The 140991-nt window shown below is 38.3% G+C and overlaps 13 protein-coding genes, 1 non-coding gene and 4 pseudogenes across 22 annotated transcripts; 8 read left to right on the top strand and 10 right to left on the bottom strand.

Moving 5' to 3' along the window:
• The first annotated feature begins 21346 nt into the window (after nt 1–21346).
• On the top strand, nt 21347–26060 carry LOC126623034 (receptor-like protein EIX2; annotated as a pseudogene).
• A 14858-nt stretch (nt 26061–40918) lies between these two features.
• Nucleotides 40919–41113, bottom strand: LOC126634001 (U2 spliceosomal RNA). The gene has a single exon (XR_007627157.1). It is a non-coding gene; the product is annotated as a U2 spliceosomal RNA (small nuclear RNA).
• Nucleotides 41114–49000: 7887 nt separating this feature from the next.
• Nucleotides 49001–52023, top strand: LOC126614937 (receptor-like protein EIX1; annotated as a pseudogene).
• A 10826-nt stretch (nt 52024–62849) lies between these two features.
• Nucleotides 62850–63462, top strand: LOC126623143 (uncharacterized). Its single transcript, XM_050291932.1, has one exon. The coding sequence runs from the start codon at nt 63035–63037 to the stop codon at nt 63338–63340; it is 306 nt and encodes a 101-aa protein (XP_050147889.1). The 5' UTR covers nt 62850–63034; the 3' UTR covers nt 63341–63462.
• Nucleotides 63463–66229: 2767 nt separating this feature from the next.
• On the top strand, nt 66230–70942 carry LOC126623073 (alpha-galactosidase 3-like). The gene is made up of 15 exons (XM_050291868.1): nt 66230–66546; nt 66834–66892; nt 67151–67207; nt 67291–67322; nt 67630–67733; nt 67831–67903; nt 68415–68473; nt 68563–68628; nt 68720–68803; nt 69194–69258; nt 69355–69437; nt 69821–69911; nt 70017–70075; nt 70319–70459; nt 70580–70942. The coding sequence occupies exons 1-15, from the start codon at nt 66338–66340 to the stop codon at nt 70691–70693; spliced, it is 1296 nt and encodes a 431-aa protein (XP_050147825.1). The 5' UTR covers nt 66230–66337; the 3' UTR covers nt 70694–70942.
• On the bottom strand, nt 70920–78332 carry LOC126623035 (uncharacterized). Of its 6 annotated transcripts, none has more exons than XM_050291804.1 (11): nt 78181–78332; nt 77528–77708; nt 77118–77456; nt 75801–75995; nt 74450–74542; nt 73559–73741; nt 73370–73472; nt 73104–73286; nt 71885–72294; nt 71292–71746; nt 70920–71207 (listed from the first exon to the last, which is right to left on the bottom strand). In XM_050291804.1, exons 3-11 carry the CDS (start codon nt 77340–77342, stop codon nt 71150–71152), a joined length of 1905 nt encoding a protein of 634 aa, XP_050147761.1. In that variant the 5' UTR covers nt 77343–77456; nt 77528–77708; nt 78181–78332; the 3' UTR covers nt 70920–71149. The 6 variants fall into 6 exon arrangements, with proteins under 6 accessions (XP_050147761.1, XP_050147777.1, XP_050147770.1 ...); XM_050291820.1 differs by having other exon boundaries at nt 77118–77448; XM_050291813.1 differs by having other exon boundaries at nt 77562–77708.
• LOC126614918 (tRNA (guanine(26)-N(2))-dimethyltransferase-like) lies at nt 78177–79105 on the bottom strand (annotated as a pseudogene).
• A 1703-nt stretch (nt 79106–80808) lies between these two features.
• Nucleotides 80809–84663, top strand: LOC126623065 (tRNA (guanine(26)-N(2))-dimethyltransferase). Its single transcript, XM_050291853.1, has 6 exons — nt 80809–81619; nt 81879–82079; nt 82176–82275; nt 82776–82976; nt 83069–83131; nt 84079–84663. The coding sequence occupies exons 1-6, from the start codon at nt 80904–80906 to the stop codon at nt 84181–84183; spliced, it is 1386 nt and encodes a 461-aa protein (XP_050147810.1). The 5' UTR covers nt 80809–80903; the 3' UTR covers nt 84184–84663.
• Nucleotides 84664–84733: 70 nt separating this feature from the next.
• LOC126623133 (40S ribosomal protein S26-1-like) lies at nt 84734–86482 on the bottom strand. Its single transcript, XM_050291922.1, has 5 exons — nt 86326–86482; nt 86146–86238; nt 85958–86042; nt 85638–85771; nt 84734–84997 (listed from the first exon to the last, which is right to left on the bottom strand). Exons 1-5 carry the CDS (start codon nt 86326–86328, stop codon nt 84923–84925), a joined length of 390 nt encoding a protein of 129 aa, XP_050147879.1. The 5' UTR covers nt 86329–86482; the 3' UTR covers nt 84734–84922.
• A 796-nt stretch (nt 86483–87278) lies between these two features.
• Nucleotides 87279–89883, bottom strand: LOC126623110 (superoxide dismutase [Mn], mitochondrial-like). The gene is made up of 6 exons (XM_050291915.1): nt 89496–89883; nt 89063–89109; nt 88849–88974; nt 88684–88740; nt 88127–88204; nt 87279–87580 (listed from the first exon to the last, which is right to left on the bottom strand). Exons 1-6 carry the CDS (start codon nt 89791–89793, stop codon nt 87488–87490), a joined length of 699 nt encoding a protein of 232 aa, XP_050147872.1. The 5' UTR covers nt 89794–89883; the 3' UTR covers nt 87279–87487.
• A 6700-nt stretch (nt 89884–96583) lies between these two features.
• Nucleotides 96584–98563, bottom strand: LOC126614905 (uncharacterized; annotated as a pseudogene).
• A 1735-nt stretch (nt 98564–100298) lies between these two features.
• LOC126614897 (putative F-box/LRR-repeat protein 23) lies at nt 100299–107343 on the top strand. The gene is made up of 3 exons (XM_050282589.1): nt 100299–100465; nt 100552–100674; nt 106776–107343. Exons 1-3 carry the CDS (start codon nt 100299–100301, stop codon nt 107341–107343), a joined length of 858 nt encoding a protein of 285 aa, XP_050138546.1.
• Nucleotides 107344–113660: 6317 nt separating this feature from the next.
• Nucleotides 113661–117988, bottom strand: LOC126623079 (UDP-xylose transporter 3-like). 3 transcript variants are annotated; one of them, XM_050291879.1, is made up of 9 exons: nt 117882–117988; nt 117585–117778; nt 116874–117050; nt 116138–116322; nt 115953–116020; nt 115112–115244; nt 114548–114709; nt 114194–114466; nt 113661–114065 (listed from the first exon to the last, which is right to left on the bottom strand). In XM_050291879.1, exons 3-9 carry the CDS (start codon nt 116992–116994, stop codon nt 113949–113951), a joined length of 1059 nt encoding a protein of 352 aa, XP_050147836.1. In that variant the 5' UTR covers nt 116995–117050; nt 117585–117778; nt 117882–117988; the 3' UTR covers nt 113661–113948. The 3 variants fall into 3 exon arrangements, with proteins under 3 accessions (XP_050147836.1, XP_050147842.1, XP_050147848.1); XM_050291885.1 differs by having other exon boundaries at nt 116874–117021; XM_050291891.1 differs by lacking the exon at nt 117882–117988 and having other exon boundaries at nt 117438–117585.
• Nucleotides 117989–119002: 1014 nt separating this feature from the next.
• LOC126623104 (reticulon-like protein B16) lies at nt 119003–121770 on the top strand. Its single transcript, XM_050291908.1, has 5 exons — nt 119003–119324; nt 120486–120666; nt 120756–120897; nt 121047–121116; nt 121307–121770. The coding sequence occupies exons 1-5, from the start codon at nt 119171–119173 to the stop codon at nt 121471–121473; spliced, it is 714 nt and encodes a 237-aa protein (XP_050147865.1). The 5' UTR covers nt 119003–119170; the 3' UTR covers nt 121474–121770.
• On the bottom strand, nt 121722–123627 carry LOC126623120 (uncharacterized). Its single transcript, XM_050291919.1, has 7 exons — nt 123385–123627; nt 122864–122912; nt 122682–122784; nt 122477–122572; nt 122318–122392; nt 122095–122164; nt 121722–122007 (listed from the first exon to the last, which is right to left on the bottom strand). Exons 1-7 carry the CDS (start codon nt 123601–123603, stop codon nt 121933–121935), a joined length of 687 nt encoding a protein of 228 aa, XP_050147876.1. The 5' UTR covers nt 123604–123627; the 3' UTR covers nt 121722–121932.
• A 394-nt stretch (nt 123628–124021) lies between these two features.
• Nucleotides 124022–128320, top strand: LOC126623053 (uncharacterized). Of its 2 annotated transcripts, XM_050291833.1 has the most exons (13): nt 124022–124232; nt 124341–124505; nt 124868–124963; nt 125069–125203; nt 125493–125561; nt 125640–125736; nt 125841–125943; nt 126372–126579; nt 126790–126903; nt 127328–127459; nt 127689–127769; nt 127904–128020; nt 128123–128320. In XM_050291833.1, exons 1-13 carry the CDS (start codon nt 124110–124112, stop codon nt 128207–128209), a joined length of 1527 nt encoding a protein of 508 aa, XP_050147790.1. In that variant the 5' UTR covers nt 124022–124109; the 3' UTR covers nt 128210–128320. The 2 variants fall into 2 exon arrangements, with proteins under 2 accessions (XP_050147790.1, XP_050147797.1); XM_050291840.1 differs by lacking the exon at nt 124022–124232 and having other exon boundaries at nt 124369–124505; nt 124888–124963.
• A 220-nt stretch (nt 128321–128540) lies between these two features.
• LOC126623096 (phosphoglucan phosphatase LSF2, chloroplastic) lies at nt 128541–131218 on the bottom strand. The gene is made up of 5 exons (XM_050291899.1): nt 130910–131218; nt 129947–130152; nt 129542–129712; nt 129093–129304; nt 128541–128860 (listed from the first exon to the last, which is right to left on the bottom strand). The coding sequence occupies exons 1-4, from the start codon at nt 131169–131171 to the stop codon at nt 129101–129103; spliced, it is 843 nt and encodes a 280-aa protein (XP_050147856.1). The 5' UTR covers nt 131172–131218; the 3' UTR covers nt 128541–128860; nt 129093–129100.
• Nucleotides 131219–134702: 3484 nt separating this feature from the next.
• LOC126632691 (adenine/guanine permease AZG1-like) lies at nt 134703–136775 on the bottom strand. Its single transcript, XM_050303145.1, has one exon. The coding sequence runs from the start codon at nt 136671–136673 to the stop codon at nt 134943–134945; it is 1731 nt and encodes a 576-aa protein (XP_050159102.1). The 5' UTR covers nt 136674–136775; the 3' UTR covers nt 134703–134942.
• Nucleotides 136776–140991: the final 4216 nt, after the last annotated feature.

The raw sequence follows: 140991 nt of genomic DNA, 5'->3' as shown, positions 1-140991 counted from the left end.
TCTCGAGATTCGGAGAACGATGCTTCTTCGATTTTTGAGAAAGCAATCATGGTGGGGGTCTGGCTCTCGAGATTCGGGGAGCAGTGTCTCTTCGATTTTTGAGAAAGTAATCATGTTGGGAGTCTGGCTCTCGAGATTCGGAAGGCGGTGCCTCTTCGATTTTGGAGTAAGCAATCTTGTTGGGAGTGTTTTCTCGGATGTGAGTAAAGGTTGGGCATGTTTGCTAGTCTACCTTGCCACGAAGCACGGAGGTTGACACACAGGGACTTTCCAATTATCCAGCAGTGGTACTATTCCTTTACCCTTGTGGGTAATAATATGGTAGCTAGACCTTCAAAATTTATGTGTCTAAACTTTGTTAGTGCTGTTTCTTTGCTATTCTTTTACCTTTCTTGGTCAGAGCGATGTAGTGGGAGCTGCAAGCTTCACGTGCTCAACTTTGGCAGAGACTTTGACAAAGTTATCTGTGGTACCCATGAGCTATTGTTGAGTGTGGGAAGTGGGTGATTGAACAGTAAGATTCATGTGCTTTCTACTTCACCAGAAGTCTTCGACAGAATGCCCATAATTTCCGCAAAGCTGAGTGTGCGTGTGACAGGTGCTGACAAGGCTAGAAAAGAAGGTGCCTCTTTGATTTCTGAGATCGGCCCTCGTGGTCTCTGAGCAGCCCAGCTTTTGAGAAAGCGAGCGCCTCTTCGATTGATTCGGAGAACGATGCCTCTTCGATTTTTGAGAAAGCAATCATGCTGGGGGTCTGGCTCTCGAGATTCGGGGACCAGTGTCTCTTCGATTTTTGAGAAAGTAATCATGTTGGGAGTCTGGCTCTCGAGATTCGGAGGGCGGTGCCTCTTCGATTTTGGAGCAAGCAATCTTGTTGGGAGTGTTTTCTCGAATGTGAGTAAAGGTTGGGCATGTTTGCTAGTCTACCTTGCCACGAAGCACAGAGGTTGACACACAGGGACTTTCCAATTATCCAGCAATGGTACTGTTCCTTTACCCTCTCTTCGATTTTTGAGAAAGTAGTCATGTTGGGAGTCTGGCTCTCGAGATTCGGAGGACGGTGCCTCTTCGATTTTGGAGCAAGCAATCTTATTGGGAGTGTTTTCTCGAATGTGAGTAAAGGTTGGGCATGTTTGCTAGTCTACCTTGCCACGAGGCACAGAGGTTGACACACAGGGACTTTCCAATTATCCAACAGTGGTACTGTTCCTTTACCCTTGTGGGTAATAATATGGTAGCTAGACCTTCAAAATTTATGGGTCTAAACTTTGTTAGTGCTGTTTCTTTGCTATTCTTTTACCCTTATTGGTCAGAGCAATGTAGTGGGAGCTGCAAGCTTCACGTGCTCAACTTTGGCAGAGAACTTTGGCAAAGTTATCTGTGATACCCATGAGCTATTGCTGCGTGTGGGAAGTGGGTAATTGGACAGTAAGATTCATGTGTTTTCTACTTCCCCAGAAGTCTTCGACAGAATACCCATAATTTCCGCAAAGCTGAGTGTGCGTGTGACAGGTGCTGACAAGGCTGGAAAAGTAGGTGCCTCTTCGATTTCTGAGATCGGCCCTCGTGGTCTCTGAGGAGCCCAGCTTTTGAGGAAGCGAGCGCCTCTTCGATTTCTGAGATCGGTTTTCGTGGTCTTTGAGCAGCCCAACTTTTGAGAAAGCAAACACCTCTTCGATTTATGAGATCAACCCTCGTGGTCTCTAAGCAGCCCAGCTTTTGAGAAAGCAAACGCCTCTTCGATGTCTGAAGCTCCGTCGAGTGCAGCTTTTTATAGGGGCTGGCATTAAGTTCCAAAGCACACTTGAATCTCCACCAGTAGAAGCTCCATTCTTGCACATCTAAGATCTTGATTTGTCCGACCTCTTCTCTCTTCAATACCTTTGAAAATGTCTGGCCCCTCCGACCGTCGTTTTGACTTGAACCTTGTTGAAGAGGCAGCCCCGCCTTCTCCAGACAACATATGGCGCCCATCCTTCGTCTCCTCTACTGGTCCTCTTACCGTTGGGGATTCCGTGATGAAGAATGATATGACCGCTGCGGTGGTGGCCAGGAACCTTCTCACTCCCAAAGATAACAGACTACTTTCCAAACGGTCTGATGAGTTAGCTGTTAAGGATTCACTGGCTCTCAGTGTTCAGTGTGCAGGTTCTGTGTCTAATATGGCCCAACGCCTATTTGCTCGAACCCGCCAAGTTGAATCATTGGCGGCCGAAGTGATGAGTCTCAAACAGGAGATTAGAGGGCTCAAGCATGAGAATAAACAGTTGCACCGGCTCGCACATGACTATGCTACAAACATGAAGAGGAAGCTTGACCAGATGAAGGAAACTGATGGTCAGGTTTTACTTGATCATCAGAGATTTGTGGGTTTGTTCCAAAGGCATTTATTGCCTTCGTCTTCAGAGGCTGTACCGCGTAATGAAGCTCCAAATGATCAACCTCTTATGCCTCCTCCTTCTAAGGTTCTGTCCAGTACTGAGGCTCCGAATGATCCCCCTCCGATGCCTTCTCTTTCTGGGGCTCTACCGACTGCTGAGACTTCTCATAAGCAACCTTTGTGAAGGCTCCATCTTGTTTGTTTATTTTGACTCATGTATATGTATATATTTGTAGCTTATCGGGGATATCAATAAATAAGTTTTCCTTCATTTCAACGTATTGTGTTAAATACACCAAAGCCTTCTTCGCTAAGTTCTTTGAATTTTCTTTTGTTGAAGCTTGTATGTTGAAGCTTTCTGAGTGGAGCATGTGGGTTGGGGTAGTGTTCCCTTAATTTTTCGAGTGAGGAAAACTTCTCGGTTGGAGACTTGGAAAATCCAAGTCACTGAGTGGGATCGGCTATATGAATCTTAGAACGCCATTGTGCTCGGTCCTGTGTCATGTCCTTCGTTAGATCCAAGTACTCTAAGTCTTTTCTTAGAGTCTCTTCCAAAGTTTTCCTAGGTCTTCCTCTACCCCTTCGGCCCTGAACCTCTGTCTCATAGTCGCATCTTCTAATCGGAGCGTCAGTAGGCCTTCTTTGCACATGTCCAAACCACCGTAACCGATTTTCTCTCATCTTTCCTTCAATTTCGGCTACTCCTACTTTACCCCGGATATCCTCATTCCTAATCTTATCCTTTCTCGTGTGCCCACACATCCAACGAAGCATCCTCATCTCCGCTACACCCATTTTGTGTACGTGTTGATGCTTCACCGCCCAACATTCTGTGCCATACAGCATCGCCGGCCTTATTGCCGTCCTATAAAATTTTCCCTTGAGCTTCAGTGGCATACGGCGGTCACACAACACGCCAAATGCACTCTTCCACTTCATCCATCCAGCTTGTATTCTATGGTTGAGATCTCCATCTAATTCTCCGTTCTTTTGCAAGATAGATCCTAGGTAACGAAAACGGTCGCTCTTTGGTATTTCTTGATCTCCGATCCTCACCCCTACCTCGTTTTGGCCTCCATCTGCACTGAACTTGCACTCCATATATTCTGTCTTTGATCGGCTTAGGCGAAGACCTTTAGATTCCAACACTTCTCTCCAAAGGTTAAGCTTTGCATTTACCCCTTCCTGAGTTTCATCTATCAACACTATATCGTCTGCGAAAAGCATACACCAAGGAATATCATCTTGAATATGTCCTGTTAACTCATCCATTACCAACGCAAAAAGGTAAGGACTTAAGGATGAGCCTTGATGTAATCCTACAGTTATGGGAAAGCTTTCGGTTTGTCCTTCATGAGTTCTTACGGCAGTCTTTGCTCCTTCATACATATCCTTTATAGCTTGGATATATGCTACTCGTACTCCTTTCTTCTCTAAGATCCTCCAAAGAATGTCTCTTGGGACCCTATCATACGCTTTTTCCAAATCTATAAAGACCATGTGTAAATCCTTTTTCCCATCTCTATATCTTTCCATCAATCTTCGTAAGAGATAGATTGCCTCCATGGTTGAGCGCCCTGGCATGAACCCGAATTGGTTGTCCGAAACCCGTGTCTCTTGCCTCAATCTATGCTCAATGACTCTCTCCCAGAGCTTCATTGTATGACTCATTAACTTAATACCCCTATAGTTCATGCAATTTTGTACGTCGCCCTTATTCTTGTAGATAGGCACCAAAGTGCTCGTTCGCCACTCATTTGGCATCTTCTTCGTTTTCAAAATCCTATTGAAAAGGTCAGTGAGCCATGTTATACATGTCTCTCCCAAAACTTTCCACACTTCGATTGGTATATCGTCTGGGCCTATTGCTTTTCTATGCTTCATCTTCTTCAAAGCTACAACCACTTATTCCTTCCGGATTCGACGATAAAAAGAGTAGTTTCTACACTCTTCTGAGTTACTCAACTCCCCTAAAGAAGCACTCCTTTCATGTCCTTCATTGAAAAGATTATGAAAATAACCTCTCAATCTATCTTTAACCGCGTTCTCTGTAGCAAGAACCTTTCCATCCTCATCCTTGATGCACCTCACTTGGTTTAGGTCCCTTGTCTTCTTTTCCCTTGCTCTAGCTAGTTTATAGATATCCAACTCTCCTTCTTTGGTATCTAGTCGTTTATACATATCGTCGTAAGCCGCTAACTTTGCTTCTCTGACCGCTTTCTTCGCCTCTTGCTTCGCTTTTCTATACCTTTCACCATTTTCATCGGTCATCTCCTTGTATAAGGCTTTACAACATTCCTTCTTAGCCTTCACCTTTGTTTGTACCTCCTCATTCCACCACCAAGATTCCTTTTGGTGTGGGGCAAAGCCCTTGGACTCTCCTAATACCTCTTTTGCTACTTTTCGGATACAACTAGCCATGGAATCCCACATTTGGCTAGCTTCCCCCTCTCTATCCCACACACATTGGGTGATTACCTTCTCTTTGAAAATGACTTGTTTTTCTTCTTTTAGATTCCACCATCTAGTCCTTGGGCACTTCCAAGTCTTGTTCTTTTGTCTCCCTCTTTTGATATGTACATCCATCCCTAACAAGCGATGTTGATTAGCCACGCTCTCTCCTGGTATAACTTTGCAATCCTTACAAGTTATACGATCCCCTTTCCTCATTAGAAGAAAATCTATTTGTGTTTTTGACGACCCACTCTTGTAGGTGATCACATGTTCTTCTCTCTTCTTAAAGAAGGTGTTGGCTAAGAAGAGATCATATGCCATTGCAAAATCCAAGATAGCTTCCCCATCCTCGTTTCTCTTCCCAAAACCATGGCCACCATGAAAACCTCCATAGTTGCCTGTCTCCCTGCCCACGTGTCCATTTAGATCTCCTCCTATAAATAACTTTCAGGAGGTGTCCGAAGATCAACTCTGAGACGTAGACCCTCTCCTCCTGGTGAATCTCGACGGGAAACTCTAGCGTTATTGTTGTAGACACTGAGGCAGTTCTGTTCGACGTCAATGGACGGAGACAATGAGGACATGAGTGAGAGTAGTACCTAATGATGATTGAGAGCGAGTGAGATGGCGGGGGTAGTCATTGTTGGGGCGATGGAGCAATGGAAGAGGAGACAGAGAGGGGAGATAGAGCTTAGCAGAGAGCTTTGGAAGGATATTAGACGGACAAAAGACGTGCCGTTAAGGGTAAAATTGAAAACTCATCATTTGGCTATTTTAATTGGACTGATTTAATGTTGGGTTTTGTCTTAACTATTAAATGAAATTATAACATGATTTTTTGTCAAAATTCAATATATTAAAGCTCTTTTTTGTTGTAGGCATAATTTACTGAACAATTATTGAGGCCTTAGAGAGAGAGGGGGTGCGGCAATAGAGAGAAAAATAGAGAGATGTGTAATTGTGGGTGTGTATTATCTGTTACAACCGCACCCACTTTCTACTTATTAAAATGATTTCTTTAGTCTTTAATTAGTGAGCCGTGGGACCCGCCTTATTTTTATACTTCTATCTTGGTTTCCAGTCTCTCTCTCCCTCTAATATCTGAAATCAACTCTCTCTCTCTAACTCTCAGAAACTCACTCTCTCTAAGCTCCGAGAGCTCTACCCTTGCTCTCACTTCGATTCCTCCACAAATCAAGCCCAAAATCTATATATTTGGAATCCTGGAGATTTAACGAGCTCAATGGTACCCTTGCATGCGCCATCAGAGTATCGTGGGGTTTTCTGCCATTGAAGCCGAGAGCTTCAAAGCTCTAAAACTCGAACCCAGGTGAGAAGTGTGTTCCTTCTTCAAATTTCTGGGTTATGCATGTTGGTTTTATGACAAAACTCAAGGGTTTTGATCTCAATTTTTCCCTATGCTAATAATCTAGTTCCGATGACGAACTCCGGCGAGTTCGTGGGTGTGTCCGTGTGCGTGTGTGCGAACTGTGTGTGTGTGAGCATGCTGTGCATGCCGTGTATACTGTGCGTGTGTGTATGTGATTATGGGTGTGTGTGTGTTGTGCGGTGCAGGTGTGTGTGTGTGTGTGTTTATATATGTATATGTATATGCAAGTGTGAGTGTGCAGTGCATGCTTATGCATGCTCTGTGTGTGTGTGTGTGTTTATATATGTATATGTATATGCATGTGTGTGTGTGTGCAGTGCATGCTGTGTGAGTGTGTGTGTGTTGTGAATGGGTGTATGCTTGTACAGTGTGTGTACGTGTGTTTGTGTGGGTGTATGTATGGTGTTGTCCGTGTGTGTGAGGTGTGTTTTGGGCTGCACAGTGAGTGTGTGCAGGCCCTGTGTGTACACAAAGTGTGTGAGTGTGGGTTTGGGCTTAAGCCCAAACCACCTCTTGTCTCTAACCCACTCAACCCAAAACCCATTTCCATTTCCTAAAATTCCACCTTTTGGGTAGTTTATTGAATGAGATATTTTGGATGCGGTTCCTAATCCTTAACATTCTTTGATTAAAACCTTAATAGTATTCAAAGTTTGATCAAGGTCCCTTGACTTTGTACACTTCATTATATTACTATTAATTTTTATATTTTTATAGTTTTAACATTAATTGTTTGATATTTTATGAGATTTATAATCCTATAAATTTAAAATCTCTCATTATAATACTATTAGAAATGATTACAATAAAAAAATTCAAATATTTTGATTGAATAAATGGATAAAAACTATATAAAAATAAGAAATAATAAATGGCAAAAGAATGTATCCATAGTGTTAAAAAAAATTGGTACATTTCACATATAACAAAGTGGTACATTAATAAAGAATAATGGGGACATTAGAAATAAATTAGAGTACAGATAAAAGATTAAAAATTATGAATACAAATGAATTTTTAAAAATATAGGCGCTAAAAGAAATTAATACATGGGTACAAAATAAAACCAAAAAGAAAATACTACAAATTTAAAAAAAAAATGTTGCAAATTAAAAGTGGGTACAAACTAAAAATATATATGATACAAAGTTTAGGCATAAAACATAAATATACCATATGTAATTTTTCTATCATTGATTAAATATACAATATCACGTGACGGTATACACATGGGTACAAACACAAATAAAACTTTAAAAAATATGGGGACAAAAAAAAAACTAATATATGGGTACAAATTAAAAATGAAAAGAAAATTGGTACAAATTAAAAAATATTTGCAAATTAAAAATAGGTACAAACTAAAAATAAAAATATATGATAAAAAAATTTAGCCAAAAATATAAATATACTAATTGTAACATTTTTAACATTAAAGGAATATATTTAAAAATAAAAATATTTTATTATTCAAATAATTAATGATGTTATTAATACCCAAGGACCTTGATCAAAAATTGAAAATGAATAGGATTTTAATCAATGGAGTAACAAAAAGAAGGATGTGAACCTAATTTTCCCTTATTAAATTGCACATTTTCGTGCTTAGGTGAAGTTGCTAGTGGAGACTTCTTTAATCATTTTCCGCACAATTCTGCTGCTTCAGAGTATCTATGAGTGGACCACCTTTGAAAATTGCATGTTTTATTGATAGAATTGCACAATTTAATAGCATGCCTTGCAGAATTATTGATTTGAGGAATACTTTACAGGAAGCATGATGATTTGATTATACGTGATTATATATATATATATATATATATATGTTTTGAATTATTTTCATTATATTGTATTTTCTATAGAACCCTCATTCTGGTAGACTATCTGATCGATGACGATAGGATGCTAAGAATGTGTTTCAAATGACTTTCGAACACCTATTCGTAGTATAGAGGATCGATGAATTTATGCTATGAAGTTGTATTTTAGAGATGAATTATGTTTTGTGCGTACCTAGTGAACACTATACCGCCTGGGGCAAAGATCTGGTGTTGGCATTGAGGCCGAGAGAAATAATCCTTAGCGAAAGGCTGAGGGACACGGAGACAGGCATTGGGCCGGGAGGGAGATATCTCTAGCTACGGGCACAGAGACTGAGGTGCAGGCATTGGGCCGGGAGTATTGTTATTCAGTGCACTCACTAGCAGCACAACTTGTGTTATGCTTCCTGATACGATTTCTGATATGATTTTCTGAGATTGATTTGCAGAGAGATATATGAATTATTTTTATGGCATGCTAGAGGTTTTGAGAAACCTATCACTTATTATTTAGTAGTTTTCATTATCTTAACTGTGGGGGTTAGTATGTTTATAATTGTTTTCGTATTATGTATGTATATAAACTTGGTCCACTCACCCTTGTTTTGCGCCCCCATTCAGGTCTTAGGGACGAGGACTCCAACGCAATATACGAGGCATTCCCCTACCAGTAGCTGCGTCCATTTTCTTTGTGTGAAATCTGTAATAGTCTTTCCTTTTGAAATCTCGAATTAGAACATGCTCTGTACACTCTAGTCAGTTTCTTAAGCACTGTTTATTTCCTTTAGACCTTCTGAGAATTATATTTATACTTTCTCCTAATCTTTACTCTTGTATTCAATAAATGGCTTTCGTCACATCGGGTGTCGGCCAGCACGTGCCTATCCTGATATTCGGGGAATATCAGGGTCAGGGCGTGTCATTATCTCACCCCATTGTGCCTTTATTTATAGTAGTAGGAAGGGTAAAACCTTTCCCTTTAGGAATACAATATTTAATAGGTAATCTAATCCTAATAGGAATATAAGATACATTCCCATATTTCCTAAGATTTACACAATCACATTCCTATTCTAAATAGGACTGCAACACTCCCCTTTGAGTGTGTAAATACTCAAGTAAATGGCGCATTAAGTCTTCATTGATGAAGTAAGTACAGTTGATAAAGTCGTCGACACAATGGGCAAATGCGAGTCTCAAATCAACGGAAGAATGCATAAAAAGTAAAACTCACAAAACATCGCTATGGTAAAACCCAAGATGGGAGAAAAACCCATAGTCTAAGGAGAAAAGTGAGAAGTTGCATTAAGTCAAAACTATACGTCTTTTGGACGCAAGTAGAAGAGCTCTCAAGGGTATGATCAGCCCAGGATGGGTGCCTCGTTAAAACCTAGTTAGGTAGCAAAAACCCAATGGGAAAAATGCTCCTAATCGTAGGGAAAAAGAGTACATTAAGATCAAGTGAGTATACTTCTGGATACTCCCCTTGAGTTTGACATAACTTCCAAATGAGAACTACAAGCATTGCATATGAGTAGTTAGGCATACCAATTCCTCGGACAAGCTTCTGGAAGGTTAACTTTGGCAGTGACATTGTGTAGAGGTCGGCAAGGTTGTCTGGGATCGGTTTGCATGACTTCAATCTCCTGATGCTTTGCTGATGTAGATGTAGACGCAGTATGTCTTGGTGTTGACTTCGTTGATGTATCATGACATGGTCGGGTTGATACATATGGCATAATCTTCATGGATCGTCGTTGGGACTCAACGATGGATGAAAATATAGCAAGTACTTCGAATATGCTCAACAAGAACTCCTAACCATGTCTCACTTGTGGCATAGTGAAGTAAGGTGAGTTTTGGAACGATTCGAAGATTTCACAACTAGGGTCATATCGTGGACTTCCAAGATATTGCGATATCCCTAACGGTAAAGATATAACCATTCGGGGATTTTGCCTTGTGCGGGTTTGATAAGTAACCAGCATCGGCATAACAAACAAGGCAAGCATTATTTCGAGGATCAGGTGGTTTAAATCCGCTCAAGATGCGTTGGAATTTGCCCACGTAATACCTTGATGGTACGTCTTTAATACCAATTCAGTGGTTGCATGTAGGCGCAGTGCTGCATCTTTACCAAGATCAACAGTGAATGAGATGTCCTGTCTAAATACAATGAGCTAAGTACAACGAAGCGCAAAGTTGAACTTTTAGATATGGAATTTTGGATTCCATAAACTTTTCAAGAGTCTCATTTGCATATAACGTATGGACGATCATGGGTATACTCAAAGGTGACACATTCCGGGTGTAGTTCGACTGGTAGACCAAAATACCGTCAGAACAATGCTTCAACTTCAGGTCAAGGCATAAACGAGTTTTCCCAAGATCCTTCATCTCAAATTCCATCTTCAGGTGCGAGGCAATTTTCTTAAGCTCTTCCAAAGTCTTAGTGAGATTCGAGTTAACGACATAAACTGTAACTCTAGCAATTTGGAATAAGACTTCATAGTTTAACACGTAAGGGCATAATTCATATCCTTGACTGATCAAATAATCACTTAGACGGGTATACCACATCCGTCGGATTTTTCAATCCATAAGTGAACGCCTCAAAACGAGTTAAGAAGGTGTTCCATGGTTTGGAACTATTTGAACCAGTCCATGTAATTCTTCGGGAACTTACACGTAAATCTTCGTATTTATATCCCCATGGAGAAATACTAACCTCATTTCATAATGCTGCTATCAATCACATGACGTTTTGAGAGAAACCTTGCGCCGTAAAGCGTGCATCATATCCCACTATTTCATTCATCTCATAACGTTTCCTTTCCCACTTGTAACTCAACAGGGTTACCTTGGGCAATGTAGGAACGACAGGTTCAATACACATTTTGGTAAGGAATTTGACCTGGATTGTAACTTTAGTTGTCCAATCAGTTCTATGTTGTCACTTAATCAACGGAACACGGTTCGATATCGTCGCTTTTCATTTATGTTGATAGCTACCATATAAGTGAAAACATCATCGATGATAATCTCATTTCAATTCCATTTTCTCATCCAAACTAGTATACTGGACCAAGAACTTCAAGTCTCGGGAGTAATCCGGATTAAGCTCATGAGATGGAAATGATTTGAGATAGCGATCGAGTTTAGATTCATTGTTGTGCCGTGTCTTTCTCTTCCAGGGAAGTGAATCCTACGAACCGAATGATATGTCGTGCTCCAGGCCAAGACATATTGATTGGCTATTTTTCGGTGTACCGGACCGTCCAACAGGGGCGTCCAAACCGTCCAACAGGGGCGGCACACCCTTCAGGGATGTTGACTCGACGTCCGTTAAGTACGTCTATCCTTGCAGGCATATTTGTAGCTGGTATATGATCTCGTCACTTTAGCTAGATCAGAGGAATGCGTCTGGAGCAACATTCTGAAATTTAGAATTCGTCGCACTTGCTTATCACACTTGTGCGGTATGGGGATCGAGATGAGACATAGTGGGCAACGTCCATGCAAATTTGCGCCGTTCTACAGGAACGTTGAAGTTCTTATCTCCCCCTAACGGCGAGAAGACTGTCTCATTAAAGTGACAACCCGTAAATAAGCGGTAAAGAGATCGTGTGCAAGGGCTCGAAGAGAGCTAGTGTGAAAGAGAATCATGATCGACAAAAGATACACATCCTTCTTTGAGGACCCATGGTGGTACGTTGCGGCGGCGCAACTTGGCACATAGAATGCGCACCCAAATGCGTAAATACGAAAGTTGTCAGATTCGTACCCAGTAACCAACTGTAACGTCATATAGGTTGCGTGGCAATGAGCCTCAAGGCGGACCAACATAGCTGCGTGCAAGATTGCATAGCCCTAGACAAAGATCGAAAACTTGGTACGTTTACCAAAATTCGGGCGATCATTTAAATTGCGCTTTATGATCGCTAGGCTAGGCTATTTGGGGTGAACATGGGAATGCGATGTTCAATTAAAAACCCAAAATGACATGCAATACTTTATCGAAAACCGTCGATATAAACTCTCTGGCATTATCCAGTCTTCCAGACCTTAAGGGATAAGTAGGGTGGTGAACCCTTAATCAGCCAAGAGGTTTAGCAGTAATGTGTGTGGACAAACATGTGACCAGTTTGTCGATTCATCAACCAAAACCATAAATATTTATATGGTCTGCATTTTGGTTGGATTAGCCCACATATATTCCCTTGAATCCACTGCAAAAATGGAGTCGTGTCATATCTTTGCAAGAAATGATATAGAAAATCAATTTCCCTAATGAGCAGGATTGGCAAAGTGTGCTTGTAGGCACAAAATCTTTACTTCAGATAAGGAGATGCGTTGAGCATCATTGTTCGACCTAAGTGTCCCAAAAGGTCGTGCCAAAGCAAGTAAACTGCTCAATCACCAGGCTATAGGCCAGCCACATGTGGTGTATTCCCAGTTGGGAGACAACCCATTGGCCCCAAATCAAAGCTTCAGACTCATTTTTGAAGGTGGTGCAAAGATATTTCACTCTATTTTCTTCAGTAGTTTCATTTATGATCATTGTCATCTCGAATATCCTTAAAAACTCAACATTAGGAAGAATTTAAGGTCCCTTAAATGATAATTCAGTATCATTCATACAACGAGGAGCGTGCCAATGCTCTTAATCAGGTTGGATAGACCTGAAGTCGTTGTTAAAGATGTGATTTAGGTGTAAAGTTAGTGTGCGTAGTACGCATTCATCCAGACAACTAACTTTCCCACATTCCTACCTAATCACGTGTTTAATTGAATCGGTCACATGTATTAAGAAACATGATTCAATTAACTCATATACGAGGACAATATCAATAAGATTATCCATAAGTAAAACATACACCAAACTTGAATCCAAGAACATGGAAAAATGTTCACAAAGTAAATTTACTAAGGGGATTCGGCCAATAAGGCCATCCATGTCGAAATTTTTCTCTGGTAACGATGTTCATATTGACTACTAGAATGGTACTCCTTAATAACATTGGTAGGGGCACGAACAGGTGCATAACCAATGATCTATTCCATCAAGACGGGAGTAGATTCTTGCAAGGTTGAGGTTCGAGAATATTATCCTTTATTCTTGAAGTTTTAGGTTCTATGTACCAAGGATCATGCTTCGGGCATGATGCCACACCTTGGCAGGCCCTGATTATACTATATGTTTGTGAACACAAACTCGAAATTGTATTGTGAAAGAATATGCCATTCAGTGTATCCCTGCCGAATCAGTGCATCACCATTTGGTTAGGTTTTGACTGAACTGGGTCAAGCTATTCGGTAGACTCCAGCTGAACTGGGTCCATACATTTCTCTCACGTTTGTGGTAGTAATCAGATCCGAGAATTTGGTAAATTTCCACTTTCTACACTGCTGCTTCAGGAGCGAGTTAGAAACATGGAATGACGAGAAAAGTATTCTTTAGTCAAGATTCGATCGAATTTATAAAATTCAGAATTGTACTCATTTATGGACGTAATCATGGTTTGCTTTGGGCAATTTCTTTCATGATTAGACGGTCTATAGAAGTGAGCCAAAGAGCCATGGAATCCTCGTTCGGGAAGTATTTCCATTTGTAATGCTTTGAGCATAAGTCTTCGAATGAAGATTATGGCGGAAGCTTATTCAGCTTTTCCTTGCCTATTATTGGCATCAATGGTTTCTCAGCTTCTTGATAGTCAAGGGGAGATTCACGTCTTGTACCCCACCTAAAGTGGTTTCTATTAGAAAACGTCCAAATCAGAAAATCAAACTTGTGACGGTTCGACAATCCACTAAATTTAAGGGAACAAGATTGTGATTGGTGCTATGGGAATGAATCATCCATAAGCATCAAAGTTAGAACATTCAAGTTCTAAGACATGGTTTTCATGAAAAACGTCGGGTTTTTATGGGTGTATTGTTTTATGAAATCTTCGGGTTTCAAAGGTATTAAATTTGAAACTACAAGTTCAATTTAGTTTATGAACGTTTAGTTCATAAAGGAGAGGTTCCTGCAAGAAACTCATAATGCAATATACTAACCTAGTGTAGTGGATTTGAGTTGTCTTCGGGAACTCAAGTGTGAGAGCTTCGTCACTACGAAAGTATGTGACGGTTCAAAGAAGAGAAATAAATTATTGAATTGTTAATGTCCAAAAGTGATCTTCAGGTCAATAATTTTGGATTCATTATCAGATTAATGGACTGCAGGTCACTTTTAATTAATTCAATAGATTGGGACCATTCGGGGTCGATCGTAGAAGCAAAATAATATTAAAATAATATTATTGGATCGAAAATAGAGCCCCAAAAATAATTGGGCTTAATGCCGGGCGTTAAGAGGCACGGGTTGGGTGCCTTAAGCATAAGGCGAGGCCTAAATGTTCCTTTGGTGGTGGCTGCAGGCCACGGGTGAGGAATGGGAGACTTTAGCTGCAGCTGGGTCGTGTTTTAGGCCACAAGGAAGTGCACGGACAGGTCTAGCGCAAGCTGGCCTGTGGGTTGTCACGGGGATCCCAGCGAAAACTGGTTGCGTGAAAGCAGCCCCATAGTGACTGCAGGTCACGGGCTTGGGTATGGGTGGCGCAGTGACAAGCCCAACATATGCTGGCTATATGAATGCAGGCCAGAGCAATAAAATCCAGCAACCAAAAAGGTTGCAGCGTGTATATGTGAGGACAGCCCAAACAATTGGGCAAGTTGGATGGCTGCGGGCCAAGGCCATTGTGCATAGGCTCAGATCTGCAGGCCCTACCGAGGTAAAATCCAGGCCTAGGTCTGGTGATTATTTGCACAATGATGGTGCGGTGGTGTACCGCACCATGTCCTGATTCCCCCATTTTTTTTTTTTCAAAACATGCTTCTAATTGAATTGAATACTTTGACTCACAAATTCCACATAGCAATTATTGCGTAATGTATGAAACAAATATATATATATTGACCAATATATGAACATATACAATATATATATCGGAAGGTAAATATAAATGTAGGAGGTTCATGCATCATGGGGAATGTTTTTAATGCATTATCATGTGCCAATTAATGTAAGGGCAGATTTAGTTAAGTATACATAGCGAAACGAATCCATTACACCAAACCGATTGGTAAATATAACACTTTCATGGAAACAATCAAAAGCCCATTGGGCTTGCTAAAAGAAAACGTTCGGACAAAATTTGATGGAGTGCGCCGGATCCGAGCAATAGTGCAACGCTTAGGCGACGTGTGAGAACCTCAATAGTAAGCTATTGTAGCAATTAATTTAATATCATGTGAATCATTGGTCAACGACTCCACGTATCATATATTAAACTGATAAGAACATCTTTAATGGAGATATCAAAATATAAATGTCAAATGTTAATTTGATGATTGACGTAGCCATGTCAAATTTTCTATTTTTTTAACCGATATGTTTTTTTGGTAGAAATGATATTTGTGGGATACATTAAATAAATTTTCAAAATCTATAATTGGTGTATTAATGAGACTCACATAATAAAATAATTAAAAACTATTTGACATCACATTTTCTCATGTCAAATTTGACATATGAAAACTTATATGTCAATCCATATAGAATTAACATATCGGTTGGAGCTTACTCTTATTTTCAAATTTGATTACATGACATTTCACTTAGAATCTGACATCTCCTTTGGAGATAGTCTAAAAACCCATACTACACATTTTCTTTTTGCACAAACGATATTATCTACACTAAATTAATGAGAAAATGGGCTAAACCTTGCACTACACTAACTATAATAATGTGGTTCAAAAGACCGAAACAATGGGTTAAGCCTTACACTAGACTAACTATAATAGGTTTGAGTTTTATTTGATTGAGCCTTTATTTTTATATCAATTATGCAACTCACTATCATCTAGACCGGTCAATGTGGGATATAAAAAAATCCATTTTTCTTTGGTCGTAAACATTATCCTCGTCTTCGGATAAAGATTTTTGTAACCTCCAAACAGTAAATGACATTAAGAACAATACAATTTGAAAATTGACATTCCAATAAAATTGTGTGACAGGAAAGATTTATTGGTGTATTACTATTTACAGGCTCACTCCATAATGTATTTTAACGATCCGAACCGTTTATTTTTTAGAACATCATTTATGGATCATCCTTACAAAAAAAATTAAATAAATCCAAAACTACTAAGACATAGAATATGGTCTAATACGGTTCTAAACCTTAATTCAATGGTCATATGATTTCGGATTTACATGATTTTTAGTAGACATGATCTTTGAGAAAAATCTTTAAAAAATACGGTTTAGATCATTGAAATAATTGCAGACTAAAAACTATAAAAACTTGTATAAAAAATTGTAAAAAAAAATGATGCCAGGATGTTATATCAATGCTCTGCGATATTGTGCTTTCGTTGATGGATGGACTGACCATTTATATATTCATTTATGCTTCTACTTTGTTTTACATGTACGGTGTTCTTATTTGCTAATAAATAGATAAGAACTTGGAATTTAAAGTTCAATGGAACTTTGAAGATATTTACTGTAACTATATTAGTTAGTAAACTTTAAAGTTTAGATGCATTTTTTTTTTTTAAATCGTAATTGCCTTAACAAAGTTGTAAAATGCAAAACAAAACAAGAACTTGGTTTAGGCTAAACCGTCCAGTCCAACCGTTTAACAATTGTTTGGTTTACTTTGTTTTTGTGAGCGCAGTTTGTTAAACTGAACCGAAGATACATGTTCTACCATAATCGATTCGATGAGGGTTTTGGGATACAAAATCATGCAATCAATCCAATCTAGATGGTGATCCACCCTAGCTCGTTGGCAAGCTCATAACACAAACAATCAAAGTCCCGTTTTAAGCCACAAACAACACATGTTGAAACAAATCTCTCTCCCATGTATTTGTCATGTTAAGGGTGGCTGCAGAGCCAGGTCTGAGAATTAGGGTCTTAGGCGAGGCTTCGAAGTAGGCAACCAAAAGTTTTCTAGCCCCCGCCTTTGAACATTGATATGTACAAAAAAAAAAAAAAATTCGCTAAGTACATGAAAAAGTCTATTTCTACATCAAATATTATTAAAAGTTAACATCAAAAAAAAAAATAGATATAATTATTACTTTAATATTATACGTCTCGCAATATACTGATTAAGTTTACATAATCTAATTTTTCTACCAATTCTTTTTTAATTGATAAAATAGTTAACTCTTTCAATCTTTCTTGTGACATAGTTGATCGAAGATAAGATTTGCTCAACTTTATTTTTGAAAAACTTCTTTCTGCAGAGGCAATAGTAACTTGTATGGTTAACAAAATTCTATAAGCAACTCATGCATTCAGGAAACAACTATCCATTTGTCTCATATATTTCAACACTTCCATTGCTCGATTTATTTCCTTTGGTAAAGTTTCTCTGAAGATTCTTAGCTCTAGAAACAAGTTTTTCCCATCAATATCAGAGTGATCACCATGTAAAGACTGAGAGAGAAGGGCGATAGTTTTTGTGAAAACGAAGAGAGAAAGCGAGTGGGTCTGTATTGAGAAAAATAACTGATATTTTTTATTTTTAAATTTTAATTAGATTTAAAAGAATAAAACTATAGTTACATGTAGGTGAGAGAAAAGAAAAAAAACAATAAAATTATGTGGAAAATTATATTATTGCTTATGATTTATTTTTTGATATTTTTATTGAACTTAAATTGTAAAAATTACACACACACACACACACACATACATATATTTGAAAAATTGAGGGCCTCTCCCAAGTTGCGGTCGTAGGCGGGCGATCACTTAAAAAAATTTGTGGGCCTCTCCGGAGTTGCGGTCCTGGGCGGGCGTTCACTGTTGCTTAACTGCTCAACTGTTTAAATATTTCGAAAAGTCCATTCTCCTGTTGTTTTTTATTTATTGTAATGCTTTTTATTTTTCACACACTTCTTTTAATATTTGATCATTAATCAATGACAAAAAATTAACAAGATGTTATCATTTATTCAAGAAATATGTACATTTAAAGCCAGAAGGTCCCATTTGGGGTCATAGGCTTCACCAAAACAAAACCCAAAAAAAAAAAAAAAAAAAATTGAACATAAATGCTTCCCAAACAAAAAAGTTCAAAAGCAGCCCAAAATAATGCAAGGGTAAGTTCGTCATAAAAATAATGTTTTTTTAATAATTAATTAATTTTTATTTTATTTTATAATTAGTACCTCACAATGGGCTAGTAATAATGAGGTTCAATCAGTTGTTTATTAAATATTATTTTCTCTATTTTAAAACACGTTGAAAACATCTTAAGAGGCCCGTAACGTTGGTGATAAAAAAGGTCTTTGCACGTCCTCATGCGGGTACAAAAAGACTAGTCTATATATAAAGCCGGAAAGTCCCATTTGGGGTCATGGGCTTCACAAAAAGTATAAAAGCAACTCAAAATAATGTATCAAATAACGCAGAGATAATTTAGTCATAAAAACATTGTTTTTTAATAATAATAATAATTATTATTATTTATAATTAGTACCTCACAATGAGTTAGCAATAATATGATTCAATAAGTTATTTATTAAATATTATTTTATTTATTTATATACATGTTCAAAACATCCTAAGAGACGCGTAGTGCCGGTGATAAAAAAGGTCTTTCTTACGCGTACAATAATGTGATTCAATAAGTTATTTATTAAATATTATTTTCTTTCCTTTTAAACACGTTCAAAACATCTTAAAAAATAAGTAGTGCCGGTGATAAAAAATATCTTCGTATAAAGAAAGAAAACTCGATCTTCAGTGGGTCTTCTTTTAAACTGCCGGGAAGCATCCGCTGTCGGCATTTTGTAAGCCATTGATGTGTTATATGGACCTGGCTTCACTGCCCTCCCAATTCCCATACACTCTCATCCTTTCCTATTTGTGCGATCACAGTTAAGTCATGTTAACATTTTATATCACTATTGCATTTTGTCTTATTATCTCAATAAAAAAATCAATATAAAATATTGACGTGGCTTAACCGTGACCGCACAAAATAAGAGGGGATGAGAGTGTATAAAAACTGGGAGGGCAGAAAAACGGGGTCCGTGTTATATTCATATGGTAAGGTTTACGTATGTGGCACGAAAAGTTGATAGGTCCTTGATGGGCCAGACGTTGTGAAGATTTTCCAAATTATGAAAAGTTGATAGGACCTTGGATGGGCCAGACGTTGGGAAGATTTTCCAAATTATGTCGAGTTCTGTATAGGATTCCAATATACAAGAAGGATTTTCTACCCTCATAATCTTTTTACTAGATTAATGAGTCCTAAGTGTCTTGCGCGCGGATATGGAGGAGGATTCTCTACCCTCCTAATCTCTTTACCCTTTCATCCATTCCTATTTGAACGGTCACGGTTAAATCACGTCAACATCTTATATTAATTTTTTGGGTAAAATACAAAAAACTATGGTGTCATGACACTTTCATACCTCATCTTTTAAAATTGACAATGTCATACCGCATCTTACGAATTTGTGATAATGTCATACCTCCATCAGTTTTTCTGTTAATTTCTCTGTTAAATGCTGACGTGACCCGACACATGTCCCACTCACTAATCCAATTGGATTAAAAAATAATAAAATATATTTTTAATAATAAAAAAAATTAAATCTCTCTCTCTCTCCCCCCTTTCTTGCCACTCTCTTTTCTCTGCAACCCAAAACCCTTTCCCACCCGTCCTCCACCACCCTCTCTCTCCTCTCTCTCTCTCTCTCTCCCCCCTTTCTCGCCTCTCTCACTTATCTGCATCCCAGAAGACCCAAACCCCGGAGGAACAAAACCCACCTTCCCATTGTAGCAATTGTTGTCGCAATTCGAAAATCCCAAAAATGAAGAACCCAATATTGCTCGACTACTCCGCCTCCCTCATCCCGCCACCCTCGATCTGGAGATCGCAACGATGCTGTTCCACGACATCATCTTCCTCGACTACTCCGCCTCCCTCACTTTGCCAACCCAGTTCGTCCCCCCCCAACCCAATGCGCACTCATATTTCCTCCCCCATCTTTATCTTCTTCTCCTTTTCCCTCTACCTGCAACCCAAAAACAAAAACAAAAAAAAAACAAAAAAAAAAAAATCGAACCCAGTTTCGGCCCAAGAAGAATAAGAAAAACCCTCTCTTTCTCCTCCCCGTCTTCATCTTCGTCCCCTTTTCCCTCTACCTGCAACCCAGAAACAAAAAAACAAACAAAAAACAAAAAGAAAAAAAAATTCATACCCAGTTTCGACCCAAGAAGAAGAAGAAGAATAAGAAGGAGAGAGAAGAAGAACGAAAAAAAAATTGACAAATCCAGTTTCGGCCCAGGAGAAGAAGATGAAGAAGAAGAAGGAGGAGAGAGAAGAACAAAAAAAAATTGAAATTGGTGCGGGAGAAGGAAAGGGGATGCCGCACCCCTAGGATATTTTTTTTTATTCTTAAATTTTTAATATTTAATTATTAAAAATATATTTAATTATTTTTTAATCCAGCTGGATTAGTGAGTGGGACAAGTGTCGGGCCACGTCAGCATTTAATAGAAAAATTAACAGAAAAACTGACGGAGGTATGACATTATCACAAATTCATAAGATGCGGTATGACACTGTCAATTTTAAAAGATGCGATATGAAAGTGTTGTGAAACCAATAGTTGAGGTAGTTTTTGTACTTTACCCTAATTTTTTTATAGAGATAATAAGACAAAAAACAACGTGTGAGAGGAAGGAAGGGAAGGGGATGAAAATATGAGAGTAGAGAATCCTACTCCCCCGGATATACCTACCAAAAGGGAGACAATTAAGATGGTTCCATGAATTTTCAAAGAGAACAAGTCATGTGCATAACTTATCAAACATCTTGAACAATACGAACACGTTATGCACGCAACTTATCAAATATAGCTACTCTATCTTTGATGGAATATGCAGACCGTTGGTCACACTCTACTGGAATAACATGCTACATTTTCTACGAAGACTCTAAAAGCCCACAATCAACAGGCCCTCACACCCAATTCATCGCCAGGGAACCAAGAAAAAATGAAAATTGGACGCATTCGAAAATTCAGCACGTTACGTGCATAACGTAGAAAGGGTAAAGAGAAAATTCGACCTTCAGTCAGTCTTCTCTTAAACTGCAAGGAAGCGTTCGCTGTTGGCTCTCGACAAGGTTAGGTAGGCTGTCATGGTCATGAGAGAAAATTCAACCTTCAGTCAGTCTTCTTTGAAACTGCAAGGTTAGATAGGCTTGTGTATAGTATATGTGTGTATATATAGGTAGCACTACTGTTGTCATTGCTCATACAAACCACCTACTTCGTTCTTATTACAAGGCGACTTTATGGAGAAGCCCTTGAGACCTGTTTTGCTTCTTATTATCATGCTTTTAACTATTGCAACGTTTACTGATATCGGTTTATGCAATGGAAATCTGCGTATGCGTTGCAGGGAAGGTGAGAAACGAGCGCTTCTGATGTTCAAGCAAGGTCTTGAGGATCCTTCAAATCGGCTCTCATCATGGATTAGTGATGGAGACTGTTGCAACTGGACTGGAGTTGTCTGTGATCCCTTAACTGGTCATGTCCGCGAGCTCCGCCTCACTAATCCCAACTTTCAGCGGGATTTCCACTACGCCATTTGGGATTCCTACAACGGTAATACTTGGTTGGGTGGTAAGATAAATACTTCTTTGCTCCATTTGAAGCATCTCAACTATTTGGACTTAAGTTACAACAATTTTCAAGGCATGCAGATTCCTAGCTTCTTGGGGTCTCTTAAAACTTTGAGATACCTTAACCTCTCAGAAGCTGGATTCCGAGGATTAATTCCTCCTCAGTTGGGAAACCTCACGAATCTACATTTTCTCAGTCTCAGTGATAACCTGAAGGTTGAGAATCTCGAATGGATTTCCAGTCTTTTCCACTTGAAATACCTAGACCTGAGTTCTGTTAATGTTAGCAAAGCATCTAATTGGTTGCAAGCAATAAACAAGCTTCCTTTTTTGGTAGAGTTACATATGGTCGACTGTCAACTTGATCACATTCCCCCTCTTCCTATCATAAATTTTACTTCGCTTTCTGTCCTCGATCTTTCCGAGAACAGTTTTGATTCTTTGATGCCTAGGTGGGTTTTCGGTCTTAGAAATTTAACTTCTCTTTATCTCGAAAATTGTGGTTTCCAAGGTACATTTTCTAGCCATCCCAAGGAACCAGATCTTTCATTAGATAATCTGTGTGAGCTGATGGATCTTGATCTGTCATATAACAAATTCAATGGAAATGCATCAGACATCTTTGAAAGCTTGTCTGTGTGTGGTCCAGACCGAATAAAGTCCTTGTCGTTTTCGAGTAATAATTTTTCAGGTCATTTAACAGAGCAGATAGGAGAGTTTAGAAACTTAAGCCACCTTGAGATTTATAGCAATTCAATATCAGGTCCCATCCCAATTTCATTAGGTAACCTATCATGCTTGGAGTTCTTAATCATTTCTGATAATCGGTTTAATGGAACTCTTCCGGAAGTGATTGGTCAACTGAAAATGCTGAGTTATCTGGAGATATCGGATAACCCATTCGAAGGTGTGGTGTCTGAAGCTCATTTTTCCCACCTCACAAAACTGAAGCATTTCATTGCAGCCAGGAACCCATTGACTATGAAAACAAGTCGAGACTGGCTTCCTCCTTTCCAACTTGAGCGTTTATGGTTGGATTATTGGCATCTAGGGCCTGAATTTCCTGTGTGGCTTCGGACACAAACGCAATTGAAGCTTCTAAGCCTACCCAATACAGAAATTTCAGATACCTTTCCGACTTGGTTTTGGAACATATCTTCACAATTGAGTACTGTAAATCTCTCTAGCAACCAGTTGCATGGTGAGCTTCAAAGAATAGTTGGGGGGAGTGACTCTGAGGTTGACCTGAGTTTTAACCAGTTTAACGGTTCGTTACCTTTGGTTTCCTCCTCAGTAGTCACACTTGATCTTTCCGGCTCATCATTTTCTGGATCTCTCTTCCACTTCTTTTGTGATAGGATGGACGAACCAAAAAACCTTACCAGCCTTCATCTTAGGGACAATCTTCTCACTGGAGAAATTCCTAATTGTTTGATGAACTGGAAACGGTTGTCAATTTTAAACTTAAACAGCAACAAGCTGACTGGGAACATTCCAAGCTCCATAGGGTACTTAGAGAGACTGGCATCATTGCATTTGCGCAATAACCATCTATATGGAGAATTACCTTTGTCCATGCAAAACTGTACGGAGTTGTTAGTGGTTAACCTTGGCCAAAATAAGTTTTCCGGAAGCATTCCAACATGGATTGGGACAAGCCTTCCGAATTTGATGATTCTTAACATTCGTTCAAATAAGCTTCAAGGAGACATTCCTCATGAACTCTGTGATCGGAAAACTCTCCAAATCTTGGACCTTGCATACAATAGCCTTTCAGGAGCAATACCGACATGTTTCCAAAATTTCAGTGCCATGGCCACCACACCAGATGTAAACAAGACGCTGGGTTTTGCCCCTTTATTTATGGATTCTGTAATAGTGGTGACAAAAGGGAGACAAGACGAATATTATGGGATGTCAACACTTGGGTTGGTCATAGTTATGGACCTTTCAGACAACATGCTATCTGGAGAGATCCCAGAGGAACTAACCAGCCTCACTGGCTTGCAGTCCTTGAATTTATCGAACAATCTTTTGACTGGAAGAATCCCTTCAAAGATTGGTAACATGAAATGGTTACAGTCTATGGATTTATCAATGAACCAACTTGATGGTGAAATTCCCCAAAGCATGAGAAGTTTGACATTTTTGAGTCACTTAAACGTGTCCTACAACAATTTGACAGGAGAAATTCCGAAAAGCACTCAGCTACAAAGCCTTGATCAGTCTAGCTTCATCGGCAATGAACTTTGTGGAGCTCCACTCAACACGAATTGCAGCGCAGATAGGATGCCGCCAACAGTTGAGCAAGACGGAGGAGGAGGATACCGTTTACTCGAAGACGAGTGGTTCTATGTGAGCTTGGGAGTTGGATTCTTCACGGGGTTTTGGATTGTGCTTGGTTCTTTGCTATTAAACATGCCATGGAGCATTGTTCTTTCACAGTTGCTGAATAGGATAGTGCTTAAACTGTTGGAATATATTAGTATTTTAGGTATATTATTTTGTTTGAGTTTTATTATAAGTTTAGTTTGGGTCTAGCCTGTTAGCATTAGGGTTAGGGTTAGTTTATTATAAATAGAGTACTTTGTTATTCATTAGAAAATAAGCAAGCTAGTCACAATGTAATCTCTTAGGGTTTTGTAGTCGTTCCGGCATTTTTGTTTGTTTAATAATATCCCTATTATTTTGTTAGTCTTATTCGTTGCGCACTTTGATATTCAACTTGGTAACAGAGCAGGTTAAATCTTTCGAGAATTAATCTGTTTTGGGATTGATATCAATTTGTTTGTCTATCTGTTCAGTATCAGTTTTGTCTTTAGTTAGGGTTTTGTTGTTTGAATATGTCTGCTCGGGAGCCACTCTGCGTTGAACCCAAAACCCAAACCTGTATCGAAACCCATTCCTCACCAGCCACCAGCCTTCGTACAAGTATACCCCCGTCGTCCGCATGTGAAACATTTCACAGCATCACTCGTCTGTCACACCAATCATCACCTGCATGATCTACCGCCGCTGCAACAACTCGCATCCCCGCACCCCTCTCGACCCGCACCAGACTGTTGCCTGCAACCCCAACCCGACCCGCTGATCTGATCGATCCACCACATCATTGCTGTACCCGCTGCCTTAGAACCACCCGCTTGTTGTTGTTTGTTCGCATCGCCGCCGCACCAATGTTGAAGGTGTATGGCATACACCACCGGATTGTCAGTCCAGAAAGAAGAAAAAATAAAAATAAAAAAAGAAAAAGAAAGAAAAAGAAAAACTGTTGTCCAATGCAAGAAAAAGTTATGTTGTTTGTTGGAGGAACGAAAGAAAAAGTTACGATGTTTGTTGGAGGAAAGCATTTGAAAAAGTCCCAACAGAAAGAAAAAAATTGTTGTTGCTTTAGGCCCACACGGGCAGAGAAAAAAAAATGGTTAAGTTTGCTTTAGGCCCACTCGTGTGATAGTTGTGTTTGTTCGTTCATTCATTGCTACAATTGAGATATGAAAATCTCGTCCGTTTAGTGATGGGTTCTTTCCATACTCTCAACTCTAGCCAGTTTGCCAGTCAGAATCAAGAATCAAGTCAAGTCAAGAATCAAGAACCAGTTTGCCAGTTTGTCAGTCAAGTCAAGAATCAAGTCAAGTCAAGTCAAGTTCGCCAATCAAGTCAAGTCAAGTCAAGTTTGCAAGTTCGCCAGTCAAGTCAAGTCAAGTCAAGTTTGCATGCCTGCTAGTCCGCTTAACGGAGCCAGTTCGCATCTGCTTGTTTGCAAACCCATGTTGTATACCTCCATGAGTTTGACGGGGAGTGTTGGAATATATTAGTATTTTAGGTATATTATTTTGTTTGAGTTTTCTTATAAGTTTAGTTTGGGCCTAGCCTGTTAGCATTAGGGTTAGGGTTAGTTTATTATAAATAGAGTACTTTGTTATTCATTAGAAAATAAGCAAGCTAGTCACAATGTAATCTCTTAGGGTTTTGTAGCCGTTCCGGCATTCTTGTTTATTTAATAATATTCCTATTATTTTGTTAGTCTTATTCGTTGCGCACTCTGATATTCAACTTAAATTGTATCATGTATTCAAGTGAGCTTGTTGGCATTTTTCTTGCTTTGACGAATATCGTACTCTTGTTTATTGTATTTTTTTTTTAAATAGGGCAGTACGCAAAGTTTATGATGTAAAAGCGAGATGAAGTCTCTTTTCTTTGTGTTTTTTTCTGTACAATTTTACAATCACGATCCATCTCCTTCTGGTGCTGAAAATTGTGAACTTTTGATTAATCAAGAATTCCTCAACTGTTGATTGATTGAAGAGAGAGTATTATACATGTTTGGTTGTGATTTATAATTGGCTGCTTAATTTGAAGGTACAAATAGTCAAGAAGAGTAAGAAAGAAGACTCAAGGATAGGATAAAAAACAACGTTTTTAATTTATGTTCTAAAATTTTGGAATCGAATAGGATCGGACCATATCTTAATTTTTATATTCATAAATTTCGACATATTCGGAAATTTTAGAATCACAATAATCTCAAAAATTTCGGAACATAATTAAGAAATCCATATATTTTATAAGTTTTTGAATATTCTCCAACTTTTTCGTACATGTAATTTATTATTTTATCTGCAAATTTGATATATGCTTATGTATAAATTCAATTTGTTGATGCACAAAATCGGTGAGGACTTTGGTACAACAGAAAATGTTAAGTTTGTGACTTTCGCTAGATTGCTCTGGTCACTAGTGTGGATAAGTATGTAAATGGATAGGGACAGGGAAGCAAACACAAGATGTACGTAGTTCACCCAGATTGGCTACGTCCACGGAGTAGAGGAGTTCTCATTAATTGTGAAGGGTTTACACAAGTACATAGGTTCAAGCTCTCCTTTAGTAAGTACTAGTGAATGATTTAGTACAAATAACATTAGGAAATATTATGAGAGAATGATCTTTATTTATAGAAGAGAGTTTCTAGTTTCATTCTGACATTGACACGTGTCATGTTGTGATTGGCTTTTGATGTTGACACGTGTCGCGCTATGATTGGCTTCTGATGTCGACACGTGTTGCGCTATGATTAGCCTCCTGGTTGAAGGGAAACTCTTCTAGGTCATTGACAGTATAACGTTGACCGGTGCTCAGTAGTTTCGGGATTGGTCAAGTATGGTACAAACAGTGCTCCCCTAAGTTCCCAAGTGAGGGAAGCTCCTCGATTAGGGACTTGCAAGATCCAAGCCATTAAGTAATCATGAAACTTTTAAGTACCGAAGTATGGTATCATTTTCACTTGCCTTATCTGTCTCATATGTAAATGTGGCATCTTCTCTGGAAGTACTTTTCCTCCATCCAGGGGTGGTATCTTTAACTGATGAAGATGCACAAGGTAATGTATCAATTTCACTTGAAGCTTACTTGTAGTTTCGGGCTTAATCAAGTGTGATACAAACCCTATAGTAGGAGTCCCCCAAGTTGCAGAGCTAGGAGATTTGCCAAAGGAGGTAACAGACAAGGTAAGTAATCAGACTTCCAAGCAACCAACCTGGATCGGAGGTTCGACTTCGGCTTCCGGTTGATTGTTCTCCTTCTCTTTGTGTCGTAAATAGCACCAAGGATAAGGAGAAGCAAATGGAGAAGAGATGATATGAGATACTTTTACTTTTGAAGAAGTAACTTTCCACATGCTTATTCTTAAATTGGGCTGGAGGGTTTTCTGGTTTCCTCTAGAGTATAAGGCTGACTCAAGAATTTAAGGGTCAAAACAAGTCCATCAAATCTAGAGTACGTTCGACCCTGATGATATGGGATACTTTTGCTGTTGACAAAGTAGTGGATGTATCGACACGTGTTCTGTTACGCTTGTCTCCACATGCTTCCTTGTATCATTCTCACTTGCCCTATCTGTTCCTCAGGCAGATGTGGTATCTTCTTTGGAAGCATAAGATGTTGAAGATGAGTACTCGAGAGCAATGTCAGGTAAGTAATCAGGCAAGGGGTTCCAGGCAGTCAGTTCCTGACTGGAAGCTTGATTTCAAGTGCTGACTGATTGCTCTCTTTCTCTTTGTTTTGCAGGTAAGAACAAGGCCAAAGGAAAAGACAGGGAAAAAGCATGAGATGAGATACTCTTGCTTTTAACCCTGATAATATGAGATACTCTTGCTCTGGTGTGGCTTGTTTGCAAAGGTATTATCGGGAGGAAAAGAAGCTGAGTATTTCGAGAGACTCTGCTGAGAGTGCCCTCTCGGATGTGAAGAAAAGTTGAGCATTTTTTTTATTTGTAGGTTTGCCTGACTGTGGAGGATAGAGGTCGACATGTATAGAAGTCTCCCTAACAACAAGTAGTAGTGTTATTCATTTACCCTTCTTGGTCATAGCAATGTAGTGGGAGTTGCAAGCTTCACGTGTTTTAACTTTGTCAGAGCACTTTGAAAAAGTGGTCTGTGGTATCTGGAAAACTGATGTTGCGTGTCAAGATTGCAGACAAGCTTTATCCAAGGAAATTTGGCTCTCGAAGTTCGGAGAGCGGTGCCTCTTCGGTTTTCGAACAAACAATCCTGTCGGAGATCTGGCTCTCGACATTCAGAGAATGGTGCCTCTTCGATTTTTAAGAAAGCAATCATGTTGGGAGTCTGACTCTTGAGATTCGAAGAGCAGCGTCTCTTCGATTTTTGAGAAAGTAATCCTGTTGAGAGTCTGGCTCTCGAGATTTGGATAGCAGTGTCTCTTCGATTTTTGATAAAGTAATCCTGTTGGGAGTCTGGCTCTCGAGATTCGGAGGGCGGTGCCTCTTCGATTTTTTAGCACGTAATCCTATTAGGAGTCTAGCTTTCCAGATTCGGAGAGCTTTGCCTCTTCGATTTTTGAGCAAGCAATCTTGTTGGGAGTGTTTTCTCGAATATGAGTAAAGGTTAGGCATTTTTGCCAGTCTGCCTTGCCACGGAGCACGGAGGTTGACACACATTGGGACTTTCTAGTTATCAAGCAGTGATGCTGTTCTTTTACCCTTGTGGGTAATTGTAGGGTAGCTGGACCTTCAAAATTTATGTATCTAAACTTTATCAGAGATCTTTGGCAAAGTTATCTGTGGTACTCGATGAGCTGATGTTGCATGTGGAAAGTGGTGCCTCTTCGATTTTTGAACCAACGACCATGTTGCCCTTTCTTTTATAAGGGCACCAATTGTGTGCAAGAAGTACATTCAGAGAGTTATTGCTTGTAGAAATTTTCCCCTCACTTCAGAGATTTATTGCACCTCATTTCTCTTTCATCATTTCTGAGAATGTCTGGCCCATCCGACCGTCGTTTTGACTTAAACTTTGGTGAAGAGGCAGCCATGCCTTCTCAAGACAACATATGGCGCCCATCCTTCTTATCCTCTACTGGTCATCTTACCGTTGGGGACTCTGTGATGAAGAATGATATGACCACTGCGGTGGTGGCCAGGAACCTTCTCACTCCCAAAGATAACAGACTACTTTCCAAACGTTCTGATGAGTTGGTTGTTAATGATTATCTAGCTCTCAGTGTTCAGTGTGTAGGTTCTGTGTCTAATATGGCCCAACGCCTATTTGCTCGAACCCACCAAGTTGAATCATTGGCGGCTGAAGTGATAAATCTCAAACAGGAGATCAGAGGGCTCAAGCATGAGAATAAACAGTTGCACAGGCTCGCACATGACTATGCTACAAACATGAAGAGGAAGCTCGACCAACTGCAGGAATCTGATTGTCAGATTTTACTTGATCATCAGAGGTTTGTGGGTTTGTTCCAAAGGCATTTATTGTCTTTGTCTTCTGGAGCTGTACTGCGTAATGAAGCTCCAAATGATCAACCTTCGGTGCCTCCTCCTTCTAGGGTTCTGCCTAATATTGAGGCTCCGAATAATCACCCTATGGTGCCTCCTCTTTCTGAGGCTCTGCCGACTGCTGAGACTTCTTCTAAGCAACCTTTGTGAAGGCTCCTTCTTATTTGTTTATTTTGATTCATGTATATGTACATATTTGTAACTTATCGGAGATATCAATAAACAAGCCTTGCTTCATTTCAACGTATTGTGTTAAATACACCAAGACCTTCTTCACTAAGTTCTTTGAATTTTTCCTTTTGTTGAAGCTTGTATGTTGAAGCTTTGTGAGTGAAGCATGTAGGTTGAGGTAGTGTTCCCTTAATTTCCTGATTGAGAAAAACTTCTCGTTTGGAGACTTGAAAAATCCAAGTCACTGAGTGGTCGTGAGACTTCCGAGTATCAAGGTGCAATAGCATATGGTAGGAGTCCCCCAAGTCTCCGGTCGAGGGAGTTGACGAATGAGGCACTTCCTTTCTAAGTGATAGCCCAAAACTCTTTCTTCATATATATTTGTTATGAAAGTTGTTAGGCCCAAAGAAGATGAGGCCTAGGCAATTTTTTTTTTTTCGAATTTTTGAATTTTTGAATTTTCGAATTTTCGAAAGAAAAAAAATATATATATATACATATATTTTTAAAGCTTTGTAGGTGAAGTTTTGGTGTTGAAGCTTTGTAGGTAAAGCTTTGAGGTTGAAGCTTTGTTGGGCACCATGAATTGATTTTGCTTCACACTATCTTGATCAAGATAGTGTGAAGCTTTTGTAGGTGAAGCTTTTGTGTTGAAGCTTTGTAAGTGAAGTTTTTGTGGGTGAAGTTTTTATGGGTCAAGTTTTTGTGGGTCAAGTTTTTGTGGGTCAAGCTTTTGTGGGTCAAGCTTTTGTGGGTCAAGCTTTTGTAGGTGAAGCTTTTGTGGGTCAAGATTTTGTAGGTCAAGCTTTTGTGGGTCAAGCTTTTATGGGTCAAGCTTTTGTAGGTGAAGCTTTTGTGGGTGAAGCTTTTGTGTTGAAGCTTTTGTGGATGAAGTTTTGGAGTTGAAGCTTTATAGGTGAAGCTTTTGAGTTGAAGCTTTGTAGGTGAAGCTTTGGAGTTGAAGCTTTGTAGGTGAAGCTTTGAGGTTGAAGCTTTGTTGGACACCATGAATTGATTTTGCTTCATACTATCTTGATTAAGATAGTGTGAAGCTTTTGTAGGTGAAGCTTTTGTGTTGAAGCTTTGTAGGTGAAGCTTTTATGGATCAAGCTTTGGAGTTGAAGCTTTTGTTGGGTACCATGAATTGATTTTGCTTCACACTATCTTGATCAAGATAGTGTGAAGCTTTTGAGAATTTGTAGTTGTCCTCCATTGATGAAGCTTTTGTTGGGTACCATGAATTGATTTTGCTTCACACTATCTTGATCAAGATAGTGTGAAGCTTTTGAGAATTTGTAGTTGTCCGCCATTGATGAAGCTTTTGTTGGTGAAGCTTTGGAGTTGAAGCTTTGTTGAATTTCCTTTTTTTTTTTTTTTTTGGGAAAATAGAAATTTGAAAATGTGGGAGAGACAACATATACAAATTTTGCTTCCACACTGTTGAGCAAGAGATTGTGATGCAAGCCACACCTTATAGTAGTCGAAGGTTTTGATGAACCATATAAATTGAATTTGCTTCGAACAGTCTTGAATTTGCTTCGAATGTTTGAGAATTGTAATTGCCCTCCATTGATGAAGCTTTTGTTGGCACCATAAATTGGTTTTGCTTCACACTGTCTTGATCAAGAGTGTGTGAAGCTTTTGAGAATTGTGGTTGAACTCCTTTGATGAAGCTTTTGTTGGTACCATAAATTGGTTTTGCTTCACACTGTCTTGATCAAAAGTGTGTGAAGCTTTTGAGAATTGTGGTTGCCCTCCTTTGATGAAGCTCTTGTTGGCACCATAAATTGGTTTTGCTTCACACTATCTTGATCAAGAGTGTGTGAAGCTTTTGAGAATTGTGGTTGCCCTCCATTGATGAAGCTCTTGTTGGCACCATAAATTGATTTTTGCTTCATACTATCTTGATCAAGAGTGTGAAGCTTTTGAGAATTGTGGTTGCCCTCCCTCCTTTGATGAAGCTCTTATTGGCACCATAAATTGGTTTTGTTTCACACTATCTTGATCAAGAGAGTGTGAAGCTTTTGAGAATTGTGGTTGTCCTCCATTGATGAAGCTCTTGTTGGCACCATAAATTGATTTTGCTTCACACTGTCTTGATCAACAGTGTGTGAAGCTTTCTACGAGTTGTAGTGTTTGCATTGTTACAGTGGGGAAATGTTTGAATCAGATGCAAGAGGGCTGAATAGCTTGATCTTCGTATGTCATGCACTGAAGTTGTTGTTGGCTTGCAATAAGGCTTTGTTGGTGACTATAACTCTTGTTGGATATAAGTGCTCCCCTAGTTGAGTTGTCAAGCTTGAGGGTTTTTTATTATTTGTGAATGCTAGGAGTTCACATGTACAAGTTATACCACTCGTCTTCTGGTAGGTGGAATGAATGGTGAGTTGCTTTCATCACTTGGTTGGTGGTACGAATGTGAGTTCCTTCATCACCTTTCATCACATTTCATCACCTAGTTGGTGGCATGATGATGAGTTTCTTCTTCCCCTGGTTGGTGGCATGAATGGCAAGTTGCCAAATGATATTAGAATACGAGTTGTACATTTCATCACCTGGTTGGTGGCATGATGGAGAGTACGGGTTGAACATTTCATCACCTAGTTGGTGGCATGAGTGGCAAGTTGTCAAATGATATTAGAGTACGGGTTGTACATTTCATCATCTAGTTGGTGGCATGAAGATGAGTTCCTTCTTCACTTGGTTGGTGGCATGAGTGGCAAGTTCCCAAATGATATTAGAGTACGGGTTGTACATTTCATCACCTGATTGGTGGCATGAAGGAGAGTATGGGTTGTACATTTCATCACCTGGTTGGTGGCATGAATGGCAAGTTGCCAAATGATATTAGAGTATGGCCTGTACATTTTATCACCTGGTTGGTGGCATGAGTGGCAAGTTACCAATTGATATTATAGTACGGGTTGTGCATTTCATCACCTAGTTGGTGGCATGAAGGAGAGTACGGGTTGTACATTTCATCACCTGGATGGTGGCATGAAGATGAGTTCCTTCTTCACCTGGTTGGTGGCATGAAGGAGAGTACGGGTTGTACATTTCATCACCTGGTTGGTGGCATGAAGATGAGTTCCTTCTTCACATTTCATCACCTGGTTGGTGAGAATAAGAGCAATGTGTCTAGGCACATTGTAGCAAGTGTCGAATGACACAAAGTATGTTGAACCCTTTCAAAGCACAGTTGGCTTATGTACGAATGTGTTGGAATGTATGATTGAACGAATATACTGTGAAGCTGTTCGTTTATTTGTATAGTCTTGTTGACATATACTTAGAATTTGTTTCATGTTGGAAGCATTCATGTTGAAGCTTTGAACCCAAGTGTTTCATTGCTAGGAATGTAAGAGGATTAGGACCGAGTTGTCTAAATCACCTCTTTATTGAATTCATGCCAAATAGTTTTCGTTACATAGGATGCCGAACAGCTGAAGCTTAACACTTGTACAATGTGAGTTTACTTGTAATAGTACTTCAAGTGATCAACGTTCCATGGATGGCCAAGGGTCTTGCCATCGGAGCTTCTAAGCTTGTAGGAGTCAGGGCGACTGATGCCAACAACTTCAAACGGTCCATCCCATTTTGGACTAAATGTCCCTTCACTCGGGACTCTGTCGCAAAGTAATCTTTTCTTCAATACCTAGTCCCCCACTTTGAAAGAACGAGGTTTGACCCTAGAGTCATAGTAGTTGGAGATGCGCTGCTTGTAGGCGACATTCTTCAAGTGAGCCTGATTTCTGTGCTCCTCGACTAGATCTAAGTTGAGGGTAAGTTGTTTGTCATTTTCCCTTTGCACGTAATTTTAGACTTGGAACGTTGCTTGCTCAAGCTCAACTAGGACAACTGCCTCTGTACCAAAGGCAAGTGAGAATGAGGTTTCTCCTGTTGATGTCCGATACGAAGTGCGGTATGACCAAAGAACTTGGGGTACAAATTCTGGCTAACAACCTTTAGCCTTGTCCAAGCTGGTTTTCAAAGTTCGCTTGATTATTTTGTTGATGGCTTCAACTTGTCCATTAGACTGGGGATGAGCTGGGGAGACAAAACATAAGTTGATGTTGAACTTAGAGCAGAACATCTTGAACTTATTGTTGTCGAACTGTCGCCCGTTGTCAGTGACTATCGCATTAGGAATGCTGAATCTGCAAAGGATGTTCTTCCATACGAAGTCTTCTATTTTTGCCTCAGTAATGGTTACTAAGGGTTCTACTTCGACCCACTTTGTGAAGTAGTCAACTGCAACAATTGCATCCTTCCCTGCAGGCATTGGGCCGATCAAATCAAGTCCCCATTGGGCGAAGGGTCAAGGGCTGATCATAGGAGTGAGCGGTTCGGGAGGGGAGTGAGGAATAGTTGCGTAGCGTTGACACTTATCACATGAGCGGGATATTCTGATGGCATCTTGGTGGAGTGTTGGCCAGTAATATCCTTGGCGAAAAGCCTTGTGTCTTAGGGATCAAGATCCAGCATGATCTCTGCAGACTCCTTCATGTATTTCCCGAAGGACAGTTTCCGCCTCTGCGAGCGTAAGGCATATTAGGTATGGTAGGTTAAAACTCCGTTTGTAGAGTTGGTCATTAATGATCAAGTAACGGGTAGCCTTGTATCGAATCTGCTTAGCTTAGACTTTGTCATTTGGAATGGTGCCATGAGCAAGGAATCTATAAATTGGGGTAATCCAACTATCCCCCTGTTGTAAGTTGCACACTTCCGCAGCCATGGTGCTTGGTGCTGCCAACAATTCGACTTGAATTTTTCTCCCAATATTGTCTTCCACCGCTGAGGCTAGGCAAGCCAAAGCATTTGCATGACTGTTTGCCGCTCAAGGAATTTGAGTGATCTGGTAGTGGAAGTTCTTAAGCAACAATTGTGTTTGTGCCAGATATGCAGCCATTAAGCTATCCTTAGCATCAAAGTTGTTGGTGACCTGGTTAACCACCAATTGGGAGTCACTGAAGATATCAATTCGTTTAACCCCAAGGTGTTTGGCCAAACGTAAGCCTGCTAGGAGGGCTTCATATTCTGCCTTATTGTTTGACGCCTTGAATTTGAAACGAAGAGCATACTCCATCACCACTTTGTCAGGGGTCGTAAGGACTAGTCCTGCTCCACAACCATGTTGGTTGGATGAGCCATCAACATATAGACTCCATGTTAGGGCTGTTGGTTCTATTTTCTAAGCTCCCAAGGGTAATGAAACTACTTCTTTATGTGTAGAAACAATGTCAACAGGATATGTGAAGTCGGCGATGAAGTCTGCCACTGCTTGGCCATTCTCAGCTGGCTTTGGTTGGTAGAAGATGTTAAACTCACCCAATGCTATCGCCCATTTGATCATTCGCCCAGAAGTGTTAGGACTTTGGAGTATCTGTCGAAGAGAATGATTGGTAAGCACGATGATGGAGTGTGCTTGGAAGTAAGGGCGATGTTTTCGAGCAGACATGACCAATGCTAGAACCAATTTCTCAATGTTAGAGTATCATGTCTCCGCATCTTATAAGGCCTTGCTAACGTAGTAGACAGGTCGTTCGACTTTACCATCATTTCGAATGAGAACGGAACTTACTGTTGAAGCCGATACCGACAAATAGATAATGAAAGTGTCACCAACCTCAAGTTTGGAGAGCAAAGGGGCTTTACTCATGTAGTCTTTGAGGTTCTTGAATGCCTCAACAAATTCATCAGTCCATGTAATGTACTTCTTACTTCCTTTAAGTGTTTTGAAGAAATGAGCACATCTGTCTGTGGCCTTAGAGATGAACCTAGTTAAGGCTGCCACCTTGCCAGTAAGGCTCTGGATGTCTTTTGAAGTTACCGGTTCCTTCATGTCGAGGATTGCTTTGATCTTCTCGGGATTAGCCTCAATGCCTCGTTGGCTTATCATGAAGCCTAAGAATTTGCCAGAGCCTACGCCGAAGACACATTTGTTGGGGTTCAACCTCATTCGATACCTCTTCAGAATGGTGAAAGTTTCAGATAGGTTGGTGATGTGTTGGTCAGCATGTTTACTCTTGACTAGCATATCATCAATGTAAACTTCCATGCTCTTCCCAATCTGTTCGGCGAACATTGAATTGACCAGTCTCTGATAAGTTGCTCATGCATTCTTTAGGCTGAAGGGCATGACTTTATAGCAATATAGTCCCCTATCAGTAGTGAAGGTTGTGTGTTCTTGGTTCGGAGGGTTGATGAGGATTTAGTTGTATCCTGAGTAAGCATCCATGAAGATCAGAAGTTCACACCCTGCCGTAGAGTCTATAAGTCTGTCTATGAGAGAAAGAGGAAAGCTATCATTCGGGCATTCTTTGTTTAGGTCGATGTAATCGACACACATTCTCCACAAGACCTTTTGGAGCAGGAGACTTTCCTTGGTCGGATTCTTCTTAACAAGGACAACATTTGCTACCCACATTGGATAATTGACTTCGCGGACGAAGCCTATGCCTTTGAGTTTTTCAAATTCTGCCTTCATTGCCTCGTACCGTTCAGTGTCATAGGATCTTCACTTCTGTTTCATTGGCTTGGTCTTGGGGTCCATACTTAAGCGATGACAGATGATATCGGGAGAAATGCCTGGCATGTCCTCGTATGACCAGGTGAAGACCTTAGTGTTCTCTTGTAAAAAAGAGATCAATGCCAACCGAATATGTGGTGACAAGGTGGTGCCAATCTTCACCATGCGATCCAGATAATCTTTTGAGATACAGACCTTCTCTAACTTTTCAGCAGGTTGTGCTTGCTGGGTGAAAGAGTCATCTCGAGGATCGTCGGGTTGACTGTTGCCACCGTGAAGATCCAAGTTGGCTTCGTCTGGGCTGGTTTTTATGACCGAAGTGTTGTAACATGATCGTGCACTAAGTTGATCTCCTCTGATGTAACCATTGTCATAGGGGGTTGGAAATTTCATCAACAACATATGTGTGGATACTATGGCCTTGAGATCATTGATGCCTGTGCGTCCCAAGATGACATTGTATGCCTTTGCGCAATCAACCACCAGGAAGTTAGTGGTAATGGTAGCTGTGTAAGGGCCTGTACCAATGGTGAAAGGTAAATGTATGCTCCCCAAAGGTTGCACGATATCACTAGAGAAACTTATCAGAGGGGAAATCGAGTGATCGAGCAAGTGTTCAGCTACATTAAGTGCCCTAAAAGCTTCAACAAACATGATATTGACCGAAGCCCCCGTGTCTACCAGGATTCGTCGTACTTCAAAGTTGGCTATATGAGCTTCCATAATCAGTGGGTCATTGTAAGGGTAGATGATACATCTTTCTTCCTCAGGGTAGAAACATATTGGATCCCAGTTAGGCTTTTGATACTTACCTCCCCTGATGTCTTCCACATGAAACACTTGGTGGCCAGACCTTAAAGCTTGTTCACTATTTTTCATGGCCCTGTTGGAAGATTTAGATATGGGTGTGCCACCACTTATGGAATATATCATATTCACCTAGCGTTGGTTACGATTACCTCTTGGAGGGTAAAGGAGGAATTGATCAATTTTTCCTTCACATGCCAAAGCTTCAACATGATCACGAAGGGTGATACACTTCTCGCCGTCATGGCTGTTATGCTCGTGGTAGCAGCAAAACGTGCCCGTGTTCTTCGTGGGCTTGTAATCTGGGTGCCTCGGTTTTGGCTTCGGTATCAAGTGTGTTATCCTGGGGTAAATGGCCACACATGTGGCGTTCAAGGGTGTGTATGCCTCATACCTTGCGGTATGGGCTGTCCTGACACGTGATTGACCCACTATGTTAACTGTCTGGGGTCGGGGATTATCATGGCGATACCCTTGGTTATCGCGATAGTGTCCCTTACTCCTTTTACTAAAATGAGACTGGTGAGGATGGAAATCTTTCCTTTTGCCCTGAGATTGATATGTCTATTGACTTGGCAAAGTATTAAGTAAGACAAGGGGAGGCACCGCTGCCGTTTGGAAGGTCAAGGTCTTCTCATTTGGTTAGATTTGGCTTCCACTCCCTACTTGCTGATAAGGGGTGGCTGTGAGGGGTTTCCCTTGATATGTCATTGCCTCGGCGGAGGCATAGTTGTAAGCATGTGCCATCACCTCAAAGTAAGTCTTCCAAGTGTTGGCATTGATCATGTACTTGAAGAAACAGTCATGTAGGCCTGCCGTGAAGGTTTTAAGGGCAGTCTTGTCGTCTGCCTCGGCACAACGGGAATACTCATGGCTGAAGCAGCCAGCATACATACGTAATGACTCGTCTGGCTTCTGGCGAATAGTGTACAAGTCATCTGCAGAATGCAAGTGATCGGTCTGGAGGATGTGTTGAGAAACAAACAGTTTTCTCAATTCCTCAAATGAGTCTACTATCTCAGGTGGAAGACGGCAATACCAGTTTATAGCTCCGCCAGAGAGGGTGGAGGGGAAGAGAAGACATCGCTCTTCGTCGGTGTGCATCCGATATGCCATGGTGGACTCAAAGAGGTTAATGTGTTCAATTGGGTCATCCCTTCCAGTATAGAGTTGTAAACCAAGCTTTTGTTTTGTCTTCGCTTGAAGGAGGGTGTCGAGAATCCTCCTTATGAGAGGGCCAGGCCTGGGTTGGTTCCAGTCAGTTATCTCGGCCTGACGTTCGGCCTTCAACTTGTTTACTTCCTCAATGAGCTATAAGACAAGAGGGTCATGAGTGGAGTCATGTACCACTGGGATTTTCTTTCGTAAGTCTCCATCGCCTCTTGGAAGGAGGCAAGTTTGAGTAAGGGCGTGTGATTTTTCCTTGGACTCGCCGTACTGACTTCTAAGGCGAGTCTTTCGGAATACCTCAGAGTCCCATGTACCTTCATGTTCCTCTGAGACCTGTCGTTCCTTCCCTAGATTAGCAGCGGGCCTGGGTCGTGGGAGGGGACCAAGTCTTTTAGAAACCCTTGGGTCATTGATCTTCGAGCATATGTGGAGGGGATTCTCTCGACGTTGCTTTAGGAAGTCTCGACAGTCACGATAAACGGCTTTCAATCCTTTCAACCCTTCTGCAAAGAGGTGTCTTCCTCCACTTCTCCTACTTCGGGTCGAAGCAGCTGGGTTGAGAGAAGTCTCATGTTGATCAATGTTTTGATGATTAGCTCGCTCCTCATCAGGGATACCCATGTCGAAGGAAGGTGACCCTCCGTGTTGGGGGGCACCTAGGTGATGCTTGATGTCCACAAGGGTAACGAGCTCGCATGTTTGAGTACGCCTAATTTCGTGGAGTGTCTCAAAGAGCTTCTCATACTGCTCCTGGAGGACCTCATTCTTCATTGCTATCTTGTTGTTAGAGCTTCTAGCTCATTGACTTTAGCTTGAAGAGCACCCCTCTTTCCTTCTTTCTTTTGTTGCTTCACACTAAGTGCAAGAGGGGTGTCATTCTGTGTGCTATGGCTTCCTTTGCTCCCCATGTTGGAGAGGGATACCTGGTCAAAAGAGTGTACGAATGGTGGAAACCAGCTTGACAAAGCTGAAGAGAGTGGGAATAAGTGTCGTTCCCACAAACGATGCCAAATGTTGATGCACAAAATCGGTAAGGACTTTGGTACAACAGAAAACGTTAAGTTTGTGACCTTCGCTAGATTGCTCCGGTCATTAGTGTGAATAAGTATGTAAATGGATAGGGACAGGGAAGCAAACACAAGATGTACGTGGTTAACTCAGATTGGCTACGTCCACGGAGTAGAGGAGTTCTCATTAATTGTGAAGGGTTTACACAAGTACATAGGTTCAAGCTCTCATTTAGTGAGTACTAGTGAATGATTTAGTACAAATGACATTAGGAAATATTGTGAGAGAATGATCTTTATTTATAGAAGAGAGTTTCTAGTTTCATTCTGACATTGACACGTGTCGTGTTGTGATTGGCTTCTGATGTTGACACGTGTCGTACTATGATTGGCTTCTGATGTCGACACGTGTCGGGCTATGATTGGCCTCCTAGTTGGAGGGAAACTCTTCTGGGTCCTTGACAGTATAACGTTGACCGGTGCTCAGTAGTTTCAGGATTGGTCAAGTATGGTACAAACACAATTAATTTTGTTAAAAACAATAAACAAAATGTATTCAAAACTGATAATAAAATGCAAAACCATATTACAAAATATATAATTTGAGTCAATAATTATACAAAATTTGAAATATTTCGAAAGTTTTTTTTAACAAAATAAGTTCGGAACACTTTGAAAATTTTCAAATTTCAAATTTAGAAATTTTGAAATCTACAAATGCATTCCAATTTAGGTTCTAGTTTTTTGAAAAATATTCGAATTCGAAAATTTTACAGTCGGAGTCGAAAGCAGCGTTCCAACTTGCACCCCTATGTGTGTGTGATTGTAGTTGGAGCAACAAGTGAAATTCATTAAAAAGCCACTTCGTGGGAAGTTAGGAACACGAGTTACATAATAATGTGACTTGTGAAGTACAGCAATTATTAGAATAATCAAGTTAGATTTGTAGCTATGAGTGTGCTACAGATGGCTTAAAGAGAGGAATGGAAGTGATCGACATTGGAGCTCCTCTAAGTGTTCCAGTAGGCGGAGCGACTCTAGTACGTAAAAAGCTCCTTCACCGAAGCCCATTTTGCCCACCCAAACGACTTGAAACCGCCTTTTAAGGAAGGACAAAACCAAAACAGAGGTGGTCAAATAGTTTGGACATCCACTTAAAGTGGGCGACGTCGTTCCATTCAAATAGAACAAATCCCCTTAAATTCACGTACATAAAAAAAGGTTGTACGTATTACTTTTTTAGTTCTGTTTGATTGATTTTTTTTATCGGTTCTTTTTTTTTTTCCTTTTATGAATTATGTTTATAATTTATAATACATATCTAAAATGTATTACTTTAATTAATTGTTTGACAACTAATTTCTCGCAATTTGTAAGTGGTGGAATGCTCTATAGTGATTAGAGCATTTCTCTAGAATCCACTTCTCTTACTGTACATTAGTATAGAATACAGTTTGTAATTATAAAAAAAAACATTGTCATAGACAATGAAAGATTGTAAATTGTAATGTCGTAGACGCCAAAAAAAAAAAACTTGGAAGCGTTTACACTTGACCAACCCAAGAAATCGGCTACTTTATTACGCTCATGTGAGGCATTTTTAATTCCACGTACAAAATCGTTTCTAATTCAAAGGGGCATAAGCCCATTGGGCTTCGTGAGAAAGAATATGATTGAGATTTGGTGGGGTGCGCAAAGCCCGAGCAGTAGGTCATCGCTTGGACGACATGTGAGAATCTCAATAGCAAGCTAATATAGGAGATCCTCTCTCTTAAAAAATTAATTTAATATTATATCGACCATTGCCCACGTATCCAGTATTAAATTAATAAAAACAGACACTACACTTGATTTTAGCCAAAAGATCGAGAAAGGTATGAGCCTTAACACGCTGGGCCTTGGTTTTTATTTTACCTCTTTAGTACATTCTCATCTTCGCTGGCCGATGTGAGACTGTTTGGACCCGATTTTACATCATCGGCCCAAGTAATCTAGGCCGTTGAGTAAGCATAGCTCCACACCGTCAGATAGAAAAGTTAGGATAATTTTGTTGTTAGGATAATATTATGATTTTTAATCATAATAATTATCTTTAATAATGAATTTGTTTGGGCCTAAAATTACACAATCGGCTCGAGTGATCGAAGCCGTTTAGCGTTACAGATTTTCTTCCATGCGAGATGCATATGCGTGTGGGTGAGGGACTTTTCATGCAATTTGTGTATACGTGGAGTGATCAGCACAAAGATATGAAAAAAGATCTGCATGGATGAGAATGGATCAAGTTGGAACTTGACCAAGCAAAAAGTTAGTGATAAGTGCCATCTAAAAGGAGATATAATTTAAAATGGATATGGTCTCTTGGGGCATGCGAAAGATAGAGATGGTAAAGAATAAAATAATATTCTTTTATTCTCTACATAATCAAAACAACAAAGTGCATTGAATATTGCCAAGATTGCATCAGGATAAATATGTGAAAGCCGAATTTGATGGAAGGTCAGGTTCTCAAGATGTCGGCAAGTTGTGGTTGATGTGATAAGGTGTGGGATTAGCAACAGATAAAGACTTAGAGTCACAGTACAATTGGGATTGGTTTCCACGACTTGAGCATGCAAATCTCTATAAATACTAAGCGGCAGATCATTCAAGAGCCCCCTGCAAATCAATACAAAATTGCCCTGCGCAAACTCTCACAACTTGAGATCTTTTCTTTTTCCTTTTTTCGCTGACACATCTTCCGTTGGCATCAACAGCACTGTGGAAGCAACCGGTGATATCTTAAGTCGGCATAGATAGCTCTGTCACCGTAGAGTCAGTCGGTCTTGCAGTATCTTCCGTTGGCATCAACAGCACTGCGGCGAGAACGATTGATTACCTATCCAAGTCTCGGTCGAGAAGGGTTTCTAAATCCTTATTGGTCGAGGTCATCTCATTAGCCTTTTCGGCGAAGTGAGGTGTTACAGTTATTATATTCGGCACGTTGAAAGCCGAATTCGGTTCGTGAACTTCGTAAGAATAGCAGCCTTGTCTTCAGGCTCGAGAACCCAAGAGGCCGAGACGTGTTCCTTTCTCGGCCGCAATCGCAAGACGCAGAAGTCAGTAGCGCGACCCAACGCAACATCAACAAATTTACTCCTCGGCCGAGCTCGGCCGACGAGTTGGCACGCCCCGCATTCACCGAAGGACGTAGTTAGCTCATTAATTACTCGGCCTGCGCGCCACGTAGGCTTTGTAGTTTTTAGGGTCAACATTTTGGCACGCCCAGTGGGACCCAGTGCTAAAACTACGAAGTTCATATGATATATCAAGATTCCAATCTGGCTCAACGTAGCCGATTGTACGAGCTCCTGGAGGAATTGAAAAAACATAATGAGGAATGTAAAAAATCTTTGGAAGCAGAAAAAGTTCTTCGTGGCCATAGAGAGATGCAAAAGTCATTCGCTTGCATGTTGAAAATAAAAGCTCATGTTACCCTGCAAGGGCAATGGGTAAATGAAGACAAGGCTCGATTTAATGTCTGGCTAGATGAAGAAAATTTTCCTTATGTTTCTGATTACAGATCAATTCCATTTGAAAAATGGTTAGGCCCAAAGGCCGGGGGGCAATTTTTCGCTCCGGCCGTAATCAGACATCGGCCTAAGAAAATTGTAAATTTGGCCGAAGAACAAAGGCCACTTATTTTTTCGGTCGAGGCTGAAAATATGGTCGGCCAAGAAGAAAAACCTAGGCCACCTATTTTTTCGGCCGAGACTGAAAGTGTGGTAGGCCTAGAAGAAAAAGTTAAAGTTTCTGAGCCACAAATCGACTCAAAAAATGATTCGCCAGAAAAGTGCTCCAATGACGAACAAGGCCGAGACATAGGCCTAGCCAGAAAAATCACGCCAATCGATATGATTATTAGTGATGAAGCCGATAAGGAGGAATCTCATTCGGCCAAGTTATTTGAATTAAAAGCCGAAATTATGCCTGGGGGGCATAATAATTGTTCAACACATTCGGCGGCCGAAAATAAAAAATATTTCACCAAGTCAGAAATATTTGGAGATCATTTTTTATTCGGCTCAATGCAAAATTTGATTAGCTGTGTTGATATACAAAAATCTCGGCTTGGAATAAAGCATTGTTGGCCTCCTCCTGATTATGATTCGGCCACTTTTCTTTTTGTCTGCTAAAAAAAAAAAATATATATATATATATATATAATAAATTATTTTCTTAAACATACGGCTATGCAAGCCGATGCATAAGAAAATTAAGGGGGCAACACAGATATAATCGGCGGTTTAAAATTTTTTTTTCTTGCCGAGGATGAGCATACATAAAGAGGCTGCTTCGTGAATTTTGATACTCGGTGCAGAAGAGAGAAAAAGTAGGAATGATTTTTGATGCACTGACTGAAAAAAAAAAAAAAAAAAAAGGAGCATTTCGGCCGTCTAGGCCGAGGCCGAATAGGAGAAGGGTTGATGGCAATTCGGAAGGTTGGTTTTTCTTTTTGGGTTTTGTGCGCCTCAACTGAGACCACGTGCCTTTTCATGCTTTTGACCTCAACTAACCTTATATGCATATATATATATAAAGTTAGCTTGCATGAAAAGGTGTTTTAGTGTATTGTGTGCTGTCATAGATTGATGTCGAGGCTGTTGATTCTCCACGTTGCTCAGTCTGTTGGGTATTCGGCACAGAGCCCAATCATCTAGTATATGGTTGCTTTTCTTCCTCGGCAAGTGGTTTACTCGGCAAGGTTGTATTTATAGCAGCTTTCTGCCGAGTGATTTTTTTTTTATGTGGCAGTGGATGCTCATTTTGAAGGATTTATTTTGAAAAACATGTTCATTTGAGCAACATCATATGGCATGCAATTAACAATTAAAGGCGGAATCATGCTTGCATGTACTCAAAAACAAAACATTACCATGAAATTCAAAGCCTAGTAGATTGGTGAACCAATAATCAACTCAAAACAAAGTGAGTTGAAATTATTACCTTTGTAGATTCCTCTTTGCATAAGCAAAGGCTAATCACCCAAAGAGATAGGGCCTTCATTCCTTGCTTCTTAGATCCATGGATTTGGATGGAAAAATAGGTTTCTCCAAGTTCCCAAAATAGGGAACCTCTAAGTCTCTTCACCAAGGTTTGATTGTAGAAGAAATGAGTGACCTTGGAGTAGTAGGATTGCTAGATGTACCCTCCAAGGTGTTGGCCTCTTTAGAGAGAAAATGGAGAGACAATTCTCACCAATTTTCCCCCAAAATAAACCCTTAATCACCTAATGAATATTTAGTTATAAAGTCATTTATATAGTCACTTCTTTTAAGTGACCTAAATAACCAAAACCCTAATTCATCACACTATGGCCGGCCATTTAGGGGATTTTGGGCTTTTGGGCTTTAATGAATTTTCATTCATTAAATTGTCATACAACTTAAGTTAATGGGCTTGACGTTCAAAGCCCATTGGGCCTTAAGGTCCAAAACTATCCCGAAGTCTTTAACGAACTTATTCGTTTGATTAATTAACATATTAATTAATCCTTGCCATAAATAAATGATTAAACCATTTAATCATTCTTACTCATTTCCGTTTAATCTTCAATCTCCACCTTTTATGGTGTGCGATCCATTAGGTTCCTTTTAGCGAGGTAGTGGGCGATTAAAACCATTTTACATCGATTGTGAATTGAAACTATTTTCAATTCTCCCTTTAGTGATTACACACGTTTAGGGCTTCCACAAACCATGAGTGACACCTAGCAGCATATCATGGTTACCCAAGCTAATCAGAAGAGGATAGAGAACCTATTCAGTTTGGGATTACAAATGCAATACGGTCCTTCTCTAATCTAATACTCTTGACCACATTGTTTGGTATGATAGTTTATTTACTCATGTCTACTATCCAATGTGAATCGTTTGCTTATATGATTTCCTTGAATGTGATTTGGAACGCATTCCCCAATCTCATTCATACTCTGGCCAGAGATTCCAAATCATATCATAGAGTATTCTCCCTCAACTGTTTGAAGGTTAGAGATCCCTTGTTGCGCATTCACTTGTCTCCATAGCTAAGTGGCTTAACCCCAACGATGCCGTGACACCCCGATGGGGTGAATTAGACATAATCAAAGATTAAGGACTTAACCACAAGACAACTGTGATGCCTCAGGTCAAAGGACTACTTTGCATTATCCCAACCATGAGTTCTCATGTGACATGGAATATAAGAACTCTTCGTTGATCACGTTCAGTGAACTCATTCTCTTATTGAGCACCTACGTACTTGTCTTGATGTCACACACACCAATGACTCGAGACTAATCACTCTCCTTGAGAGAAGACATAGTACGTACTGATCTTAACGGATTGTCAACGCCCAATTGGCAATCCTATGATCAGGAACGTTTAGGATGTGTCTACGAAAGAATGGTCTCATGAATCTAACTTCATTAGATTACATTCTCCCAATCACATATTCCTTGGACTTTATCGTTTAAGCATATAACATTTATATGAGACGGCTCAAACAATAATGTATGCCCTTTATATGTAAAACTAGATTAGTTTAACATGTGAAATGTCCGTAAAGTATCATCACATGATTGGCTTTAGGGCACATTTCCAACACATTTCTCTTCGACCATATATTTCTTGACTAGTTAATTTCCTTAACTATTCGGCTTACGAGCCGAAGCTCAAGGAAACTGGGGGGCAATGTTTGGACCCGATTTTACATCATCGGCCCAAGTAATCTAGGCCGTTGAGTAAGCATAGCTCCACACCGTCAGATAGAAAAGTTAGGATAATTTTGTTGTTAGGATAATATTATGATTTTTAATCATAATAATTATCTTTAATAATGAATTTGTTTGGGCCTAAAATTACACAATCGGCTCGAGTGATCGAAGCCGTTTAGCGTTACAGATTTTCTTCCATGCGAGATGCATATGCGTGTGGGTGAGGGACTTTTCATGCAATTTGTGTATACGTGGAGTGATCAGCACAAAGATATGAAAAAAGATCTGCATGGATGAGAATGGATCAAGTTGGAACTTGACCAAGCAAAAAGTTAGTGATAAGTGCCATCTAAAAGGAGATATAATTTAAAATGGATATGGTCTCTTGGGGCATGCGAAAGATAGAGATGGTAAAGAATAAAATAATATTCTTTTATTCTCTACATAATCAAAACAACAAAGTGCATTGAATATTGCCAAGATTGCATCAGGATAAATATGTGAAAGCCGAATTTGATGGAAGGTCAGGTTCTCAAGATGTCGGCAAGTTGTGGTTGATGTGATAAGGTGTGGGATTAGCAACAGATAAAGACTTAGAGTCACAGTACAATTGGGATTGGTTTCCACGACTTGAGCATGCAAATCTCTATAAATACTAAGCGGCAGATCATTCAAGAGCCCCCTGCAAATCAATACAAAATTGCCCTGCGCAAACTCTCACAACTTGAGATCTTTTCTTTTTCCTTTTTTCGCTGACACATCTTCCGTTGGCATCAACAGCACTGTGGAAGCAACCGGTGATATCTTAAGTCGGCATAGATAGCTCTGTCACCGTAGAGTCAGTCGGTCTTGCAGTATCTTCCGTTGGCATCAACAGCACTGCGGCGAGAACGATTGATTACCTATCCAAGTCTCGGTCGAGAAGGGTTTCTAAATCCTTATTGGTCGAGGTCATCTCATTAGCCTTTTCGGCGAAGTGAGGTGTTACAGTTATTATATTCGGCACGTTGAAAGCCGAATTCGGTTCGTGAACTTCGTAAGAATAGCAGCCTTGTCTTCAGGCTCGAGAACCCAAGAGGCCGAGACGTGTTCCTTTCTCGGCCGCAATCGCAAGACGCAGAAGTCAGTAGCGCGACCCAACGCAACATCAACAAATTTACTCCTCGGCCGAGCTCGGCCGACGAGTTGGCACGCCCCGCATTCACCGAAGGACGTAGTTAGCTCATTAATTACTCGGCCTGCGCGCCACGTAGGCTTTGTAGTTTTTAGGGTCAACAGAGACACTAAACTTTTTTTCTCTTTGGTCGTTAAACTAGGTGTTCTTCAAAGTAAAATTTTGTAACCTTAACATATGGCGTCAACGATTCAGCAGGAGATAATTCGAAGGTGGAGAATGCAGCTCCAAGATCTACAGCCTCAATTTGTCTAGTTACAATCAAATTAAATTGGTAACTAAACTAAGACAAACTGTTGCTTCAACAAAACTCCAAGGCTCAACCAGAGACTCTCTTATTAACAAGACAATATATTTCTTACGTATACAACACATTTGGGAATATACATCTCTGACATCATGTATATAATTTAGCATCAAGAACTCGAACTCGCAGAGGATATATTACAAAACGTATAGAGGGGAAGAAAACACCACCTTAGGTCAAGGCCAAGAGCCTCACACGCCCACAATGAATGGGGAAGGCCTTGGCCGAAGAACATCTGATGCCAAAGTTAGAATTTTGAAGGAAAAGTGTTTGGAAGAATTTAGAGAATTTAGCAAGAGTGTAGAACTTAGGTTTTGGAGAGAATGAGGGTGTTTATATAGGGGTGTGGCCGGTTCCTTTGGGAGGAGATGGACCAGCCACTTGGATGGTTTTTTGGATGAGATTCATGATTTGTTAGCTAATTAATAGATTAACTGGGTAATTAATTAATCAATTAATTAGCTAATTAATATAATTTAGAAATGAATGATTTGGGGGTTACCTTGTGCAGAAGATTTGATGAGGATGGATGAAATAGGTTTTGAATAAATACCTATTTTGGGCACTTTTGACTTGATTGAGGGATAATTGTCCACTACTTGCGTGTAGAAATCTTGGTGTGCCTCGAGGGTAATCTTATCTTTTTAACCCAAAAATCTACATGTCGCCTCCATATTTTTCTTGATTAGTTTTTGCTCCACAATTATCATATTGTCCGTCTGGTGACATGTATTAACTATATGGTACCTTTATGGTGTGAACCCAAAATAGAGTGAAAACATTCAACTCTAACTAGTCACTGTATGATCTGTACATAGTCACGGGACGTTCTAGACAAAGATGCACGCTATCTTATCCTACTCCATAAATAATGGAGTGGAATCCTTCTTATGAAGCTCTTCCTAATGGGAAAATATACATGTCTAACAAGAAGGTGGCACATAAAGAGAAAAACGGAACCCTTTAATTCTATTACAAAAAACAAACCCCTAAATGTCATGGCCGGCCCTAATCTCATATATGGTAAAACCGTGTCAGGTGAGGTTCAAATAGTCAAGCAAGTCTCCCATGCTCTAATATTATGCTCCAATTGGCAGTGTACTCCAAATGAATCCAGTTAAGTAGTGACAAAATTCAAATGCGAGTTCTAAGCAGCATTCTTTTTACAATTTGTATGTTGTTCATCTTGAACTCGAATACATACATAAAATTAGGTTAGCTAGTCAGAAGAGTACACTTGGTTCTTCGCACTCAAGATTCAATTTTTTTTAGAGTAATTTAAAACATATGAGCAATGGACATTTTTTAAATTTTCTCTTGGGAAATGGTAAATAAAATTTCAAAGCAGGCCTAGCAAACAGTTTTCCCTAGTTATCTTTGGATTCTTTTATATTCCTTTGATGAAGACAGACACATGTTGTAAAGAAAAAACCAAAGTTCTGTAATTCTCCTGTTGTCTTCTATGTTTAGTATATGTGTGTATATATAGGTGGCACTACTCGTCATTGCTCATACAAATCACCTACTTCGTTTTTATTACAAGGCAACACTATGGAGATCCCCATGAGAGCTGCTTTGCTTCTTATGATCATGCTTCTAACCAATGCAACCTTTACTGATGTCGATTTATGCAATGGAAATCTGCGTGTGCGTTGCAGGGAAGGTGACAAACGAGTGCTTCTGATGTTCAAGCAAGATCTTGAGGATCCTTCAAATTGGGTCTCGTCATGGACTAGTGATGGGGACTGGTGCAACTGGACTGGAGTTGTCTGTGATGACTTAACTGGTCACATCCGTGAGCTTCACCTCGTTAATGTTGAGAGTTGTCCCATATCGGTGAGGAACAAGGTTTGCTATGTGCTTATATAATCTTGAACTACTCCCCATATTACCAATTGGTTTTATGGTGGAACCTCAATTTCATCAGCTAATTGGTTGGGTGGTAAGATAAATCCTTCTTTGCTCCATTTTGAAGCATCTCAACTATTTGGACTTAAGTTGCAACAATTTTCAAGGCATGATTCCTAGCTTCTTGGGTTCTCTTAAAACTTTGAGATACCTTAACCTCTCAGTTGCCGGATTCCAAGGATTAGTTCCTCCTCAATTGGGAAACCTCTCAAATCTACATTTTTTCAGTCTCAGTTGTCAATCGCTGAAAGTTGCGAGAATCTCGAATGGCTTTCCAGTCTTTCCCACTTGAAAAACCTAGACCTGAGTTTTATTAATCTTAGCAAAGCATCTAATTGGTTGCAAGCAATAAACAAGCTTCCTTTTTTCGGTAGAGTTACATATGGTCAATTGTTAACTTGATCACATTCCCCCTCTTCCTATCATAAATTTTACTTCGCTTTCTGTCCTCGATCTTGGGAGCAGCCTCTCCATAAATGGGGGTAAGGCTAGCCAACATTCACCTCTCCCAGACCCTGCGTAAAGCGGGAGCCTTGTGCACTGGGTATGACCTTTTTTTTTCTGTCCTCGATCTTTCCTATAGCAGTCTTGATTCTTTGATGCCTAGGTGGGTTTTCAGTCTTTGAAATTTAACTTCCCTTTTATCTCAGTAGTTGTGGTTTTCAAGGTACATTTTCTAGCCATCCCAAGGAACCAGATCTTTCATTAGATAATCTATGTGAGCTGATGGATCTTGATCTTTCATACAACAAACATATCAGATATATTTGAAAGCTTGTCTGTGTGTGGTCCAGACCGAATAAAGTCATTGTCGTTAGTGGTAATAATTTTTCAGGTCATTTAACAAAGCAGTTAGGAGAGTTTAGAAACTTAAACCACGTTGATATCTATGGCAATTCAATATCAGGTCCCATCCCAATTTCATTAGGGAACCTATCATGCTTGGAGTTCTTAATCATTTCCGATAATCGGTTTAATGAAACTCTTCCGGAAGTGATTGGTCAGCTGAAAATGCTGAGTTTTCTGGATATATCCGATAACCAATTCGAAGGTGTGGTGTCTGAAGCTCATTTTTCCCACCTCACAAAACTGAAGTATTTCATTGCATCCATGAACCCATTGACATTGAAAACAAGTCGAGACTGGCTTCCTCCTTTCCAACTTGAGCGTTTATCGTTGGCTTATTGGCATCTAGGGCATGAATTTCCTATGTGGCTTCGGACACAAACGCAATTGAAGCTTCTAAGCCTACCCAATACAGGAATTTCAGACACCATTCCGACTTGGTTTTGGAACATAACTTGGCAGTTGGATACTCTAAATCTCTCTAGCAACCAGTTGCATGGTGAGATTCAAGGAATAGTTGGGGGGAGTTTGTTTTCGGTTGTTGACCTGAGTTTTAACTAGTTTAACGGTTCGTTACCTTTGGTTTCCTCCTCAGTAAGTGAACTAGATCTTTCCAGCTCATCATTTTCTGGATCTCTCTTCCACTTCTTTTGTGATAGGATGGACAACCAAAAGAACTTACCAAGCTTCATCTTAGGGACAATCTTCTCACTGGAGAAATTCCTAATTGTTTGATGAACTGGAAATGGTTGTCAACTTTAAATTTAAACAGCAACAAGCTGACTGGGAACACCCCAAGCTCCATAGGGTACTTAGAGAGACTGGTATCATTGCATTTGCGCAATAATCATCTATATGGAGAATTACCCTTGTCCATGCAAAACTGTACGGATTTGTTACTTGTTGACCTTGGCCAAAATAAGTTTTCTGGAAGCATTCCGACATGGATTGGGACAAGCCTTCCGAAATTGATGATTCTTAACATTCGTTCAAATAAGCTTCAAAGAGACATTCCTCATGAAGTCTGTCATCAGAAAACTCTCCAAATCTTGGACCTTGCAAACAATAACCTTTCAGGAGCAATACCAACATGCTTCCAAAATTTCAATGCCATGGTCACCATGCCAGATGTATACAAGGTGTGGAATTTTTTCGGTTTTCTTCTGGATTCTGTGATAGTGGTGACAAAAGGGAGACAGGACGAATATTATGGGACGTCAACACTTGGGTTGGTCATAATTATGGACCTTTTGGACAACATGATATCTGGAGAGATCCCTGAGGAACTGACCAGCCTCCCGGGCTTGCAGTCCTTGAATTTATCGAAAAATCTTTTGACTGGAAGAATCCCTTCAAAGCTTGGTAACATGAAATGGTTAGAGTCTATGGATTTATCCATGAACCAACTTGATGGTGAAATTCCCCAAAGCATGAGAACTTTGACATTTTTGAGTCACTTAAAAGTGTCCTACAACAGTTTGACGGGAGAAATTCCGAAAAGCACTCAGCTTCAGAGCCTTGATCAGTCTAGCTTCATCGGCAATGAACTTTGCGGAGATCCACTCAACACGAATTGCAGCTCAGATAGGATTGTGCCACCAACAGTTGAGCAAGACGGAGGAGGATACCGTTTACTTGAAGACAAGTGGTTCTACCTGAGCTTGGGACTTGGATTCTTCGCGGGGTTTTGGATTGTGCTTTGTTCTTTGCTAGTAAACATGCCATGGAGCATTCTTCTTTCACAGTTGCTGAATAGGATGGTGCTTAAACTGTATCATGTATTTGAGTGAGCTTGTTGGCATTTTCCTTGATGTGACAAATACCATACTTTTGTTTGATTGTATTTTTTTTTTTTACTTTGTTCTAAAAATAGGATAGTGAGCAAACTTTATGATGTAAAAGTGAGATGAAGTTGCTTTTCTTTGTGTTTTTTACCTACTAATTGTGAACTTTTGATTAATCAAGAATCCTTCAACAGTTGATTGTTTGAAGAGAGAGTATTATACATGTTTGATTGTGATTTATAATTGGCTACTTAATTTGGACTTACAAATAGTCAAGAAATATGACTCAAGGATCGGATAAATATTGTCTGTTTGGTAACACGTTTTGACTACACGGTACCTTTATGGTGTAAAGCCAAAAATAGAGTGAAAATATTGTACTCTAACTGGTCACTATATTATCAATACTGATCACGAAACGTTCAAGACAAGACTTTCGCTATCTTACCCTACTCCATAAATAATGGAGCGGAATCCTTCTTATAAAGCTCCTTCTTGATGGGAAATATACATGTCTAACAAGAAGTTGGCACATTTGGAGTAAAACAAACCCCTTAAAAGGAAAATTAAAAACCCCATCAGAGCAGACTCACTTCATGATCATGATCGATCAGTGAGCAACACCGGGGCTCGGAACATCGCCATACCATCTATAATAATCGTAATCTCCATTGCCGACATCATAATCAGCAGCTTCTCCCGGAAACTCTCCCATAACCAAACGCTTTCGCGACGATTTTAAAATTGTGGCACCCGGAGTTGATATTTTCCACTATTGAGTCTGATAGTTACAACCACAGCCCACAGGCAGTAGAAGAAGAGAAAAATGAGCAGAATATCGAACAACTTCCTCCTCCCCATTTTTCAGTAGAATCGATATGGTAATTAATAGTCGAAAGGGAGACGAATAAGCGAGACATGCACTACTTTAATAGGTGGTGAGGCCATATGCTCATGAATTTGATTTATTAAGTTAGTGCGTGAACCATCATATGGTGCTAGTGTCATGTCATCCAATCTGGACAGAGATAAAGCTTCGTTAAAAAGTTGGCCTGCGGACCAACGTATATAAGGTTGATGTAGACACACACCACTAAAGGATGTAAATTGGCCGGGTCAAGCCGAGTAGTAAATATTAAGAGAAATATTCTCATTAATAATTTCTAATAACTTTTACACTATGAGTATTTATACACAACTATCACAACCATCACAGTTGTCATTACAACTAACAGAAAGTGTAACTAAACTAACAAACTAAACATTCCTTAGCCTCTAAGTATTATCCCTTGAAGGTGTAATTACATTTTTATCCTTAATATCCCCCCGCAAACGAAACTGGGGTAATCGCAGTTGGAGTTTGTCACGAAGAAGGATGAACCGAGGTTGTGACAGAGATTTGGTGCAAATATCTGCCACCTGATCCTGGGTACAAATAAACTGCACAGAAATTTGATTGGCTAGAACCTTTTTACGAATATAATGGTAATCAAGCTCGACATGCTTTGTTTGAGCATGAAAAATAGGATTTTTCGCTAAGGAAATGGCAGAGAGATTGTCACACCAGATCGTGGGAGAATGAGGCAGAGAATAAGATAAGTCAGCAAGCAGTTTACATATCCATGTGATTTCTGCAGCCGTATTTGCAAGAGAGCGATATTCCGCTTCAGTGGAGGAACGAGCAACAGTAGGTTGCTTCTTGGCACTCCAACTAATGAGAGAGTTGCCAAAATAGACACAGTATCCACTTGTAGATCTTCTGTCCAAGGAACAGCCCGCCCAATCGACATCGGAAAAGGCTTGAATAGATGGAACTTGAGAGGACTTGGAGAACCATAATCCAAGATCAAGAGAACCTTTAAGATAGCGGAGAATACGTTTTACTGCTTGCAGATGGGAAAGGCGGGGACTATGCATAAACTGACATACCAAATTCACAGCAAAACTAAGATCAGGTCGAGTCCAAGTCAAGTACTGAAGAGCTCCAACAAGAGATCGATATTCAGAAGCATTATCGAGCAGTGGAGACAAGTGATCCAGCTTGGTGGTACTGAGATGGGTGCTGCAGGGCTTGGCACCTTCCATTTTCGCTTTTGCCAATAGATCCAAAATATACTTGGTTTGAGAGATGAAAAGACCAGAAGATGATTGTTTAACTTCAATACCAAGAAAGTAATGAAGAGCACAAAGATCCTTGATGGGAAACAGATCACTGAGTTGAGTGATGACTTGTTGACAAGCTGCAGAAGAGGGTCCGGTGACTAAGATGTCACCGACATAGACGAGGATGAATACCGGAGTAGGAGAACTCTTTATAAACAGAGAATGATCACTTTGAGAGCCTTTAAAACCAAGAGAGTGCAGAGCATTATGAAGCTTGTCATACCAGGCTCGAGGAGCCTGTTTCAAACCATAAAGGGATCTGTGAAGATGACAAACATGATGCGGGTTGGTTGGATCTTCAAAGCCAGGGGGCTGTTGCATAAACACTGATTCAGTAAGGGTGCCATAGAGAAAGGCATTGCTGACATCTAATTGATTGAGGAACCAATCAAACTGAGCAGCAAGAGTAAGCAGGAGACGAATAGTCACTGGTTTGGCCACGGGACTGAATGTTTCAGTGTAGTCAAGACCCTCTTGTTGGTGAAAAACCTTAGCAACCAAACGGGCTTTGTACCTGTCAATAGAACCATCGGGTTTCCGTTTGATCCGAAACACCCACTTACATCCCACAAGATTATGAGAGGAAGAAGGGGGTACAAGTGACCATGTACCATTAGAGGCAAGGGCATTGAACTCCTCTTGCATTGCCTTGCGCCAATGAGAGTGTTTAGAAGCTTGTAGGTAGGTTGAATGAACATAATCAACTACAAGATGGGAAGGAATAGGGTGTTTGGTTGCAGCTAGGGCTTTGGGTTTGAATATGCCAGATTTTGATCGAGTTTGCATTTGGTGGGTGTTGATAGGTAATATAGGCTGGGAGCAGGGATTGGGGGAAGCTGCAGATGGTTGGAGCAGATTTGAAGATTCTGCAAAGGTGGGAACCTGGGTTGGAGAAGGGACAGAGGGTGTAGGTGGGGTAGAGATAAAATGAAATGTGAGTGATGAGGGAATATAGGATGGGTATAAGGGAGATGAGGAGACAGGTTGTGATGAAGAAGAATGTAAGGTATGAAAGGGAAAAGTGGACTCATCAAAGATAACATGCCTTGAAATATACAACCGGTTAGTAGATGGATGTAGACATAGATAGCCCTTGTGATTTAAGCTATAACCCATGAAGACACAGGGTGTGCTTCTAGGATCAAGTTTGGAGGATGTGTATGGTTTCAACCAAGGGAAACAGCGACAACCAAAAACCTTGAGAGATTTATAGTCAGGTTCTTTCTGGAAAAGAGACTGCCAATGAGAGGATCGAGATATTGTGGGTAGCCGATTGATGAGATAAACATAGGTAGCAAAAGCCTCAACCCAATAAGCATGAGGCACTTTAGATGCTGCCAAGAGAGTTCGAGAGGTCTCAACAATATGCCGATGCTTACGTTCGGCACACCCATTTTGCTCGGGGGTATGATGACAAGTGAGCTGATGATGAATGCCATGGCGAGCTAAGAACTGAGAAAATGCAGTGCTAACAAATTCACCACCAGAATCTGAACGTAATGTAATAACGTTTGTACACAGAGAATTCTCAACAAGTGATTTCCATTGCATAAAGGTGGATAGGACATCAGATTTACACCTTAAAGGATAGAACCAACAATATCTGGTATAGTCATCTATGAAAATGACATAATACCGAAAACCATGATGAGACAGTATGGGTGAGGGTCCCCAAACATCCGTATGGATAAGCTCTAACGGCTTTCGGGTCGTACAAGTAGTACTAGAAAAAGGAAGTTTAGAACATTTTCCTAGTGCACAATCGGAGCAAAAAGCTTTATTTGAAGCATCAAGAACAGAAATACAGGATTGAGAAACCAACTTATTCATGATCTTTACAGAAGGATGGCCCAGTCTTTGATGCCAAAGATGCTTTGGAGCTTTGACATAGGCAGCTAAAGCTTGATGAGAATTCGCAGGAGAGAAGGATGAGTGAAAATGATAGAAGCCATGTTGAACTGGTCCTTTAAAAAGCATTCTCCCCGAAGAAAGATCATTCACAGTGAAGTGAAAAGGATAAAGATGCATAAAACAAGAATTGTCAAGAAGAAATTGATTAGCAGAGAGAAGATTGTGCTTTAAAGCAGGAACATGTAAGACATGCTTTAAAGCAAAAGAATCAGTAGAAGTATGCAAAGAGGATGAGCCAGAATGAAGAATAGGCAAACCTTTGCCATCTCCAATATACACTTGCTCAGGACCAGTGTAGGCTTCTGGATTCTGAAGGTTGGCATACGAGTTTGTCATATGGGAACTAGCACCAGAGTCAACAATCCAGGTAGGAGGAGAATGAGAGGTACCAGCAACCATTGCAGAATGAAAAGATTTGCCATTGTAGTTTTGATCCATGCGATGAGGACAATCACAAGCCTCATGGTCTGGTTGTCGACAAATCTGACAGAAAAGTTTTCGAGTGGAAGAGTAGTTATTGCAAGCTTCACGATTGAATCGCTGATTAGGACGAGAGTAGGTATTTCTGCCATTGTTGAATCTGGAATTTCCACGATTCTGAAAATTGCCCCGATTTGGGCCCGAATAATTGCGATCCACATTGCGACCTTGATTGGAGAACTAAGAAGGATGCTGAGCAGTAAATGCTTGAGAGATAGAGGGAGCAGGCAAGGGAAGAATACCAGCCGAGGAATTATATGCCTGAAATGGTGCAGTTGAGACAGATTTCTTCCGATTGTTGAGTTGAATCTCCTTACTGAGAAGTAATCCGTGTAATTCATCAATAGTCGTGGAACCAAGACGAAACTGAATAGCATCCACAAAGGAGTCAAATTCAGGAGGTAAGCCATGAAGTGTGACTGAGATGAGATCGAAATCTTCAACAGGAGCCCCAGCACTTGCTAGGGCATCGGCAATTTCTTCAATTTGCTGGAGATATTGAGCAGCAGTCAAATCACCTTTAACAAGACTGCGAAGACGAGAACGAAGCTCATGGATGTGAGACTGAGATGCAGTGGTGAGACGCGATTCCAATTTCGCCCAAAGTTCGCGAGCAGAAGTGACGCCAACTGTGTAAGGAATCAAAGATTCAGACAGAGTGGAATTGATCCAGATGAGAATGTTATGATCATTCTCAAACCAAGTAACATAAGCAGGATTGAGAGTCGCGGTGCGATTGCCAGAAGAATCAAGGAGGCGGCGCCGCCATGGATCCATCAATAAGACCGGTAAGATTGTAGCGACGAAGAATTGGAGCAAATAAGGCACTCCAGGTCAGGTAATTTGTGGTGGTAAGCTTGATCGGAACCATAGATCCAATATTTTGGATTGTAATGGAGGAAGAAATCGCAGAATTAGGGTTAGGATGTGGATCGGTGAACTCGAAGGAAGAAGATGTAGCAGTCACCATAGCTGGATTGAGAGAGAAATCACGATCGAGAAGAACAAAGCACGATCAAGAACAACAAGACACGATCAAGATCAAGAACACGATCAATGGATCGAAGAAGATGAAGCGGTGCAGAGAGAAGCAGGAAAAGAGGATCGAAGAGGAGACGTCGTGAGACTGAGGGCGAGTGATACCATATTAAGAGAAATATTCTCATTAATAATTTCTAATAACTTTTACACTATGAGTATTTATACACAACTATCACAACCATCACAGTTGTCATTACAACTAACAGAAAGTGTAACTAAACTAACAAACTAAACATTCCTTAGCCTCTAAGTATTATCCCTTGAAGGTGTAATTACATTTTTATCCTTAATAGTAAAGTGCTCAAACTAAGATCAGATGATATTATTCGTGTTCAAGTTCTGTTCAAACTCAAAAAAGGCTCATAGGAGGACACCGAGATGGCCATCGCCACGTGATGGAAGACATCCGAGGATGACGCAAGTCATCTTATCATGTGTATGCTCTGAACATGTTTATACATTCTCATATTACAACAGGATGACCCCGTCAAGGGCGGAGCCAAGTACAAGGCTCCTCTAGGCTATAGCATAGGGAGAGTTTGGTTCTTCAAGCTTAAAAATATTCATTTGTTAATTGTCATATTCCACTTAACAAATGAATTTTTTTTATTAGTAAGGCTGTTTTTAATAATAATAAGAGCTAATAGATGTTAAATAAACTTATCACTTTAACCAATATTATATTTAATAGTAGTACATTAAAACTTTCATACCACAAATGGTTTCTTATTTTATTCACTTGAAAGCTTTGAAGGCTAGAAACCTAGAAAACATAGCATAAAATTCTTGTTTCAAATTACTACATTCAAGTTTTTACTATTATATAACTTTATGTAGGCAACATAAGATTAAAAATTTGATTTCGTAGTAATAATTTTAGCTTAGCCCACCCACCGAATAATTTTTGGCTACGCCATTGGACCCCGTGTTGGCCGACTATCAAGGGTGATGCAAGCTATCCTTTCTTGTTTATGCTAAGAAGATGTAAATATCCATACAAATTTGTTCCAAATAAAATACGTATTTTTAAAAATTAAAATATGAAAATACATGAACAAGTTCAGAGCATACACATGATAAGATGACTTGCTTCACCTTCAAATCTCGGCCAACACATGGCCATGAAGGACACCGAGATCGGGGCATGTCTTTTTTCAAGCTCGAACTTGGTTTTGATCGGCTTGTTTAAACCGATTACTTTTAAATTCTTTATTATTCTTTCGTAATGAGCAAAATGGTTTTAAAAAGTATAATTTACTTGATATTATTTTAGGGAACTTTAATGAAAAAGGTTTGGACTAAGTTTATTTTAACAAAAAACTATGCTATAAATTTTATTTAATGAAAAAGAATTAAATTTTAATGAAAAACCCTTAAATTTTAATAAAAATGATAGAAAAACTTAATTTTTGACGAAAATGACACAATTTAAAAAAAAAAAACCTGACGCGCGCGCAGTACATGTACACTATTTATGAAACTGAACACTATTTATGAAACTGCACTATTTATGAAACTGAGCGGTACTATACTATTTATTGGTTCAATTTCATAAATAGTGTCTAGTTTTTTGTCCACTTTCATTAAATGATGTCTAGTTCTTGATCATGTTTCATAAATAATGTCTAGTTATTGGGTCCAGTTTCATAAATAATGTATATTAATTGGTAACATTTCATTAATAGTGTCTCTTTCTTGGTCCGGTTTCATAAATAGTGTCTAGTTATTAATTCACTTTCATAAATAGTGCATATTTGTTTTGTCATAATTCATAAATATTGTCTAGTTCTTACTCCAGTTTCATAAATAGTGTATAGTCCAGTGTTCAAATTATGTCTAATTCTTGTTTTCGTTTCATAAATTTCCTCACTTTTTTCATATACCTACAATAATAAATGTAGCTTTCCATCCAATTTCTTGAGCTTAGGTGTCATATTCGAGAAATTTTTCCTTGTGCCCATAAGACAAATGATATACCACATGTTAGTATATAAGTGTGGTGGAAAATTTTATTTTTTATGTTATTAATTTTTTAACACAAGATTCTCATAACTTGTATGGAGCGTACCATTCCGTGTTATGGGCACATTGAAAAGTTTCTCATCATCATGACTACTATTAGAAAACAACACCACAAAAATAAAACAGGAGACAATAATAAAACAGGAGAATGTAATTCAATTCGAAGTTTTTTTTTTATTCTATGCAAAAAAAAAAAAAACTATTAATGTAGCTGAATGATGGGACCAAAGGTAGGAGAAAAAAAGTGGAGGGTGGGGGGGGTACGTGCCCAGCGCTGGGTTTGTTATGTTTTTTTTTTTGTTTTTAGTCTTTTGTCCTTATTATTAAAATAAAGTTAGTTAGTGGTTTTTGATTAAAATGTAAAGATTTGAAGCTCTTTTCATTAGTTTTCCTATTATTTTATTGACTATTACATTTTTGGCATATTCACGTCCAAAAGCTGAGTTTAAATTTTAAGCCTAAACCTATCATTTAGAAGAGGAATTAGATTCTATCCAGATTCAAATTATGGGAATTTTAGAGATCCTTATATTTTAATTATTTATTGTGTATCGTATGATCATAAATCATTTGATTTTTTGTTTTTCATTTAAAATTAAACACAAATAGTATTTAATGAAAACTGATCGCACGATATATAATGAACGGCTAGGATATGACAATCCTTATGATCCCTACAAAGTGAATTCAGAGAGGGTGCTCTTTTGAAGAGGAACTCCTTTAGTACCACCGGATGTACTGACCCAAAAAAGGAAAAGTACCACTCTATGTCCCAAATGATGCAACGACTGCGCGCGAATGACATATTTTTTCTCAAAACTCTGTTCATTCGGATGGGGTTTTGATCATCTGCCGAATGGTTTATACACGTAAGCTACATGTGTATGCGCACTTACAAACTAACAGGTTGCAAGCATTTTCAATGTATGCTGCTCATTCAAAAGAACTCGCAAAAGCAGGGCAAATTTGGATGTCATAGTCGTACCATCACATACTAATAATATAAGTGAACAACAAAATTTATACACTTATATTGCTGAGTGAATTAAACATGCGTTATAATGTGTTGATAACACCATGCGTCAAAAAATTTCCAGTAGCATGGTATGGGTTACGAGATGTGTTGGGAACTAGTTAGGATCGACTGTGACATTGCCATGAGGAAAGTTCCCCGACTTCATTCTAAGGCCATGTTGAGAACTAGCTTATGTGGTGAGCACATATCATGTACTTATCTGTAAAGTGATTCCCTTCCTCATAAACACTTTTAAGTTATGCGCTAATATGGTTAGAAACGTTTTGTTTATAAGAAAACATTTTTAACTTTTTCAAAAACACTTTTCAACTTTTTTAAAAACATTCTCAAATAGCTTTTAAAAACGAAATGAGTAAGTAAATATATATTTTTATCTCATGCAAAATTTACTCTGAGAGAGTGCAAGTGGTGCCATTGCACATGATCTCCGTTTAAGTCTCAAGGCCCAAAATCTTAGTGCCAGCCCTGATCTCATGCATGGTGCAACCGTGCCATTTCTCCACTTTGAATTAAATACTTGTTATTGGTTTCAAATTTCAATTTGTTGTATACTATTTGATGAATACAAGTTGTGACATCAACGCGGTTTAATTCCTCCAATCCATATAGTCAAGCAAGTATCCCATGCTCCAATATTATGCTCCAATTGGGTGACACTTATGGTTCAAATGAATCCAATTAAGTAGTGACAAAATTCAAATGCGATTCCTAAGCAACGGTCACTTTTGATAGATGCCTTGTTGATTGTTCAACCTTTTTTAAGTGCAATTTAAATTTCATTTTACAATTTATATGTTGTTCATCTCGAATACGTACATAGGGTTAGGCCAACTAGTTAGAAGAGCACGCACGTCTCTCTACATTCGAACTCAACTTTTTTAGAGTAATTTTTTCTTTGTAAAAAGGGGACTAACTGATAGTTTCGTCAAATATTTTATCATTTCAGGAGTTGAGAAGACTCAAAAAGGTATTTCAACCTCCCCTAACCATAATCGTGCGATTCATCAAAACCAAAAATCAAACTCAAAACGTGTTATGTTGAATACAAATTTGAAATTTATCCTCAATCATTAAACCACCTGTAGTGATTACTTTTTTAGAGTAATTTAAAACATCTATCATCGTCCATTCTATACTGCATGGGCAATGGACAGTTTTGGGAATTTCTCTTGGGAAAAGGTAAATAAATTGCCAAAGCAGGCCTAGCAAACAGTTTTCCCTAGTGTCCGGTCCAAATGTCCAGAAAGAAAAGGTTTGTGAGTTGTGAGGGACGGTGGCGATTCTCGGACGCGGACTGTTTGAAATCTCTACGCGTACTAAAAGTTGACAAATTTCTACGCGGTTGAAATCTCCCTTCAGCTGACGTGGAGCCGATTGCATCTTATCTGGTCCGCAATCGCTGGAACCTCCTCTCCCACTCCCTGTCCTCTTCACGCGCCTTCACCAAAATTATAGCACCACCAAAAAAAAAAAATTATTGGAACTCTAAAAATCTTATTTTGCATTCAAAATTTTTTATAATTAAAAAGAAAATTACACTTGTGAGGATTGTAGGAAAACATTTTTAGAGTGCTAATAACAGTTCCAAAGAAAATAGTGAACATCTAAATTGGGTGGAGTTTTTATGCGTGTCGAGAACACATCACGGTGCACCGCATATTACAATACAAATAGTTGGATACTTGAAACACAAACTTTTAACTATCTAAATTATGACATTTAGTATACTAACCTGTATTCCCAGCACACTAAATTTTTTTCTTAAATTAAGATGTACACTTTATATTGATTAATGTTATTATTTTGTTAAATGTGATTGAACAACCTATACAAGATGAGTTTTGTTCGAAGATATTTGTAAAGTTTTTAGACACAACAAAAATTAGACTGCAGTTTCAGCTTTGACGCCCTTAATACCAAAAGAAAAATGATAAATGAGAACATATTTTGTACCATTCTATTCTACGCTAATTAATAATTTTATTTTATTCAATATTAGTTGTACGCATCATTTAACATATCACGTCATGAAAAATATAAACTTCATAACCATAGGCAGTCCGAAATAATAATTATGCTTGAAATTATGTAAATGATAAGGAGCCAACTTCCTAGTAAAGCCGTAGCAGCGCGTGACAATACTCCGTCAAACTGAAGAATACAACAGTTTGAGGTTCCAAAACACACTTTAAATTCACACAAAATGCCCACAAAATCCCCATAAACCTCACACCTTCTTCAACACTGCACCCAAAACCCAAATTAACCAGCAGCTTATTTAGCTCACACCACTCTTCCTCCACCACCTCCTCCTCCTCCTCCTCCTCATTCTTCCAATCCCATTACTTCCCTCCAAATCAGTTCATATTCTCCAAGTTTTTCACAGAAACCATAATGGCAAAAACGGTATTAATCCTCTTCCTCATAGTGTTGTCATCAGTGCTAACATCTTCTGCATCCGCTAGGCTCTTGAACGACCACCTTACGTTATTACCAGAAAACCCTTCACAGCCACGGAAACAGCAAGTGTTGCCATACCACACAGACGACAATACAGATATTCAAGCTTCTGCTGTTGAAAGTGCAATATTTGGTGCTGCTGCAGCTGCAAAGTATGGACCGCTCGTTTTGAATCTTCTTCCCAAAGGAACAAAGCCGCCTTCTGGACCCAGCAAAGGAACCAACGACCTCAAGAACTAAATACATCGAGTGATACGAATCGAAGCAGATTTCATTTCTCTGTGTTTATGTATTTATTTATAGCAAGAAACAATAGTTTGATATTTCATTAATTAATCCAAACAAATACTGGTTTAAGTCAAGCATTAAGCAAGGTTTATCCACTAATGATCCATATCATGAGTCAAGCATTGAGCTAGGTTGTACGTTTTTTCTTTGATCTTTTTCAAAGGAAATGACCTCATTTCAAAACTATTAAAATGAAATACAATCCTTCAAATATAAAGTTCTGAATGAAATCAAGATAGTTTCCTCAAATCATGACAAGTTTATATTAGCCAAATTTGTAGCGCATTACACCAAATTTATAATAACTTAAGTTTTCATAAGCCATAAATTTTGTTTCAGTTATTATAAATTTGGTGCATGCATGGAAACCTAACTTCCTACAAGCGTTACATGTTTCAAATATGAAAGCTTCATAACTTATAACAAAGCTATATACTTTAATTTACCCTTATTTCATTTCTTTTTCTCCTTCAAGCGGAGTAATTTAATCACAAAGTCTACTCTTAAACAATTTAAATGAATATTTCGGTTGAGAATAACCACACTTAATATATAAATAAAAAATTGCAAAGAAGTTGACATTTCTTTGTGAAGATAGACGTCTTTCTATACTATAAAGATTAAGGAATCAATTTTTGCTGTCCAATTTTGACTTTGATAGGTATAGCTACAGACTGCAGTTCAAAGAAAGAGGGAACCTTAAGGAAAAATGAAAGATATTTAGGCCCTCGGTTTTTTTTGTCCAAATGGTCTCTGAATTTTACATAATTCATCATTTTGATATCTAATAATGAAAATTGATAGAAGTAGTCCATGAGTTTATCCATTGTAAATCTCATTTTGGTCATAGTGTGAAAAATTTGTCAATGTCATCATTTAATTGTCACTTGAACAACTACGAGACTACATTTTTAAGTATATTTTTGTCAAACCAACCTCTCTACTTAACAAAGATATGAATTGACAAATTTGTCATGAAATGATCAAAATAATTTACGATAGACAAACTTAGGGACCACTTCTATCAGTTTTCATCTTCAGAGACCAAAGTGAAGAGTTATGCCAATCTCAGAAACTATTTTGACTAAAAAGCCGAAAACAATGAATATTCTTATTGGTGTTTTCTAATTAGTGATGAGAAAATTAAGCAGTTTTTTTTTTTAGTACATCGCTCTTTTACACTAAGGGGGGAGTCGACTAAGCTATACAATGAACAACCTAATTTGGTATTGAATTCGTCATTCACGAGATTCGAATCTAAGACTCCTTACCTCTACATGAAGAGGAATACCATCAGACCATAATACTAAGTGGCTAAAGTAAGTTAGTTTTGAAATCAAGAAAGATGAATGTGTAGGCGCAGCTGCTTGGTGCCCTAACTAACAAAACTGTACAACCTTGCAGTCAGTCAATTAGTCTATTAGACCTTGGTTTTAGAAGCTTTGCAAGTAGTTTCCAAAAAAAAAAAAAAAAAAAGAAAGGAAAGCTTTGCAAGTAATCTCTATCCATTGCCACCCTTTGAAAAATTAGCAGATAATTAAGTGGAGAACAAGGCTTCACTTTACTTTTTCTTTTTGGTCGAAAGCTTTACTTGTTTACCATCTTATGCTTATCAAGTGCCATATGGTCAATGACTTGATGTCATCTCCAAATGCCATGTTTGTAACGTAGTTCTACACTTAAAGAAAAACTTCATCTTTATGGATTCATTATTTTTTTTTATCGGGTAATGCTAGAGATATTAAATTTGTAGATAAATTTCATCTTGACGATTGAATTATTGATTAACGGTTGATAAACGTGCACATTTTATATTGATGACACATCATTTAGTTTACAACTTTTATCTACAAATTTAATCTTCTTAATGTTACATTTTTTTCATTTGCTGCAAATCGCAATTCAAGTATATGCAAAAATAACTTATATAAAGTAACGTTGAATCGTCTTTTCAATTGTCACATGTAACAATTGAAATTTGCCTTTGCAATCGCAATTCACCACTGGCTTAGTGGTGAGGGTGTGGGGTAGTTAAAAAAAAAAAATGTAACAACACACACGAGTCAATTGCAAAACTAAAGAAACCCAAAAACAACTTCACCCTAATTACAAAGATCAAAATCAAAATTTGATATGAATAATAAAAAATACGTAAATCCAAAAATGAGATGATGACTCATGACATGACAATTAGAGGATAAGCCTTAATTGTTGCTTGATTCTTCGAGAATAATTCAATAATTTTTTTAATAAAATATATTATTTATTTTGAGAAAGAGACGTGAGTTTAACTTTACAATACACTAGTAACATAATCTAATTATTTAAGTTGTAATAAAAGGAGAGTAAAGGTATAATTACTACAATTTTCATATCCTATTTGTACTGTATTTTTAATAGAAATAGAGCTCATTAACATAAGTATCTCATTTTATTAGTAGAGAAAATTTTCAGGTGTATTGGAATTACGACCATGTACACCATGTGGCATAAAATAAGTGATTAAAATTCTTTTCTTCAAATATCTAACTACTTGTATTATGATATTGGAGTGTACCGAATTATACTTTTGGTACACTAAAAAATCTCTCACTAATAAATGTGGTAAGATTGACATTTTTGTTTTTTGAAAATAAATGAAAAATAAGTAATGCTAGAGACTAAATTTGTAGAAAAAATTTGATAAATTAAAAATTAATGATTAAATTATTATAAATGTTGATAAACATGTTTATATTCTATTGATAACAATTTAATTTATAAATAATTTACAAATTTAATTTCCTAATATTACCGATAAAAAATTGGCGGGTGTTTGCCCTGATATCCCACGTCGCTATTTTCCTTCTTTGTCTGATATTCGGGGTTCCTTCCGATTCACGGACTCGCAGTTTTAAAAAAGCCAGAAGAAGATCGAGGAAGGGAAAAAAACAGAGCATTCATTCAACGATGGCGAAGAGGAAGATCACTCTCTCCCTCTACACTCTGATTCTCTCTCTATCGGTTGTCTCCTTGGCAGTTGCAGTCAGATTAACGCCTGTCCTGCAAACCCAGGAGAAGCCCAGTATTAAAAGACCAACATTTAATCGGATTTTTGATACTTCCAAGTATGGGATTTTGCAGCTCAACAACGGCTTGGCTCAAACGCCTCAGATGGGGTTCCTCTCTCTCTTTCTCTATGTCTCTCTAACTTGTAGTCTTTGAAGTCTGTTCTGTCTTCGTCTGCTTACTCCTACCCACTTTTTGGATTGTTTGTTTTTGATGGAAAAAATTAAATCTTTATGTGTTAATTGGAAATTTTTGTGGGCTTTTAGAATTGGGTAGCTTGGAATTACAGCTTTATAGTTACCCTTTTGGTGGTTTACTTGTTTTTGGATACATGAAGGGAATTTCACTTCTTGACATTGTAATTGTGTTAATTGAGCATTGTACTATATGTGGGCAGGTGGAATAGCTGGAATTTCTTTGCTTGCAATATTGATGAAACCGTGATCAAAGAAACCGGTAAATTTTGTGCTTTCATTGTTCATCTCCTTTCGTTGCGATTGATTCTGCTCCGATGCCATTTATAGATCATTCGTTGCGTTTCCTTATTGCATCAATGCTTGTTTTTGTGCCGGTGTATCCGGCACATGGTGAAATATGCTTATATTAATTGGGAAAAATGACCATTATGATTCGATCGGTTCAATGAAGTATAACATTTCTTCATCCGCAATCGAATTTTGTGAAATTACTAACATGTATTTTGATGATGGACAGCTGATGCGCTCATCTCAACTGGCTTAGCTGATTTAGGCTATGTGTATGTCAATATAGGTATCATTCTGGCAAACCTTAAGTATTTAGTACACTTAACACTTGCTTATACTTACGATGTAATGCAATGTCAATAAATGCAGATGATTGCTGGTGTCCAACACGAAATTCTGAGGTCAGTTGAATTGCATTACTTAACCAAGATATATTTCTCACTATCTCTATAATTTGTGGTCTCTGGGGAATACCCGTCTTCATCGTATATGAAGGCACTTCTGCTTTAAATTATTTAAGTGCAACTTTTCAAAATCATATCTCAGTCCAGTAGCTATAAGTTCTTCTCCACTCTACCGATATATGCGCACAAACATGGAAGAATATAAATTTTCCGATAGAGGTTCTAGCATGGAAAATCACGTCCTTGTAAAATTGTGAATTTGATATATGCTTAAATTTTGAATTCCAAAATGTTCTTGTTTCAGGGTCAATTGGTCCCGGATCCTAAAGCATTTCCATCGGGAATTAAAGCGCTTGCTGATTATATACATGGAAAAGGACTCAAGCTTGGAATTTATTCTGACGCTGGGTAGGATGAATGAAACTCTATGTATTTTTATTTGAATATCAAGTGTGTTATACTCAGTACAGTTTCCTGACTACTCCCCACTGATTCTATTTTGTAGGGCTTTTACATGTCAAGTTCGACCCGGATCACTTTATCATGAAAGTGATGATGCAAAGCTGTTTGCTTCTTGGGTTAGTTTCTGTTTCCTCGATTCAATTTTTGTTGAATGTATATATTTGGTTTAGCGGGCATTCAATACCCTTGTGCACTGTTTCTGCATCTTATATTGCTTTTGTAAGTCAAAGTCTGAAATACAAGTAGAACAGATTCACCTCCGTGCAAATAGTGAGCTCATTACTACTAAATTTAAAGCCCTCTATTTTGATTACTGTCAATGTTAATAGACTTAATCGATGTTTGCAAAAAAGTGGAGTTGCTCGAATATTTGAAAGTATGTAATCTTTTCCCCTTATCTCCGCACAACAATTTTTTGCAATCAAAGTCTGGGATGCATAAAATGGGGGTAAGGCTAGCCGACATTCACCTCTCCCAGACCCTGCGTAAAGCGGGAGCCTTGTGCACTGGGTACGACCTTTAAAGTCTGGGATGCATGAGTTTTGTTGAGAATTATTATTTTGGAATTATAGCCATTCATTTTCTTACGATATTACTTATAATCAAGGAGTAATGTTGTATTTTCAGGGTGTGGATTATTTGAAGTATGACAACTGTTATAACCTGGGGATCCCACCAAAAGAACGGTATTGGCTCTTCTTACTCTCAACTTTAATTGTGAGGGTATAGCATTCAGTAGCTATAAATTTATTTAATGTGGTTTCATACTTTCCAGATACCCACCAATGCGTGAAGCCCTAAATGTGTCTGGACGCACAATTTTCTATTCGATTTGCGAATGGTAATCCAGTTTATTGATCTGTGTTATAATATTTGGATTAGTTCACTTTTAGTTTATGGAAATCCTGATTCATAAATTCTTTATTTGACAGGGGTGTTGATGACCCTGCTTTATGGGCTGGCAAGGTCGGAAATAGTTGGCGTACTACAGATGACATCAATGATAGTTGGGCGAGGTTATAACTCTTTATCCATTAACTTGGACAGTAACTTCCCGTGTCTGGGGTTACATCATAGTTCTACTTGCACACACTGAAACCATCATTTGTAATTTTGTGGTAAACCCTCAGAAATGGTTTGTGGTATATGCTTTCACCTTAGGGGACCCTTAAAAGTGCTTTGTAACTTCCAAGTTGATCGTTCATTTATGTGCATTTATTTCAGAAATTGTAGAAATTGTACAAGAATGTCTCACATTTGTTGTCTATCATTCTTTCTCGCTGTTATTATTTGGCTGCAAGGTTTTATATACATGATCCTGCAGTTTTACATGATCCCGCAGTTTTACGGTTAATAAAATCTTCAGTGGTCATACTGATTAAGTTGTCTGTTCTTATGTTATTTAGCATGACAGCAATTGCTGATTTGAATGACAAGTGGGCAGCATATGCAGGACCTGGTGGATGGAATGGTATAAACATGAGCTTTTTGAAACAGGCATAGATATTAGGTATCAGTACTCCAACTGTGATTTATTTTTCATGCTCCATCTTTTTATTTTGGGCAGACCCCGATATGTTGGAAGTTGGCAATGGAGGCATGACTTACCCGGAGTACCGTTCTCATTTTAGCATCTGGGCTTTGATGAAGGTCCTTAAAATTCTGCTCCTTTCTTCCTGGTTTGCATGTCGCTCCCATAATTCAGTTTGAACCTTCATCCATTGTCTCGGAGAGTTGTGTCACAAAAATAATCTTATATGAGCGGTTCAAAAAAGCTACTTGTTTTCTCTCGGCTGCTTATTTCATATTTAATATCAGTTTTGACCACGCTGTCTAGTCTGATTAAAAGTATCATTTTCGTAAATCGTAATGGCTTTTATTTGTTCTGCAGTCCTTGTAATGAATTTAGTTCAATTCTATCTTGCACAAGGGGCATCATAATACATGTTGCATATGAACTGTTTTGTCCTTGGCTCGATTTCATATACTTTCTAGTTCTTCACATACTGAGAATTGGGCGTTCGAATATCCAGGCCCCTCTTTTGATTGGTTGCGATGTGAGAAACATGACTGCAGAAACATTTGAGATTCTAAGCAATGAGGAGGTTATTGCTGTAAACCAAGGTGAGAATTTGGTGCTAATCGGTTTGGTTGAAAGTATCATTTTGCCATATCAGTCTTTTCAACTATGAAGTTCTGAAACTGAGAGGAATGATTTTGTTTTTGCAGATCCACTTGGGGTTCAGGGAAGGAAGGTTAATGTTTCTGGACCAGATGGCTGCTATCAGGTTTTCCCCCCTTTCTTGTGCTGTACAAAGTTGTAGTGATTGCTTAGTCGAAACTCGATAGGATAAAATTCGTATATCTGGTTGATAGATTTAGTAACTATGGTACTCTGACAGAATACATCTCCCTTCGCATATATCATTACGAGCCAAGGGAGAAGTTCGTTACATCTTTTGGATCTTTAACATAAGCCTGTTGTATATCAACTGTTTCGTTAAAACTTTGGTGATAATTCTGTTTTCCAGGTTTGGGCAGGTCCTCTATCAGGCTATCGATGGGCTGTTGTTCTCTGGAACCGTTGCTCGAAAGCAAATACCATAACAGCTACATGGGAAGCACTTGGACTCAAATCCGGCATTAGTGTCTCAGTGAGAGAATTGTGGCAGGTAACGAAATTGACCTATACGACTTCTAACAATTTCATCCATTGACAGCTTTAATTCGTTTCATTCTCCTTCTATGAACTTATTCGTTTCATGCTTATATGGCATCCAAATTTCTTGCAGCACAAGGAAGTAGCGGTCGATGCAGTATCGTCATTTGGTGCTCAAGTTGATGCTCACGACTGCCTGATGTACATTTTTACTCCCCATACCACCTCGCTCAGAAATATAGCTTAGCCTTAAAATGGTTCCAGCTAAAGGCGGCGTCCATCTGTTAACGCATCACAACCGTTGTCTGCAACAGTTCACGGCTGTAAATCTCTAGGGTTTTGCAGAACTTGGCGACGATCGAAGTGCCTATCTGTAATGTATGTTGCTCACATAAAAGTATCGTACCGCAGTTTGTATATGACTGCGTACTTATTCGGAACCATCAGCTGTTGAAATAATGATACCTAAATGGGAAACTCTAACATTCAACATTTATAGGATAATATCTCAGTAACCAGAAACCAAAGGAAAACTTCAACATTTATGCACAAGTTCAAATAGCGAAATCGGAAACACAAAACGAAATTGATGTCTCAGCGTTTTTTATTTAAACTTCAAAAGGATTTGAGATCGGACGCAAAGGGGTAGACACATTGTGCTGGTCAACTGAGCTAATCCACATTTGCCACATCGGTGCCGCCATTAGGTCAAGGGGGGGAAGTCATTATCATTGTCTAGCTTGAACCTCTTAAAGCAAATCCTGCAGAGTTAACCATTTAAAAGGGTACATCAGTTGCTATCTTAAATATGGCAAGAAACTCTCAAGAGATGAAAATGGCCTTACGTCGCTGCGGTAACCTGTGGGAATTCCTTGGCTGGAGGAGATGCCAATTCAGTCTGAGCAGATTGATGTACATCTGATGATGAAGGCATTTGAGTGCCAGGAAGCTGTGGGAATTCTTCAGGTGAAAATTTAAACTGGGGAGCATTTTCACTTGGGCCTGCTTCGGTGGAAACCTCAACTTGGTTAGTCTTTTGAGGCGATTTCATCCTTGGACAACGGCTGCTAGACTCCGGGATCTTTCCCCTCGCTCTTGGAGACACATTGGTGGAATCATTTTGTTCTTCAGGTAAAAATTTAAACCAAGGAGCATTTTCACTCGGGCCTGCTTTGATGGAAACCTCAATTTGGTTAGTCTTTTGAAGTGATTTCATCCTCAGACCGCAGCTGCTAGACTCCGGGACTTTTCCCCTCGCTCTTGGAGGCACATTGGTGGAATTATTTTGATTCTGCATTACCTGAAGTATTTTAGTTTTGGGATAAGAAAGCCAGTCAGTCATCTTTTACAGTCCAAAGTTGAAACAAAAAAGGAAGAAGAGATCAGCAGTATCTAAAATTTTAATTTGAACTAAAGAATTGAGTTGAATTCGATATACCCGGTGAGGAAGGCGACATGAAAACATTTGGTCTGCATTTTCTGCCATTTGAAAAATGACATTCCCATCTTGTTGAGCTGTATGAACCAGGGCATTCCATTTGTTCATGTCATCGGCTTCAAAAGGTGGAGCACTGTTGTGTGTAATAGAAAACTGATATGCATTTGCAGACAACAGGCTATCACAATATTCTTCGTAGTCCCCAGTGAGGTCAGATTTTTCAGATGTTCCAGTACCAAATCCAGGGACAGGAGTTGCCAGATCTGCTCTCTGTCCACCCCCATTCCTATCTAGAGTGGTCGCGAAGAATTTGTCAAGTGCCATGCCTCTGCGTTCACCTGGTAGCATTAATACTTCTCGAAGTTTTTTAACCCCAAGGGAAAAAGCAGATCTTATACGACAGAAGTTTCCTGGAGAAGATTAGGTGGTTCAGCATGTCAGCTAATTAGCATACAGAACCGGTAAGAAATAGACATACACTAGAACGGAAAGTAAGCACTTTGAATAAGAGATTTAAAAAAAATGGAAATCTATATGAATTAAAGATTATTAAAAATATACCAAATTTATGCTTTGTAAATCATACCTTATTAAGAAAACGTCATTGTCTTAAATACAAGATTTTGTCTACTAATTTAATTATTGGATAGTTATGCCAATTATCAAGGTAACTATAATCTACTCTACAAACATTTTCGGCATAAGGGCACATAGATTAAACTCTTAAAATAACAGCTTCATGCGTAAAAATGTTAATAGTATGATATACTTAAATCTCTCCTTGAACATGCTTTAAATAAAAAAAGGCGACCCCAAGCTAACAAGGCTCCCCGCTTTGTGAGGGTCAGGGAGGGAACATCTATCGTACACAACCTTACCCTTGCGTTGCAAAGAGGCTGTTTCCACGACTTGAACCTGTGACCTTTTGGTCACAAAGGAGCAACCTTTCTGTTGCCTGAACCTATGACCTTTTGGTCACAATGGAGAAACCTTTAAATGATACAAACATATCTGTTGCGACTTTGTTATTCACTAATATTCTGCTTCAAGTTTATCACATTAACGATGATGGAGGAAGAATAGATATTCCCACTTTCATTTACCAGGGATAATACAGTATATTGCAAATTCAGTCATCTCAAAATGAGTGAACAAAAATGTTTTTTTTTTTGAAGAGAGTGAACAAAAAACTGATCCAGCAGGTGAAGTGGTCGAGTACCTTTACTGACGCTACAGCCTAGATTGTTGTTGTCCTTTAGAGGATCCACTATGTTGAGGAACTTAATTTGGAATTCATCAACTCTAGCTGCGTTTGCCACAGCTGGATCTGGAAACACCAGCCTGCACTCTCTTACAAACTCCTCGCTCAGGAGAAATTCTTCCCCCTCGTTTTGGGGTGTCACTGTCGCAAATAATACAGATAAAAGATTCTAATCAATGAGTAAACAGATCAGTTACACATTCACATATTTGAGCATAAATTACCTATGATTTCAGGAAGGGAAGATAAGGCAAATGGACCATTTATACTGATACCATAGTTGCCCCAATCAAATGTGCTATAGTATTCCAAAAACCTATGCAGGACCTGTTCATACAATTTCAAAGTCTTGTTTGAGCACTTACAGATGTAAATGTGACTGCTGAACTGAAGAAACAAAACAAAAGAAATACCTCTAACGGACCACGGAGTGATGAATGAAAGCGATTGATGATAAATAACACCAATGTTTCCAGTCCATATGATGCAATCAGGCCATATTGGGCCCCAAGAATTCGACTCTCATAGTAGCACCAAGCTTTGGTTAAGATAATACTCTTTTTGTAAAGATGGTCTTTTCCGATCAGTTGGTCAACCTGTATAAAGCACCAGGCATGTCAGTTAAAGAGGAACATTAAAATTTTCAAATGAGAGAGTGAGAGAGAGAGAGAGAGAGTGTGTGTGTGTGTGTGTGGCGCGCGTGTGTGCATGTTAATAAGCTTTGTTGATATTAAGTATTGCCAAGTGTAGATACTTTGTTGGTTTACGACTACTACAAAAAGATTAAGCTGTTCAGATGAGTCTCCTCCGCTACTGAAGAGCCAAAAAGCTTAAGCTGGAGGGATTCGAACTCAAGATCTTCGACATGTTAAATTGTTTGTTGGTTTACCACTATCCCAGAAAAATTAAGATGTTTCCATGTAGAACAATAATCATTTATGTGAATGAAAACGACAAAAAAAAAAATCAGATGGAGCTGACTACATTAACTGAACCATCAAAACATTGTCTATGTAAATGGGGAGCTAAGCAAAGAAAGTGACAAAAAATTGGGGATAAGCCAACTTCAAACCTGCCAACAGATCAGAACCAAAAGTTGAAGTGAAGCATGTTAACTTATACAGAAGAAGTTCAAAGTAATTAACTGCAAAAATTACAAGTGCAGCTAAGTTTATATTTACAATTATTAGTACGAAATTAACTAAGCTTGTAAAAAAAATCAAGCTAGCTGAAGGAAAGCTTTTAAGAATGCTAGTTAGTACTCTAAGTAATAGCTTCATATTATCAAGGGTTAAGATTTTAACCTGCTCCAGAAAGCACAGTGTATTGAGGCCGGCCGTCTGATTGAAGGAAATATCAATTGCCATGTTATTCACAAAGAATTTTACGACCTTAACCTACCACCCAAAATTCCAGCAAGAACGATATCAAAAAAGTACAGTGGATCCCCCCCTTTAAAGTTAAGAAATGATAATACCTCCTTTATGCAACATGATTGATTTATTAAGAAAAAAAAAGCAACTGAGGCAGTGAAAATGCTTCCCTTAAACAATGACAAAAGCATTAAAATAATTTGTCTACCAATCCAATAAATATTTCACATTAAACAGAAACCACCAAAAATAAAATTTCAGATAAAAAATAAATCCAAACAGTTTGGCTTAGCAGTAGCTTGAGGATAGAAGAAATAAGTCCAAGAGAAGGTGACATTGAGCAAAGTCAGGAAGTAGGATAGAGGATATCAAGGAGGAGAAGAGGAAGAGGAGGTGGAGCAATGGGCTTTTGATCTCAATTCTTAAATTTGAATCTTGAGGTTGCGATGTATTGTCAATTTCTGGTTTTCCTTGTGCGCATCCCCTGATCATCCCCCATCTTTCTGTTTGAGTTATCTATTTTCCTGGAATGTACTAAATCAACCCGTTCACACAATTTTCTAATAAATGGAAAATAATTATATCACAATTAGCATGCACGATCCATACGTTTACAAACTTATTCACCCTTTCTATATCAGAACTGAACATTAATGGTTCAGGCTCATAAGCACGAAATTAACTTTTCGTTGAAGTTCTCACAACCTAATAAGAATTTCAACAGTGGGAGCGGATAAAAACCACTCATGAGAACAAGGCAGAAGTCTTTATACTCTGAACATAAACTAATAAGCTGTCTTTTAAGTGCCAAACAGGTGTTAGGCATGCACACATATGATGTGCTTTTTACAGGTGTAGCCTTGGTTGATGTGGTACCAGGGTGCGAGGATTGATTGAGTAGATATTTCTTCATTTTATCACACACTTTTGGGAATCACCACTTGTCAAGATGGAGAAAAATCCAACATAACAAGGGTCATAAGTCATTGGGGTCTAGAGTACTAATGTTGGTCTAATTTCAAGATATGGAGATAGGATGTGGCCCTCATGCTTAGCACTGTAATGAGAAGAAAAGAAAGAATTGACAAACTTTTCGCTTTTGGACATTTTCATTTGTGAAAGTAAAGGGGTAAATAGCCCTTAATGCGAATAACTGAAATAACAGACAATCAAGAATGAGGGAGGAAAATACTAAAAAGGATACATGTAATATGTAACCAAAAATATAGTAAACATGCAGATCAATTATTGGAAAGGATAAAAGGAGCTAAGAAATCTCAACCCGTGCGTGAATGTAGCGGACGTCCTTAATCTGGAACTCGGAGTCCTGTGGTTGACGACTCCTGAGGATCGCACAGATTTTACGAGCAAGCCCCTCCATCAAGTTTGGACGGCAGAGAGCAGTCAAATCAATATCTCCATCAGGAAGATAGGCCTTCAACGGGAATGAGCCAAAGGAGTAGAACTGTAACGCAAGCTGTTCCACAAGCTCACATTAATTTAGGTATATTAAAATAGCAGCATACAATAATTGTAATGAATCAATCAAAGATTCCCCCAGTAGAGTTTTCTTATTGCAAATAGCAGTTAGAAGTTAAAACATCGAAATCCTGTGTCTCTCAATTATATTAATTTCAGGTCCACGGAATGAAACACGTGGATTTCAGATATGAGTAACAATCAGATTCCAAAATGAATGGCCACGTACATTATGTATTGATCAAGAAAGAAAAAAGCGGAAAACCCTAAAAGCATATCCAACACCTCCATGCCAAACCCTAAAAGCATATCCAACACAAACAGTTAACGTACTGGATGCTTAATGTTATGGAAGCCGCATAAATAAGTTCTATGAAGATAGGTCAGACTTTCACAGAACTAGAACCTATGAATACAACTTGTAATAAAAATGAAATACAAAACCCTCCAAGATGACATTGAAAGCTGGACATACGACACTAGGTCATGTGGCAGTGGCATCGAAGACATCAGCAAAATCTAAGGAATGACTCTGTGCTCTTTTTGTAACAGATAAGAGATACCAATTTCATTATCCAGACATGCTACAATGTCAAATAATTACTTCCTGTTGACGCCTAAAACTTTGTTTAGTTTCGTTTGGCTGTAAGGAAAAACCACACTTCCATAGTGTAGCTCAGCTCTTTCCGCGCCAACAGGAAATCGAATTAATTACTAGGTATGCTGACTATACTTAGAGAATCCAATTGATAAAGGTAACAATGGGAATGCTTCGAAATGCTAGGGAGGGAGCATACATCTAATCACAGAAATGGATACACAGATAAATCCAGGCCCTTTTATAGATTTTAATTTTACTGACATTCTTCCATCTTAAGACATTGAGATTTACCAATCTAGAAAACATACAGAGGTAATCAATGAACCCAAAATTATGAAGCATAGACCTATAGCAATGTGATGAAGTACAATTTTAATTCCTCACGAACAGACTTTAAAGAAGCTTGGTTACAGTTATAAAAAAAATAGAATAAAATAAAAAATCCACCACTGCTGATTTCTCTTCGCGCCAAGAAGCAAAAATATAAAAAAGAAAGTAGGGAGATGGGGAACTTCTCACCTCTGGTGGCAAATGACATACAAGAAGCCCATGAACATAATTAGTAAAAATCCTCCGCCTCAACTCAGATTCAACATTTGGTTGAATAGTCCGTAAAATCTCTTGGGTCCTTTGTTCTAGAGAGGACCACACTTCTGCATCCATCGTCCTCAACAAGGTCTTAGTGGAGGAGGAAGAAGATTGAAAATAAGGGGAATATGATAACCCCACTTGACAATCTTCCATAAAATGGTAAGACTTTCAACTCTTTAAAAATGCAACCCAGGAAACCCACACAAACACTCTCCCATTGATGATTTCAACAAGTGAATGTTTACACGGTTTTAGGAACCTGCAAAACTAAGAAATTTAAAATAATGAGTTTTTGGTTCAGGGAGGGGGAGGAATGAGATGGGTTGGCTAAAAAAAACCTGAGAACAGAGATAGAAGGATAGACCGGGGCACCTTCAGCAGATGAGTAGCAATTGAAATAGCTCACAGATCAGTAGAGCTTAATCCAGGATGTGTATTCAGCAGAAGAGAAAAAAACCAGCTAATTAGATGCTTGAAATTTTATGCAGAGTTCGTCCATATCTGTTACATCCTCGAACTCTGTATTTAACGTCCTTGTCAGTGCTGAAAATTATGTATTTTGGGGCTATTTTGACATGTGTGCTATGAGGATAGGGGAAAAGGAATCGTCAAAATAACTGATGAAAAATAGAAAAGATTCCCAAGTCCTCAAGGGAAATTATCTGAAGAAACTCTACAAGCACGAAAAATTATAGAAGAAAAGGACAGAACTCAGAAGTGAACTTAAGTACAATCCAATGAAACGGTCTTAATCAAAGCTTACAACCATATAAAAGTTTAGTCTAACTTTTCTCAAATTTTCAGTTTTTTTTCTGAAGACTAGATTCTTCTCCATAAATGAGTTAACAAACAAAGATAAATGTAATGGGGTTAAGAATACAAATTTATGTGGCTTGCAACTTGGAAAGTATAAAATTGATCAGCAACAACATAAGAGGCCTAATAAACCACACAGCTTTCACACACATGCAAAATTATGCAACCACCTTACTTGTTATCAGGAAGCTTTCCCCGATTGACTCGAAGCATGACTCTGAAAATTGGTCCATGATATGAATAGTATGAAAACAGTGGAGTAACTCGATACCCCAGCACTGAAGCTTCCCGCACAGCCCCTCCAATAAGCATTCCCAAACCGAGCTCATTCGAACGCATCAAGAAAAAACGCAGTTAGTGCTGCAATACCAATTGGTCAAGAAATGAACATGTTATTGCGAAGAGCATCAAACTTTAAAGGAATAGAGAATTGAAACAACCATTTTGCTTGAAATTAGATTTGACACTCACTGTTGAGGCCTGCGACCACCGGACGAGAACCCATCAGTTGAAGTAACATACAACAATCCATTCAACTTCAAAGCATTAAACGCCGACCTCAAAAACGACGAATCGCTCCCAAACGAATCAATGTCAATCAAATCAAAGAAATCCCTTTTCAGATAACACTCCGTCATGATCCGATTCGCATCCGTAAGCGACACCTCCCACCTCGCCTCACCCCCGGAACCACTCTCCACCTGCGACAAGTTCTCCGTGATAACTTTCTTGTTCTCATCATTCGCGTCATTTGCCAAAACAAAATCGGCCTCCGCCTCGACGAGGTACCGAACAGACCGAATCCCGCAGCCACACAGTGCATCGAGAACTCGCAATTTGCCCTTGGACTTCTTGTACAGAGCGGCGGCGAGCACGCCGAGGTCGCGGCCGGTGGCGCTTTCGTGGCGGAAGAAGGTCCCGCCGACGTCGAATTTAAGACCCCTCTCTGTCTGGAACACCGATTCACAATCGGAATCGAGGGTTGGCTTCGACTTGGAGTCTGAGTATTGGGTCACCGCGGCGAATTTAGGGTTTTGGATTTGGGGTTTTGGGATGGGGTTGCAGAGAAATGAGAAAGGAGATAGGGTTTTAGGCGAAGAGAGAGTTTATCATGGCGGGAATCAAATGGGTTGGAGGGGGGCTAATTTTGGCGGGTCTTAATAAAATGGGTTTATCCACTGCACACGTGTATGAATGTACGCCTAAGATTAAATCTCGGCTTTTGATTTTGCCACGTCATGAGATGGGTCCCGGTCTGTTTGTATAGTTGGTCCCACCGCACCGTCGAATTTATACTGCCATCGGAGCAGTGAAGCCTTTCACTGTTTCGAGCATTTGCTCTTTGTTGGGTTTTTACTTTTGGGTTTGGAATTTGAGTTTTGACCAACGAAGAAGATGGTGGCAATGAACTTGCTTGCGTTTGGTGGGTCCCACAAAGAAGTGGGGTCTGGCCAAAAGCGGAAGATGAAGCGGAGGAGCAGAAGGAAACCGCCATGAAAGGTAGAAAGCTCTGAACTTTAATGATGTTTCGTTCGCAATGAATGCTTTTCCATATTTTATTGTTTTTTGAAATATTTAGCTGGGTTTTGGAGAATTTCAGCTGTAGTTTTTAGATATTGTGAAAGATGGGATTTTTATTCGAAAATGTTTGGAAAAGTGCTTATAGCTTGTGACTTTGTTTGCAATAAGCAAGTTAATGATGGATTAATGTGTTTGTAAGAGACCATAGTAGTAGGTTTAGTTGTGTTTGTTTTCTTTGCTTTTCGGGTAGGCAGCTTATCCAATTTAGTTGTTACTCAAAACATCGTAATGTTTCGAGTCTTCCCAAATAGGGAAAGCACAAACATGTTGCTAATTTGGGAGAATTGCACCAAACCCTTAGATTGGATTTTGGATGTGATTTTTTTCTTTCCAAGATAAAAGTTTATGATGAAAGAGAACGAGAAATGATAGGGGACAACAAAAGGAAGTGGCTAAGCTTCAGTTAAATCTTTTGTTCAAAATCTTGAATCAAATCACAAAACTTTTATTTTTTTTAATCACTTACCTAATGGAAATTTTAGTGTATTAAGTTTGTCAATCTTAGTTAACATTATTGCATATTATTCCAAATTATAGTCAGCTGTAAAAATGAAACATGTTGCCGGAATGGCTCATATACGGCCTTCAAACCATATGGGTGTGAGGAGCATGAATGCTTAACTGACTATAATTTTGGAATAATATGCAATAATGTTAACTGAGATTGAAAAACTGAATACACTAAATTTCCCATTCGGCAAGTGATTAAACAAAATAAAAGTTTTGTGATTTGATTCAAGATCTTGAACAAAATATTTAGCCACTTCCTTTTGTTGTCCCCTCTCATTTCTCGTTCTCTTTCATCATAAACTTTTATCTTGGAAAGAAAAAAATCACATCCAAAATCCAATCTAAGGGTTCGGTGCAATTCTCCCAAATTAGCAACATGTTTATGCTTTCCCTATTTGGGAAAGACTCGAAACATTTAGATGTTTTGAGTAACAACTAAATTGGGTAAGCTGCCGACCCGAAAAGCAAAGAAAACCAACACAACTAAACCTACCACTATGGTCTCTTACAAACACATTAATCCATCATTAACTTGCTTATTGCAAACAAAGTCGCAAGCTATAAGCACTTTTCCAAACACAAGCAAGTTCATTGCCACCATCTTCTTCGCTGGTCAAAACCCTAATTCCAAACCAAAAGTAAAAACCCAACAAAGAGCAAATGCTTGAAACAGTGAAAGGCTTCACTGCTTCGATGGCAGTATAATTTCGACGGTGCGGTGCGACCAACTATACAAACAGACCGGGACCCATCTGATGATGTGGCAAAATCAAAATCCGAGATTTAATCTTAGGCGTACATTCATACATGTGTGCAGTAGATAAACCCATTTTATTAAGACCCGCCAAAATTAGCCCCCATCTAACCAATTTAATTCCCGCCATGATAACTCTCTCTTCGCCTAAAACCCTATCTCCTTTCTCATTTCTCTGCAACCCCATCCCAAAACCCCAAATCCAAAACCCTAAATTCGCCGCGGTGACCCAATACTCAGACTCCAATTCGAAGCCAACCCTCGATTCCGATTGTGAATCGGTGTTCCAGACAGAGAGGGGTCTTAAATTCGACGTCGGCGGGACCTTCTTCCGCCACGAAAGCGCCACCGGCCGCGACCTCGGCGTGCTCGCAGCCTCTCTGTACAAGAAGTCTAAGGGCAAATTGCGAGTTCTTGATGCACTGTGTGGCTGCGGGATTCGGTCTGTTCGGTACCTCGTCGAGGCGGAGGCCGATTTTGTTTTGGCAAATGACGCGAATGATGAGAACAAGAAAGTTATCACGGAGAACTTGTCGCAGGTGGAGAGTGGTTCCGGGGATGAGGCGAGGTGGGAGGTGTCGCTTACGGATGCGAATCGGATCATGACGGAGAGTTATCTGAAAAGGGATTTCTTTGATTTGATTGACATTGATTCGTTTGGGAGCGATTCGTCGTTTTTGAGGTCGGCGTTTAATGCTTTGAAGTTGAATGGATTGTTGTATGTTACTTCAACTGATGGGTTCTCGTCCGGTGGTCGCAGGCCTCAACAGTGAGTGTCAAATCTAATTTCAAGCAAAATGGTTGTTTCAATTCTCTATTCCTTTAAAGTTTGATGCTTTGCGCAATAACATGTTCATTTCTTGACCAATTGGTATTGCAGTACTAACTGCATTTTTTCTTGATGCGTTCGAATTTGATATCGTAATTAAATGGGATTTACAATTAAACGAGAAGTTGGAGACTTTACAATTGAAGGTTGTATTGGTTGATTGCATACAATTCTGATATATTTTACTTTGTTTCTGTAGAACTTTAGCTGCATATGGAGCTTATGTCCGGCCAATGCCATACTCGAATGAGCTTGGTTTGCGAATGCTTATTGGAGGGGCTGTGCGGGAAGCTTCAGTGCTGGGGTATCGAGTTACTCCACTGTTTTCATACTATTCATATCATGGACCAATTTTCAGAGTCATGCTCCAAGTCAATCGGGGAAAGCTTCCTGATAACAAGTAAGGTGGTTGCATGATTTTGTATGTGTGTGAAAGCTGTGTGGTTTATTAGACCTCTTATGTTGTTGCTGATCAATTTTATACTTTCTCCGACAGACATTATGGGTTCATCAGCTACTGCAACAGCTGTGGAAGTTCTCAAGAGTACTCATGGGCTGAACTTGGTCGGATCGGTTGCCCCTGCAGTGATTCAAAGGTATTGGGTAATGTTTAGGTCGTATGATTTCGTTTTGTTGACTTCCCAAGTTTTTGTTCTTTCTTTCACCATAAAAGATTAATCTTGAATCTCTGAATTATGATTCTTTAGTTTTTGTTTTTTTTCACGAAAAGAATTACCGCCAAAATGAGAATTGTGAATCCCTTGTAAGGAGTAAGTCAAGGAATAAAGCACATGCCTCGTTAAATACATCACGAAAAGAATTCCCACCAAAATTAGGCTTGTGAATCCCTTTTAAGAAGTAAGTCAAGGAATAGGGCATATGCCCCTTTAAATACATGCATGTCATGTGCTTGAGTTTGGCGGTACACCCGTGGACTTGGCATCAAGAACTACTTCACATTTTGTCAAATTGCGATGCCAATTTTAACTGATTTTTATTTAACGACTAAAGCTATAACTCGGTCATAAGTTAAGGATCAATGTTCCAATGTACTCTAATCTTATATGAAACCTTAAGTTGTTTCGGTTTTTTGTAGGTTTCCAAGTCACTTGTTGTTTCTGGCCCTCTCTGGACAGGGCCGTTGCATGACACTGCTTATATTACAGAAATGTTAAGTTTGGCCGAGGAATGGGGATGGGCAGGCATTGAAACAGGAACTGATCTGGACAAACTTTTGAACCAAATGGTGGCTGAGAGTGACCCCAGATTACCCTTTGGCTACACCAAGTTGGACGAGGTCCTTACTAAAAAAAAAAATTTACCACTCACTTTTGTTCCCAAAGTTGTTAATCTGGGAAAATGATGGATTTTCTGTTTTTACTGTCCCAGGTGGCAAGCCGTGCGAAAGTAAATTCTCCGTCACTGAGAGCCGTGATGTCCACCCTTCAAAAGGTAATTTCCACACTACTCCAGTGTGGCATTTGAGTGCATGTTTGACATTTGTTTTGGGGGGGTGTTGGGAATAGAGTAGGGTTCTCTCCCCTTTAATTACTCTCCCATTCTCTCTCCTCCCTTCTCACTTTTCTTTTTGTCTCCCTATAAAGAAGTCAACACAAGATGTTGACATGACTTCATGACCGTTCAAATATGAGGGAAGAGAAGGGAAGGGGAATTCGGAGGAGAGAGAATCTTACTCCGTTGGTTATATGGGTGCATGTTTTCCACTTTGGGGTTTTAGGAGCTGTTGGGTATTAGTGTATGATGGACACTTGTTAGATATGGTCTTGCATGTTTGCCAATTGTATAGAGAAAAATTTGAGTAGAGCAGCGTTGTCGGTTGCAAGTGCGTGTTGAATACTTGTTTGATTTGCAGTGCATGGTGGACACTTGTTGGGTACGATTTTGCATGTTTGCCAATTGTATGGTGAAAATTTTGAGTAAGACAACCTAGTCAGTTTCAAATGCATGTTGACACTTGTTGGTATGGTTTTGCATGTATGCCACTTGACGGAGAAAAACTTGAGTATGACAGTCTAACCACTGACTACTTAGAAGTGCGTGTTTGACACTTGTCGGGTATGAGTTACATGTTTGACAGCCTACTTTGGCAATTACATAGAGAAAAACTTTGGTAGGTCAAAACCATTTTCACAAAGAGTATAACCCTGTGTACTGGGAGTTGCACTTGAAGTTGGATAAAAACACAACCCCGTACCATTGTCAGAGTCCCTACATCGACTTGCTGCCACCTCATAGTTTTGTCCCAGAGGCTTGGCCCACTTGAGCAAAGAAAGTCTTATTAGCATTGAGTTAGGCGGGCTGTTGGGTTTAGGTTTTACTGGACTTTTCGAGTCCTCATAGTTTTTCGTTTCAGTCCAAAGACTAATACTCTCTTGCAGGAAGGATATGCTGTGAGTAGGTCACACATTGAATCCAATGCAATCAAGACGAATTGTCCGATGGAAGACTGCATTAGAATTGCCAAGCAACTTCAGCAGCGCTGAATCATACCCATGAGAAGACGAGTTTCCAGACGCATTGCACTGCCGTTAGGGTCAAGGGCACTGACGGATCAAAGAACCTCTCGCCGGGCCAGTAAAGCAGCGTCTCATTTTGTTGTGCGACTTGGAGGTGTTGTCGCTCAATGAGAGACGCAATGTCGTAGCTGCTCTGCTCTGCTCAGCTCATGCAACATTATAGAGTCGGATTCATACATTTGGTTTTGACACTTTTCGATACCCGAAAACCTTGCAAGTTTCCACAGAAAACAATGATCTGAAACATTGATTGTAACTTGGGAGCAAATTGTTACATGTGAGAAACAGTTTATGGGAGAAAATGGACTACTCTCGTATCAATGTTGTCAAATACTCGAATTCAATGATTTTGCATCACCGTGTAAACCTGCAAGCCTGAGACTGCGCACATAAACGTCGGTGGACGAAAGAAACAATCAATTGAAAATTCACATTGTGTTCTTCAAACTGTGGATTAGGGTTTAACTAAATTGATTACAAGAGTTTATCTGAAAACGAAAGTGGAGAAACCACGAAATAAAACCGTAACGAATTCTAAAATTGCATTATCTTCGAAATAAAACATCCAAAAACATTGTACTTTAATCCCCAAAACGTCTAAACCACAACACGAGAATCACAAAAAAGTTCTACACAACTCAGTCCAGAAGATCGTGTAGATACCGGGAGGCGTCCATCACATAACGAAAGGATCGATATGCTCAAATCAAGTACGAGCAGGAACACCAGCTCCAGCAGGTCGGGGAGCTTGACCAGGCTGACCGGGCCTTGGGGCATCATCCTGGAAATCCAAATATAAGCATATCAGGTAAACCAGAATAACATATCAACTGTAAGCATCGGTCATCAGGCTCCTTAGACATTAAAATATGTATTTGCCAAGCGCAAACCAAAAGCATGCAAGGAACACGAAATGGCCACGTAAATAAATATATAACAAAACCCATGCTGCTACAAAAGCCTTAAAATCGGTTGTGGAAAAGTACATTGAAACATCAACACTATAGACATGAAATATACAGTTCCGAATCAGCCAATGGAACTGTAAAGGCTTCGGAAAAATAAACTTAGATTCTGCATGATTAAATTGTTTCTGGTAACAGCACCAGAAATCTAACAGGGGTTAAGTTCTAGCCTAAGATGGAATTAAAATAATTTTCAATCAATCATCACACTGTCTTGAAAGGATGAACAACAAGCATACAAACAATCAGTTAGATAAAAATGTGGCGGGTCCTATTTCCTTATACAAAATGGAGTTGCTTGGAGCAGGTTTCATGGAACAAACTATTCGGGATGTATATGTTTCAATTAGGTTTTGGGAATAACTTAAGACGGCACAGTACAAGCAATGAATCAATGACACCGTTAAGTAGAAGAGAACAAACATTGACACTCAAATATCAAAAACAAGAACTCACCCTGCGTCTGATATATCGCTGTGGTGGCTCACGGTTCCTCCTGTTGGTGCGGGATCGCACCCTCACAACATGGGAGTGAATTGCACAGGAAACACAGTACTGCATCTTGGCATACAGCTTAGGCAACGTGTATTCTACACATCACAAACAACAACAACAACAAAAATCAATCCTTTACATCTCCATATGATCTCAATATCCAAATGCAATACATAATCTACAAATTTAACCAACCACCGCGATAATCGAATTAAAAAAACCGATAAATCAATAACAAATTATGAAAAAACAGAGAAATGTGAGGGTAAATTGGAACTTACGCTCATAGACACAGGCTTCCTGAACATCCCTCACCGCAGCTTGCTCGACGATGTTCCTCACCAAGAATCTCTTGATGGCCTTGTCCTAGTTCATCACCAATACAAAATCAAATCCAATCAATCACGTATTTATACGATTCATATACCTATACATATACAGAAACGTACAAATGTATACGTATATATACCTTGGGGCAGCACTTGCCGCAGTTGGAGCAGCGGATGAACTTGACGTGTCCGCGGCCGTGCTTGTTGCGACCTCCATTTCTGCGCTTGAAAGTCTGCAGAGAAAAAACACGAAAATTAAGCAAAAAGAAACAGAGAACGGAGAGACGGATGAAACGCGGCGTTTAGGGCGAAGTTCTGACCATGGCGTTCCGAGAGGAGGAGATCTGAGAGTTCTGAGGCCGTTTAGGGTTTTTCTCGCTGCTGCAGAAGCCAGAAAGTGAGTGGTTTCTGGAAGGCTTCTATTTTATATGGGAGAGCGGCCTGGCGCCCTAACCCACCAAAACGGCCCTTCGTTGTTGCACATTTGTAATTGCGTCCCCATTATTTTGTTTATTTACCTTTTGATCTCTATAATTTCTAATTAGAAACAAAAATTAATATTGAACTTTGGAAGAAAAGAAAAAGAGCTGATGAAAATCATAGCTGTTATCATCCTAAGGATTAGACAATGACATTACGGTATAATGATATTTTTACTCACTTATAAGTAGAAGGTCTCAGATTTCGTTAACTTAAATAATGAGGTACTGATGCCTAATTTTTATATGACTTACATCAAATCTCCACATTTTGAAATAGAATATCGTTGCATAAAAGAAATTTAAAATATTGTAGTTGTTGCTCAAGTAAGAACCAATAACCACAATATCTTTGGTTGAAGTGGTTTTTCCGGGATTACGACCTTGTACACCAAGTATTAATAAAACAATTGATTAGAAACTTGAAAAAAAAATTCTAACCAATTATATTATGACACTTGGTATACCAAACCGTATTCTCTAAACACTAAAAAATTTGCTCTTTGGTTGAGATGAGTTGAAATTTGAAGCTCTTGATTTTTGGTTATTTTCACATAATTGTAATTCAATTTTGGGTTTCATTTAATACTCTGCGCCATATTTTATCCTTTATAAATAATTTTCTTTTGTTAAACAGAAGGCCCAATGGACCAGAGGAGATAACATCTGCTCAGAAAGCCCAATGGACTAATCTTCTTTTAAAAACTTGGAAAAGATTTCGATAGGGTAGTGATTTGCACACCCGTTTTTTTTTATTTTTTATGTACCACTCTTCCTCTGCCAAGAAAAAAAAGTGCAAAAATCAATTTCCGTTCATTGTATATCAATTGCGAACCCCTCAATCATAACAAGAAGCAAATTATAAAAACAGAGATTAAAAAGTACATAAACTCATAAACTTGGAACATATCCGTGATTAAATAAGGGTTCCTCATTTGTCACGTTGGTTGTTTTATTTTCATGCACTCAACCAGCTGCAAATCCGGCCACCACCTTGTTTAGCTCAAGGGCTTTCTTTCTCGTACACTTCACTGGCATACTTCCAGTTGATGACTTTCCATATGTTCTTCAGATAATCTGGTCTCACATTCTTGTACTGCAACTCGAAAAATCGATGCGTCTTAATTCAAACTCTCATGTCGCATGATACACGAAAGGCGCATGATACACGAAAGGGATAGGAGGAAACTAATAATACAGACAGCTGACAAGAGCAAACACCACTGACATGTATTCTACAAAAAATCATCATTGGACTTAGATAAAATTGATGACGGTGATAAATTGAATAAACGATGAGCTTGTTTCAGGTCTCGGGGCATTTCAGATGCTAATTCAAGTAGTGACAGAAAAGGATGGAGGCTGTGTACAGACACCAAACATTATAGGAAAACAAGAATCGGTGTCACTTCCGTAGCGTCTGAACGAAAGCCTAACTATAAACTTCATCCCACGGAACGACCTATCCCTCATAAACAATTCAATCCCAAGGAGCAAAAACTAATTTTTCCGTCACAAAGACAGTTTTAACAACCCTCCTACTTAATCCACTTGTACTCCACAAGATAAACAATATCTTAGACTTCCAAGGCTCGCCAATTAGGCAATAAGAGTTGTAAGTGAAAATAACTGAAGGATGTACCTGTAAGTAGTACGCATGCTCCCAAACGTCAATACCAAGTAATGGAACCAAAGATGCTCCCTTAGTAACCAAAGGATCCTGTAACAAGTTACTCAAATTAAAGGATATTCAGATGAAACAAAAACCATAACTGTGTAATGCATATCAACTACTACAAGTGCTTTGGACAAAGAGATTCAGAACAGCAACCTTTGTAAATCCTAAAGTCCTGAATGTTGAATAATCCTTGAGATGGGGTAACAAGAAAACAAATCTTCAACATGAGTTCTATGCTGGAGCTAAAGTTTTCGACTAAGTCTAACCGTCATAAATCAACAGCCAACAGTAGCCTACATGATTAATGGAAAGAAGATATACCATTCCGTAAGGAACTAATAGTAACAATTCACGAGGAGTCTAAACTACATTGCTGAGAGGCTATCATTGCTATCAATGTAAAACATCACACAGGATGGATTTGTGCAACTTGAATATGGCTAGAAGTAATGTTGAGTAGACCTAAAAGAAAATTCTGCGCTACTAGATTAGATGGTATTGAAGTAAATATTTGAGTTTACCTGATTTGCAGTGGTTTCAACCACAAGTTTGTTGAACTCTTTGTCTAGAGCAAGCCACTGCCAAGAAAGATCAAACGAGCATGCGAACAGGTTGAATGTCGATTGAAACATCTAGTTGAATAACATGGAACAAATGCTATAAAATCAAGAAGATGGTAAACTTACGACCCATCCAGAACCCTGCAATGCAGCGCCTTCTGCACTGATCTTTTGCACCAATGCTTCAAAAGTTCCAAAATTTGTGTCAATAGCCCAGCCCAGCTTACCATGAGGGTGCTCGCCGCCACCTTGCTGCCATAAATAAAGCATTACTGTATTAGGTAAATGAACGGTTAATAACCAGCTTGTAAGATAGAGAGAGAGGGAAACATGAACTTACACTAACAGGAGTCAGATTCTTCCAGAAAATCGAGTGGTTTACATGACCTGCGAGAAAAAAGAAACCCCTTTTACATTTCTCTTTTAAAAGAAAAGACAATGCATTTCGGCATGGAAACAAACAAAATCACGAGCTTAAATCCTGAGATTAACAAGACATCCAAGAACTTGAAACCAAAGAATTAAATCAGCCGTTTCGATTGTGGTAATTCGTATAAGTAGCAGGCTAATTACGGGAAAACTAACACAATGCTAGCTAATTGAATTGCTACTTCTAATATCAGTTTACTTCAACAAATATTTGAACATTTTAATTAAATTTAAACTTTTTTTTAACAAATTGAACAAAAAAAACCCTAATCTGAAAATGCAACAAATGAAAACAAATAAATAATTACAAAAATAGCACAGAGATACATAGAGAGATGTTTGACCTCCGCCATTGAACTTGATGGCGCTCTGCAACTTAACAGCGGCAGCAGCGTCGCCTTTGCCGATGGCGTCGTGGAGCTGCTCGAGAGCATTGTTGTAGTTGGTGACGTAAGCCTGGTGGTGCTTCTGGTGGTGGATCTGCATGATCTCGCCGCTGATTGCAGGCTCCAGGGCGCCATAGTCGTAGGGAAGGTCGGGGAGCGAGAAAGTCTGCAGGCCGCGAGAATGGGCGAGGATTCTAGGCTCGCTCTGAAGACCTAATCGGAGGGCTTTACTGGCCACGAGAGCTCGGAGAGCCATGGAAATGCTGCTTGCGAAGAACTTAGAGTGAGTAGAGAGAAACAGTGCGAGAAGGTGAGAGAAGACTTGTGGAGAGGGGTATATATTTTTGGTGCGAATCTGTGGGCGTAGTAGGGAAATGCAAACTATGGGCCAGATACATTGGGCCTCTTGTGGGCTTAATCCAATAATTCCTGCCTTAAATTTTTATTTTTTATTTTTAATAGAAGCGATTTCGGGCCGGCGTAAGGATTGAATTTGTATACCAGAATAAATGTTCTTAACTAACTAAACTCCAAATTATTTACTCTAGCGTCCTTTATGTTTAGATCCAAAGATTAATTCCTTTTGCTTTCAAAAACTACCTTGTCATTAGTACTACGACTAGGTAGTTTTAGGTTCGACTGGTGGTCTTAAGATCAGTCTTGGCCAACAAGCTGAGGATTTTGGGGTTTCTTGGTACTTCTAGTTTGTGTTGCAAGCGTGCCTACTCGTTGCCCAAGCCCGGGTGAGTAAAGTGAAGTTGGTAATTTTGGTTGCGCTTGATTTGACTCTTTCAATGTGATTGAAGACCTAAACATGAAGAAAATCCCAACCCAATTCAATCCTAATTACCTTAAATCCCACCAGAGAAACCCAATTTCTAGCTCTTCAATCCCTAGAATTTTTATGCCTTCGATGCCCAGACCTTATCGATCTTCAGCCTTTTTCCCCAATCCCCTTCATGAACGACACTCCATCTCCTCTGCCGTTTTGGCATTGTCTGGTGTTTAAAAGGGGAAAAGGATCCTTGTCGGATCCTTTTCCTGGAGATTTCGTGATCGTGACCGTTTATCGTACATCGTGTGATAAAAAATTATTTAAAATTAAATATAAATAGTACCTAACGAAAACTGACCGCACGATATACGATGAACGGTCATGATCACGGGATCTCCACGATTTCTAGGAAAAATATCCGGCTAGGATCCTTTTCCTTTAAAAGGAATCGGTTTTTTTCATGCCTGCTCTACTTTCAACTTACATAAAATTAGAAAATGACATATAGATTGAATGCAATGAGTTATCAATCATTAGATTCAGTGCCTACTAACTCAAGCAAGAAATGAATGTCAACCTCCAAATCTTGTCCAAATTAAACCGCAAAGAAGATGAATTAGACATGAAGAAAACTCAAATCTCAGCATGATGCTTCTGTTAGAGTATGAAGAATGAATGATGAGGATTAGGCCACGTGTCAGTAATTGGAAGGATAGATTACACTAGGCAGTTATAAAGGTTGTTAGGATTAGTTGTAATGTGAAAATGATGTAACAGAATGATGAGGTTGGTGTAACTAGATATAGTAGTATAAATGTGTAAGATTGAATATGAGATAATAAGGAAAAAACGTTTCTGTGTATCTTCTTTCTACCTTCTCTCTCAAAACTCTTCTCTCTCTGTTTTCTATAATCTTGAGTTCTTCACTATGGTTAACATGGTATCACTCGCCCGTATAGCTTAGATTTAAGCTTCTTCGATCTTGCGATCTGTCTGCTTCCGCTTTTCATCAAGACTAACGGTTTCTTTGGGTTGGTTTCTTTCTGATTTGTCTGGGCATTTCTTACCAGCTTCTTGGTATTCTTCATCTTCTATTTTTCTTGCACACCAGGTGTTTGACGTTTGTTCTCAAAGAGATTTTTTTTTTTTTTCTTACAATGGTTACTGCTTCGCAATTGCAAATTATGCAATCACCGATCACTGGGTTGATTTCGTCGGTGTCGACGTCGGTGACTGTCAAATTAGACGATACAAATTATCTTTCATGGCATTTTCAGATGAAGCTGATGCTTGAAGGCTATGGTATTATGGATTTTGTTGATGGTACTCATCCCTGTCCTTCTCAATTCATGTCTCCTTCTTCTTGTGATTCCGGAGGTGCTTCTAGTGGGTCTGAATCAGGACTTGAGTCTGATGCATACAAGGTGTGGAAGATGCATGATCGGGCATTGATGCAACTTATTACTGCTACTCTGTCTTCAATGGCAATCTCGTGTGCTATTGGTAGTTCCAGTGCGAGAGACTTATGGGTTCGTCTTCAGGAGCAATTTTCTACAGTCAGTAAAACTTCTATCTTTCAGTTGAAGTCTGATCTGCAAACAATCAAGAAAGGGGCAGACTCAGTTACTCACTATCTTCAACGCATCAAAGAAGCACGAGACTATCTTGCCGCTGCTGGAGTCATGTTTGCTGATGAAGATATCGTAATCTTGGCCTTAAATGGGTTACCTGCAGAATACAACATATTTCGGTGTGTGATTCGTGGTCGAGAAAATGTCATTTCTCTAAAGGAATTTCGTGCTCAGTTACTTGCTGAGGAAGCACTTATTGAAAATACATCGACCACTCCATTTCTCTCTGCAATGGTAGTCAAGAATTCAGATATGGATCATACTGTTGTTGCATCTTCTGGTTTTCATGGAAATTCTAAAGTTCATGGGTCTTCTGGTTATAATGATTTTTCTGGGCAGCCAAATTTTTACAATGGTGGAAACCGATCCAAGTTTAAAGGCAAAGGCAAGGCTTTCAACAATCAAGGTCAACGGTACTATAACAATCAAGGTCAGAGATACTCTAAACCAGTTATACATGATTTTTCACCTGGAATTCTTGGTAGTCCTTCACATTTTCATGATGGTGGATCTTCTTCTACCATTCTATGTCAGTTGTGTTCACAGCAAGGCCATACTGCTGCTAATTGTGCTTATCGAAGTACTGATGTCTCTGAAAAGTGTCAGATATGTGATAGGAGTAATCACACTGCTAAGACCTGTTTCTATAGAAATAAGGTTAAGAATAATTTTTCCCCTATGGCTGCAATGCAAACTACATTTTCTGGAGTACACCATCCTGCTATGATGGCTTCTCACCCTGTGATGTCTTCTCCACCAGTGCATATGGTCCCTAGTAATATGTCTAATCCAATGTCATCCTCTACTTCATATGCCATGCCTTCCGGTTCTGCCTCTACATCCACTGGAGTTCCTCAGCAAATTTGGTTAACAGATTCTGGTGCCACCAATCATATGACACATGATCTAAACAATTTGTCTCTTGCTTCGCCATATCCTCAACATGATACTGTGCAAACTGCTAATGGGGAAGGTTTGCATGTTACACATATAGGCGATTCTCTCCTAAGAACTCCAGTTCAATCCATCAAATTAAACTCAGTTCTTTATGTGCCTAAACTGTCTCATAATTTGTTGTCAGTTCATAAGATTTGTTTGGACAACAATTGCTGGCTAATTTTTGATGCTCACTGTTTTTGGATTCAGGACAAGGCCAGCGGCAGAATCTTGTTTAAGGGGCTCTGCAATAATGGACTTTATCCTATTCGTTCTTTAGCTGCACTTCCTTCTGCTCCAGTGTTCTCAGCAAATCAAGCCATTACCTGTCTTGGGAAACTTGTCACTTCTACCTTGTGGCATAACCGATTAGGTCATCCCTCAAACCCTATTGTTTCTCTTATGCTCCATAAGTCCAAAGTGTCGGTTGTAAATGATACATCTCCTATAGTTTGTCAAAGTTGTATGGAAGGCAAGTTTGCTAAACTTCCCTTTCAATCTGTGTCAACTAGATCTGTAATTCCTTTTGAAGTCATCCATAGTGATTTGTGGGGACCTGCACCTTGTATATCCATTGATGGGTTTAGGTATTATGTCATTTTTGTTGATGAATGTACCAGATTTTGCTGGATGTTTCCCTTACTCAATAAATCAGATCTTCATTCTGTCTTTGTTACATTTCATCAGTTTGTGTATACTCAATTTTCTGCAAAGATCAAAATATTACAGAGTGATGGGGGTGGGGAGTACATAGGACACACATTTCAATCTTTTCTCACCACAAATGGTATTGTTCACCAAAAATCTTGTCCTTATACCCCAGAGCAAAATGGATTAGCTGAGAGAAAACACAAACATATTGTTGAAACTGTTATTACACTTCTGCAAAATGCCACATTACCATCCAAGTTCTGGTCTTATGCTTGTCAAACAGCTACTTACCTCATTAATCGCATGCCATCTTCTGTTATTGATAATAATTCACCTTTTGAAAGTCTTCATTCTGCCATACCTGATATCCAGCACCTTAGAGTATTCGGATGTGCATGCTATCCCCTTTTAAAACCATATAACACCACCAAATTACAACCTAAGACTTTGAAATATGTCTTCTTGGGTTATGCATCTTGTTATAAGGGTTACATATGTTATGAGCCAAGTCATAAGAAACTCTATGTCTCCAGGCATGTCATATTTGATGAGTTCGATTTTCCTTATGCTTCCTTTACTGCACCATCACAACCTGCACCAATATCACATGTTCCAGTCCCTTCCCCTTCTTTGGTTCCTACCCTTCAGAATATTTTGGTATCTCCTATTGTATCATCTTCCTCACCACTTAGAAATGTTTCACCGTCACCTATACCTGCCTCTCAGTCCATTATTGCACAAGATTCTCCTGCAGCAGTGGTCCCGGAATTTAGTCCTGACAGTTTGCAAGTGGTTATGGGTATACCACCTCTGAATCTTCATCCTATGCAAACTCGATCTAAAAGTGGCATCTTTAAGAAGAAAGTTCTTATTGCCTCCCTTCACAGTGACTCTGCTGTTGATTTTACACAGATAGAACCTACAACTTATAAAACTGCTTTGAAGGTTCCTGTGTGGTTTGATGCTATGACAGAGGAAATTGAAGCATTGCATTCTCAAAAGACTTGGACCTTGGTTCATCTTCCTTCTCAGAAAAATTTGGTGGGTTGTAAATGGGTGTTCAAGATTAAAAGACATGCTGATGGGACAATAGCACGGCATAAGGCTCGTTTGGTAGCAAAGGGCTTTAGTCAAGAACACGGTCTTGATTATGGAGAGACATTCAGCCCTGTTGTCAAACCAACTACTGTTCGGTTGGTTCTTGCCCTGGCCTCTCAGTTTGATTGGGAATTAAGGCAGTTAGATGTTAAGAACGTTTTTCTGCATGGCATATTACAAGAAGAGGTGTATATGTCGCAACCACCTGGTTTTGAAGATGTTAGGTACCCTTCATTGGTTTGCAAGTTACACAAATCGCTCTATGGATTAAAACAAGCTCCTCGAGCTTGGAATGACAGATTTACTCAGTTTTTACCACACTTGGGGTTCAGTAATACCTATTCTGATAATTCTCTGTTTGTGAAGCATGTTGGCAGCTCAATTGTGATATTGCTTTTGTATGTCGATGATATTATAATAACTGGGAGTGCCTCTGATGCTATAAACCAGGTTATTTCTGCTTTGAGACAGGAGTTTGATCTTAAAGATCTTGGATCTTTGCACTTTTTCTTGGGAATTCAGATTACTAAAACCAAGGCTGGTTTATTCTTATCTCAAGAGAAGTATATTCACGACTTATTGAAGAAAGCTGACATGTTCGACTCCAAAGATGTTGCAACTCCTTGTCTTCCTTATAGTAGACTGCTTAAAGATGATGGTCAGCCATATAATAATCCTTCTTTGTATAGAAGTATTGTTGGGGCACTGCAGTATCTTGTGTTTACACGGCCGGATATTGCATTTTCTGTTCATCAGGTTTCTCAATTTATGCAGGCTCCTATGGAGTCTCATTTTACAGCAGTTAAGCGTATTTTACGCTATCTTAAGGGATCCTTATTCACTGGGATTACTTATACCAAAGGTGAGATGGTCTTAAAGTCTTTCAGTGATGCTGACTGGGCAGGGGACCCAAATGACAGGCGCTCTACCACAGGATTGGTTGTGTTTCTGGGTAATAATCCAATATCCTGGTCCTCCAAGAAACAGCAGACCGTATCCAGGTCCTCTACTGAGGCCGAATACAGGGCTCTTTCTTCTACAGCTGCTGAGTTGGATTGGATTCAACAAATCCTTCACTTTCTGACGATTAAACTTCAAGATCCTCCAGTTTTGTTCTGCGATAATATGTCTGCTATTGCCCTATCCTTTAATCTGGTTCAACATCAGCGCACTAAGCATATTGATGTAGATGTCCATTTTGTCCGGGAGAGAGTTGCTGCCAAGAAGCTTTTGGTTCAATTTGTATCCTCTTCTGAACAGTTTGCTGATATCCTTACCAAGGGCCTTAGCTCTCCTTTGTTCAAAACTCACTGCTCCAATCTCATGCTTGGTTCCTCCCACCATGAGCTTGAGGGGGGATGTTAGAGTATGAAGAATGAATGATGAGGATTAGGCCACGTGTCAGTAATTGGAAGGATAGATTACACTAGGCAGTTATAAAGGTTGTTAGGATTAGTTGTAATGTGAAAATGATGTAACAGAATGATGAGGTTGGTGTAACTAGATATAGTAGTATAAATGTGTAAGATTGAATATGAGATAATAAGGAAAAAACGTTTCTGTGTATCTTCTTTCTACCTTCTCTCTCAAAACTCTTCTCTCTCTGTTTTCTATAATCTTGAGTTCTTCACTATGGTTAACAGCTTCATCTTTGCTTTGTTTTTCTAAAGCAAATTAAGCAAACGTCTCCGACGTGGACTCAAACATCACCTCAATTCTATGTCCAAATCTGATCTCTCCATCCGATTCCTAAACCCTGAAGTGTACGATATGAATCTTAAAACATCAATAAGAGAAATGAAGATTTTCAAGTTGTATGTTTTAGGTTACTAAGAAAATAATGTTGGAATAGATATGAACAATACGGTGCTACAGAGATGCCTTCAAAATGGTTTGATAACTATAACATAAACGTGGCTAAGAAAAAATTATAAGCAAGATAACATTTCGTTTTCTCAAAACTTTTCAATATGGGCAATGACGTTTCTTGAGTACAAGAGTGCGCCTAACGCGTCTTTTTATATTTTCCACTCATAAAAACGAAGGATATTTGAGTAATCTTTCGCATCACTAACCACGTCATAGAGTTCTACGAACTTGTTCCCTTCTCATTCCTAATACTTTTCAATATGGGCAAGGACGTTTCTTGAGTACAATAGTGATCCTAACGCGTCTCTTTATATTTTCCATATTCATAAAAACGAAGGATATTTGAGTAATCTTTCACATCACCAACCACGTCATAGATTCCTATGAACTTGTTCCCTTCTCATTTGTAATCGCGTTTCCAATCTTCGTAGTCGGTGTCAAATTTGTTTACAGCTTCCAACAAAGAGTACACCTTTTGTTCATATGATAGTAAGAACGAGTGACTTTCCAAGTAACTAATTTCTTCTTTTTTTTTGTTTTAGTCTTAGTCAATTGGAAAGTCACACCTTCTTGCTCTCGGACGAACAAAAGGCGTAATCTTTGCTAGAAGTTGTAAACAAATTTGATGCCGAGGATGAAAATTGGAAAAGCAATTACAAATTTTAGCCGAAATTTGTCAAAGGAGTTATTAAAAGTTTTTATTACCAAAGTTTTGACCTGTTTTAAAGCTTTCCTGGCTAAAATTATTTTCTTTAGGCTCATTCAATATTGTTACTTTGGAATTTTGGTTATTTGTGAAGCATACAATACTCCACAAGTTATTACTTCTTCCTCCAACTGGAAACTCTTTTTTTTTGTTTTTTTGTTTTTTCCAGAGTTGCCGAAAAAAGAGTTGCCCAAATTAGAGGAAGAAGGGATAACTTGCGGAGTATTGGATGCTTCACAAATAAGTATTTACCAAAATTCGAAAGTGACAATGTTGAATGAGCCTAAAAAGAATGATTTTAGCCAATAAAGCTTTAAATTGCAGATCAAAACTTCGGTCCCAGCAACACCGGTTGCTAAGTGTAAAAACTTTATTAAACTCAAAGTTGAATAAGAATCAAACTGCACTAGTTTGTAGCTTTAAGACAGAAAGATGGGAGGGAGGAGGGGAGGGAGGGTTGGCAATGAGATCTTGGTGTTGGGATATGGAGACTACCTGAGGCTGAGGGTGTTGTCGGAGAGGGAGTGCGGCTGTGAGAAGTGAGAATGAATAGGGGTTGGGCTGAAAAGGGGAGCTTATCTTCACATAACATTTTTATGCTCTTATATATACACACTCATTAGGTCAAAATAGTTTGCTGGTTTTCTCACACTCACGAGTCATGAGTGTGAGTTAGGTTTCAAAGTTACTTGTACTTTTATCTCTCATCTCTTCATGCTTGTCTACAACTATAATTTGACTTGTATGGGGTTGTTGCACTGCTTTAGGCTTTGTATCCGTTAGAACTCATCTTTTAATCTCCAGCCTTTTTTTCTTTCTGTAAGGTCCGTTTGACAGCAGCCTTTTCTTCTCTGTGGTGAAACCATATACTATTGGATGACTTACGTAGTTACATTAGTTTTAACATAATGCGACGGAAACTACCTGGAGAGAAGGATTCGAACGGGACCTCAGGTACAAGAGTAAATGCTCTTAACCAAACACTGTATTTGCTTGAAAGTTGTAAGGTAAAGCAAATGAGTCTTTCTATCCTACAGATATTGCACGACCACTATTATTACTAGAAAAAAATCGAAAAAGAGAAAAAAAAATAGTTATGTTTTAATATTGATAGTTACATTATTTTTCAAATTGGATCACCTCTACGTTAGTTGTCTTCGGCTCTTGAGCTTCCATCTAACCGTTACATTTTCTAATGTATATATTTAATATTTAGAAGAATTTTTACATTCAATTTTCTCCTTCTACACACACTCTTTTTGTTTTTTTCTTTGATTTTTATTAAGTTCAATCACTTAAAAAATAAAAGGTGCGAAATGTATAAAACGGTAATGCTACACTTACCATCTAGTCGTACCATCATTTGTATAATCTCTCTAATATAAACCGTCAACACATGTAGGTCTCATCCCTATTAAAAAGATGGTACAATTAGATGGTAAGAGTATTATTTTTGTTGCACTGCTTTAGGCTTTGTATCCGTCAGAACTCATCTTTTAATCTCCAGCCTTTTTTTTCTTTCTGTAAGGTCCGTTTGACAGCAGCCTTTTCTTCTCTGTGGTGAAACCATATACTATTGGATGACGTAGTTACATTAGTTTTAACATAATGCGACGGAAACTGCCTGGAGAGAAGGATTCGAACGGAACCTCAAGTACAAGAGTAAATGCTCTTAACCAAACACTGTATTTGCTTGAAAGTTGTAAGGTAAAGCAAATGAGTCTTTCTATCCTATAGACATTGCACGACCATTATTGTTACTAGAAAAAAAAACAGAGAAAAAATCGAAAAAGAGAAAAAAAAAATAGTTATGTTTTAATATTGATAGTTACATTATTTTTCAAATTGGATCACCTCTACGTTAGTTGTCTTCGGCTCTTGAGCTTCCATCTAACCGTTACATTTTCTAATGTATATATTTAATATTTAGAAGAATTTTTACATTCAATTTTCTCCTTCTACACACACTCTTTTTGTTTTTTTCTTTGATTTTTATTAAGTTTAGTCACTTAAAAAATAAAAGGTGCGAAATGTATAAAACTGTAATGCTACACTTACCATCTATCGTACCATCATTTGTACTATTTTTCTAATAGAAACCGTCAACACATATAGATCACATCTTTATTAGAAAGATAGTACGACTGGATGGTAAAAGTATCAATTTTGAATGCAAAAATCACTCTCCCTTTCAATATAACCCTATTCATTCTCACTTCTAACAACCCCGTGCTCTCTCTCCTGCAGCCGCACTCAGCCTTAGGTACTCTCCGTCCCAACACCAAGATCCAGCCTTCATGTAACTTTCTGCATCTATTTTAGGTCTTTTAGTGACTTTTTTTTTGCAAAGAATTGAGGGTTTGTAAAGATAGATATGGTTCTTTTGATACACGAAATGTTGATATTATATCTCCTAAATTCTGTTTGTTAGCTGGAGAAGTGTAAATTGACATCGTGCAAAAGAGTAGTGGTTTAAAAACAAACTAAGCAATTAACATATTCGTCTGAGTGCGAATTTGCTCACCACCCTTCGCTTTTTAGAACTAAAAATCGTTGACAAAGAAATTAAACAACAAGAACAACTCCTCCCCCTTTCTTCCACCGTTCTCCTGACTTCTACTCGATTTTAAATGGAGGATTATAAGTGATATGGCGTACAGGATGAGAGGAAGAAGGGTGAGGTTTTTACTCTTTAAGACCATCGGATGAGGATAAATCTAAAGGCTAAAAACAAGTGTAAACATATTTGTCAACCCTCTGTTTATTCTCATGCATTTATTTATAGTAAACTGCATAGAATTTCTTGTCTTACAAGTAATACAATCATAAAGTGATAAACATCTTCTAGTATAATTAATACAATATACTAGCTATTTACAAAATCAAAACACAATAGACATTTTAGCCATCACAATCAGGAATGGAAAACGAATTTTGTCTCCTAAGACTATTAGGTTTTAGGGTTACGATAGGATTAGTTGTTCTAATTGTCTTTTGTATTCTTTGTAAACTAATTATCATATGGGTGTGTATGTGTATATAGATTCGTTTTATTCTGTTATTTCTTTAACGAGACAACAACCAACACCAGAGCAATGTGGAAGAAAAAGATCATGAAAAGCCTCGGAGCAAAGCGTGTGCGAAACTGCCATCAATGGACGGAACTACCAGATGACGTTATGATATCAATACTCTCACGGAATGACAACCTTCGACATCCTGACGAGGGCTCTGATGGTGTGCAAGGCGTGGTTCAACATCTGTAAGAATCCTCTCATGTGGCGCACCATTGACATGCGAAGACTCTTAGTCAAGAGCAATCGTGATTCGTGAGATATATCTCTTAAGCATGAAGTACGATTTGAAGAAGATGTGTCGACACGCGGTTGATAGCAGCTGTGGTAATTTGGTCGAGGTCAAGTTCGACGACTTCAACGACACCGCTACTGTTCTTGAGTATATCGCTGATAGGTATGTCATGCTTTCTTAAACACCATAGAATTTAAGGAAAACTAATGAAAATGAATTGAAAACTTTGAGTTTTAACTATAAAGATAAAATAAAGGGTAAAGTGAATAGTACCATGATTGATTTTGAAGTGTTAAAATATGATTTTTCGTTAAATAAACAGTACCATGAGCGTTTCATTAAAGTTCCCTAGAATTTATTGTAAAAAGTAATTCGAAAATCAACAAGTTACTAGGATCACAGATAAAACCAAAATAATTACAATAAACCAATCAAACAATTAAAGGGAAATAAACTTATCTTCCGGAGTGGAGGAAGAAGAAGAAGCCATGACTGCTCGGGTTTCATAAGGAGTCTTCTACTTCCAGTACTTCAAAATGTCTCTCTACCGTGAATAGGGTTTGGCATGATTTTGAGTATAAGCGTATGGAAGCATGGACTTAACCATAGTATTTATATCATTAGGGTTTAATCACAACCAGCCTATTATTGGTTATGAAAGTCGAACCCTATCACTTAAGTGTTTAAGTCTCACCATGATACTGTATCTTTGTAGTGAAATCCATCAGATTTATTTTAGGTCAATTGCAAAGGATAAGACTCCATAATCCTTATTTCATTTGGACTATCAGATTACTTAAGTTGTTAACAACTCAATAAACAAGTGGCCTACAACATAAGTAATCCAATACATCATTCATTGTCATTCACAACCTTACATTCTCCCACTTGAATGTCAATGATTTATCCTAACAAATAAGAACTCATGGTGATCACTGAGTCTTCATAAGTATGCAACAACCTTTCCTAGCAACCTGTCACTTTGAATTGAATGCAGAACCAAAGAAAACAAAGAACAACTTGGTCTGTTCCTTGCACTCCAAGATCACGTACACATTCAACTTAAAGCACTTTGTTGCTAACAAAGTCATGGTGTCAAGAGCTAATAGTCAAAACATTAGCTCACAATAGTCGAACTGAAAATATGAAAATATATTTCAGTACAAAAGTAGTTCACAAAAGAACTCAACAACGTTGGTAACAACATCCAACTTTTCTGTCAATTTAGAATATGATAAGAGAACAAGTAAAATACGACATACTATTCACAAAATCAGGATCTCTTATTAAAACTTATAAACAAAACTTAAACAAAAAACTCTTAAAATATCAGCCACTAACACTTCAAAATTTTTAACACAAAAGGTAATCTTTTACTCACTCCCACTGATTAAAAGAGACAAAATTATATAAATTATTATTACTCCCACTGATTAAGAGAGTAAAAAAAACTTTGTAACGGTCTACAGAATGAAACAGATACCTTTCAAATACTCCCATTAGCAAAACATTAGTCATGAGATCTAAAACATAAAATTTGTGAGCTTAACATCTTTATTCTAGATATCTGTAGGGAAGTGACTCTTGTGACTGAAAAACTATACAAAATCATTTGATCAGTTTTGTTCATCTAACGTTTGACAGAAATAGAAAACTTTAACTAAATGTTTTCTTATCGCATCAAAAACATATAATTCCAGAATCATCTTTGGACAGAAACTAATTATATTAGGTTTGCATAGCTAAAACATAAAATACAAGGGTAAACTTTTATAGCTTCAACACTTTTGAGCAGATGAAGTATATACAATCTTGTCAATTCCATGTTTCACTATTACATTGATTTATAGTTGTACTGAATAAGAAAACACTTTTGAGCAGATTAATTATTCCTTAATAACATATAAATCACAAGTCCAATTTCTTGAACAACAAACAAGAATTAATAAGCAAAACACTTTTGAGCAGAATATACTCATTAACACTTCTTGAATTTCTTGCAAGATTAGTTGCATATATAAAATATGAACAAGTATGATAATGTACGTTTTATCTACCAAAACTATGACCATTAAAAGCATGCAAAATTGATGAGTGTGAAGCCCATAATACATTATTTCTCCCACTTGGGCAAACACTCAAAATTGCAAGATTAAACACTAGAGAAAGTGATTTTCATATAACAAAATATAGGCTAGTTGAATCAATAAAGATCAAATACATATATATATATATATATATATACATATTTAATAGGTTCGAATTAAAAGTTCCATAACTTATGCAATTACTACAAATTTTATTTTATTTTAGTGTAAGAGAGAAGACTCACATATGTGTTAATGATTAGGTCATAAATTAAAATGAAACTTAATAAGAGAATCCAAACTCAAAATTTATGTTTTAATTCTAAAACAAATTCGATTAAAATAAACACTTAGATATCTCAATAACATCAATTTTTCAACAATAATTTTAATCCAATTTAGAACTCAGAGAAAATTAAGACAAAAGATTGGTAAACTTGCCTACTTATTCTCGATTCTTCAAGATTCATCATGGAAGTAGTCGAGTTGTGGAGGATCAAACCAAACGCAAATTGCATGATTGTTACACCTTTGGGCAGAAACTAATTATGCAAATAAAATATCTGCATAGCTAGCCAAAACATAAAATACAAAAAATACATATAGCTTCAACAGTTTTGGCCAGATGAACATATGTTAAAAGTATTTTATAATTTGCTATAATAGTAATTTATAATTGGTGAGTGATTTCCTGAAATTCCCATTGGGACAAAAGTATTCACCATATAAATTAGAATTCTGATTTTTTTTTTAAATAATCTTTTAGAACAGTATTAAATAACCATTTTATTGGATATTCAATGATTCTCAAAAGATTCAATCAGACACAAAAAGTATGTCGTTGTTTGACATTGAACAATAGAGTTCTCGAAAGAAGAAACATGGTTATTCAGTTATTCGGTAGAGACCCAAATGATCAATTAGTAAACTGATGTCACTTTCCAATTTTGTCTCAAAAGACAATTATCATCATAATTAGAATTGATGACCAAACAAAACATTGGTTTAAACAAAACAAACCAATACATCTTTAAATCAAAATTTAATCAGTGTTGTCTATAAAATTAATTAGTGTTGAGAATTTGCATAAAATAAGGACATATTGGAACCATAACCTTGTATAATAGTCAGTACCAATAGATGTGCACAAATCAGTGAAACAATATCACATAACAAAACTAGTTTTGAAGTACCAAAATTCAGCAGTACTACTTTAGTTTGCAAATTCACTAAAAACTCAATTCTCTTTAGATTGTCATGAAAATTTTCAAGTATGAACTAGACATATATGACTACTATTTTGCAAAATTTCATGATTTTTAAAATCTTATAAGTGAGCCAAAAATGAATTCGAAAAGAGAGGTGCTGCAGAAACAGCAGAAAATGTTCAGTACATACCTGAGATTACAAATTCACCAAATATTCATTGTTCAACTGATTTGCATCAGAATTTTCAGACATAAAGTAAACATAAAAATCTGTTATTTCCCAAAATTTCATAATTTTTGAGATTTTACAAGTGTACTAAAAAACAAATTCGAAATAAGTTGTGCTGCTGAAACAACAGAAATTCTGCAAAACATACCCGAGACTAAATAATTCACCAAAACTTCAATCTTCCTCCAATGCGTATGAAAATTTTCAGAAATAAAGTAGACATGTAAATTTATTGTTACCCAAAATTCCATGATTTTTGCGATTTTAAAAGTGGGTTAAAATAAAATCGAAATGGAATTTGCTGCAGAAACCGCATAAATTCTGCAGGACAGTCCAGAGAATAAAAATTCACCAATAATTCATTTTCAAACCAATGCTCGTCAAAATTTCCAGATTTGAAACAAATATCTCAATGTATATCATACTAAAATTTCATGAATTTATGAGTCACATAGATATGTCAAAATAATATCACAAGTAGACTATTCTACGGAAGTCTACAGAATTCCAGCAATATGGTATCACACTTAAAAATTTACCATAAATCCATTTCTTGTCTAGAAACGTGAAAAAATACCAACGTCTACAATCCATTTGATATTATGACATGACAAAATTTCATAAAATTTGGAGTTATGAAATCAGAGACTAAAATAGAACAAATTGCAAGGTATGCTAAACTGCATGAACATAGCTAGTCTTGTTCTCATAACTTTACTAAAATCTCAATTTTCTTTTAAAACAACATTTAGCATGTCCATTGTGATATATCAAAATCTCCTTTTAAGATAGAAAACAATTTAAAAGTGACACCAAAATGGCCACGGCATTAATATGTGTATATAGATCAAGCTCCTTACGATCGCAAGATTTGAGAATTGAAAGGGATCTCAAACCTTTCTAATTCCTGCAGAATGAGTTCACACATTCATCTAAGCTATGAATGAACATGTGTGCCTGCATAAAACATGTTAGTGCCATGGTATCCAAATTCAGAATTTTAAATCATGAAAATCCTATACAATGGCTCACCCACGAAGTCAGTATCCATAAGGTTAATTCAATCCATCAACTCAAAATAATTTCAAAAGGTTGCTTTAGACAACAACAAAAAAAATATGAGCAAACTTACTAATTTTACTTCCGTTGGGTCAAAATTTATTCTCACCTTTGAACGGGATATGCTCACTAGGGTTTTGGGCGAGCCCTAGGAAACCCAACACTAACACTACAAATCAAATTAAAGCAAGATATACAAATCTCGTAAAGCTCAACCCATAATAAAGCATGGCAAATAATTCATTATGCAAGACTTGGCAGCAAGCTTTTCATAATGGGGTTCAATCTCGATGCATAAACCCTAGTGCATGGGTAATGAACCATGGCAGCATACTGGAGCTCTCTGATCCTTCGACCAAACAAATTTACTCCATCGGAGATATCATGTGATAGAAAAGGAATACTAAAAACTACAAAATCCTTGGAATAATGTATCTTTCACCCACCATACATCTTATGTATAAATATGTCGTATGATGTAACTTGACATCTAAATCATAAAGTTAATTGAACATGTTGGTCAACAGTCATTCACAATATAAATTTTGCCATGAATCTTTGTGATTCATGCCGCAAAACTGTAGTTAGAAAAGCAATTACAAAAATATTCTAAGATTAAGCGGAAGCCTCAGGATCCACAAGTAAAAGACATTTAAACAAAACAACAAATAATTATGCCTTTAATTTGTTAAGAATTTGTTCAAACAAATTACCAATAATCCGAACCCCCAAGCTTTGCAAATTCCCTAGCAGATTTGTATCTACAGACAAGGATAATACAACCACACACAGAAGTAATTTCTACAGATGGGTCAGATTAAAAATAATAATACTAACTAAATAATTATTTGCAAAGCCAATACGATAATCAATCCACATATTGAATTATCAGCAATATAAATCAATGAATCATGTTATTCGCGGAAGCTTTACATATTGTAAGGATAAAAGTAATGGCATGATATTTGAACGTTACCAATATATTCAAAACCAACCATGATCGAAATTCTGAATCCTAGGCGAGTTGAGAGGTTCTGATACCACATGTAAAAAGTAATTCGAAAATCAACAAGTTACTAGGATCACAGATAAAACCAAAATAATTACAATAAACCAATCAAACAATTAAAGGGAAATAAACTTATCTTCCGGAGTGGAGGAAGAAGAAGAAGCCATGACTGCTCGGGTTTCATAAGGAGTCTTCTACTTCCAGTACTTCAAAATGTCTCTCTACTGTGAATAGGGTTTGGCGTGATTGAGAATATAAGCGTATGGAAGCAGGGACTTAACCATAGTATTTATATCATTAGGGTTTAATCACAACCAGCCTATTATTGGTTGTGAAAGTCGAACCCTATCACAAGTGTTTAAGTCTCACCATGATACTGTATCTTTGTAGTGAAATCCATCAGATTTCTTTTAGGTCAATTGCAAAGGATAAGACTCCATAATCCTTATTTCATTTGGACTATCAGATTACTTAAGTTGTTAACAACTCAATAAACAAGTGGCCTACAACATAAGTAATCCAATACATCATTCATTGTCATTCACAACCTTACATTTATACTATGTTGGACGATGGACGGGGGTCAGTTTTGCATGTTTATATATTATTGTTACTTTAGAATTTGAGTTTGGTGTACATCGGTGGCTAAAAATCTTAAACCCTTTATGCAGTTCGAGTAGAATTAGAAGTCTCCGACTCGTGAATTCTGCTGTGGAACTGGGGAAAGTGGCTTCAAAGCTTCCATTGTTGGAGTACCTTGAAATTTCATTGTATCATGGATTGTCACGTGAATCCTTGCAAGTGGTCGGACGCTCTTGTCCACTTTTGAAATCATTCAAACTTAACAAAACGTGGTACGGAGGAGAAATCGGGTGTAACGACGACGCTCTTGCAATAGCAGGAACTATGCATGGTTTGCAGCACCTCCAAATTATCGGAAATTTGCTGACAGACGGAGGCTTGCGAAAAATTCTTGACTGTTGTCCTCGTCTCGTGTCGCTTGACCTGCGCTGTTGTTTCAATCTTGACCTTGACGGAGATTTGACAATGAGATGTGCTGAAGGAATCAGAACATTGTGGCTACCTGAAGATTCCATTGCTGACTATGAATTTTCTGAATCAGCTATAGACAACTACCTTTATCCCGACTCAGGTCGTTGGTATAGAAGGTTTATTCCGACTCAGGGTATAATGATTACGATTACGATTACGATTATGATTATGATATCCTACATGTAAGTTACGGTGACTTTTATTTGAAAACAAAACAGCCATACTCACTTCCCGTCTAGTGGGATTTCTCTTCGCTTGTGAGTGAAAGGTCTTAGGTTCGATTCTCGCCAAAGGCGAATTTGAACCACATTATTATTTGCCCATTGTGAGGCTAATCTCACCCACTCCCCTTAATATAGAGAATATCGTTTGTTAAAAATAAACAAATAAATAAAAAACCGCCTTACTCATCCAAGCAACATCGATCTCATTTGTATTCTTTGTTAGATAGTTTAGTTGTTTTTGGTAGAAGAGTTGTTTGCTAGGGAATTTAGGCTCTTTGTTCCTTTGGAAATCAAGTTGAAGCATTTTACGGTGCCATTTGTATTTGTGCAAGAAAAAGAAATGTGGTTTATTCTATCCTCACAATGATATTGAGCAATATTAAAAAAAATACATTTGTTTTTTAGAAAAATCCAACTAAACGTGCTTACATATCATGACATTCAACCCATTATCTAAAACAGTACTCTGAAAAAATGAACTTGCCCCACTAATGAAATCCTTAACCTTCAAGAGAAATCAGATATGTTTAAATGAGTCACAACTAATCATGCTAGGCCTAGTACGGGCCTAAATGGGCAAAAACATTACTCTGCCAGGCTTAACACAGATCTAAATGAACAAAAACATTACTCTGACCAAGGAACACCACATGACCAAACCCACAAATTAATCCATACCTCAGCTCATGTAGCACCCAAACCCACAAACCCAAACGATAGCCCATACTTAACATTAAGAATATATATAGAAAATTAAAAAAAAAAGGCAATTTTGTAATGGAAAAATATAATGGCAATTTCGTAACTATAATCAAATTCCCCCCATTCATTGCACTGTAGCCAAGCTGCAGTGTCACCCCTCCCAATATATAGAAGGTATACTGGTTGGCAAAAAGAACCTCTACGAAGACCCTTGTAATAAAGGGTGGTGATATAGGTCATAAAACGTAACTCTGTTGGATTGTAAATGAATTTAGTCTGAGTCTTGTTATAAAAAACAAAACAAGATATTTATTTGTAAAGTACCTTTGTTGTCTTGCCATGTACATGAAGTGTTTAAGTTTGGGGTATTCTTTGTCGCCCGGAATGGTTTAAAGTAACTCTATCAACTGTTTACGAAGTGGCGGCAACGGCGTTTCTCTGCTAAGTACTCTTTAAGTATTTTTGCTTCGCCGGAGGTGATAAGTATGTTTGCCAGTCCTAAGAACCCACAAGCGTTTTCGCTTTCGAACAACTCCATTAAAATGAATCTATATGTAGGAAAAAAGAATTATTAATTTAAGAAACATAAAGGGAGGGTCTAATTCAATTAAGGATTACCTGATCAGATTCTTGTATGTAGGAACCAAACTTTGTCGGTTCCATCGGCTTTCTATATGTCTTTATTGAGGACATCTGATAGTCGGCGGTACTTAGGCTCAGTAGAATGTACCACCAACTATCGGATGTTCTCAATAATGTACAGACATTGGTAGCGAATGCTAACAGCCATATAAAAACTATTTGAGTAGAGACATATGAGATACGACCTGATTAGTTTGATAGAAAGACCATGCTAGTGCCCGAGGCAACCAGAAATTCAAAGAGGTCTGTTAGTCTAGTCGGGAACAATCCGGTCAGCTCGCGCTCTATTTCATCAAGCGTCTGCATAGAACATGCATATGATACTTTTAAAAAAGGGGGGGAATTATCAATACGACAGACTTGAAAAGCATAACCAAGGCATACCATCCGATTCTCCCCAAGCCTTTGCGCATGTTGATTCCCATGGTTTGCTGTATTTTTTGTGAAATCAAGTATACCCAACACACTGTCCTGGTATCCGTTTTTGTTGTGCGATCTATCATTGAGAACCGACATGAAACATTTTTTGTGGACTGACGTTTCAAGTGATTAGCCGACCCCACTTAGTGGGAAAAGGCTTTGTTGTTGTTGTTGTTGTTGACGTTTCAAGTGATGATTGAAGGCTCACCACTGTCCCCTTGTGCTTATTAGTGTAAGCTTGTCTCCAGTTGCTCCTTTTCGTGTCATTGAGGTGCAGAATGGCGCGAAGTGGGAAAAAGAACCTCTCCGAAGACCCTTGTAGTAAAGGGTTGTCATTGAGGTTCAGAGAGTTTCTTTTTCCCATTTCGCGCCATTCTGCACCTCAATGACACGAAAAGGAGCAACTGGAGACAAGCTTACACTAATAAGCACAAGGGGACAGTGGTGAGCCTTCAATCATCACTTGAAATGTCAGTCCACAAAAAATGTTTCCTGTCGGTTCTCAATGATAGATCGCACAACAAAAACGGATACCAGGACAGTGTGATGGGTATACTTGATTTCACAAAAAATACAGCAAACCATGGGAATCAACATGCGCAAAGGCTTGGGGAGAATTGGATGGTATGATTTGGTTATGCTTTTCAAGTTTGTCGTATTGATAATTTCCCCACCTTTTTTTTTAAAGTATCATCTGCATGTTCTATGCAAGCGCTTCATGAAATAGAGCGCGAGCTGACCAGATTGTTCCCGACTAGACTAACAAGCCTCCTTGAATTTCTGGTTGCCTCGGGGACTAGCATGGTCTTTCTATCAAACTAATAAGGTAGTATATATCATGTCTCTACTCATATAGTTTTTATATGGCTGTTAGCATTCGCTACCTCCAATGTCTATACTCTATTTGCTTTTTCTTTAAAACCAACACTGTTGTTTGTATCGCTTGCTAGGAGACGGAGAAGCAGAAGTTAGGAGGAAGACGGGATCTTATCGAGTGTATCATCGGCCAGCTTCCATGACATCTAACATTAACGAGTTCAAGTCAGAAAATGATGACAGACTTGCTAACTTAAAAGTGTTTGTTTGTATCAGAGCAGTTAGTAGGATTTTATCTAGGCTTTTGGGGTAAATCGACACTTGGGTTTACACTTCAAACTCATTTTTGTTTCAGTTTTAAAAAGGCATTACTTAAATTCGAATAAGAAAATTCTACGCTACTAGATTAGATGGCATATTGATGTAAATATTTGAGGTTTACCTGATTTGCAGTGGTTTCAACCATAAGTTTCTTCAACTCTTACAAGTTACAACCATCCAGAACCCTGCAGCAAATCGGGTGGTTGACATGACCTGCGAGAAAAAAGAAATCCCTTTTACATTAACCAACATTTCTCTTGTAGAAGGAAATACAATGCATTTCAGCAGGGAAACAAACAAAATCATGAGCTTAAAATCCTGAGATTAACAAGACATCCAAAAACTTGAAACCAAAGAATTAAATCAGCGGTTTCGATGGCGGTAATTAGTAGAAGTAGCAGCCTAATTATGGGAAAACTAACACCATGCTACCTAATTGAATTGCTACTTCTAATATCAGTTTACTTCCACAAACAATTATAATTCAACAAATATTTAAACATTTTAATTAAATTTATACTTTATTTTAACAAATTTAACAAAAATTCCTAATCTGAAAATGCAGCAAATGAAAACAAATATATAATTAGAAAAAATAGCAAAGAGATACAGAGAGAGATGTTTGCAATTAGTTTATGTTGGCAATGTGAACTTTTGGATGACTTGCATTGTTACATTTGTTTTAACAGAATATGACAGAAAGATGGCCGGGGAAAGGGGAGGGAGAGGGTTGGCAATGAGATCTTGGTGTTGGGACGGAGACTACATGAGGCTGAGGGTGTTGTCCGAGAGGGGAGTGCAGCTGTGAGAAGTGAGAATGAATTAAGTATTGAACTGAAAAGAGGAGGTTATATATATGCTCTTATGCACGACTTTTTCATGCTCTGACACATACCTTTTTCATTTTTCACCTTTCCATCTTTGGACATCTGGTCAAATGAAAGCAACGACGTGATTGGAAGAGAAAATACTGAGCTTTGTCCTGTCCCAACCAATATATATATATATACACTTTCTACCAAGGTTCTAAAAAACGCTAGGCGCTAGTCAGGCGGCCGGTTGACACCTAGTGCCTAGGCGGGTTTAGGTAAATTTCTTGTATATCTTGTAAATAAGTGCATATTGACACTTACAAAAAATTATACTTGTATGAAATCCATGGATAAGATAATAAAAAAAAAGGGAACTTTAACGAAAAGCACCCGGTACTGTTCACTTTAACGAAAAACCACATTTTTACACTAAAAAGTCAATCCTGGTACTATTCACTTTACCGTTTATTTTGTCCTTATCATTAAAACTCAAAGTTTTCAAGCCCTTTTCATTAGTTTTCCTTAAAAAAAAGATAAAATGCAAAAAGAGTATTCAACAAGTCCAAAATTTAAAAACACATTAAGCATATATGCCATATAACCATAGTGAGGAGTATTGTAAGATGACAAATGTACAACAAATTCACAATTTTAAACCACTTAGGCTTATATAGGATTTTTTATTTTATTTTTAATTTCATAAAAAATAGCTCCGCCTACCTCGCCTAGGCGGCTGCCTAGCGCCGATCCGATTTTTCCAACCGATTTGCAAGAAAATGCCTCGGCTCACCACCGTCTAGCGCCTAGGCCGTTTTTTAGAACAGTGCTTTCTACTAATATTAAATATATAAATAAAAAAATTTAACGGTTGGATAATCGTTTAAGAGTCGAATATTAAGAAATATGATACACTTGGAAAATAAGGTATATTATACACAAACGTATGGTAGAAGCACTATTTAGCTTAATCTTACAACCTTCATGTTGTAAATACAATATTTGCCACTATAAGTTTTGAGAACATGACTAAATCGATTGAAATGAGGTTAATGTGAGTTAGGTTAGCAAGTTAAAGCAGTGTGATCGTTTTCTTACACTCAAGTACAAAATATTCTTGTATTATCGATTTCCCAAAACTAAATAGGTTAATGTGAGAATTGGTGAGTAGGTCAAAATAGTTTGCTCGTTTTCTCACACTCGTGGATGTGAGTAAAGGTTTCAAAGTTACTTTTATCCAACCTCTATCTACCCCTCTTATCTCTTCATGCTCGTCTACAACTATAATTTGAGTTGTCTGGGGTTGTTGCACTGCTCTAGACTTTGTATCCGTTAGAACTCATCTTTTAATGATCTCCAGCCTTTTATTTTCCCGTAAGCTCCGTTTGGCAGCAGTCTTCTCTTCTCTGTGGTAAAACCAAGACTTAGATAGTTACATTAGTTTTAACATAATGCGACAGAAACTACCAGGGGGAGGATTGAAGAGGAACCTCATGTGCAAGGGTGAATGTGCCCTTAACCAATTGAGTTACAAGCTACTAACATGCTAAACATTGTATTTACATGAAAACCTCAGGTGCAAGGCTGAGGTTTTCACTCTTTTAGCATAATATTATTTCTCAAATTATTTTGATTAGTTGGAGTTTATTTTTATTTCCTTGTACAGCCACGTTTAATTAAGGTTGAGTCATCATACCCCTTATTTTAGACCATTGGAGGTTGAGTCATCTTACCCTTATAATTTATTTTAGACCATTGGATGAGAATTAATCTAAAGACTAGCTAAAAACAAGTGTATACATATTCGTCGACCCTTTGTTTATTCTCTTCACTTGTATGGTTTATTTACAGTAAACTGGATTGGCCCTTAGTTGGAGTCTGGAGATGGTAAAAAATATAGCCCTGCACTGTTCATTAAAATATTAATTTCTTGGAGGGTTATAGGGCTAAAACGAGAGCCAAAGGGCTATAGTATGGAATGTGAAGAATTGAAATAAAATGAGGTAAGATAATATGGAATGGTGAAAAATATGTGAGAAATGGTGTAAAAAAAATTAGAAATTAAAAAAAAAAAACCCTAAACTGAGCGCTCGTCAGGTTGTTGCCTCCGAGCAAAGCGTGTGCGAAACTGTTATACATGGACGGAACTACCGGACGACCTTATATTATCGATACTCTCACACGGTTGACAACCTTTGAAATCCTGACGAGCGCTCAGATGGTGTGCAAGGTGTGGTTCAACATCTGTAAGAACCCTCTCATGTGGCGCACCATTGACATGCGAGGAGGCGACTTATATTCCTTGGGAAAAAAGTACAATTTTGAATAATATGTGTTGACACGCGGTTTATAGCAGCTGTGGTAATTTGGTCGAGGTCAAGTTCGACGACTTCCACGACGCCGCTAATGTCCTTGAGTATATCGCTGATAGGTACGTATGTCAGTTTTGCATGTTTATATATTATTGTTACTGTAGAATTTTAATTTGTTGTACTTCGGTGGCGAATGACATGCAAACCCAAAAATATTTACGTGGATACTTCATAAAAAACTCCGGGATTCGATGGAGTGATGGTAAAGGAGTTAATCACTTTGTATATAACGGACAATAAAATTGCAGTACAAATGCGTACAAAATTGAACCATATTCTCTTGAACTAATTGTCGATCTATCAACTTAATGTAATTCGCAATCAACACGAACGAAGAAAGGGCGGGACGGACACCTGTTCGAATTGGAGACGCAAGGGTGAAGAACTTTCACACAAATAATATTGTCGTTGCTCTCTAACAGCTCTACATGCTGCTATTAGTACTCTTCGGTGGGTAAATTAACAAGACTTGAAAGTTTTCGCCATCACGCATGCAAATCTTTGTTCAACTTCCATACAGGGGCAATTTGGGGAGCAGAATCAGTTCCTACACCGCTTCCGTTTTCCACCCCCATTAGAGGATCAGACTCACCTTCTCCTGCCTGAAACCATTTCAAAGGAAAAGAGACGACTTCATACATCACTTCGTTATTCAATGTTTACGAAAATGATTCAGATATCTAGAAAGTACGTCATGCAATTACAGAGATTAAGCAAAGTGGGCTAGAACCTGTGGTGGCTGCGTTGCTTCCTCAGCAGCCTTTTTCTGACCCTCACGAGTGCAAAAGTAAGAATATAAAACCATCCCAGCAAGTGCGACTAATATTCCGAGGATGTTCCTCCAGTCAAATGGATCATGAAGCAAAATATAACCAAATGCCAGCACAAGGCATGTCTTTAGATGTCCAAGAACTTGATAGGTGACAGGAGATGTCTTTCCGATCACAAGAAATGTGCTAAAGTTTACAGAGACGGAGATTAGGCAGGATATAATTATGAAAACCTGCAAAATCAGAGAGAAAACACAATCAGTAATGCTTTCTAGAGAAAAGGGAAGAAAGAAAATAATGATTTCAATTCTCACCAGCACTTGAGTTGTATACTTGAAAGCAAATACATTTTGATTCGTCAAGAACCAATCCAGAAACGGGCCAGTGATTAATAAAGTTCCTGATTGATATGGACATGATTGATACAGAAGTTGTGTTGAAGAAACCTTAAACTTCTTTTGGATAGTATTGGTCATCTGAAAGAAACTAGTTAAGGAAACAAAATTGGACAGACAAAACTACTGAGACCTATCGAAATGACCTAATAAGGGCGTGCATGCCAGCTCTTTCTAATGGAAAGTATCCAGCACTATGAACTGTGAGACCTGAACAGCTTCAGACTCATACATGTAAGTATGTTTTTCAAGACGGAGAAAACTAATACAGGCAGTGCTGGTGAATTTTTTTTCTTAATGCAGTAAAAAATAGAAGTGATTTAGAGACTTTGCATCCATGACATTAGACAATATCATTCAAGAATTCTTACGTCCAGGTATTTTCTTTCTTTAATTATGCAGTGGTGTATGGGTCAATGGTTCATACTATAACACAAACTAGACAGAGATATTAGTCAAAAAAGAAAACTCTATCGAGGATACAATTTGGGCAACGCATGTTGTAATAACTGCAAGAAGAGACAAGATACTTCCAAGAGCATTAAGTTGAACATCAGTGACTGTTGCAATCCCAACACCAAGGAGCAGAACAAGGAGGGCAATCTGAATGCTCCTACTGCAATAGGAATTGAAGTTAAGATAATATTAGAATGGTAATAGGTAAGGAAATCAGAATATAAGATTATGGATTAACAATCAATGTTTCAGATTACGAGGCAACTAAATGCAGGACGTTGGAAAGTTGAACCGTGATGTGAAAAGGGTAAATGGATTGAAAGACGTGAAGCAGTAGGTTCATTAAGTACTGAATATCAGCTATCGCAGCAGGAAGTGAACTGAGGTGGTCAGAATCAGTGATGGCATATGATAAATTGGCATTCGACAGTGATAAATGGTAAGGAATGCACCATCATAACAAGACAAAACTCAACCCCTTGCCCCTCCTCTTCCTCCTCATACTTATTTATTTAAGATACAACAGCATTACTTATTAAAATAAAATGAAAAATTTAAGATATAACAGCATTACTTATTAAAATAAAATGAAAAACAGGCACAGACAAATTGCCAAAGTACTGTAATTATACCTTTATATGAATTCAGAGGGAAGGAAAATACAAGAAAAACCACAATATCACAATTTTATATTTCGCGAAACAATTATATTTCCACTGGATCAAGAATATAAACACATCATAAGCAAATATAACAAGATTATATATGGGTAACATTAGGCAACAATTGGCTCCGTTACGAGTTTAAAATTTTGGATATGCTTGAACGAATCGGTAAATCAGCATCTTAGTAAAAAAAAAGGCTAAACCTGAATTTCTTCGCTAGGAAAAGGGTCTCCAATAGTACAGTACAAGGGATGATTGCCAGCTTAGTCATCTAGAATGCAAGAACAAAAGAGGATTTCAGAATTCTAATATCTGGAAAAATGCTGAAACACCAAAGTTTTAGCTAGAAGCAACAAAGTCAAAATGAAATTGAAGGAAACAAATATACCTGATAAAAGCCAACTGAATTAAACCCCAGGCTCAGATTTAACAGTCCAATTGAGATTCCATTCAGAATGCCAAACCCCGTCACAGTCGTTTGATCAAGCGGTTTGTGCTCAAAGAATTTCATCTTTAAAGCCACGTGAAGGGAACAAAAGGTGACTAAAAGATGCCAGCTTGTCAAAGTTGTGGCTGCACAAATATGTACAACAATCTATTCAGTAATCACAGTAAATTCCGGTAAACCAAGTAAAACTTAACTGGATGGCAAAATCTTCCACATAACAATAGTGCACTCCCGTAATTTTCCTTCAAAAAGAACATTTAGTGGTGGGATTTACCAATGTGACCTGTTTGAATTGCTAAAGGACCCAAATTATATCTCCTTACTGCATCCTGGCTGAATTATATTTCAACGCTGTTTAAAGTTGAACTACAAATCGAAAGTTATAATGTGTGGAATCACCAACAATAACTCCCCCGCCTTCCCTTTAAAACAGAAAATAAAATTGCAATTGTTTTGAAAGCTCCAAATTTTTGTTTCTACTTAAGTTCGTTATTCAATAGCAACAACTTCATCAGTTTCATTTGTTTGCACACGAAACCTTCAAAGCGCATCATTCTTACCAAACTTATTTCTAAAAATTAAGGAAACCCAAGTAAATTCAGCATTGAATGCAATAATGGTCCAGAATTTGAAATACCAACAAAAATAAGGCAACAATGGAGACTGAAAAGCTTACCAAAAGTGAAACCCAAAGAACTAATGAGGGCCTTGTTGCAAATGACAATGGAGACCGACGAGACCACAGAGAGGGTCAACGCTCCCACTGTCCCCAGCTGAAACCTCGCGCCTTCCCCCATCTTTTTTGCCTCCGACCCAACTTCAAGCTATCCAATGTCCACAAACAACCCAAAAACTAAAAAAAATAAAAAAAATAAAAAAGAATCCATAAAATGAGAAGAAAACAAATGCAGAATATCAAGTGAGCTCACTAAGATTAGCAAAAACTGGGAAATGGGCAATCAGAGAAACGGATATTAATGGGTTTAGAGGGGATCACAGTCTCAAACAACCCCAAAAACTCAAAATTTCAATCTTTTTTCTATGAAATAAGAGAAAAAAAGTTATGCAGAATATGAAGTGTACTCACTAAAGGTAGCAAAAACTGAGACATGGAATATCATAGCAATGGAGATTAATGGGTTTTGAGGGGATCACAGACTCAAACAACCCCAAAATCTCAAAAATCCAATCTTTTTACCATAAAACTAGAAACGAAATGCAGAAATTGAAGTGAACTCACTGAGAGTGGCAGAATCTGAGAAATGGGCAATCAAAGAAACATATAATAATGGGTTTTAAGTCACAGAAAAACCCCAAAATCTTAAAAATTTAGCATCTTTGTCCATAAATCAGAAGAAAAATATTGCAGAATATGAAGTGAACTCACTGAGAGTGACAGAAACCGATAAATGGGCAATCTGGAGAACTAGACGTTGAGTTGTTTGGAAGGGATCAGAGTCTCAGATCTGATGGATGGCTGAGATCAGTTGGAGGTCAATGCCCAATTGGTTGTGTTGTCTGTCTCTGTGATTTGCTTGTGGAATTGGAGACTATTGGTCAGCTGATTCAAGAGAGATGCACCTAACAATTTGCGTCCAACATAAAAAAAATACTTGTAAGAGGAGAGAGAGAGAGAGAGAGAGAGAAAGAGAGAGAGAGAGGGAGGGAGGGAGGGAGGTCTCACAGCTGACAGAGAGCTGACGGTGAGATCAGTGGGTTTCGTGTCTCTTTCCTTTTATCTTTTCTTGCTGGAGAATGAGGGGGGAGGACGCGGGCGGTTAAAATACTGGATAAATGACACTCGCAAAAGGTTGCAATCGGAACCGGTCCCCTTCGGATCCAACCAAACCGGGCCACATAATCAATGAATCTGAATCGTTGAAATTTGATTCAACAGTTATAAACATGAGATATTTTTAAAAGTTATAATAATTGTAACCGTTGAATCAAATTTTAACGGTCTGGATTTATTGATTAGTGAGCTCAATTTTGGTTGATCCGGAAAGGATCTGGTTCCGTTACAATCTACTCCCTATTTTGAGGATGATATTTTTATGATGCCCCTAGATATTTTTATGATGCCCCTAGTACGAGAATCTTCTGGTTTTAACCATTAGATAGTTGCTTAAAATATAAAAATTAAAATGTAACGGTTGAAAAATCTAAAGCATTTTATACGGAACATTATAAAACTTTTATTAAAATTAGATAAAGTTCTTGTATAAAAATAAAAATAAATAAATGAAAATCAATCGATTACCTCATAGCTTATTTCCTTCTTTATTTTGAGATATTGTATACTGATTTTAAGGTAATATTTTCATGTGTTAATATACTGAGAAGTCATTAATTTGAATAATTTGTTCTTCTCCTACACATTCTTGGTGCTCATGGTTCATGAGAGGCGTAATTTCTTTGAGGAAGGAGAAAAAATCTTGGTTGAGTAGCTTAACCAAATCATATGTGCGACCATATCACGAAGAAGGGAAACTCTCTGATCCGGGCGCGGGGGGGGGTCTTATACAGCTTAATATCATTTTCACAAAGGCATTTTAGTCTCTCATGATCACATCTTGTGATTAATCAAGGAATCGAATTCAGACGTGCCGTGTGGAATACGGATCTGAAATTATTTCCCAACCATTGGTTCACCCCAAGGTTTTTTTTTTAAAATTATTAAACGATAAATTTTGTTAAATTAAATGTCAAATTAAAAACCGGTGGAGTTCGAAATCACTCTGGTAAAAACCACTTTCCCTCATTGGTATCAAAGAACAAATATTTTGTCTAATTGTCCACTACGGTCCCGCCAAACATCCGTACTTTATGGCACATGGAATTTTGTAGATCTGAAGAAAGTCGGTGACCAAAAAATAACCGAGGAACCTGTTCTTTTCGTTTCAATTCTAGGAGAAATACTGACGAATTTTATAACTCCTTACTCTTCGGAGAGACAGATATTTGAATTTCTTGATGGAGAATTCACAAGATTTATGCAGCACAGAGGGAGATGGGGATGGACGGAAGGATGTGGCTTCCACTTCTTACACCACCGCATGCGTCGGCGCTGCGTATCGGTTGTTTGGACGTCAAGAGTCGATGCACAACTGCTTGGGCGGCGGTCAAGGTGAGAAAAATTGAAACTTTTTGTTTTATTTTATCTTTAATTTAAAAAGATTGAAACTTTTAGGACATTTCTGGCGTTTGGATTTGTGGGGTTTCTCTATAATTTCCTTTCCATCTTTTAAACTTTTGGGTCTTGTAATTTGATTATCTGCAAAAACGAAAATGTTGTGCTTTTGGGTTGTTGATTATCTGAGATGGATCAATGTTGGGTTGCATTTACTTTGTAGAATCGATTAGAATTTAGAGTGAAGTTGGATGGCGGATGCCAACGGATGAGTAAAGGCGAAATGTGGAGGTTGTTGTAAAGAGGGCAGTTGATCAGTTTGCTCTTTAGTTGAAAAGAATGCGTGGTTGGTTACAACTGCCGGAGAAGCCTGAAAGTTAAAGAGTGGGAGAATGAAGGTTTTTTGGGCAATCGTTTTCAATTTTCTGTTAGTAGTTGAAGAAAAGAAAGGAAAACTGCGGGAAAAAACAATGTATCTTGTAGCAATCAATGGCATTCTTGGAGTGCAAATTTGCAATCACTTGCATATTTTAGGGTAGGGGATAGATGTGTCGCAGGGCTTGTTGGGATTGTTTTGTGAATTAAGTGACTGTCTTTTTGTTCGACTTAGGGAAACTGAAAAGCAAGCTAACTTTAGCGGTTTGTTTGAGTTAATTTGCATCGTATTGACTCTACCACCACATTTACTTTCCAAGAGTCTACTGTTGTTAATCCGTGATTGAGGAGCAAATGACATTTTTCCATAGTGCAAGTTTAAACGCTGCATATTTTTATTATGATCTGATGCATGTAGACAAACTCGAATCAGGTACATATATAGTAGGCTTTCTAGTAGTGATCACCCAGTATGCCCCATTATCCAGTCGCTCGGAAATCTCACATTTGCCTATCAGTACGTGTGTACAACTTGCCTGATTCTTTTCCTGTCACATCCGCTCTTCCTGAAGAGTATTTTGGAAATAGCTAGGCTAGTTGTTCCCTTGTTATTCATTCATGCATATGTGAACAACTTGAATGTAGGAATTGGATTTCAAGTATCTGAATATAGTAATGACTGACTCAAGAATGGTTTTCACTTGTTATTTGCATATCTACCTATCTTGTTATGCCAACATTTTTCTTAGTTCTATTCCTTACTATATCTCTTTTTCCTTTTAGCTGCTGATGTTTTGTTGTGGAAGCGGGGGCGTGTTTCCTTTGGCGCTATCATTGTTTCTACAGTTTCTTGGCTTGTGTTTGAGCGGTCTGGATTATCATTCTTATCAATTTGTGCAGACATCTTGCTGATTTTGGTTGTACTCTTATTCCTTCGTGCCAACTATGCTGTTTATAGAAATAAGTATGAATTTTCTACTCTCCACGTGTATTATTAATTACCTTGCACGGAAACTGTTTACAATGAAGATAACTATCATATTCTTTGAGTAGACAATTGCAAACATTACCGGAGTTAGTACTATCGGAGGAAATGGTTAACAATGCTGCAGCATCGTTTCGTGTTAAAATCAACAATGTGCTGCTTATGGCTCATGATATCACTCTCGGCAAAGATTTTAGACTGTTTTTCAAGGTCAGTGTTGCATTGCATCTTACGATGATAATGTTTTTGGAATCTATTTTCTAGCTGAAACCACAAGGTGTTCTCTTTCGACTTCTCATTTTTATCTGTTACTGATTCGAATGAATATGACTTTTACAAAGCTACCATGCATTTGACAGGTGGTGGTTTGTCTGTGGCTCTTCTCCGTCATTGGAAGCTTTTTCTCCTTCTTTACACTTGCGTATATCGGTATGTGCATCCTCCTCCTGTGTCTGTCAAATGAATGATCTTGATCTTTGTGACTCTCTTTTAAATTTTTGTATATAATTTGTCAAGTTCTGGACCCGTTAGGTCGAATATTTTTCTAGCAGAAACGAGGTGGTTGGTACCTGTAAATTTCTTGTGAGATTTTTACACTAAACTTCTTTGATGGTGGCAGGTTCAATCTTATCAATAACACTTCCTGCCTTGTACAGCAAGCATGAAGAAACTGTGGATGGGTATTGCGGAAAGATCCACCGGCAGTTTTCAAAGCATTACAAAATCGTGGACGAGGGTGTTTTTAACAGACTCCCCAGAAATGTACCAAAGGACAAAGATTCCTAATCCGGAAAATTTAGGTTCAAACTCTTAGTCATCAGTAGCCTAGCGGATTTTTTCCCGTTGTTTTTGTTCTTGTTCTTGTTCTGTCATCTGCATGTTGCTTTCTAATTGGTGTTGGTCGGGATGTGAAACTTCAAGTTCCCTCGAGTGAAGTTTTCAGCGTAAAGCCATTTTCCCCGTTTCGTGTTTGAGTCTGGATTTGGTTTCTTGTGCAATAATGAACGTAAGCTTAGATGTATAGAACAGAACACTTCTGCAATGCATACATTTCATATAATTCCATGGTATTTTTTGCGATAATATCTCGAGTACATTGGCAATCTACGGTACGCTTTATTTCACCATTTCGTTATGCACATTACAAGCCGATAAACTTTGGTTCTACATAAGAGGTTTTGCATCCAATTACACTGATAGAAAGGTAAAGTCATATATCTGCTAATTGCTTGCTCACGGTGCATGTTAAGCTTTAAGCAATTTATTGGCCTTTTTCACCCAAACATCGTAAATATCGTCTGCAAAGAGAACAAAGTGCACCTGCAACGAACAACGAATGAAAATGCCAGCGAGTTTTAGAAGAATATTCGATTGATCCATGAAAATGTTGGGTACAAGCATACATACCTCCTTTAGGCCATCCGCAAACTCCTTAATTGTGGATATAGATACTGTGGCTGCTTCATCGTACGGATATCTTGAAGAATATGACAGTCAAACGAGATTAATCTGTTAGTCGCTTACAACTTTAATGTGACAAGTCAATATGATCAGATGTTACCATGATTCTTATCCTTCAATGTAAAGCTTACGTACTCGAACACCAATGGGAGTTCTGTTGTCAACTTACCCATACACACCACAAGAAATAGCAGGAAACGCGATATGCTGAAGGTTGTTTGATTTGGCTAAGGTCAAGCTATTCCTGTAATCGATTTGCACAGGAGTTTTAATAAGGAATACAGAACTAACACATTAAACTACATATCAGCAAGAAACAGATTATAACCTGTACGCAGCACTCAGAAAGGTTTCCGGGTTGCTGCCAGAACGGTACACGGGTCCAACAGTATGAATTACATGAGATGCAGGCAACTTAAAACCCCTGCATAGTATACAATGCAAGTGATCATTGATTATGTTCTCCACGAAACTACGAATCAAAACCAAGCGATGCCATATGCATAAATGGTGGCTAAATCATGAGAACTTACGGGGTGATCCTTGCTTCTCCGGTGGGACAGCGAACACCTGGCCTGACTTCTGGGACACTATAGCATGCTTGCAGAAGATCTGGGCCAGCAGCCCTATGTATAGCTGGAAGATCATTCAAAATCAGTATAGATATAGCAGGTTCGCTTTGAAATGTCTATTCAAAATCGTAAAACAAAATTACCTCCATCTGCACCACCACCTCCAAGCATCCCCTCATTTGCTGGATTGACCTACAAAAAATGCCCATTGATATGCTCACATTCATAGAACTGGATGCTGACCAAAGAACCAAATTGCATTAAACCGGATCATATATTATCGAAAACATGGCACAAGAACACAATGGGAGCAATTTGGGACATTCATGGAACGAAAATACAGTGTACTATCATGGAGCAAGAAACAATATGTGCACAAAGTTATATGCTATAAGCACAGAGAAGCACAAACCCCAGAAAATAGCAATCAGAAATTGTAAAACTAAAACTAAATTTAAACAAAATTTGATTTGATATTTTGATTTCCCAGTAACAGAAATTCAACCCCATCAACCAATTCAAAGTTCAGACCCCAAAAGGGTGCAAAGTTATCATCTTTTCTTTGCCTATTATTTTCTCGAGAAACAAACAGAAAAAAGAAAAAGAAAAGAGAGAGAGAACGACACAGAAATCACAGAGTAAAGAGAAAGAGAGGAGGACTGACGATGGCGTCCGTGGAGCCGTCGACGGACCACTTGGTGATATCTCCCTTTTGGATTACGAGAGTGCTTGAAGCGGATAAGGGGAAGCGAACAGCTCCTTCTCCATTAGACATGGTCGAAAGTTTAACAGAGCAGCGAAATCTTGCAGGGTTCGAAGAAGCGAGTCTGATCGTGGGAGCTGAGCTGAGAAATCTAGATGCTCTGCACAGGTAGCTGGGCATCGCACATTGACTTGAGAGAGAGAGAGAGTAGGAGGTAGGGCTTCCAGAGACTACCTGATTCGTCAGTTATCTATTGGGCCAGCCCAGACCCCAGGCCCAGTCATATACTTTGACTTTCAATCCCAGCTTTTTGTTATGATCCCACGTTGACTACACTTATGGGAGTGTAGGGGTTCTTTTAAGTTTTTGGGGTCCTCCCATTTATTGGACTAGTCTTTTGGGTTGGGCTCTTCCTTTGGGCTTGAGTACCTAACATTTGGGCGACGTGATTACCGCCGTGGGCGTCGGGTCTTCCGAAGGATGGTGTAATGTTATGATCCCACATTAACTACAGTTATGGGAGTATAGGGCTCTTAAGTCCTTGGTCCTTCCAACTATTGGACTAGTCATTTGGGTTGGCTCTTCCTTTGGGCTTGAGTACCTAACACTTTTTCAACCACGAACGTCGAACTGAAGCTTTTCTTCTTTTTTCATCGTAACGTTCATCCACCAAAATCCAGTCTTCCATGATTCCATCTGACACAGAAGCCATGAGCAGGTCCCGATTTGATACGATCCTCTCCACCTTCGTTTCGGTGCACCCTCACGAGACCTCAGCTCTCCTCCACTCCTCATCCTGCTTCTTCTTCGTAAGCTCTTCTAAATTCTCCAGTCCCTTTTGGCTAAATTTCAACACTTTCTCAAATTTCAAGAACTGGGGTTTGGGATTTCAGCTAAATTTTGATTTTCCAATGCAGATTCTGTGCGCTTACTTCGTGGTGCTTCCGCTGCGCGACGAGGGTGCAATTTCCTTAGGTCTGTCGAGCCTGCCGAACCTGTTTGTGGGGTCATTGGCCCTCACCTCCATTGCCGCCCCAGTTGCAACTCTCATCTTCTCTCTGCCCAACGTTTCGAAAGGCAAGGTATGTGTGTATTTCCGCCATTTTTTCGACATGGGGGCTTTGAAATTGTTGTTTTTTTGTGGTAAAGATCGATTATTTTCATGTGGGGTGTCTCTGTAACTTGATAATTTGGTTGAAAGGCAAAAGGGTATATAGCTGGTTCTTGCCAGATTTCGATATGCGTGGTTTCTGTTTTTTTTTATTTTTTATGGGGAGTTCGAAATTATCGTTTTTGTGGTATAAATTGATTCTTTTGATATGGGGTGTTTGTGTACCTTGATAATTTGGGTTGAAGAGTAATAGGGTATAACTGGTTCTTTCCTTGTTTTTTATATGTGTTTGTTTTCATATCGCTCTGTAATAGTTGCTTCTTGAAATTCCAGGCTTTGGTTTTGATGCTCAGGTTTTTTAGTGTATCACTTGTTGCATTCTTCTTTCTATGGCGTGCTTCGTCAGCCGGATCACAAGCTGAGGTGAAGGTGAGATGAAGTCTCATAGGGCTTCAAGTTGTTTCTGATTTGGTTGCTTTAACACTCTAGAAATATGTTCATATTGTACTGAATAGCTGCCTTGTGTATGGCTAGGGCTTGGTCACTGTAGACTCCATGTCAATAAATGATGAAAGGGTTGATGCTAGTCAAGCTGGCACTGCATATTCCATAGCGTGGGAGAGCCTTGGCTGGTTCTATGTCTCGGTCAGAATTGCATTGTTCCTCTGGGTATGATGAATATATCTAAATTGCTTTTCTTTTTCTTTTTTTCAATATCTATTAGAACCTATTTCTGAATGGGGTGTGATATCCACACACCCCATTTTACTTCTCATACACCTTTTTAATTTTCGGCCGTCGGATCGGATGAATTGAAGAAGATCAACTGACATAAATTATCCAGGGGTGTGTGAGAAGTAAAATAGGGTGTGTGGATAGGACACCCCTTTTTGAATTTGTAAAGTTGTTTATTTATCAAACTTAATATAGTGATAAAAATTTGTGCTGTTTTTTGAAGATTGCCTTACTTAATCTAATTACAATTTCTTCGACTTGGGCTAGAATAATCGATGTTATGGACAGTGAGGTATCCATCCTATCCCTGCCACACAAATTTGATTGCAATACAAAATTTTGTTACACATGTAACTTGTTGGGTATTCAGTCAGGTTCAAGATTATTTGGTTTTATTGGTGCCGGTGCCACACTAGGCCAGCTTTTTGGGTCATTGTTTGCCACGGGAATGGCTAGGTTGGGTCCATGTATGTTTCCTTATTCCGTCTTTTGGAATCTGACAGTTGTGTTAGTTTAGGTGTATCTTTGTGTGTGTTTGATATGTCTTAAACCATGGATTGATTTGTTGCAGTTCTGCTACTGTTTTCTGCTTTGTTAATGGAATTTGCTGCACAGTCGTCCAAAGGGATAACCCTGGATTTATCCCATGTCCACGAGGAATTAACTCCGATCAGGTCAACTATATTATCATATTTTTTTGTCACCGGATTCTCTGAAATTGTTGCATGCAACATTTTATAAAGCACAGACAAGAGTCAAGACTGAATTTTCTGTTACAATTTTGTAATAATCTCTGTAGTTCTTCCATATTAAGTGCATTATGAGCTATGAGCATCTCAAAAGAATGTCGTACATGTTCTTGTCTTGGATTGTTAATTTCTTGTGTTACAGCTGTGGAGTGAATCACGTAGCTGTTGCAGCAGACATTTTAGATTTAACAAATAAGCCAGTCAAGAATGAAATTTATTGGGTTTCAAATTATTTCCGGTCTGCAGTTGAACACTCCCGAAAATTATAAACTTGCATTCTTTGGCTTAACATGTATAATATATGCGGTTATAAAACTTTGTGTTTCTTGACATGGTTTCTTTTTTGGCGTTAGAGAGTCTGACCCTGATCAGAAAACTGAGCCTAATGGGCAAACCATTCGCAACAAAGGAAATTCTCCCAACTCAGCTACTCCGGTGGTGAAGCCTCATATGTGGGCCATTTTAGATGGATTTTGGCTTATATTGTCATCGTCTTACTTGTTGTATGTGTCCTTGTTCCTGTGGTTGAGTGCGGTTATCTCGTCATTCTTTTATTTTCAGGTAAGACCATCCACTATCATGAGGTCTAACTTAATTCAAAATTAGCCTCTCAATATATATTACCTGACTTGACTTAAAAGGGAATCTTGTCTGCGGATATGTTGCTCTACCCGTATATTTTCATCTTCCTTTTCTCTTGTTTTCTGTCTTCCTTCTGTTGTTATTTTTGTCTTTACACTGATTTTTATCTCTAATTTTTTGTAACTTCAGAAAGTGAGTGTAATTGCCATGACTGTTACTACCTCTCTTGGAAGAAGAAAATTGCTGGCTCAGATAAACAGCTTTATTGCTGTTTTTATCCTTGCCGGACAACTTACCATAACGGTATGCTGTTTTTCGGAGATTTTGTTATATTGGTGATACTTTGTCTAGTTTCTATAGTAACTAACATGAGATATCCTTTGTAGAATATTTTCTTAGCTCATTGCTTGCTAAAAGCAGATTCCCCTTAGTTTCATGTTTGCAGCTGTGTTTAACATTATCGCTTTTCTGCTTTCCTGCTGAAGGCAATCTGGTGTCCTATCTTGTTATGTTTCTGTTTCTAGGTGTCGCAAGAAAAATTAAAGATTCTTGAAGCAAATTAGGGAGTGTTTCTATAAAGCTTGACTTTTTGGATTTTGGTTGTGGTTCTAGGATGATGCACGACATTGTGAAACTGTTTATTTCCACGGATGTGTATGCCTTGTATCATATATCATTATAGGTATTTATGTATAATCACTTACCGTGTTTTGTGGCACTTTGACAGGGGCGTTTTCTAACTATAGTGGGGGTTACTACAGCTATTTGTGCGGCTCCATTTGTTGCCTTCTTAAATTTGGTTGCTATTGCTGTCTGGCCAACTTGGGTGGCTGTCGCTGTTTCTGAGACCTCGCGGAAGGTTTGTATTCTCTAACTTCTGGGTTGCGCTTTCCCTTTCACAGTTTATCTTATAACTTAATCCAAGAAGGCAAGACATCTGCCTGTAAATTGCTTAATACATGTTAAAACATATGTAATATGCAAAGATGATATTTCTTTCATTCGGACAGAAACAACGGTCAAAGTCTCAATGTGAGGGAACATTGTGAAGTTGGATCTTACAGCTTTCTTTGTGTGTTTCTCTGCAGTTTGTTACTTATGTTATGACCAGGCCAGGCAGAGAACTCCTGTTTACCGTTGTCTCACAAGATGAAAAATACAAAGCCAAGGCACGAGTTTCTGAATTCTTTTTCACAGGATTGCTAATTTGGTGCCCTACATTGCATTGATCCTGTACCTTGAAATTTTAAGCAAATCACCCAACAATTTGAGACATTATTAAACCGAGTACGTGATATTGCAGGTTTGCATCGATGTATTTGTTCAAAGACTAGGAGATGCTACAGCCGCAGGAATGTACAAGCTACTTTTCAGCACTCTGAACGGAAGGGCACCAACTGTCTCTCTCTACGGCCTGCCTGTACGTTTAAATTTGTAAAGCATTTGCATTTTTTTTCTTCCGGATTATTTCTCCCGAACAAAGAACGATGAACTAATGCTGGTCCTCTTTGTTCTTCTTCAGGTCTGTTTGCTATGGATAGTTGTTGCATTTCATTTAGGTCGCCGTCAAGCAGAACTTGCAAAACTCCGGACACATTCCACTTCCTAATGTTTCGTGCACACATTCTTTTGCCGTTTATTTACTGTAAAGATGAATCGTTTATGAGCGTTTAAAGAACTAATTGTACAAGAGTTCTGTTATCTCTCTTTTTTCGAGCAATGGCAGCTTGCTGCTGTTTTGTCAAGAAAAACCGATAACAACGTAGAGCGTGTTGCCTCAGAAAAACCGAAAACAACATAGAGAATGTTGCTTCGGAGATAGATATACAATGTTGTAGGAAATGCAAGTGTTTTCTGCTAATGCAAGTGCTTTCCGTACTGGGAACAAATCTGCCGAAGAAACACTGCGATGAACTGCACTTAAAATCTTAACCAAAATATGAAAAGAACTGCATTTTTATTAAACTTGTTGCAGATTCATAAATTATCAGACTCGCAATTAAACAGCTCAAATACCGCAATCACCAATGTATCATTTCGATGCCACATAATTCTGCGGCCTCATTATTTTGTTTAATCTTATACACTAAGCTAAATAATATATGATCGCACAGGGGTAGATTGAAAAAAATGACGAGCATGCTTGATAGGCGTCCAGCGTCGAGCATTGCCCAGAAATGAATCCGCCATCTATTCCCAGTACCAATTCTCTGCTGCATTGCCTTGATCAACGATGTTGAGCTTCTAATGGCATGGGAACCTGTCAAGAACCAACATACCTTCACAATATCAACAAAGGATTGTAAAAAGACATCCAAAAAGAAGTGCAGAAACAGTTGTTCGGCCATGCGTTGAGATTGCTAGAAATCATACAACACGAAAAGTATGTTTCAGAGCAATTTTCAGCACCAGTATCTTCCGACATGGTCCAAATGTTCGAGAGTAGACTGTCCTGTGATTATAGATTGAAGTTTAAGACAAGAAAGACTTACCAAAGAGATCAAGTTCCACGGAGAGAATAGACGCGGTCTCTAATCAAGTTCCTTTCCCAGTCTGCTAAATTCTCAAAAGCATATTCAGGAAGACTCTCAAAGGGTTCCTTCCATGGGTCAGTTTTGGTCAGATCGTAGGTAGCTCCGCGTATTGCCCTCTTATTTGGCCCGCAAGGTCTCTTGGAAGTTAGCTCATCGTATGCTGCATTCAGCTGCACATCACAATAGCTATCAATTTCGAACAATTCGTTAACTGAGAACAGAAAATCTCAATTTTCTTGAATAATATGGTCATGTTTCAGATTTCATAGTCATTTAGACGTCCTAGAGGCTTCAATACTTCAATGGAAGTCTGGAACACTAAAACGGTCGCATGTTACCAAAGGGTGTGGCATTGTGCGATTTCTTAATGGAAAGAAGCAGAAATATAGCGATGAACAAGGACTCACATTCATTCCAAGGAACCAGTACATGTAGGCAATTGCAACAGCCGGGGCCCTTCCCAATCCAGCAGTGCAATGCACATACACTTTTCCTTTTCCCTCAGAGATGGCCCATTCGAGTGATGAAACTGCTTTAGGTAGACCATTTCGCAAGGAATCTGGATCGAAATCCTTTGCCTGCAGTAGTCGATAAACAAAGTAAGGCAAATGCACAAAGGGTCCCAAAACTTATTTTGTTGTTGGTCTGGAATATTTTCCAGAATCGAGCACGATGCTTCTGCAATAAAAAATCTTGATGTCGGTAAAAAGAAAGATTATGTTAGGTCTAGGAAGTTTGGGACTTTATCCAGGTCATTTTAGTATGAATGCACTTTATCTGTTAAATGAATGTGGGAAGGGATATTTGCTTACGGGTCTCCTCATGTGCCGGATTCCAAGTTCTTTACACCTTTTTATTATCGACTGCAAGTCAATTCCCCAATATTCAACATCCGTGTCCTGCTGCAAGTTTAAAATGTATGCCACATTCTCTTCTTCCTTCAGGTGGTCTATATCTTCCGGTTTCTGAGGCTGGGAGCCGACTATCAAGTCATCAGTTATCAGTCTGTAGTTCATGCCTGCACATTGAACACGAGCAATCACATTAGTTGAAGCCACTGGAGTAGATTACAAGGTACTAATTCTATACTCTTAAATAGTACGGGATTTGTTTATTTTCTTCCCAAATGCAAAACCCAAAATTCCTTTCGCTTAAACTTCACTTATCACCATTGTCCCTACTCATTCTGAATTCGTAAAAGGACGTCCTGAATCACTAGTCAATTATAAAAAGAAACGTCCTAATCCTCAACAAATTCAGCAACAAGGCATTGCTGCTGCTGCTCAAAATCGTGGTAATCTACGCAGACTGACTGATATCTGATGAACTTTTCGCATCAAAGTACTGCAAAGTAATGAACTTTTCGCATCTTGTATCAAACTAAAAACAGTTTTCAGGACCAAAAAGAAGGAAAAGCAAAGTTAATTGAACTGGTGCCAGAATTTCTTACAGAAAAGGTGCAATGAAAAGTTAATTAGTAACCATCTTAAAGCACTAAACCTACATTTAAGTAAAGATCAAAACTGTGCAACTGGGTCATATATATCACACAAAGGCACAAAATTTAAAATCCAATAACATAAATTTAATTGGATTTGTCAATAAATTGCAATTAGCGCTTTCAAGTTTCAATCTTTTGATCAAACTACACCACTAATCAGAAAATCGAGAAAACCCAACAAAAGGTAACAAATTACAGAATCATCAATTGATAAAAAAATGAAATGCAACCTGAAATTACAGAAATTTATACGTGGGGAAATTACGAGACTGACCCAGATCATGGTGGTACTCATAGGGGTTCCTCATCATCTTCTTCATTGCAGCGTTGTATTCCTCCACCGTGTTCTTTGAAATGGAGGGTCTGCTGCTCGTGGGGTTTTCTGGCAATCCACAATAAATTTTGTTGGATTTGGAAGAATTATTGAATCCCATTAAAAAATTGCATGGAGATTTCTTAATCTTCTTAAAAAACGCATCGTTTTCAAGCGGAGCTACGAAGACTGAGGCAAAGCAACTGTTGCCAACACTTGCCATTTCTCTCCACTTCTTTCTTCTTCTGCCGGAACCAGAAGTTTATACCAGACAGGTGATTTGTCCAAAATGCCCCTTTGAATCAAATCAAAATTTCTAAAATGTGAGGGGCAGTGAATGTGAATCTTCCAAGTTCCAATATGATATTTACCCAAAAATAAAAAATAAAGAGAGGTTCCAAGATGATAATTTTCTAATACAACAAATGGGTTTGGGATCATAAAACCAGGCTTCTCCTGGACCATATTATTGGTTCACTAAAGACCAGAACCTTTTAGCAAGCTCCTTGAGCATGTGGCTTTCACTTTTCCAAGAAGTTTTAGTTTAGACCACTTTCAAGTCTTCACCTTTTGTCTACAACCATGCAATGGTTGACATCTAATTTTCTAGTTTTATATGAAAGACTTTGAATTCGATCCTTAGCCATTAATATTTTTTAACTAAAACCTTGATGATATTCAATATTTTTTATCAAAGTTCCTTAACTATGTATACCTCATTATTGCTATCAATATGTATTTTCATATGTTTGATATTAATTACTTAACATGTTATGAGATTTAAAATCTCATATTATATGGCATATAAATTAAAAACGATTACAATAAAAAAGAAAAAAAAATTGATTGAATAAATAGATAAAAACAGATAACAATATAACTTTGAATAATAAATGTCAAATGAATGTACTCATAGTGTTAAAAAAATGAAAAAGGGTACATTTTATTATAAAATATGTATACATTATAAATAAATAAAAAATAGATTTCACATTAAAAAAAATGGGTACAATTTACATAAAAAATGGTACATTTACAAAAAAAAAAGGGTACATTTTACATGTAACAAAGTGTGGCACATTTATAAAGAAAAATGGGTACATTATAAATAAATTATGAGTATAAATAAAAATTTTGAAAATATGGGCACAAAATGAAATTAATATATGGGTACAAATCAAAACTAAAAAGAAAATTAGTACAAATTAAAAAAGGGTTGCCAATTAAAAATGGTGCAAACTCAAAATAGAAATATATGATATAAAGTTTAACCATAAATATAAATATTCCAAATGTAATTTTAGAAATAAATTATGTTGATATGTAAATAGTATATAACTTAAATAATGATGTTCATTAAAAGTTAGGGACCTTGATAAAAAATTAAAAAGAAATAAGGTTTTCATCAATGCAATAGAAGAAAGAGGGATGAGAACCTAATTTCACTTTTTTATACACTGTTGTTTTATAATAGGTTAAAATGCGACTTACACAAGAAAGAATTGCATGCAATTGTTGCATTCGACGTTTTTCTCGTATTTACAACATTATATGAGTGTGATATAATTGTATACGTGAAAGAGATGCTACATGCAAGTTTATTTCAACTTGCAACGACAAATATTAAGTCTCACTTGCACAAAGTGGAACTTTCTTATAGATACCAAGATGCATATACCTCATGGTTTGATGTCACACGTAAACACACCGAGATATGAACAAATTTCGATTTGAATATATTAGGTTAAAGTTACACGAGAAAGATACAACCGTTGCATGTGACGTTTTTTTTTTTGTATTTGCAATATTTTGTGAGACATAATTGTATACGTGAAAGAGGTTGCATGTACATGCATTTTTTATTTTTATTTTTTCAACTTGCAATGACAAATTGTAAGCCACACTTGCACAAAGGCGAACTTTCTTATATATCCCAAGATGCATACCTCATGGTTCGATGTCACACATAAAAGCCCCGAAATATGAAGGAATTTCTTATTTGAATACATTCCTAACAAAACTGGTGTCAATTCGCATGAAAATCCCTGCACACCTGTCACTACTGTGGCTACAAATCATCAAACCACATTCTTATTTATCTCTTGATTTGTCTTGGGAAAGAACTCCAAAGCATGACTTTTTAGGATTAGAGGACACATGCACCATGGTTTGATGTTTCGTGTCAGTCCAACACCATGCAAAGAATATGTTCTCAGAACCCTACTTTGCAATTCTCTATCCTTTTTGCCTTTTTAATTTTCACTGCAGAATAAGAATTACGGTTATCAACTTTTCATATAGTAGCACTAAAGAATAATATTATCATCTGTCAGTTATCTGCTAAACTAGCCAATCACCTATCAAAAATCTCCTCCCAATGTACGTTTGTACGTATAATATTAGTCTCAATTATTTGTACACGGAAACAAAAAGGAGGATTAGTTCTCTGGTTGTGAGTTTGGTGCATACTTTTTTATCAATCGGTTAAAATCCCCACTAGAACAAGACAGGTGTTTGGTCAGTGGAGTGGTACCAAATATCCCCCACTAAGCACTGCCTGCTTGATTTAGATGGTCCCCTTTCAAGAACGTTTTGTGGTTTTTATAGAGTCCAATTAGCCTAAGCAAAAGCCACTATGCTAGATCATGACTAATCAACGTTTGATCTAGTGATAGTTGTCTTCGCTTGGTTCGAAGAAGTCTCATATTCGATTCATACAGGTGTGAGATTGGTATTTTACATGGTCGATCTAAAGATAGTTGACTTTTATTATGATGGTCCAAGTTTAACTAGCTCTTTTGTGATGGTCGAGCTCTGTTGTCAATGTGTTATCCACGAACCTTTGAGAAGAGAATAATAATTTGTTATACCGAATCTGAACTTGAGCCTGTTCTGGACCTCTGGTTTGCCCGATCGAATGGCTAGTGCCATTATTTGCTTGGTTACTTTATGGCTTATGCGCAACTTTTGTTTTCTTTTAGAACAAATTATCCAGAGAACCCATGAAAAGTGATAGATCGAAGAAAGGGAAAATTACATTTATATATGCATTGTTGTATCTTTGGAAATACAGTATCAATGAGAGAGACTCAAAACCAATTTTGATGAAGACTTTGCAACCCATTTTGGTGAGGTATTAAGAGATAAATATCCTAATCCGGTTTTCTTTTTGGTTTTGCCAAATAATCCATCTGTGATTTCGAAAGAAAGCAAATAAATAGGGTTTGATTAAAGACTTAAAGTGTTGATTAAGATAAAATTTTAGAGCACATCTAAAAATTCTATGATGTGTTACCAATAGGAAATAAGCACGTTAATTAACACTCAAGTAATAATTCAATTATCAACAACCACGTCAGATGGTTTACAAAATATGATTTAAATAAATGGTCTACCCAAAAGATCAAGTCATCGAACATAACTAAGGGTATGTTTGTTATTGTTTTTTCACAACCCAAAGCGAATCTAACTACATCTTCAAAAAAAGGTAGTGTTATGAGCACTCATTTTTACCTTTCACACACCTCTTAATTTTAGTATGTCGGATTGAGTGAATTGAAGAGGGCCAAATGACAGAAATTAACATGGAGTATTTAAAAAGTAAAATGAGGTGTGTGGATAACATCACCTTACATAAAGAAAGAAAAATAAAGAGTTTGTGAGTATTAAAAGACATTCCAAGTGCTTTTTAAGGAAGCACTCGGTTTGTCAACAATATAATTTACATATTTATAATAGAAAAGATATTTATCACTTGTGAGTATAAGTATTTCATACAAATATTAAAAAAGAAGTTTACATTTCAAATAATTGTACCTTACATTCGACTCAATGTCATTTGTATACAAAACAAAATAAATATCAATTCCCAAAAATAAAAACAAAAACAGAGATCTAAAAAGTCCAGCAAGACTTTTGAAACATGTAGAATATGTACATGTATCTATGAACCCATTGACCCCAATTTTTGCTATATAGGTGAAAATTGAAAAGTTTAAACTCCAATTTCAGCCACTTTTGCATCTTCTTCTCTAGTTTGATGATCATGTGCCCCATTGATCACCCCACCACCTCCTCCCCCCTTTACAATCCCTAATTTGACCAAAAGTTCTAGGCCCCAATCCCCTACGTGCAACACTATGAATGTTCCAATCCCACCAATCAGCCCATACGCTATGGAGTAAGTCAACGGCATCAAAATCAACGTCACAAAGGCCGGGATCGCCTGCCTCATGTCTTCCCACTCAATCTCCACCACTGATTTCATCATCAGCACCCCAACCAAAATCAGGGGCGGCCCCACTGCCCAAGCCGGTATCGACGCCAATAACGGCGTGAAGAAAAACGCCAAAAAGAAATACCCCGCCACCGTCAACGCCGTTAGTCCTGTACGTCCGCCCTCCCGTATACCTGTAGATGACTCAATAAATGCCGTCACGGGTGACGTGCCCAGCAAGGAACCCACCACAATGGACGAAGCATCCGACATGAAAGCAAAATATTGGCCCTCGAAACTGCCGTTGTCGTCGGTGAATCCGGCAAATCGGGCCATCGAGTACAAAGTACCGGTGGTGTCGAGTATGTCTACGTATAAAAACGTAATTAGTGCCTCCCAAAAATACCCCTTTCCGATATCCTTGAAGCTCAGTGCCCCGGCCGTACTCTCGATCGTATGTATATCAACCACCTTTTTAAAGTATTCATACGCCGAATCTCCCGCATCCGTATTGGGAAACGCAGTTACTTTGGTGTTACGGAACCATGAAACGGCCGTCACGAAAATAATCCCGTAAATCATCGCCCCCTTCACATTTTTAACCAAACAATACGCAATAATTACGAAGCCGACCACGCCAAGCCAAAACGTCGCGCTTTCCATTCGGTCCCGCAGGCACATAATATCCCCCGAAACGGTAGCGCCCTGGATCAAACTAACGGTGCCGTTAGCAGCCGTTATGACGGGAGCCAAAGATGCCCGCGAGGAAGCGGGGCAGGCTCCGATCGTCAACAACGTCGAGGAACTGTACCCGATTAACCCGATTCCCTCGTTGTTCTGCAACCCGATAAACGCCAGGAAAAGTCCAATACCAGCGGAGGAGCTGATCCGAACCGGTTTCGGGATCAATTTTGCGAGCTTGGCGCGCAACCCGATTGCGGAGATGAAGAGGAAAATCAAGCCTTCGATAAACACAGCGGCCAATGCGCTCTTGTAAGAGACATTACCCGATCCGTGAAACCCGACAACGGTGTATGCGAAATAGGCGTTGGTGCCCATACCCGGAGCTAAAGCCAGCGGGAGATTCGCGAAGGTGCCCATGATTAAGCAGCCGATGAGGGAGGAGGCAACGGTGGCGACGATGAGATCTTTTCGAACTTTTTCTATGCAGGTGGAGTAGCCAGGGTTGACCGGGTCAAATTTGCACGTCGAGTCAGGTTGGATGACCGATCCGGTGCAATTTTGGAGAGACTGTGTCGAGTCTGAGCAGAGAGGGATGCAGTCCGAGACGGAGCAGGTGGCGCCAGAGTCGGAAAGAATGGAGGCGTTGACTGCGAGGATGTAGGCCATGGTGAGAAACGTGGCGGTGCCGGCGCGGAGCTCGGTGGTGAAAGTGGAGTTGCGCTCGGCGAGTTTGAAGTGCTTGCCGACTCGGGTTTTGGCAACGTACTTGTTGAGCCGCGTTAGGGCTGATGGCGGCGGCCGCGGCTCGTGAGCCTCCACGTCCATCGAACTTTGTGTTGTTTTGTTGTGTTTGGAGAGATTGAGAGCTTGGAAGTCTCTGCTACTGTGGGTGTTGTTTAGGTTGGCTTATACAAGGAAATGGTGATGTGGGGTTGTTTTATATAAATATAAACAAAAGGATATATATATATATATATATATATATATATATATTCCATATATTTATATATAGTATATGTGTGTATCTATATGTAGAAGAGGTAGAGTAGTGGAGGACTAGTAATGACAAAATATTATGGGGTATAATATTCACACACCCTTTTTCACTTCTCCCACTCTTCTAAATTTCGGCTGTCGGATCGAATGGATTGAAGAATATCGAATGATACAAATTAACAAATAATATGTGAGAAGTAAAAATGAGTGTGTGAATAACGCATCCCAATATTATTTGCGTGTTTGAGGGAAAGATTCCGAAAGGGAGAGGGAGAGGGGATCTTTTATGCAATTTGAAAAGTATCTCAGAGTTGAAATTGTATTTCTATTTGGATACCGTTGATTTTGCGTTTATGGTTGTGCTTGCAACTGTCTATCATGCATGCAAATGGTTTATTACGAGTTTTTGCGTTGTGGGACCTACTTGTAACAACGATTAATAGCTATTGCCACGCGTGTGAGAATTAACTACCGTTTCTTTGCAATTCTCTTGTGTTTTTATATTAGGATAGTGGTTTTCTCACTTCTCATTTTCTTCGCGTACTTCTCGTTTTTCTAGCTTTTTATCGAATAAATTAGAAAATAAAGAAGAAAAATGCTGAAAGAGAAATCAAAACTGTGGAAATCGGTACCGTGTATCTAAAACGATAAGCGTCTAGATCGATTCAAGTGAAACGGTTTCCCAAATACCAAACTAATCAACGGATTAGAATTCAAAATTCCTCTAAGTTGCCCAAATAAGTTAGGATTCTTATATTGACATTTGTTGTTTTTCTTAAATAATTAAAATTAAGGTTTAAAGGAAAATCATTTTGGAAAGAACTTCAAAGAATATTCGTATACTTGTCTGACTGGAAAAAGAAATATGTTGTATCTTGTGTTTTTCTTACTAATCATCATGTGCAATTTGAAATAAAACCTTGCATTGCATTTTCCCTTATTTGAAAAATATAATTTGCTCACATGGGTACGTTTTGAACGTTTTGTGGCAGGATGATGTTAGAGAGATCAAAATTTTAAACTATTTTTTATAGATCGCATAATTTGACGATTGATGGTTAGACTTTTTTTAAAATCATTAAAAAAAGAAGCACAACCATCAACCGTCACAACATATTGATCTACAAAAAATGCTACAAATTTAGTTTTCCTAATATTTTCCTTTGCGGAAACATTTTTATGTGGTCAGATAATGAAGAATGGTGACAAGTGTGAAAGTGGTGTGAACAATAGTAGCAGTCTTTCGAAAATTTGGAACAAAATCATAACTTATTTCCCAATCGAACTATGAAACGATTAGTATGAAATTTGTGACCAAACCCACCAAGAACCTTATAACCAATCGTTACTCGTGTATATAACAGCAAAGGTTGTAAAAAGTTGAAAGTCAAACTATGACTTCATTCCACCCTAACCAGATTGATAAAGATATATTGCGACTTTTTAGTTTGTTTTAGGTATTTTTCTGAATTTTCAAGCATAAATTATAGTCTATATTCAACGGCCTGATCTATAATATACCAGCGGTGGTGGAGCCAAAATTTTTGTTAAAGAGAGTTCATTTTACGTGACTACAAATTATGATAAATTGAGCTTATATGTGAAGATTACTTAAAAATGATCATAAGTATAGAAAATATTCTAAATTTCCAACCTTGATATTGTTATGATTTAACAAATTACATTATAGCAAATGACACTTTACAACAATTGCGAAAAACAATCATGCCTATGCACCTTGGTGCAAATTCGAATAAAAATAATTGGATATGAGTACGAGGATATTAAATTAAACAAATTTTATTTGATTAAGAGGCAAAGAATGAAATTATAAAATTAAGTGTTGGACCCTCAAATATGAGCAAATTCTATTTACAAGGAAGGTCAACTATAAATATATAAAAATCAAGCTATCAATATACCACATATAAATACAACGTTTCCAAATATGTGAGAAGGGTCATATGGCCCTCCTAGGCTTTAACTGGCTCCGTCGGTGAATACAAGTAATATATGTACTAAACACAATAACATAATGTTGTTTTTAATTTAAATGATATAATATGTGAATTTGTTGGTTATATACTATGTTGTTTTATCTTATTATAACTTGTGTTCTTATTTTCATAAAAATATCTCCTCAATTATACAGTTGTAAGATTCAAACTTTTTGGTTGTGAACATCAATAAAGGAACCACTAGTTTTAGTTCATAGAATGTGGGAGCATGTAGCAAAGTGGCTGCTGCTGTCCAGTTGCGAATTTTGTTTCTAAATTTGAAAAGTAATCGCTGGTAGAGACAAATAAACACGGCAAGTAGGGAAAAATTAAAAAAAATACAACACAGCAATGCCTTGAGGTTGAAGTTGACCTTCCCCCCTTGCTTTCAATATTCTGTATATGCGTGTGTATTTGTTCCACAAGAAAACTGCGGCATGCATGTTTGTTATTTGTGAGAGATTTTTCAGTGTACTTGAAACACAGTTTGATATATTAAGTGTAATAGTACAATTGGTTGAAAACTTGAAATTCTTTTTAACCAATTATATTAAATACTTGATGTACCGAGCTATGTTTTCGGCACACTAAAAATTTTCTTCTTGTTTATGTGATTTTTATACTCAACTTCGATACCACTCTCACTAATAGTAATATTTTTTTTTTCACATTATAAAATAAAACGGGTTTGGGAATGCGGGGATATTCAATTATTCACAGCTGATACTCTTGATTATTGTCATTATTTTGTTTATTTTTAAAATGAACACCAGCAATTAATTTAAACCTAATTACCAATCGGAATCAAACCTTAAAGTAAATGATGCATCTTACAAACGCAGCAACAGTGCGCAGCTGGATCTACAATACGGTGGTCCAATTAAGCAAAGGGAGAAAGCTAGGGGTCAATGTGCAATAACTTCCACCTTTCAAGGATCTAGTAGTGGATTCCAGGTAATTCACCAGTAAAACACATTCTACGGACTGATCATGGTGGTATGATGAAAGGGGTGGCAATATTTCTTGAAATCAATATATTATTTTATTTGGACAACTGATGGAATAAATGATTATTGCATATTTGAATAGAGAATTATATTTCGTTAGATGGTTAGTACGTGGTGACACTAATTGCAAGAAAAAATTTCTTGTGACAATAGCTTGTATTCAAGTTTACTTATTTATATGTGTTGTGCTCGCGAGTTGACCAACATGCAAACATATAAGGATAAGAATAACAATAAGTAATAAATAAATAAACTCATTATACCATTAGTCATAAAAATAAGGAAAAGTTACATCACATTATACTATTGTATTATTAATTGTTTTTTTTTTTTGGGCTCAATTATTGTAGTACAGTTTAAACGAGTTGTTAATAGTGTTAACCTTGTACATACATAAGGTGAAAGTTTCTGATTGTTTTAAGGTGTCATATCGTGTCTAAACATGCTTATGTACACAAAGTCAATTGCCATATGTCGGTATACAAATAATCTTGTTTATTTTAATTGGTTTGCAACCAAATTTGTTTCTTCTAACTAGAGGGCTTAAAAGTCATTACCCATGCCCTCTTCTAAAGCTGCATGGAAAGGACATAAATGGAGTGAAATCTCCCGTACGTATTCATGCAAAGTTACGACTACATATCATGATTCATGAGAACCCTAATTATTTGAACTGGTGAAAACAGATATTCATCGTCATCAAGTGTAAAGATAAGCTAGGTCTTCAATTATTGGGTGACAACTTCACGAGAGCAGCAGTGTCCTTGTTGGTCAGGGCACAGTGGTTTTCAGTATTAAATGCTGCATCTACTTCCATATACAAAATCCGACAGGATATGGCAAGAAAAGAAGACTCTCAATGGTTTTTGGTCCTAGCTACCCAGCAGCACAGAAAAAGCATGCACGTATGGTAAATGAATCGGGCTCAAAGTTGTTCGAGTTAGGTGTATTCTGAACAAATTTTTTATGTCTCGCAGCACGGTCATAAGGCATTGATGGTAGAATAATCTTCCTTTCATGCAGTCTCGATATATCATGAGACGGTAGAGTACTTTTGACTTCCGAATCAAACGATATGCCATAACAAAGAGCCGATGGTCATACAGAATGTATCTGTAAGAGTCCGAACTCGAATTTGGAGTT

This window comes from Malus sylvestris, chromosome 1 (assembly GCF_916048215.2).
Source record: "Malus sylvestris chromosome 1, drMalSylv7.2, whole genome shotgun sequence".
NCBI classification, from domain to species: domain Eukaryota; kingdom Viridiplantae; phylum Streptophyta; class Magnoliopsida; order Rosales; family Rosaceae; genus Malus; species Malus sylvestris.
The sequence above is the reverse complement of the archived record's forward strand: the minus strand, read 5'-3'. Positions and strand labels throughout refer to the sequence as shown.

Bases quoted from the DNA above. Each gene is read 5' to 3' on its own strand.
- LOC126623079 (XM_050291879.1), bottom strand. From the start codon at position 116,994: ATGGGGGAAGGCGCGAGGTTTCAGCTGGGGACAGTGGGAGCGTTGACC. The intron at 116,323-116,873 runs GTAAGCTTTTCA...ATATTTGTGCAG, and splicing joins TTCTTTGGGTTTCACTTTTG to CCACAACTTTGACAAGCTGG. The intron at 114,710-115,111 runs GTATCCTCGATA...AGTTTCTTTCAG, and splicing joins CAACATGCGTTGCCCAAATT to ATGACCAATACTATCCAAAA.
- LOC126623133 (XM_050291922.1), bottom strand. The intron at 85,772-85,957 runs GTAAGTTCCAAT...TGTGATGTGTAG, and splicing joins GGAAGCCTGTGTCTATGAGC to AATACACGTTGCCTAAGCTG. The intron at 84,998-85,637 runs GTGAGTTCTTGT...TTGGATTTCCAG, and splicing joins AGCGATATATCAGACGCAGG to GATGATGCCCCAAGGCCCGG.
- LOC126623065 (XM_050291853.1), top strand. From the start codon at position 80,904: ATGTGTGCAGTAGATAAACCCATTTTATTAAGACCCGCCAAAATTAGC. The intron at 81,620-81,878 runs GTGAGTGTCAAA...TTGTTTCTGTAG, and splicing joins GGTGGTCGCAGGCCTCAACA to AACTTTAGCTGCATATGGAG. The intron at 82,080-82,175 runs GTAAGGTGGTTG...TTTCTCCGACAG, and splicing joins GGAAAGCTTCCTGATAACAA to ACATTATGGGTTCATCAGCT.
- LOC126614897 (XM_050282589.1), top strand. From the start codon at position 100,299: ATGTGGAAGAAAAAGATCATGAAAAGCCTCGGAGCAAAGCGTGTGCGA. The intron at 100,466-100,551 runs GTAAGAATCCTC...ATATCTCTTAAG, and splicing joins CAAGGCGTGGTTCAACATCT to CATGAAGTACGATTTGAAGA. The intron at 100,675-106,775 runs GTATGTCATGCT...CCCTTTATGCAG, and splicing joins CTTGAGTATATCGCTGATAG to TTCGAGTAGAATTAGAAGTC.
- LOC126623053 (XM_050291833.1), top strand. From the start codon at position 124,110: ATGATTCCATCTGACACAGAAGCCATGAGCAGGTCCCGATTTGATACG. The intron at 125,944-126,371 runs GTCAACTATATT...TTTTGGCGTTAG, and splicing joins GAGGAATTAACTCCGATCAG to AGAGTCTGACCCTGATCAGA. The intron at 128,021-128,122 runs GTACGTTTAAAT...GTTCTTCTTCAG, and splicing joins TCTCTCTCTACGGCCTGCCT to GTCTGTTTGCTATGGATAGT.
- LOC126623143 (XM_050291932.1), top strand. From the start codon at position 63,035: ATGGCAAAAACGGTATTAATCCTCTTCCTCATAGTGTTGTCATCAGTG.
- LOC126623073 (XM_050291868.1), top strand. From the start codon at position 66,338: ATGGCGAAGAGGAAGATCACTCTCTCCCTCTACACTCTGATTCTCTCT. The intron at 69,259-69,354 runs GTATAAACATGA...TATTTTGGGCAG, and splicing joins AGGACCTGGTGGATGGAATG to ACCCCGATATGTTGGAAGTT. The intron at 70,076-70,318 runs GTTTTCCCCCCT...TCTGTTTTCCAG, and splicing joins GACCAGATGGCTGCTATCAG to GTTTGGGCAGGTCCTCTATC.
- LOC126623035 (XM_050291804.1), bottom strand. From the start codon at position 77,342: ATGGAAGATTGTCAAGTGGGGTTATCATATTCCCCTTATTTTCAATCT. The intron at 75,996-77,117 runs GTGAGAAGTTCC...CTTGTGGAACAG, and splicing joins TATGTCATTTGCCACCAGAG to CTTGCGTTACAGTTCTACTC. The intron at 73,473-73,558 runs GTATTTCTTTTG...TTGTATGAACAG, and splicing joins CACTCCGTGGTCCGTTAGAG to GTCCTGCATAGGTTTTTGGA.
- LOC126623096 (XM_050291899.1), bottom strand. From the start codon at position 131,171: ATGGCAAGTGTTGGCAACAGTTGCTTTGCCTCAGTCTTCGTAGCTCCG. The intron at 129,713-129,946 runs GTAAGCAAATAT...CGACTACTGCAG, and splicing joins TCCGGCACATGAGGAGACCC to GCAAAGGATTTCGATCCAGA. The intron at 129,305-129,541 runs GTGAGTCCTTGT...TGTGATGTGCAG, and splicing joins ACTGGTTCCTTGGAATGAAT to CTGAATGCAGCATACGATGA.
- LOC126623120 (XM_050291919.1), bottom strand. From the start codon at position 123,603: ATGCCCAGCTACCTGTGCAGAGCATCTAGATTTCTCAGCTCAGCTCCC. The intron at 122,913-123,384 runs GTCAGTCCTCCT...CATTTTTTGTAG, and splicing joins ACGGCTCCACGGACGCCATC to GTCAATCCAGCAAATGAGGG. The intron at 122,393-122,476 runs GTTATAATCTGT...AATCGATTACAG, and splicing joins TTTCTGAGTGCTGCGTACAG to GAATAGCTTGACCTTAGCCA.
- LOC126623110 (XM_050291915.1), bottom strand. From the start codon at position 89,793: ATGGCTCTCCGAGCTCTCGTGGCCAGTAAAGCCCTCCGATTAGGTCTT. The intron at 88,741-88,848 runs GTAAGTTTACCA...CTTTCTTGGCAG, and splicing joins TGCAGGGTTCTGGATGGGTC to TGGCTTGCTCTAGACAAAGA. The intron at 88,205-88,683 runs GTAAACTCAAAT...AACTTGTTACAG, and splicing joins TTGAAACCACTGCAAATCAG to GATCCTTTGGTTACTAAGGG.
- LOC126632691 (XM_050303145.1), bottom strand. From the start codon at position 136,673: ATGGACGTGGAGGCTCACGAGCCGCGGCCGCCGCCATCAGCCCTAACG.
- LOC126623104 (XM_050291908.1), top strand. From the start codon at position 119,171: ATGGAGAATTCACAAGATTTATGCAGCACAGAGGGAGATGGGGATGGA. The intron at 119,325-120,485 runs GTGAGAAAAATT...TTTTCCTTTTAG, and splicing joins CTGCTTGGGCGGCGGTCAAG to CTGCTGATGTTTTGTTGTGG. The intron at 120,898-121,046 runs GTCAGTGTTGCA...TGCATTTGACAG, and splicing joins ATTTTAGACTGTTTTTCAAG to GTGGTGGTTTGTCTGTGGCT.